Raw genomic sequence first — 109,102 nt, 5'->3', positions numbered from 1 at the left:
CTTTTCATGAAAAAGAAGTTGATAAATATTTCTTACATTTTGAGAAAATAGCTGACAGCTTGAAATGGCCTGAAGACAAACTTACACTTTTACTTCAAAGTGTTTTGATAGGCAAGGCCAGAGATATTTATTCCTCTTTATCTGTAGAACAAATTTCCAATGACCAAATTGTAAAGAAAGCTATTCTTAAGGCATACAAATTAGTTCCTGAGGCATATAGGCAGAAATTTCGAAACAGCAAAACGAAAGATGATCAGACCCATGTAAAATTTGCGAGAGAAAAAGAGCAACTTTTTGCTAGGTGGTGTGAATCTAAAGAAAATAATGACAAATTTAGGCAATTATTGTTGATAGAAGAATTCAAACATTGTGTCCACTCTGATAACAAAACTCACTTAGATGAAAAGGAAAGTTAATACACTGAACGAAGCAGCTGTTATGGCTGATGGTTACTCTCTTACTCACAAAGGCTCATTTGTTTAAACCAGTACTCAGAGTAAATTTAACTCCGGTAGATTAGGTCAGTCAAGGAAATCTACCTTTTGTGTCCCTTCTTCTGATAAACAAAAGGTTACTGACAAAGATCAGTCTGACTCTAAAATGGGTCAAAGGACATGTGCAGGGTCTCCTTCTGGTCCTATTTGTAATTATTGTAAGAAAGTAGGACATGTAATGTCTGAATGCTATTCTCTCCAAAGGAAAGAAGAAAGAAAGAAACAGTCAGTTCTTGCAATGTCAAAGTCTTGTCATATACCCTGTGAGATATTGGAAGGTTCAAAGGTCAGTGTTGAGGTCAAAAGTTCAGTCTGAAAGTGTTCTGGAGGAGTACTCTCCCTTTATTTCTGAAGGTTTTGTGTCGCTTACGAGTGACGATGCTAGTCCACAACCTGTGAAGATTTTGCTTGATACTGAAGCTTCTCAGTCTTTGTTGTTTGAAGGCATAGTACCTTTGTCTGAGAAGACTTCTTCTAGATCTAGTGTTTTGCTTCAAGGTGTGGAGTTAGGTTTTATTAATGTGCCTCTCCATTGTGTGTATCTAAACTCAGACTTGGTTACTGGACCTGTGACAATTGGTGTTAGACCAGAACTTCCTGTAGAAGGCGTGTCGCTCAATTTAGGCAATGACTAAGCTGGAGAGAAAGTTAGGGTAGATCCTTTAGTGTCCAACACTCCTTGTAAGGTAGATGCTGAGACTGTGGACCAGGATGTGGTCTTTAAGTATCCTTCTTGTGCTGTTACTCGTTCAATGAGTAAGAAGGACTCGGGAGCCGTGGACTTATGTGATACATTTCTTGCTCATGAGTTAAGTGATGACCAGAGTTGCTCTGTAATTCAAGATATGGCTACAGATGTTGAGGCTGGTATGTCCATAGTTCGTCATCTTTGTCTAGGAAAGAGCTTATATTAGAACAGGGAAAAGATACTGAGCTGTCTCTGCTGTGTGATAAGGCTTCAACTGAAGAAGAAACTGATCAAGTCCCAGTTTGTTACTTTAGAAAATCTGGAGTATTGATGCAGAAGTGGCGTCCTCCTGATGTCGCCCCTGAGGAAGACTGGAAGGTTGTAACCAAGATTTTTGTTCCTAAGGTCTATAGGAAAGAGGTGTTGAGTTTAGCTCATGGTTTACCTATGGCAGGACATTTTAGGTGTGACTAAGACCTACAACAAGATCTTGCACCACTTCTTCTGGCCAAAACTCAAGCAGGATGTTGCTGAGTATTGTAGGTCATGCCATACATGCCAGATGGTAGGGAAACCTAATCAGAAAATACCTGTAGCGCATTTAAAGTCCATACCAGCTTTTGAGGAACCCTTCAGTAGAGTTATCATAGATTGTGTAGGCCCTTTACCTAAAACTAGTTTAAGCAAAGATTGACCAGGGCTCGTGAACTTGATAAAGAAAATGTGGCCGCCTCTCAAGCCAAGATGAAAACGGGGTATGATAAAGATGCTAGAGAAAGAAATTTTCAGCCTGGTGACAAAGTTTTGACCTTGCTGCCTATACCTGGTCAGCCTTTGTAAGCAAGATATTTTAGGCCATATGTTGTTGAGAAAAAGATTAATAATGTTAATCATGTTGTACAAACACTAGGGAGGCGCAAGAAAACTCAATTATGTCATGTAAATATGATCAAAGAGTATTTTGATAGAAATGAGAGCAAAGACTCTCAACCTGTTGCTACTTTGTACTCTGTACCAGCACCTTGTGCAGGCACAGCTTTAGATACTGATGTTGGAATAGGTGATGGTGTACAAGAGATAGGTGTTAAGATGTGTAATTCTGATTTGCTCTCCGACCTGGACGGAAAGCTACGACACTTATCTGACACTGAGAGGAACGAACTGAAAGTTGATTTCAGGGGTATAGACATTTGTTTCCTGATGTACCGTGAAGGACTGATGTTGTCTATCACGATGTTGATGTAGGAGACGCAAAACCTACAAAGCAGCATCCATATCGTGTTAATCCACTGAAAGCTGAACACATGGAGAAAGAACTGAGATACATGTTAGAAAATGACATTATTGAACGAAGCAGCAGTGAGTGGAGTTCTCCGTGCATTCTGGTACCGAAACCGGACAAGTCATTCAGATTTTGTACGGACTTCAGAAAAGTGAATTCGCTGACCAAAAGTGACTCTTACTCGATACCCAGAATCGATGACTGTATCGATAAAGTGGGCAAAGCAAAGTATGTCAGTAAATTTTACTTACTGAAAGGGTATTGGCAAGTTCTACTCACAGAGAGACGAAAGAAGTTTCAGCATTTGTTACTCCAAAGGGCTTGTTCCAGTACAAAGTCATGGCTTTCGGCATGAAAAATGACCCAGCAACGTTTCAGCAACTTTTGAACAATGTCATTAGAAATCTGGATGGATGTGATGGGTACATCGATGATGTGATCATATACAGCGACACATGTTCAACGCATTCGGGATTTCTTCAACAGACTCACAACTATGAAACTGACTCTTAACTTGATAAAGTGTGAATTTTGCCATGCAGCTGTTGAATTGTTTGGTCACACTGTAGGTCAGGGACAAATAAGATCTGTAAAGGTCAAAGTAGAAACAATCTTAGATTTTCCTATTTCGGCAACTGGAGAGAACTGATGAGATTTCTTGGTATGGCTGGCTATTACCACAAATTTTGTCAAAATTTCTCTGTTATCACTGAACCTTTTAATGGGTTGTTGAAGAAAAACAACAAGACTGATCAATGCCAATGTGCATTTGAAGAAATAAAAGCCATACTGTCAAATTCGCCAGTTCTTCGTGCACTTGATTTCAGAAAACAGTTCAAACTGTATGTAGATGCTAGTGATGTCGGGGTTGGTGCTGTACTCGTGCAGGAAGATGATTCACAAGTTGATCACACTATATGTTTCTTTTCAAAGAAATTTGACAAACACCAAAAGAACTATTCTACTATTGAAAAAGAATGTTTGGCTTTGATCTTGGCTCTGAACCCATTTGAAGTCTATTTGTCAACTGCTGCTTCTCCTGTGTTAGTTTACACCGACCACAATCCATTGACATCCATCGGCAAAATGAAAAACAAAAACCAGGGCATTCTGAGATGGAGTTTAACTCTCCAAGGGTACAACCTTGACATCCGGCATATCAAAGGTAAAGACAATGTTCAGGTCAAAAGAAAGTTTTCCAAAAAAGAAAAACTTTCTTTTTTCTTTAAGGAGGGGTGTGTATTAAGTGTTGTGTATAAATCTAAATTCAGATGTGCTGTGTTTACATGCATTGTATCATATTAATTGTTTACATAAAAACATTTTTATAATTATTTGGCACAATATGTGTAGAAAGTGCTAGGCAGATTTTTCTAGAAAGCTCGGTTACTGGAATGACCTGTGTCTTTCCGGAAGTTTATAAATCTAGAAAGCGCGGTTATTAGAAATTACCTGGGTGTTTCCGGAATTTTCTAGACACGTAAACAAGCTAGGTACCTGCTAGTCTAGAATCATATAGAACTTTCTAGAAACCTTTAGTGTATATAAACATGATGGAACTGAGCCTGAGGGGCCTTTTGAAGTATTACCGCCTTGAGTGAGTTTACTTTGAGACTTCAGTCTGTGAAGTGTGGACGTTTACGGTGATTCAGTGATAGTGCCTTGCACTTATATATACCCAACGAGGAAACAACTCTTGGATTCCATAACGTAACAATATATATATTTAAAGCTTCTCCAAGTAGAGGCTGTTGAAATTGTATTCTGCTACCTTACTTCCACTGATCAGCTGATCTTGCATTGCCGACTTTTTAAAACTTAAGCCTTCACACAGATCTGTTATGCGGACTTCATCAAATCCTACTTGCCACTGCCGTTTCCTCCTATTGACAAAATTCATGATCAGTTTATCCATGATGCATTGGAAAACATGAAAGTTTTGTAAATTCATCTATTTTTAAAATTCCATCCAGTTATCAAATATGATGTATGGCATGTTCCCCCCAGAAGATAACCTGAGAAACTTCCTGAGCAGGGACATGAAATTTTACAGTAGGCCTAAATGGTTTCAATAAGACCAACAAAAACAAAATACAGATGGAGAAAGGAAGTTATAACAATAATATCAAAGTCCACATTCTCTGCTATTTCAGAAACAATTTCTGGAACATATCAATTGGTAAGAAATTTGTTGGTGTGTGGAGGTGTTTACTATCTAATCTACCTTGCACTGTAAATCAAGCTGTCTTAAATTTTAATTCTAATTTTTGCAGAACAGACTTTAAAGACAAACCTTTCAAGTGAAATGTTTACGACAATGCATTCAATTCCATGTCTGAAAAGTAACGCATTAGTTGAGTATATATGCTTTTCGCTAGTGTATTTTTGAAAGGTGGGTCAAATATACTTTCAGTAATGTCCATAGTAACTCCATAGTCAACAATGAAGCACCACAACACTGTGTACTAACAATAATCAGCATTTTTTTATAATTTGGTAGTGGCAGGCGAGGTTCACGGCCAACTCTTCTTAGTTCTAGCAAACTACCTAAACAAATAGGCAAGAACCATTGTATAAGCCGAACGTTATCAGGAAAGCCTTAGAGTTTCTAGTAATTATTATTCTAAAACTTCTCTGCTCAATGCTATCTTACTATTTTTACACGATTGCTTTCTGAACTGAGGGCACGTCGTTAGGACAGGCAATTAAAGTCCAACACCATTATTCAACATTACTGTATATGATGCATTGTCATAATTTACCGATTTATTGACTGTTGAAACACGACTGACACAAGAGGACAATCTTTAACTTGTGCCCTGTCCAGGCCTAAAACCAAAAGAAAGACATTGTGGCAAATTGTCTTATAACACGACATGAAAACCTGGACCTCAATGTATGAACATATTGTACATACAAGGATCATACCAACTGTACAAAAAACAAATAATCAATCTCTGGTGCAATTGGAATGATGCATTGCATTTATTTCTTTTTTTTTCTTTTGACACTCTACCACAAATGAAGAGGGAAACAATTTTTGTTAAATATATACATAATCCTTGATGTTATCTTTTAATTCTTATCAAATTATAATATCAAATATCTACACTATAATACCTTATATAATTCATGCTATTTCCCCCCCTTAATAAACAGTATTACAGTGCTGCATTTGTTGTCTAATCTCTTCGATACCTTAACTTTTGGTCCTTATGACATTTGTTTCAATGTATATAAAAGTGTATAGATATAAGAAAAGTTCCTCCATGATACAGCAATTTTATGTATACATGCGAGTGATTATTGCATCACAATGAATTCAAATACGGATAATAACAAAAATTATCTGAATTTTGTGTCAGTTCGATAAAAGTCTACAAAGTTCAACAAAAATCTACCAATAAACACATGCCATTATATCTTCCAAAACTGAAAAATGAAATGAAGCAAAGGCAAAAAACACACATTGTGCATTATTTATGTTTTGTTAAAAACCAAATAAGAAGTTTGAGAAACAATATGCTCCAGAAGACATTCAGTTGAAAGGATTTTGCAAGTTTACATCTAATTTTACGCAAATCTGATGGTAGAAGTTACTTAATGGAAAAATAACTATGTTTACATTTTGAAAAGCAGCTCTGGCAAATATCGATGGATTTTGACCTTATCAATATAAGACTGCATTGATAAACAGCAATATATTTGGTTCAAAGTCAACAATATAATTTTTAAAAATTATTTGAAAGATATAGTCAATGTTTAGGATTTTAAAGTTTCAAACTTGCTAAATTTTGTCCTTAAAAAACCCAACTTAATATTAAACATGTGTATAAACTCATCGATATATGTACCAAATTTGGTTCCCAATCAAGTTATGCTACAGGAATCCTTGAAAGGTCAAGGTAATCAGATTCAGTATCAAATTATTTCAATAATTCACTAATAGCACATTAGTGTCAATACACATTCAAATTACAATGACTTTTCTAGGATCATGATTGTTCAATTTCACTATTTTTTCCCTTCTTTCTATTTCTATTCTCTCCATGTAAAGGAAGAGTCCAGAAAACATTCAGTTAGTACAACTACCAAAAATATATGTCAACATAGAAATCTGCACATTTTGACAGCACATCAAATACAACTTCTCAAAATGGATCACACATGAAATGGATCATACCTATTCAATTCAAATTCTGAAATTACAGGAAGAACGTCATATTCGCATTCTAAAACAAGAAATTGAGCTGACTAAATCTTCCCTTTCCAGACAAGTACAGATTAAAACTTAAACGTTCAATGTTCATAATGTATCGGGGGATGGCAATTGTTTTCTTCGTGCCTTAGGCTGCTTCTTCATGGAAACTTTTTCAGTAGTAATAAATTAAGGTCAATCTGCCAATTAATATATAAAAACTGGCAAGAATGGGTGAGCCTCTTAGATTTGCTCCATGGTATTAATCACACCCCAACTGTATGCATAAATAGAATGATAAAAGGCAATGGATGGGCTACTACATGTGAAATAAGAGCAGCCAGTATTTCACTAAAATGTAACATTGTAGTGTGGTTGCAAGGAACTCGGTACACCAAACAAGTCTTTCATCCCAACAAAGAAGAAACAATAACACCTACAATTACACACCTTCTTCAAAACCAGCATTTACAGCTGCAAGGATGTCAGTGATTGTCATGAGAGAAATAAACCAATACCACACACTGCACCTCCAACCACAACCTATGCTAGTATCTTGAAAAATAATTTGCAGACAGTCAAATGTTCATGATGCACGAAAGAAACCAACAAATTAGAAAAAACACTGCCATCAAATGAGTACAATGCAATTCTACTTCCAAAATGTCACTCCACAATTACTACTACACCACAACACATGGAAATATTATCCCACAAACAGCAGCCACTTACTAAACCTCTTAATACAAATTTGAAAACTGAAACACATCAAACAAATAAAAAGAAAAATCTGCCTCATAGCCCACATGCAACAAAGAAAGACAAGAGTAAGGAAAAAAAACAGCAAATTCATCAATACAACCATTTCCCATTTATTAGCCGCTGAAGAAGGAGAACAAATACTTACCCTTAGTGGAACACTAGGCATCTCATTTACAATGACTTTACCAAATGAAAACAGTCAGGAACATGAAAATATTGTCCAAGATGTGACTGGTGAAAAAGCTGGCCTGGTTACTGCAAACTGTAAAGGAAGGATATGTATCCCATGGCCAGTATGCAACAACCCAATATCTGAATTTACAACACGAAACATCTTTTCTCTGACTTTCCCTGTATTATTTCCAACCGGAAAAGCAGATTTTTATTCAAATCGACCTCGCACATTCACATCAATGTCAGAATGGGCAGAGTATCTTATGTGGCACAAAGATGAAAGATTTGCAAATCATCAGTTTTTCAAAATTGTACTCCACAATATTATAACACGAAAACGTACCTTAGAACAGAGCAATTTCATAGTCAATCAATAACTGGGCGACAAAAACATTACAGTTAATGATTTGCAAGAAATACTTCAATCAGGTGATGAACCAATTGGTAAAGTTTTTTTTATACTTCTATACATTTTGTTCTTTAGTGCAAATTTGCGTAGTACAGGGCAATACCGAGTACAGAGAGCTGAAGAATTGCGCTCCTTGTACAATTCAAAATAAATACAGGGCATGGTTTGCCATCATTTTTGCACCAATTGCAGCTGTGCAGAATACCACTTTAAACCTCTACGGAGACTCTTAGAAATGTACATACAACAAAAATCGGGTGAAGTTGTAGATCTAAGTGATCGCAATAAAAGTAATGAAATTCTGATACTGGTAGAAATCGTCAGTGGACAATGTACAGACCTGTATATTTACCCAATACCTTACATCAAGTCTTTAAACAATGATATATTGCCATGGGGTATTTCCATCCATTTCGCCAGTCCAAACTGGCCTTAGGAAAGATATTTTGATGCTGAAATAGTTACAAATGTACTTAGAAAGAAATAGGAAATGTACAAAAGTTACAAATCTGTCAACCTGTGCAGATTATCAAGGTTTGAGATGCATCGGTAAGTTTGTTTATGCACAAGTGAACTCTGGATTTTTAGTTGGATTGCTTACCCCATTAAAGAGTTAGGTCTTTATCGACGTACCTTTCAGAACCAAATACAAGCGGACATCAAAATTATACTTCACTATTGTAAATATCGTCAGTACACCGACTGTTAGGTTTACTCACCTTTTTAACACGAATTCCTGAGTAGTCGTTAAAAAGTCGTAATATAGCATCTTTTTTAATTCAAATATATCTCTCATATTTGATAATAAATATCGCTAGGAAAATGGGAGAGCCTATTAACGATACTTTGCACACGTGGCTCGACGCGCAATAGAAGCTACAGAAAGCACATACAGCTGTTGGCGGGAAACTTATCTCCAATTCGATTGCTCAACATATTCATAACAGCCCGCTATTCGGGAAACAATAAATAAAATCAGTCAGGTCAAGGTCAGCCGGACCTGGTCAGTCGTGTACCTGTTGAACTCTGCAAAATTTATAGAATTTTGCCATTTTCCAACACGAGCAGCTAGCTAAGATTTAGCATGTGATACAAGGATATACTTATGCTTTATATCCTGTGTGATTTCATGGAAAAGTTTTATTGAAATGTGTGTTTTCATACAAAATGCTTAGAACAATGGACTGACCAAGGTGTGCGACAACTGTTAACCAGTGCCCATTATTATACATATACGTGTACGTTTACCTATACAGGTAACTTCTATTGTGTTGGACCGTGTTTGGACTGTATGCGCTGCTACTGTCTTTGAATGGACTTTATTTGTACGTAATTATGCCGGGATCGGGACGGAGAATAAGTACGGGAAGGTCTACTACATCTACTAGAAGTTCATCAAGCAAACCAATGGATACCTTTGCCGAATCATCAGAGAAAGACCGAATCGACGCTTTGTTCGATATGGTGTCTGTCCTATTGACCAAGTCAGATATGGAACAGATTATGGATAAGAAATTGGAAAGACTTAGAGAAGACATCAGAGAGGAAAATAGAATTATTGTTGATCAGTGGGAGGGTCGAATTTTTGATTTGGAAAAGGAAAACGACGTTTTAAGAGATAAAGTCAAGCAGCTTGAGATACACGTGATTGAGACGGAGAGAGTTAACTCAAGTCTACATAATCAGCTAAACGATTTGGAACAGCAAGGAAGGAAGAATTCTATCCGGATAGTGGGACTGGAAGACAACAACGAGAAAGAGACAGTGGAGGAATGTGTGCAGAAGGTTGTGTCGTTCATCCGTGATAGTGTGAAGGTGAACTTACAGCCCGCTGATATTGATATTGCCCATAGGTTATGACGGTTTAATAGGGGCAGACCACGGATGATCATATGTAAACTTACCCATAGAAGGAAGAAGACAGAGATTCTGAGCAACAGAAGAAACCTCAAGGGAAAGAAGCTGATAGTGTTTGAGGACTTAACTCAGCGGAACCAGGACTCACTGAAAGAGGCTTATAAACTTAAAAGTGTTAAGCACTCGTACAGCATGGACGGAAAGTTATTTGTTATTTTGAACAATAATAAAAAGCGCAGACTGTGGAACGATACTGAGCTTACGGACGAGTTCTTGGCAGATGATGACAACTTCAAAGTCGGGAAATATGACCGTTAGGTTATGATCGGTAAGTGACATTTAGGTACGCTAGTACCGCCAGAGAGGGTCTTTCTCTGGTTTACCGATCAGACTAGCACATTATATATACTAAGTGTTTGTGTGTTTAGCTATTTATTTTAAATGTGTCTGTGAGTTCTTTTCTATATGGAAGGTATGCAGTGGACAAGTTCGTGCTTATGCTCTGGTAAGTAACAATGATATCCTATCTATGGCAATATCTTCCAATATTTATGTAATTGTTCATTGTGATGAGCATTTATTTTTAGTTTTCTACAATATTGTGTAGAATCAAAAATTATCTTGAACGATTCGGTGTCCTGAGAGACCTTTACTGTTTGTATCCAGATATCCGGAATTATTTTTCCATATCTGGTTTTAAAAGTAGTATACTACTTCCGGTGTAAATGTATTCCGGCGCATGGCACACGTGCTGCAGCTATTCCTTATATCTAAGAAAAGGGGCGCTTGATTACAGTTGGTATGATTGTTTGACCATATTAATATGTTTTTACATCTTTTTCTTATCAAAATTTATCACTCTCCCTCTCTTTCTTTCTTTCTTCACTCAATGTCTGGGTTAGAACTTGCATTATGTTGGCTTAAATTGGTTATTACATTCGCACTTCTCAGCAGTATATAGTAAGGTAATGGACGGTATATCGTTACTTTCGATAAATTGTCAGGGTCTCCGGGATAACAATAAAAGAAAAGATGTTTTTTCATACTTGAAATAAAAAAATATTCAATCTACTGTCTGCAAGACACGCACTTCTCAGAAGAAAATCAAACTTTTGTTAGAAATCAGTGGGGTTTTGAATGTTTTTTTAGCTCTTTCAGGTCCAGCTCAGGAGGGGTAGCTATTTTATTTAATAACAATTTTGAATATAAGGTTAAGAGGGAAAAGAAGGACCAATCGGGAAATTTTTTAGCATTAGATATTGTTATGGAGGGGTCAGATATTACACTTATTACACTGTATGGTCCAAACACTGACTTGCCACTTTTTTATGATATTTAATTAATACATTAGATGAATTTGGGAATGACAAATATATTGTTTGTGGTGATTTTAATTTAGTTCTTAATCCGGATCTTGATTATGATAGTAGTTATAAAAATGTTAATAATTCAAAGGCCAGAGAAAAGGTTTTGGAAATCATTGAAAATTATTCTTTAGTAGATATAGGGAAGTAAATCCAGATAGTAAAAGATACACATGGAGGAAAAAAAATCCTCTGAAGCAATCAAGGTTAGATTTTTTTCTTATCTCTGAAAACTTATTATCTAGTGTAAATAAGTCTTGCATTGAGCCGAGTTACAGATCAGACCACTCTTTTCCATTTCTTAATCTAAAATTTAATGAATTTAAAAGTGGTAGAGGATTTTGGAAATTCAATTCTTCTTTATTGTATGATGAAGATTATTTAAAACTAATAAAGCAGACCATCTTGGAAATAAAAACACAATATTGTCTTCCTATTTATAATCATAATAATATAGAGAATATCCCAGATACAGACTTACAGTTCATGATTGATGACCAGCTTTTTCTAGAAACTTTATTGATGGAAATCAGGGGCAAAACAATTTCATATTCATCTCACAGAAAAAAACAACAAAATATGGCTGAAAAAAGTATAAGAAATGAAATACAAAACATTGAAGATCAAGACCATGTAGATACAGAGAAATTAGAGCATTTGAACAAGGAATTAAAAAAAATAAGATTAGATAGGATTAAAGGTAGCATTGTTAGATCTAGAGCGAGATGGCAAGAGGAAGGAGAAAAACCAACAAAATGTTTTTTCAATCTAGAAAACAGAAATTTTACCTCCAAAATTATACCCAAGTTAGAAACAGAGGATAAGGGCACATTAACTGGACAAGATGAAATTCTTGAAGAAGTACGGTCATTTTACAAAAAATTATATGATGATAATAGAAGTGTAGAAGATGTCAATTTAAATGATCTCTTAAATAGTTGTAATGTTTTGAAATTAGACAACGCTGTTTCAGAAAGTTTAGAAGGGCAAATTACTTTGGAGGAAGCAACAATTACTTTGAAGTGTATGAAAAATAATAAAAGCCCAGGTACGGATGGTTTTACTGTCGAGTTTTTTAAATGTTTTTGGAAATATCTTGGGGGGGTTCATTTTAAGGTCTATTAATTTGGGTTATGAAAAAGGGAGGTTATCGGTTACACAGAGGCAGGGGGTTATAGTATGTATTCCAAAGGGAGATAAGTCTAGACAATTTCTTAAGAATTGGCGACCAATTACATTGTTGAATATAGTATATAAGATTGCATCAGGAACCATAGCTAGAAGAATTAAGAAAGTTTTAGACACATTAATTAGTGAGGATCAGTCAGGTTTTATCTCAGGTCGTTATATTGGGGAGAACACAAGATTAATATATGACATTATGCAACATGTAGAGGAAAAAAATATTCCCGGAATGCTGTTAATGATAGATTTTGAGAAAGCATTTGATTCCGTTTCATGGAAATTTATTGACAAGGTTTTCAAATTCTTTAATTTTGGTCCAGATATTCGTAAATGGATAAAAGTTTTTCATACTAATGTCAGTGCTTTTGTTAATCAAGGTGGTAATGTATCTTCATCCATCAATATAAGAAGGGGCTGTCGACAAGGTGATCCAATCGCGCCATATATCTTTATTCTCTGTGTTGAAATTTTGGCCATTAAACTAAAACATAACAAAAACATTAAGGGTATAAACATCAGTAATATTCCAATTCTTATCTCACAATATGCAGACGACACCTCTTTTATATTAGATGGCTCTGAAATATCATTAAAAGAATCTATTTTAGAATTGAATGCTTTCGCAAAATTCTCTGGTTTGAATCTAAATATTGACAAAACACAAGTGATCTGGATAGGAAGTAAAAAATATAGTGAAGATACTTTGTTACCTGACTTGAAATTACAGTGGGGAAAGGTCAAATTCTTGGAATTGAATTCAGTGTCAATCTTCATGAAATTCCAAAATTAAACTATGATAAAAAATTAATTAAATTGAAATCTATCATTAAGATGTGGAATAGGAGATCACTGACTCCAATTGGGAAAATTCATCTTATTAAATCTTTAATGATATCACAGTTTAACCATTTATTTATGTCTTTGCCAAACCCAGACAACCAGTTCTTGAATAAGCTCAACTCCATCCTTTTTAGCTTTTTATGGAACAGTAAAACTGACAAGGTAAAGAGAGATATTGTTACCCAATGGTTTCAGTACAGAGTGGTTCAACACATCTTAACAACAAATTTATATATGTTTAAAATTCGACTACTGAATAACCCACACTGTACATTCTGTAACTTAGAAAAGGAGACAATTATTCATATTATGTGGGAATGTCCAGAAGTTCAAAAATTTTTAGAAAGTGTAGAAGTTTTGCTGGAGGCTCTTTTTATTCCATTTTCCTTCAATAAAATAAGTTTTCTGTTTGGTTTCATTGCTAATAAAAATCAGTTAATCAGTAGCAAACTTAACAATGAAATCTTAATTATCATTAAATATTACATATATAAGGCAAGATGTCAACACAAAGCCTTAAGTGTATATAGTCTTATTTATTCAGTCAGGGAATTTTATACCTTTCAGAAATATATTGCCAATAGTAAAGGTGAACAGGCACAGTTAAGTTTTAATGAGGAATGGAGAAAATGGAGAAAATTATTGGAATTGGCCAATTCTTAACTTTAAATACATTTACTGTCATGTAGTATGTTTTACCGTATTTTAGTATTCTCTGTCTTTACAGTATAGCAGGCCCCTTGCTTACCCTTATATTATTTATTTATTTATTTATTTATTTATTTATTTACCACATATTTTTCTTTATACTCGAGTCCCTATTGTTTCGCTGATTATTGCAATTTTTACTAACCCAGATCACCTCTCTCTCCCCCCCCCTCTCTCTCTCTCTCTCTCTCTCTTTCTCTCTTTTTCTCTCCTCTTTATCTTTATGTGTAGTATTGATGTATGTGTAGGAGTGGGTGTGTAAGGGTAGTGTTGTGATGTTAGTAAGGGTGTTGGTGAAAATGCCAGGCAATGATGTATGGATGGATTTCAAGTTATAATGACAAATTGTGTTGATAGTTAGGTTGATGATGAGGTGCATATGTGATAATGAATGCTGAGGATGAATCTATTGACATGAAGGTGGTGACAAAGGCATATTGAATATGACAATGATGAAGAATGTATTGACATGATTACTTGATTGAGATCATGATGACTGATGATTATGATGAGGAGGTAATGTTTATAATGAGGAGGATAATGATGATGAGGTAATGTTTATAATGAAGAAGATAATGATGATGGTAATCTTTATGATGATGATAATGATGATGATGATGATGATGATGATGACGATGATGATAATGATGATGATGTTTCTTTTTCTTCTTCTGATGATGATGATGATTACGATGATGGTGTTTGTGATGATGATGATGATGATGATGATGATGATGATGATGATGATGATGATGATGATGATTACGATGATGGTGTTTGTGATGATGATGATGATGATGATGATGATTATGATGATGATGATGATGATGATGATACATTTTAATCGAGATTATGGTGATGTGTGAGTGAGCATATTGTATGTTGTATGTTTGATGATGTTTTGTTGATGTAATTGTTATGTACATTAAAAACTCTTGAAAAAAAAAAATAAAATCAGTACACTCAGCGTCAAATTCCGATGCAAAAAGTGAGATTCTGATTTTGTGAATTACACTTCAATTCATTCCACACCGTTTGAAACATGCGCAAGTGCAGGTTGTTTTTTTTCCACAACAGATATTTTAGCTCAGCGATTACTTTTAATATCCCACCTTCGAGTGTTTCTGAAAAAAAAAGTTACGCCAGGGACGTATATACTTCGTTCACCATTATTTTTCTCGTTTTTTTTTTCTCAGAATGCCTTTTATTAGTTACTGTTACAATATAACATAAACCACAAGAAAATACTTTTCATATTTAAATGGATCACAAAAAAATAAACATCTGCCATCAAACAGAGTTGTGTGACGTGTAAGTCACTAATTACCCGTTTGAATGATTTCACAATATTAAACTTCAACTTAACCCACATAAACACACACTAAACTTTTTTTAATTGAGTAGGGGTGGGGACCAACAAACAGGACAAAGTTTAATAAACGTAAAAACTAGATACAATACCCGCACATACTTTATACTAACTATACATTAGATGGACGTACATATATGGTGGAATGATTCATTGCTATGACCTATGGCTGTGACCAATCACTGATTCTCCATTGCAATTCAGTAATTTCTGAACATCAACTGATAAAGGTGGACGTCAATATCCCCGACAAACAATCTTCAAACAACCTTTTTTTTTTTACTAAAATATCAGAAATTAACACTTTGATATAAATTAAACTTAAATACGCATTCATTGTATGTACCGTGTATGACAAGTGAAGTAAATTTATTCAGTTATATATCTCATTAAACTGTCTTACACTTAAACATGTAATTGTACTGTAATATCCATACCTTCAAGTAAATCAGTTTTCCCACATGAACGCCTTTATTATTTTCATATTCAAAACTTTGCAAATGTTGCACACAGAATGTTATAATTATATGACTTCATTTCTTTAATGAAGACTTTCCATGCAGATGAAGATCTCGAGACTGAAGTCCCAGTGACAATTTTTGTGTCCATCTGGCGATAAGCTATGGGACAAGAATTGATGGAATGATAAGTACTAATTATGGAGTTATAACATGGTAAGCACAATATTTTTGTATTTCATAATCATCATGAAATATAGCTGTGCTAAGTATCTCCAGTTTCCCTACAATGCCCTTGGTCCAACACCACAACAGTATGTCCACCACATAAAGCAATATTGGTAATCAAGGTCATTTTCCTCCACGCATTCCTTATTTAAATGCATAAATATACAACAATGATGCATTTAACGAAAACAATATGCGAATATATCTACTGAATTTTTACTTCTAATACAAATAACAAAAAACAATATTACTGCTGTCAACTTCGGACAGTCGTGGCATTTTTACGGTGAACTGTTTATGCTTAACATGTGGGAAATCAAGACGGATATGTTTGAAAATTCGCACAAACAGATTTGGAACCAATCCTTTATACTGGGTTCGAGATATCGTGCTTTTGACTCTTATTCTTTTTTACAAGCGGCGTCCGCAGTTTAGTGATGCATAAGTGATTTTAATACAGTACCATAGGGACCTAACTCAAATGCACACATTTGTCAAGTTTCAAAGGTGTACGTCAAGGATTTAATTTACAATATTAACTTTCTGCTAATTGCGTTTCTTTTTCCTCTCAGTATATAATATTGTGCATAGAGGCTCATTTTGAATTCATTGGTTGGAAGTCATTGTCTAAAAAGATACCAAATATCTTGGTATTTCCTTCATGTTTTGCTGAATGTCGGTCTGAGTTTTTCACCTCTCCGCCAGGACTGCCGGAAATACGTCATAAAACCGGAAATACATCATACTGATAGTGACGTCATTTATTATCACATGTCCTCTCATATCAACGAGTAGGCCAGTAGTGTAATGAAACACTTTTGAGGCAATATTTCCATGTCATATTTTCAGATGTGTTTTTTAATGAAAAATTTACTTGGTTTCTTCTTGAAAAAATGGCGGATGGAGGGAGAGGCTATTTCAGCGTAATCGTTATTTAAAAAAATGATTGATACATAGTAAAACTTCTAATGAAAATAAATAAAATTTATTTCAGGGGAGTATTATACAGCATAATTTAGGAAAAGCCTAGTGCCGAAACTCAAGTATAGCCCTAATCTAATATGAAGTAGGCACTGCCTAAAAACGAGCGCAAGTTGGTCAAGACAGTGCACATTTGAACCGCCTGATCCATGTTTACACTGAAGCGTGTTTTTTTATTTGTTGTATATTTCGCAAGATTTGAACAAAACATCGACACATACAAATGTACCAATACATCATCATCAGCAGCAGCAGCAACACATCTTCTTCTTCTAGAAAACATTGTATCACCATGATCAGGCGGTGGTTTGGTGGCACAGTTGTAACACATTTGTCTATTTCCTAGCCATTCGGAGTTCGATTCCCCAAAGGGATAGAAAGGATACAGGTTTCCTCCCAAAGTTAAACCCCTCTCTTGCTTACAACGTGATTTTTATAAGTTGAAATAACAAAGTTTCCATATGTAAGTAAGTCATGCACATACAATCATACACCATGAAGGCAGACAAAGAAGAACAAAACAAGGACGATGAAAATGAAAAACACACAATCATATATATATTGATATTACAACAAGTTAATTTCTATTTGTTATTTCTAATTGTTCCATACAAAGTATTGAAATGGAGAACTACTAGAGTACTAGCTTGATGCCTGTACAAAGTATTGAAAAAGAGAACTTCTACTAGAGTACTAGCTTGATGCCTGTACAATGTTTTGAGTATCGGGTAATTACCTTGAATGGTTTAAGATAACTGGTTTGAAAAAAAATTGTGGTTTGGCCTATGTTTCCATGGTAATAGAAAAAGTATTTAAATGGCAATCTTCCCCATAGCAAAAGAGACTACTAGCTTATTAAGTGCAAACAGTTTTGAGCAATTACCTTGTCAGAGTATTGGCCCAGAAAAACTGAAATTTTGATGAGGGTCATCGGTTTCAATGGTAACAATAAATGTATTAAAAAAGTCACTGACAACATATCTAGACTATAACAATTGATAAAAAAGATCTTCATCTTCAAAATAAATGCATAAGAGTTTCCCTTTCAGAGTTACAGATATTGCAGAGAGGACTTTCTATCATCTTTGCTTTAAAAAAAGAAAGGATTTTGTCAAAATTTGGTGAAAGACAATATACAGTTTTAGTCGGATTTGTAAAGGTGGTGCTTATATATTTAACAAGTTTTCATTATTAAAATCACAATTTTCTCTCCCGCCGTTTTCTTTTCTCTTCTCTTTGCTGTTGAGAGTTTTCGTTCTGTTCATTAACAAATTATAAAATGCTTCAGAACCTTTGGTTTTTAAGCAATTTGAACTTGTCCTGGTAGCAAAAAGAGGGTAAAGTTATAAACCCTGTTGAGACTATTCTGTTATACATTGTAATTAAGAAAATCAATATAAATATATATGTTTAAATAAATTTCTTATGAAAGCCACAATATATTACACAAACAAACTGCATTATTCTGGATAACCTCCCCCCCCCCCCCAAAAAAAAACAAAAAAAACAAAAAACAAAAAAAAAAACACCACTTATAGTTATTTTATAATTGTGCCTTATAAGTGTTTGCTGAAAATTTTCTAAACATTCAAATACATGATCATAATTAGTTATCGAAAGAACATCCTCATCTTGCAGAATTAATATAGTTAGGAGATGGGCGAGTTTTTCTTCAAATCCGGACCTTACGTCACTTTCCGTGAACGAGAAACACGGAAAGTGACGAAAGGTCCCGAACATTAAACCGGAAATCAGGTACATCGGAGCACAATCGAGCTCCAATCTTGAATGGTTAAAATTGCAATTTTTCAACAAGATATTTGTTATATACGTTTCAAACCATTAAAGTATATGTTTGTTAAATTCATCTGAATTATTTAAGACTTTTAGTATGATTTCATTTCTACATAAGAGCTTAAAACGATATTTTGTTGGTCAAAATAATTTTTAAACCATTCAATGAGTCGGCAGTTCTCATTGCGTGCTGCGGCAAGTGTATTGTGGGTAATGAAGTTCCTGCCACACTTCCGTTTAAAGTTGATCGTATGGGCAGGTTGTTGGGAGTTGAATTATCACACACACACACAATACCATAAAGCGCTCGCTATAAATTCATTAAAATCAATAGACCCCTGACCACTTCCAACCAATTTTATGTATTTTTTCTTTTTGCCCAGCAATATACCAGATTTGTCGGATGTAATTTGAGTTATTTACAACAAATCCTAATAGGCGAGTTTATTTGAGTTTATTTCCGACATGTGCATTTCTAATTTTTCTGAAGTAATTGACATAGATAACGGTCTTTCTGACCATAAAGCGACGACGGTTGATTTGGCTGTTGAGACTGATTAAGAAGGACATATGAACGTAAAATTTTTAATGGCAGACTTTATGGTACTGACTGGTTAGATTTGTTTTCGACGTCGCATTCTCCGGACGATATTGGTGAATGTTTAACTGATAGATACTTAGGCATTGTCGAGGAGTGCATACAGACAAAACCTGTCACTGTCCGACCTAACGACAAGCCATGGTTCAATTCGGAATTACGACGTGAGATTAGGAAAAGAAGCAGGTTATTGAAAAAAAAAAACACTAGCCGTACACCGGGCAATCTGACTAATTACCGGAAACAACGTAATCATGTAAATAGTTTAAAGAAACGTACCATATAAAAATTCTATGCGGACATAAATGGTATTTTAGATCGTTATTCTGATTCGAACGTCAGAAACTTTTGGAAAATTGTCCGCAGTCTTTTAAAAAAACGTCTGACACAAAAAATACCATACCTCTCTTTATTAACAATTTTGGAAATCTTGAAATGACAGTTGAAGGTAAAGCCAATATTCTGAATGATTACTTTGTTTCTATCTCTACTATTGACGATACTGACATTGACATACCAGATATAGATCTTCGAACGGACGCTACTATATCACATATACCATGTGATACGGATACCGCAGTGGATACCATGGTACCTGACCTAAACATATCCAGTGACACTTACAACGGTCACGTTCAGGTATATATTTCTATATTTCTTTAGGTGTCACGTGATAACATATCCTTAGTGTCTTCTTTCTTGAGTCCCTGGAAGTTAGCGATTTGCTTTACATTTTCTATCCGTCCAGTTGTTTCTGGTTTTTGTTTGCATAGTTTTCTGTGTAACACATTTCTCTCCTCATCTATTCTAATATTCTTCAAAGTCAAAAGAAAGATGGATTTTAATGATGATGATGATGATGATGATGATGATGAGGTAGTTTCGAGAAAAAAGTCGAGACTACCTTGATCCAAATCTATTGATAGAGAACGTGAGTGTGGCCAATTCATTAAAGGTGTGGAAAATGCCCAATGCATGTCACTAGGCCTGTCTTTAAGTCCATGTTTTTTTGGGTTTTTTTTTTTTTTTTTTTTTGTCGTTGGATCCTGTGAAAACTTCTTTGTGCTTGTTGACATTCAGAAATGTAATCTTATCTATTTGACAGTCAAAACGTTTGCTTTTTTCAATCGTCTTGCATATCTGTCTGTTTGTCGGTCTGTTCTTTTGTTGCTTTAATGTCTTTGTTCTGCAATATCACGTGGGCTATTATATATTGTTTATTTGTTTATTTTTTTATTCTATCGCAAGTAATGTATCCGTTTACCTATATACTGTCCAGATGGCTGATGTTGGGTATTATCTTAACAAATTGTATTATTTCTGTGCATGTGTAAGTGTTGATTTTGTGTGGAAGTGTTGATTGTGTGTGAAAGTGTCTATTTGTTATCTATTATAAATATTTAATCTATCGTCTGTTGTTCGCATATTTTTTTAAATTTTGAAATAAAACGTTTGTATTTTTACTTTATCTTTAATTCTTTATTTAACTCTGAAGTGACACATAAAGGCTGGCTAGGTCCGCGAAAGGAGATTCGGATGATGTATATAGCGCATCCGCCCGTCTGTTCGTCTGTCTGCTTTGTGCAAAGTGCAGTATAAAGGTATAACTCTGACATCTTTAATGGATTTTTCTCTAGTCACGTATATTATTATGATCAGAATCAAGTTGGGACGAATTCCAATTAGTATATCAATGTGAACTAGAATATCGGTGTGTACCGGAAATATTTAGTGTCTTAATTTGTTTCTATTATTATTATTATCATTATTATTATAACATTCTTAACGACCCGTCAACACATAAAAGGTCATTAGAGTCATCAACCGGTAAAACAAACAGCGATCCGGAAAAGGAAACAACATCAAACAAACCAAAAGTAAAGGACAAATGATAAAAACTTAAATGGGTACATTATCACAAAAGATTAAAATGGTAAGTCATAGTCTATAATACAGACCAACATTCTTCAGATAACTTTTTTTCTTTTACAAGTCTCAACAGTTTCAAAAAGGGTCTTTAGACTTGTAACGTTACGGCAAAAATTTTCTCGAGTAGACAGAAAGTCAATGCAGTCCATTTTCACAGTGAATGGCTACTTACATCCTATGCACCGAGGATTATCTTCGCCTTTCAACATGAATGTGTAAGGTATGTAATTTGTTTCTATTCCTGATAACGATCTATTGACATTGAGAACAATCCCTATAATATAATATCAATTTAGGAATGCAGATATTTCAAAATCAGAGTGAGAAAAAGGCAACTGATACGTTGAAAGGCAGAATCGGTGAATGAAAATGTCATAAGTTGATATAAAGGCATATACAAAACTATTTCATTTCTGTAAAACAGATGGTGACATAAATAAAATGTACTATTTGAATTCGTAATTCGTTCACAATACATACGTCAAGTTCTAGTTCAAGATGGTCACAGAAACAAACCGAATATTTCCAATTGTCCGTCCACTAACATTGGGATACGACGTCACAGTCTATTTGAATTACTTCACAACGTGTACATGAAGTTTTGGTGCATCCACTGAACATTGAAATTCAACGTAACAGGAAACTTGCATGTTCTGTCAATATCACATGACACGTGGCAGGGTAAGTTCGTAAGTCATATCCAGAATCGGTTTCGTGATTAGAATGGACCTCCATCAATTTTGTTAGTCTCCATGTTACCATGGCTACTTCCAGTCCCAGCAGGCATTTTACGTCAAATTTACGTCGGATCTGGACTTAATCCTGACGTCAGGATTACGTCAAATAATAGTCAGAAATGAAAGTAATATTGACGTAAATGTCTGACATCTATATTATGTCAGTATTTTACGTCACATATTCGTCATTTATTAGTCAGAATTGGTCAGAATCTGACTTCAGATGCGTTACATTGCTGACGCTTTGAAGAATTAAAAAGTAATATCAATAAAATAAACCAAAATATAGTTCCTCTTACAAATTTTATTTATAGCATAACTGCACAAAAAATTATATATGTATCATGACAATAATCAACAAATTTACCAAAATGACAAGAGCGGCAAAAGAAATTATTCATGACATGATCTTCATTGTTTAAATATAACAAAACTCTTCTTAAAGACAATAAAAACAAGCTTTTGTATATATGAACTCTCGTGTGTAAATTTTCTATCGAAGTCATTATTTTAAAACATGCACAATAGAAACAAAATAGTAATTTTCTTTTCAAGATTTTACAATAAACAAGAGTTGGAAAAAAAACCTGACAAATATTGAAAGCCTTATCTGTAAATACATACATAAAAAAAGCAACCATGAAACATTCCAAATGCACAAATTATATAATGTATGAAACACAAAATATTCATTTTTTATTCTCTGTTAGAGTGAGCCCCTAACAAAATGAATCTATATTTCATTATACTACCAGTAACCCTTCTTAGAATTAAGATTTGAATACCACATTTCCTATGAAAAGTTGACAATGTTTTTCCCAATACATAAACGTCACAATATGTTACAGGAAGGACATCAAATTATTAATTACAAATAAGAAGAGATAATAAAAGAGGAAGTTTTCTATGAAACTTTATGACTGAAAATAGGTTTGCAATAATATTGATTGTTGGTACAGAGATTAATGTAAATAAATGTCGATAACATTGTTTACTGGTGTCTTCCTCCTCCACCTCTCCTGTCGGGCGCATGTTTTAATGTGTACCCGATCACTGCTTCCACGTCAGCGTCTCTGCGGTCTGTACACCTTTGTGTGCTTTCTGAAAGGATCAATGCAATATATCTTAATACTAATGTAACATTTGTTGTTCTTTACTTTATTCTAGTATTGCATTTAATGTTCAAAAGTATTGCAATGGGAAAGAAAATTTATTCATTTAAAGATTTAAAGAAGAATGTGCTAAAAGTCAGCTACTGACTAGAATTGTAGCCAAAGCTAACTAATTTCGGAAGGATTTAATTGCAGCCACGAGTTGTGTAACCTCGTGTAATCTGTTTCCATCATGTTTTTTTTAAACAGCAAAAAAGTCAACAAAAAAACAAAAGTAAAATTATAACGGTGCAAATACAGACATTGAGCGATAAACCAACTCACCTTTTCCGGGAATGAAGCAAAATAAACCAGCTGTAGACAGAAATCCAAAAGTAAATGTAAAAAATTCAAAAACCGATGTGAACTCGTAGCACTCGGCGCCCGATAGAATTTTAAAATGACAGGAAGTATGAACGAACTACTCTGGTGATAATATTCATATCGTTCCATATTTTACTAAAAGTAGTTGAATATTTAAATTAAAACATCAAACAACCAACAAAAGATTTTTGTTGACACAGAACAATGTCTTATCGTGTAGATGTATTTTTGATGATTTTATTTTTCGAAATTTCGATGTGCCATGAAAGGAAGGTAACAAGAGAGAGAGAGAGAGAGAGAGAGAGAGAGAGAGAGAGAGAGAGAGAGAGAGAGAGAGAGAGAGAGAGAGAGAGAGAGAGAGAGAGAGAGAGAGAGAGAGAGAGAGAGAGAGAGAGAGAGAGAGAGAGAGAGAGAGAGAGAGAGAGAGAGAGAGAGAGAGAGAGAGAGAGAGAGAGAGAAAACACCGGCTTGGGGATCTGGAATTTAATCAGATTGACATCAACCGCAATATATACCAAGATATTTTTTTCATTTATACAACTTTGTTAAACTTATGAAGCTGTAGAAAGAACTGCTTAATGAAGGATAAAGAGTATTATCACATGAATGTTGTTTCAATCATGACAAAACTAGAACTGAAGGGGCGGGAGGTGGGACAAGCAGTATTTTCTGTAACAGTTAATGTTGTACTGTCTGTACAAGTCTAATGATAGTGTTGTACTGTCTGTACAAGCCTAATGTACTGTCTGTACAAGTCTAATGATAGTGTTGTACTGTCTGTACAAGCCTAATGTTAGTGTTGTACCGTCTGTACAAGAGTAATGTACTGTCTGTAAAAGCCTAATGTTAGTGTTGTACTGTCTGTACAAGCCTAATGTAAGTGCTGTACTGTCTGCACAATCCTATATTAGTGTTGTAATGTCTGTACAAGTCTAATGTTAGTGTTGTAATGTCTGTACAAGCGTAATGTTAGTGTTGTACTGTCTGTACAAGTCTAATGTTAGTGTTGTACTGTCTTTACAAGTCTATTTGTAGCGTTGTACAAGCCTAATGTACTGTCTGTACAAGCCTAATGTTAGTGTTGTACTGTCTGTACAAGCCTAACGTTAGTGTTGTACTATCTGTACAAGGCTAATGTACTTTTTGTACAAGTCTAATGTTCTACTGTCTGCAAGTATTTATATTTATATTTATATGCCCGGTGCTAGTATTTTGCACTCTATGTATGATTTAATGTTATACTGCCTAGAAAGTGGTTTACTATACCAAATCGCTATTTTTGCAATGTCAATATGTTCCCTGTGCTTTAGTATTTTACGATCTATATAAACACAATGTTATTGCTATTCTTTCTAAAAACTAATATTGTACGTAATTAGTGTTGTACTGTCTGCACAAATGTAATGTTAGTGTTGTACAGTCTGTACAATTATAATGTTAGTGTTGTACTGTCTGTCCAAGTCCAATGTTAGTGTTGTACTATCTGCACAAATGTAATGTTAGTGTTGTACTGTCTTAACAACCCTAATGCCATTATTGTACTGTCTGTACAAGCCTTATGGTAGTATTGTGCTGTATGTACAGGTCTAATGTTAGTGTTGTACTGTCTATACAAGCCTAATGTACTGTCTGTACAAGACTAATGTTAGTGTTATACTGTCTGTACAAGCCTAATGTTAGTGTTGTACTGTCTGTACAAGTCTAATGTTAGTGTTGTACTGTCTGTATAGGCCTAATGTTAGTGTTGTACTGTTTATACAAGCCTATTGTACTGTCTGTACAAGACTAATGGTAGTGTTGTACTGTCTGTACAAGTCTAATTTTAGCGTTTTAATGTCTGTACAAGTCCAATGTTAGTGTTATACTGTATGTACAAGCCTAATGTTAGTGTTGTACTGTCTGTACAAGCCTAATGTTAGTGTTGTACTATCTGTATAAGCCTATGGTTAGTGTTGTACTGTATGTACAAGACTAATGTTAGTGTTGTACTATCTGCACAAATGTAATGTTAGTGTTGTAGTCTCTCAACAAGCCTAATTGTAGTGTTGTACTGTCTGTACAAGCCTATTGTTAGTGTTGTACTGTCTGTACAAGCCTAATGTTAGTGTTGTACTATCTGTATAAGCCTATGGTTAGTGTTGTACTGTATGTACAAGACTAATGTTAGTGTTGTACTATCTGCACAAATGTAATGTTAGTGTTGTAGTCTCTCAACAAGCCTAATTGTAGTGTTGTACTGTCTGTACAAGCCTATTGTTAGTGTTGTACTGTCTGTACAAGTCTAGTGATAGTGCTGTACTGTTTGTACAAGCGTAATGGTAGTGTTGTACTGTCTGCACAAGAATAATGTACTGTCTGTAGAAGACTAATGCTATTTTTGTACTGTCTGTACTAGCCTAATGTACTGTCTGTACAAGTCTAATGTTAGTGTTGTACTGCCTGTATAGGACTAATGTTAGTACTGTACTATCTTTACAAGGCTATTGTTAGTGTAGTACTGTCTATACAAGACTAATGCACTGTCTGTACAAGTCTAATGTCGGCGTCGTAATGTCTGTACAAGTTTAATGTTAGTGTTGTTCTGTGTGTACAAACATAATGATAGTGTTTAACTGTCTGTACAAGCCAAATGTACTGTCTGTACAAACATAATGATAGCGTTTAACTGTCTGTACAAGCCTAATGTTAGTGTTGTTCTGTGTGTACAAGTCTATTTGTAGTGTTGTACAAGCCTAATGTACTGTCTGTACAAGTCTAATGTTAGTGTTGCACTGTTTGTGCAAGCCTATTGTTAGTGTTGTACTGTCTGTACAAGCCTAATGTTAGTGTTGAACTATCTTTACAAGCCTATTGTTAGTGTTGTGCTCTCTGTACAAGTCTAATGATAGTGTTGTACTCTCTGTACAAGCCTAATGTACTGTCTGTACAAGCCTAATGTTAGTGTTGTACTGTCTGTACAAGTCTAATGTTAGTGTTGTACTATCTGCACAAATGTAATGTTAGTGTTGTACTGTCTCAACAAGCCTAATGTTAGTGTTGTGCTGTCTGTACAAGCCTAATGATAGTGTTGTACTGTCTGTACAAGTCTAACGTTACTGTTGTGATATCTTTACAAGCGTATTGTTAGTGTAGTACTGTCTTTACAAGCCTAATGTACTGTCTGTACAAGTCTAATGTTAGTGTTGTTCTATCTGCACAAATGGAATGTTTGTGTTGTACTGTCTTAACAAACCTAATGTTAGTGTTGTACTGTCTGTACAAGTCTAATGATAGTGTTGTACTGTCTGTACAAGTCTAATGTTAGTGTTGTACTGTCTGTACAAGCCTAATGTTAGTGTTGTACTGTCTATACAAGACTATTGTTAGTGTTCTACTGTCTGTACAAGCGTATTGTTAGTGTTGTACCGTCTGCACAAGCCTAATGTACTGTCTGTACAAGCTTAATGTTAGTGTTGTACTGTCTGTACAAGCGTATTGTTAGTGTAGTACTGTCTGTTCAAGCTTAATGTACTGTCTGTACAAGCGTATTGTTAGTGTAGTACTGTCTGTTCAAGCTTAATGTACTGTCTGTACAAGCCTAATGTTAGTGTTGAACTGTCTGTATAAGCTTAATGTACTGTCTGTACAAGCCTAATTTTAGTGTTGAACTGTTTGTGCAAGCTTAATGTTAGTGTTGTACTGTCTGTACAAGTCTAATGTTAGTGTTGAACTGTTTGTGCTAATCTAATGTTAGTGTTGTACTGTCTTAACAAACCTAATGTTAGTGTTGTATTGGCTCTACAAGAAATATTGTTAGTGTTGTACTGTTTCTACAAGTCTAATGATAGTTTTGTACTATCTTTACAAGCGTATTGTTAGTGTAATAATTTTTTTATGTATTTTAGTATCTGGTTGTGATATCATGTTTTACTAACGAATGTAATATTTTACTAACTTGAGGACCATGTGGTAGATTAGCCTTTGGCTAAACATGTACTATCCTCTTTAAATAAACTCTATTATTATTATTATTATAATTAATATCGGAAGTCCAATGTGGACTTCAGATGCAGCTACGTATTACCGCATACCCATTCGTTTCTGGAATTTAATTTTGAACTCTGTTTTGACTTAAATTTCTTCGCAATAATTTTCCAAAACAATAGGTCTGCCTGCATCTGAATCTTGAGCATGTGGATACCAGTGACAATTTCGAGATATAATGTGAGGTAGCTGACCAAACAACAGAGCCTACTTTAACAGAAATACCAACTGATCTAAAGGCATTGTTGGAGGAGTCGTCACAACAGCTCAACGGTGAGCAAACTGAACAGTTATAGGCTCTCCTTTGTCAGTATCAGGATGTGTTTGCTAAAGACGAGTTTGACTTGGGCAATGTTACGGCATTACAACACACAATAGATAAATGGGTAAAGAAGAGGCTCATTTAAAGAAAATAGTGGAGACAGGGATGATTCAGTATCAGAATGGACATCAGCCCCAGTACTGATAAGGAAAAGGGATGGTTTAGTTAGATGGTGTGTCGACTATCGAGCATTGAATGATGTTACTGTCAAGAACACATTTTGTCTTCCCTCAGTTGAAGATTTGGCTTTTGGGGGAGTGCTGAGCCAAGTGCAAGACGGCATGGAGAAAGTCATAGCCTACAGCAGTTTCTCTTTGACGCCTGAACAAAAGAAATATTGTACAGCCAGAAAGGAACTGTTAAGTATAGTGCGCTTCACAAGGCAGTTTAAGTACTACCTGCTTGGAAGAGCTAGGCTCCAGCACAACCAACATACCGTCTTGCTGGGGATTCAGTTTAAAGGAACTGGAAGAGGAACAAAGAAAGGATCAGACATCTAAATTAATTTTGGCGTTCTTGAAGAATGATACTTGATACTGAGCCACAGGAGAATAAATTATTCATGGCCTTCCCAGAAACCAAGTATTATTGGGTGAACAAAGAACTGTTTGTACTGATAGATGGAGTTCAGTTCAAGAAGAAACTGGAAACTAGTGATTTGAACTTGGTGGTACCAGCTGGTTTACAGGAAAAAGCAATTCAACTGCATCATGACATTCCATCTGCAGCCCATTAAGGTGTGGCCAGGGCAAAGGCTAAAGTGAAGGAAAAGTTCTTTTCGGCTGGTCTTTCACGAGATATTGAATCCTATGCTTTGTCTTGCGACTTGTACAACAAGAATAAGAAGAACAAGTGTTACGGCAAGGTGGCGATGACCGAGTATCATGCAGGAGTTCCTATGGAGCGGGTCAATGTTGGATTTTTGGGTCCACTACCCAAGACGCCAAGTGGAAATTAACACTGTCTGATGATTGTAGATCAGTTTACCAAGTGGGTAGAATGTGTTCCTCTCCCATCCCAGAAGGCAGAAGTGACTGCAAGGGCTGTGGTCAATGATTTTTTTCTCAAAGTTCGGATGTCCTCTTCATCTTTTCTCGGACCATTGGCGCAACTTTGAGAGCAAGTTGTTTGAAGCTCTCTGTCAGGCTCTTCAAATACATAAATCTCGGACAACACCTTATCGACCCTCGTCCAATAGGCAGGTAGAAAGGTTTAATCGGACACTGATGGATGCGGTGCGGTGTTTTCTAAGCATGTCTCGAAACAGTTAGGACGAGCATCTACAGCAGATTGCTGGGGCTCTCCGAGCATCAGTAAATCTGGGTTTACCCAAAATATGTTAAAGTTGGGAAGAGAAGCAACCACACCGGCTCAGTTAATGTTCCCTAACCCATCAGTGAGTTCCGAGATGACGGAAGAGTATGTGGTGACACTACAGGAGAATATCAAAAAGGCCCATCAGGTGGCCAAAGAGAAGCTCAAGACTACACTTAAACAAAGGAAGAGGTATTATGACTGAAGATTTTGCAGAGACAATACGCGGAAGGTGATGTAGTGTATCTAATGGAAACTGCAGTGGTCAGGGGGAAATGTAAGAAACTACATTCTCCTTGAAAAGGCCTGGGTATTATTGTCAACAAGTTGTCTGCATATCTGTATCGTGTCAAGCTTCGGAATTCAGTATTTGTCACCAACCATACAGGATGATGCACTGCAGAGATAGGGAAATACCAGCTTGGATCACAGTTTACAAAAATAGATCCACAGCTGACGAAAGTGCAGGATACCATGACGCTAAAACTGAATATTGCGTGTGCCAGAAGCCATGCAATGGCCGCTTCATGACCCAATGTGACTATTGTGATGAGTGGTACCATGGTTCCTGTGTAAACATTTCTGCCACCGATGCATTGAACATCGATATGTATAAGTGTATACGGTGTGGCGGTACTAGCCACTAGAACTCAAAACCCTTTCTGGTTCTTTGACAGGAATGGAAGGGAAGCGGAGGTTACTGAAACGAGTGGAGGACTTGGAATCCCGACACTGCTTATATGAGCCAGCCAAGGCCTTCGTTACCCAGAGCGGGACACACCTAAACGATCCTAAGGAGCTCAAGTCGGTGGTGCGCCGGATGATCACCGTAGCAAAGGACATCCTCCGAAAAGGAGATAAGAGCTGGGCTACCCAGAATTGGCTGGTCTGTGTAGCTACGTGTCTGCACGAATTTGAACTTCTTGATGCAAATTGGATGGACAGCGAGTTTCATCATAAAATATAAACTTTATTAATTTCACAATTGCGAAACAAGCTATGTCAAAATATACTAATCACTCTTGTTGGCCCGGATGTAAGCTCGCGAGGCGTCTTATTGTGGGAGGAAACCGGAGTACCCAGGGAAATCCCACGTGGTCGGGCAGGTGAACCCTTACCTTTTCACGTCCGTTCCGGGAATCGAACCCCGGTCGGCTAGGTGAAAAGCGAGTGCGTTACCACTGCGAAATCCAATCATTCATCACGTCGCAAGGGCAAGCTATGAACCCGTATCCCATGGCACGATGATTAAAGATGTAAGATTAGCCACGGACAAAACCTTGGAGAGAAGAACAGAGGATCTAGGCACTGCGGCTTCTTGCCCTGCCAGATCTGATAAGGTTGCCCTGAGCATAGCTTCTAGTATGGAAGTGGATACTCCAGACTCCTCTATATTGGAATCACCACAGAAGGGGTCATGCGAGAAGACTGGTCGACTTTTGGGTTCAGAAGAGGAGTTTGCCTTGCCAGAGAGTGGCCATGGTATTGGGGAAAGGGAGGACTTGCCTTTTCGTCGGGTATCCTTTAAAACCAAAGTTGAACACTCTAGTAACCAGGAAAGGCCGAGGACCTCAAGAGATAATCCAGAAAGGGTCTTACACTAAAGGGGAAGGTGACTTCTTGTCGCGTTCCCAGGAGTAAGGAGACCCAACCTCCTCATCAAACGAAGACAGGACAGAGAGTGGTATCGCTTTCTAAGCGCCATTCAGTTGATTCCGGGGTTTTTTCATTTCAGAATATTTTATTGTACGGATCGTATGTACAAAAGGAATTGGGCAACAGGCAAAGCCTATATTAGCCCTCTCCTTAAAAAATATAACAGTAATTACATGCACATTACATATGAATATAGCTTGAACATAATCTTCTTGTATTATTACATAACTTAGATAGAAGATTATTTGTACTATTGAGTGAACTTCAATGGACAAGAAACATTCTAATGATCAGAATTAATGTAATACTAAGCTAATTTAGAGTTCAGAAAAATCTTTTGGTGTCTCTGATGTATTTCTGAACCGCCTCCATAATATAAATATTCATGTTTATAACTTGAGGCTGAAAACCATAAATTAACGTTTGAATATTGAGTGGAATGGAAACGTTTATTGCTGACAAAGAGTTGAGTAAAGTTAGTCTTTGATTAGAAAATAGAGGACAGTGCAAGAAAAAATGTTCACGATCTTCTAATGGAGCACCACATGTACAAGCAGGGCTATCACTAAGGTATGAATTGAATAAATCAGAGTTCAGATTACTTGCAAAATTTCTTAACTGACATAATATTATGTTAAATTTCCTATCACCTTGATATTTAAAAACATTAGAACATAATGGATAGGCATCCGTATCTGATGAGTTTAAACATTCCCTTTTTAATGCTGCAAGTGATGTCATTGTGGGTAACAGACAGGCTGGCTCATTCCATTCTGACATAAGTCTTGGAAAAAAGCTAGAACTATATAGATTCGTTCTTGGTAAAGGACAATCAAATAACCTGTTATGTCTAAAGTTGTAATTGACAACATTGTTAAAAAAGGGAAGTAGCAAGTCAGATACATGAGATGGACATATGCTGTTAAAAATTTAAAAAAATACAATATTTTGATGTAAGTGTCTTCTCATCCTAAGTTTAACAAAGCCAGTCTCTTTATATAGAGTGTCATGGCTAGTGCCTCGCCTTAGTCCAGATATAATTCGCAATGCTTCAAGTTGGACTGACTCTAAGACGTCACACTCTCTCTGGGAACAGTTGGCCCATACGATATCGGCATATTCGAGGATTGGACGAATAAATGAGATGTAAATTTTCTCAAGGGATTTTCTATCAATCTTAAATTTTAACATTCTAAGAATATTAAGTCTTGAACAAGCCTTTTCATAGATAAAGTCTATATGAGATGACCAGTTGGCATTGCCATTGAATACAAGACCAAGATGTTTATGATTAGTGACATTATTGATTACTTCATTGTTAAAAATAAGATCAGGATGCAACGTCTCAGAGTCAGCCCTTCTTGAAAAAAGAAGAGAAACTGTTTTATCCGGATTGAATAATATACCCCATTTTTTAGCCCAAGTGGAAATTTTGCGTAGATCTTCATTGAGTATGTCAGCAGCCTCCTGTCTGTTACCCTCTATCAGTGTATATAAGGATGTGTCATCAGCAAAAAGCTTAACATTAGATGATAAATTATCTCCTATATCATTTATATATAACAAAAACAAATATGGCCCTAAAACTGACCCCTGAGGTACCCCCGCCTTTAACGATTTCCAGTTAGATTTGAATCCATTTAAGACCACTCTCTGTCTCCTATCCATTAAGTACGAAGAGAACCAGTTCAATATATTACCACAAAACCCATATTGTTTTAATTTGAATAATAAGCCATCATGCCAAACCCTGTCAAAAGCTTTGCTTATATCGCAAAATATCATTCTGGCTTCTTTACCTTTATCCAAATGCTTTACAATAGCATCGTATATTGTTAATAATTGATAGACAGTTGAATCTTTAGGGAGAAATCCTGATTGATTCTTAGAAATAATTTTATATTTTGAAAGATAATTAAACATATATTTAAAAACAATTTTTTCAAGAAGTTTACTAAAAATAGGAGTAACAGAGATTGGTCTATAATTGGATGGATTACTTTTTGAACCCTTGCACTTGTGCACGGGTGTTACATGAGCATTTTTCCATACAGAAGGAAGGGTACCAGTGGAGATGGACTTGTTAAAGATAAGAAATAAAGGTCTAATTAAAGCTTGAGATACACCTTTAATAAATGTGGGAGGAATGGAGTCAGGACCTTGAGGTTTGTTAGTATTGAGTGTGTGAAGTTGGTCAATTATGTCTTGTTCTGTTATGTCAAAGGTCGAGAAGCTATGCTCAGGTCGGTTAAAGTCGGTAGGTAAATCGTCAGCAGTCTTTTCAGTTTCTGATATTGATACAAAATAATTATTAAAAGATTCTGCTTTATCGGTGGGGTGCATTTTTAGTATACCATTGATAACCAAAGGGGAGTCAGTTTCACATTTGTTTTTAAAGTTCATTACAGATTTTGCAACACGCCACCATTTTCCCGGGGGTATGGATTTGTCTATTAAAGATGATTGTAATTTTGAAAGATAGTTTTCTTTTGCCTCGCGTATTAATGCAATTACTTCATTCCGAATACTTCTAAACTTTGTCCACGAGGCTGGGGTATTTGCAGTTTTGGCTTTAGAATGCTGACGATTTCTTTGTCTTATTTTTAGTCTTATGTCATTAGTCATCCAAATTTTATCGTTAGGCCTAATAGTTACAATTTTGTGAGGAACAAATTTATCTAAAGCAGTCAAGATTTTATCAGAAATAACAAAATTCATATCTTCAATATTTCCATGTAGTTCAGAGTCCCAGTCGACCGAATTAAGATAGGCATTAGCCCCGTCATAGTCAGTATTATTAAAATAAAGCAATGTCTTCTTATAGGCACGTTTCTTTAGAGTCTTGAAGTTGAGGTCAGCACTGACAGGACAGTGGTCACTACAAGAAGGAGGATGAACTTTGCTATTAGTTACAAAATTTACGTTATTAGTTAGTATGATATCAAGTGATGTTGAAGACTGAGAAGTTATCCTGGTAGGTTCAAAAATAGTATTTTTAAGACCATATTTTGATAAAAGGCGGTGAAAATGAGAGTTTGGATTAAGATTTAACATGTTAACATTAATATCACCTACCAGGACAACTTCTTTCTGTAGATCCACAATACTGTCAAGATTATTGTCTAGTCTATCCCAAAAACCTACGAGAGAATTAGGGGGTCTGTATATACAACCAAGAAGAATAGGTTTATTGTTAGTTGTTACTTCAGTCCATATTAGTTCAAGATCATCTGATTCTAAATCATTTCTACGCTTTATGCTAACGTTATTTTTGGTATATATAAGTATTCCGCCACCATTATTATCAGTCCTATCCTTTCTGAAAATATTGCCAAAGTTTTCAAGAGATATGTTGCTTGCAGAAATGGAATTATTAAGATGAGTTTCAGTTACACATAGGATATCGTATTCAGAAAATTCAGCATCAAGAATGTGGGTCTTGTTTCTTAAAGAACATATATTGATATGACAGATAGATAAATTATGAAGATTGATATTGTCTTGTGGATAGGGTCCAGGGTTCGGATGAATATCGCCACAGGCTAGTAATATGTAGAGAGGTAGTAAATGAAAGTGCAAAATGATGGAAGGCGAGCTCATTGAACCATCAGAGACACCAATACAAAATAGTTTACCATTCACAACTCCCTCCATACCAGGATGAATCACTAATTTAGCCATTGTCAAAAAGGATATACATGGAATGTGATGGATAATGGTAAGGAGAGTGATGTGAATGGACAAAGGAATTCATGATAAAGTACAATTGGAAAAGAAATGGATTAAAATATCGTAAGCAATGATTACATGTGTAACTGTTATTATTATGAAAACCGGCATGTTGTGCCAATAAATACATTTTAAACAAGTGTAACAAAACGGCATATATACATATAAAGACAATGAGCATTGCTTTATCATTCAATGATGTATGTTTGGCATAAGACATCATAGATTTTTTCAAGTCAATAGATATATCGACATAAGAATCCGTCCCAGTGATATTGAAAGCAAACTAACAAGTGAGAAGTTTATATAGACATCTAAGAGACCGATAGCACAAGAGCTCTATTTTTAGATACTAAATGCAGAATTAATTCAACAATGTAGGGTACGAATGGAAGAAGGAATAAAATGAGATGAACACAATTAATCTTTCAATGTCATCTTGTCAATCGTTACTGACATGCATTTATTGATTCATCAGTAGTTACTATATTGAGTTAAAAAAAATGTACAAATGTTCACTCGAGGTAATTGAAACCGTAGATAATAGCACTCTGCGAAAAAAAAAAAAAAAAAAAAAAAAATTTTTTATTGATAGGGGCTATAACGGAAAATGAGATAATCAATTATGGATGACACTATACTTCTTTTATCTAAAAAAAAAAAAAAAAAGAGAGAAAGAAAACAAAATGAAACAAGATAAAACAAAACATTTTTTTATCGTTATCGTATTTACTACTTGACCGTCGTCGACCATATATCTATGAAAAAACATAGTATCACTATTTACAGTTGAAGTATATTTTCAGCTCATGATATAATGTACAGTATATAGCAGGGGTTGTTTAAGTCACATTTTGATCTATTACTTTCAAAATGGTAAGAACAAATAAGTCTCACAAAGACAACAACACATAAGATTATACATGGGTAGAAGATGGCAATAGCTACATGATGTTACTGATTTCATTAAGTATTTTGTGTAAAATATTCTTTGCACTTATATTCATGCGCTATATGAATAGCATAACCATACACATATATAAATTATATATATTTAAAAACAGTAACAATAGAATGTGAGAAGCTCATGTTTGCAACCGTACAAGCATAGACATATTAATAGTACTTTTTAGGTATAAGTCACAAAACAGAGGTTATCTCTGTCTACCAGGGAGAATTAGTAAACGTATATCTAGTTATGATTAAATATTTAATATTTTTAATGACCCTGCTCCCCCAGGCATGTTGAAGGTGGTGGAATTACTTGTAGCATTTGATGCACACTTCCACCTCGATCGCAACGTCAAGGCTATAGGACTGCCCCAAGGAGCATCATTTGAGGATGTTTTGGCGGGACCAGCTGTGGAGAGTGGGAAGGAAGTTGATCTGGTTGGGTCGTGTGTGTCCTTCTGTGATCCCTATACCTATCCGGCCGGGCGGAGTCTTCTTGACCTTCCCGAGGATATGGTAGTTGCAGTAGGCCTCCACCCCAAACACCATATCCGTCACCAGAAAGACGAAGATGACTCTTTCCGGAAATTAAAGGAGCTTTCTTGGCTAGGAAGAGTCACTGCAATAGTTGAGATGGGGTTGGACCACATAGAGCCACGAAGGCGCTGGCCAGAACAGATGGACCTACTGGAGAGAGTGCTGACGCTTTTGCGGGTACGACACACCTTGGTGCTACACTGTAGAGGAATGCCAGGTGATACCGGGACAGAAACCTACATGTTGCTGTTGCACCTTGTGAGGAAGAATGTACCTGCTGATCAGAGGATATACTTTCATTGCTTTTCTGGAGACGAGTATGTTCTCAGCCAGTGGTTTGCAGCGTTTCCCGACCTGTACCTGGGATTTACCTGCATGGTCCAGTCTTTCTCCGGCCCACAGATTCGTGCCGTGAAGGCAGTTGCGGCAGACAGGATCGTCTTGGAGACAGAAGCCCCATATTTTGTGGGAGCAGGTCATAGGTATTCTGCTCCGAATCAGCTTTATTCGGTTGCGGAGATAATCGCTCCAATTCGGCAGATCCAGGTCTATGTACTTCTGCAGGCATCAGCCGAGAATGCCAGGAGACCGTTCAATCAACAGTGAGCAGTCGTCTGATGTACCTTGGACATGATGCTTGGTCCAGGATGAAAGGAAAGACATCGGGGCACATGGCTTCTTGCTATACTCTGATGAATGCGCCACTGAGGCTTCTTGCCCAAGACACATTAAGGTAAGACATTCTCCCAAAATTTGTTGAATATCACAGTGGCTTTTGGCCCACATCAGCATGCAGGGACATAGTCAACCTCCGACGTACCTGCAGGTGAAGCATCCTACCGGGGATCAACGCCTTCATCATAAAGTTGGGAGGAGTGTAGTGAAGGTATCCGCGTGGGTAGGATTTACCGGGGTAAGTATTCGCCTCTAGTGTGCAAGGGGTTTGAGTATTGCCGGAAGTAGCGCATGCGCAGTGTGAGAAAACAGAGTTAAAGCGAGCATGGAAGCTGGTATTTGTGTTATTGGGAGCTGTCGCCGCAAGACCACTTAGGATACGAGTGACTAACTGTACAAGTATTCAGCAGCCACTTTAGTTTTTATATTTTATCTTCACTGGTTTTGGCTGCAGAATACAATAACTATCACTATCTAGTTTACATTTTCAACTCGAATAACATAAAAACAATTATTCATGATAGTCATTGCTTGAACAAAGCCAATATGTTATTAATGTCATAATTTAATGATAATTATGCTTCATAAATTCTTGCTACGGTTACAAAACCATATTGAAATTTCAAAATTATTTAGTGCAAAGTAAATATTCCAACATGTTTGTTGTTCAGCGACAAATCTCGTTTATTACCGACGAATAAAGTGAAACTATAAACAAAACAATGAAATTCATCAGCTCGGTATGATTGACACAAAACGCGCTTTTTTGTCGATAGAGATGTACAAAACACCGAAAACATGATTTACTTAGTAAATAGGCATAACGATTAACTGATTAAATCACAAAACTTACAGTGTATGGAACCACAAACCATATTGAAAGGAAAATATGCATTCGATGCATCGAAAATGTGTTTCATAACACGACGTGGTAGCAACGTTTGTTATTACTGAAGAGCAAACTAAGGGGAGTAACTCTAATCAACATTCCTTACATTAAGGCTGCGCGATCCGTGACAACACACTTCGCGCCTGATATTCTAAATATCACAGTAGAAACTGAGTTACACTGTCACTTTTATCTTAAATATCCAGACCTAACACTAAACTAATGAAACACAGAAATTGAGGAACAAAGTTATTTCACATCTACAAGTTTGAGTAGATCAACCACTGGACGGATAAAGTTTGTAAGTTTTCCGTCTTTACTGATAAGCACTTCCACTTTTCTGACTAAGTCATCATCACTTGGGAAGACGCGCGAGATCACACCTAATGGCCACTGATTCCGACACAGACCTTTGTCTTGCAGCAAGACGACGTCGCCTTCCTTGAAGTTAGGTTGCTCCTATCATTTTTAAACTTGGGTGAATTCAAATCATGGAAAGCAGAGGAGAAATTAGTAAACAATGTTTTTTTCAGGAAGGAAAGAAAAGAAATAAGTAGTCGATTCAGCATAACTTTTCGATTTGTTTGCAATAGGGATGGTCATAAATGTACAGCTATGAAACATGATAATAAAGTACGTTGATGTAATTTTAAAGGTTCTTGTAAGATTAATGCATTGTGTTCATCGCGTATGCTTTCAGTTGTTGATAAAGCGAGTGACAATGTTAAAGTTCAGTATATACATACACATAGTCATTCTGTTGACTTTGATTAGACCAAATATCTTCCAATTCAACAAAATATTGCCGAAATACTCTCATAAGGAATTCCAGTTGATTCTATTTTGGATGATATAAAAATATTGGTAATTTATACAGTAGAGATTCAAGTAATACAAAGTACTATAAATTTGTTAATCGGCAAAGCATTGTGGCTATGAAAAGGAAACTTGTGGACTCTGAGTATCAAAAGCATAGTGACGATGGATCATCAACTCTATTCTTGGTCAGGGAATTTGAAAGTGACCCATCAATAAATCATGTACTTATTTATAAACAGCAAGATGGTAATGGTGATTCTGTTCCTGTGGATGAAACCTTCATGTTAGCCCTTACAAATAATGCCCAAGCTGAAATGCATTGTAAGTTTGCCAACAGAATACTATTGCATGGTCTCAACACACAAAACAAATTACTTTAGATTCAAACTTATCACCTTAGTAGTTGATGGATATCACAATGGATACCCTGTTGGAATTTGTATTTCAAACAGAGAGGATACTGTAACTTTACAAATTGTCTTAAGTGCAGTCAAGTCCAATTAACACAGAAAAGCCAGAAACAGTCTTCATATGATACAGATATGTTATTCATATCTTTTCAATACAATGGACTCAATTATGGTGTGAATACAGCTATGAATTTTGTTATAAACATATTTTTCAAAAGTTATCAACATTTGTTCATTTATATTCACAAATGATTAAATAGGAATAAATAATAAATTGTAATAAAAAGCAACAACTTCCATCAATTTCCATGGCTGACTGCAAGGGGGCACTCTCAAATAATAAATCAATTGAAAATGAATGTTTCAATCAAACCGAAGCACACACTTTAAACACGTCGCTACTTATTTATCCGATTAGGGCATATACATTTTTGTGTTCTCATATTTTGACTGATTTTTAGTTAAGAAAATTTGCAAGTTGACTTAAATGCTGATCTCTGACTGATAGTCTGCAGGAGGCTTGATATTTGACCCCAAATTTAATATGAGGTGTCATGCCAATTGTACCGCTATTGACAAGTACAAACCCATTACAGAGGAAGAACTTTGATACACTTATAAGATATGTATCCCATGGAAAAGCAGCTGGTTTTCTGGAGGCAATGACGGTAATAGACAATTAACTTGCTTATCAAGACATACAATGTTTCTCAATGAGTGTTAACTTAAAAACTTACACTGCTCTTGTACCATGGATCCTTTCTCTGCAACGACTGCTGCATTCACCATTTCAACCATGGAAGGATAAATTAAGCACTGGCCAAACTTGAAAATATGAAGTGGCTGCTACCTTCTGATGGCAAATGTGTGAGGGTCCTGAAAAAGATACAATCTGGATATGAACATACTAATATTTAACTTTTAAACAAGATTGATTGAATTGTAGTGTACTGTAATTTACAGGAGAAATCATAACAGCAATGCAGTTCCTTAGCAATACATGTTCATGATTATTACTCTGTGAATTGCATCTCAATTAATGGGGTCATATTTGGACAAGAGATCCCATCATATGATATCATATCAATATCCATTTGTTCGTTATCTAAGGCATAGCTAGATTTGGTTAAATTCTGATGATACTAGAAAATGCTTGCAAGTCATAATAGCCCCCACCACCAAAGCCGTGATTTTGGAACCTGAAACTTACAATGGCCATAGTATACTCATACGTGACCTTTGTATAAAGTTTGATCGAATTCCATGAAAGTATGAAGTTGCTAAGTGTTTATTTTAAATCAGTTGACGATTTTCTATATATAGGATGAGTGACCTTGGCCTTCACTACCTTGGGCCCCTGAAACACAACGATGTCCAAAGTATACTCTTAATTAACTTTTGCATAAATTTTGACAAAAATTTGTCGGGGAATGAAGATGTCAGGTGCTTACATTACATCTTGACTGGAAAAGATAGGACAGGATAGTATGGGACGGACATGTGCAATTCTGTATACCTGCCCCCGACCTAGTTTTATAGCGGGGAATATACAAAACTTATTCCAGACTAGCAGACCAAGAAACTTCCCATCGAGGATCCACACCGCAGCAGATATTTATGATGCTGAGATGTTAAAGGCCATTGGCAGTACTTTCTTCAGTGAATCACGTATTGTCAAATGAAATTGTGTACCTAAGAAAGAGATAACTACATCATATATGTCATTTAAACACTGACAAGACAACACAGGTTAATTTAAAAGTGCATATTCCCAGCATCAAATATAAATATGAAGTTGACAATTCTAAGACATGGTGATGAGAAATGTGATAAGAACTGTGCTAAGAAAATATGTTATTACTGTGCATTGAAAATTGTGTTAATTATAAATTACCTGAACTTGATATATAATTTTTGGTGTGCTTCTTAAATATATCAAATTCTGTTTAACATTTTGTTATGTTTAATTGACAAAATAATACAATTTAATGAGGGGTGTTGCCTTCCGATGTCTAAGGCTGACTCAGATTGTAAGATTGACTTACTTTGCTCAGGATATTGGTCATCAAACGTGTTATACTGACCACTGTTACACAAATAAGTTAAGACGAGGTAAAATGTCTTCAGGAAAACATGTCAACAACTGAATAGTTAAGGATTAAATTTGAGATTTTGTTAAAAAGAATAACTTCAAGTATTTTTATATGTATTCATTGGCATGACAACTCATTACAACCTGAAGTCGGTGAATGATGAGGTCACCTGAGCATGCATTATTTTCACCTTAAACTAACCACCCATTAAGGGAAAAAACCAACATTTTACATCTGTCTAAATCTGCACCACAGACACCAGATACTGGCAGAAAGTGTGGATAATAATTACATAAGTAAGACAGCTCTGTGTCCATGCTCATAATAAATGTTTTCCAAATCACAAATCAAAGATATGTTTTCTTTGTCATACCCTTTATGGCGTGAGCTATTCTAGAATTGTGGAAAGAAGATGAATACAGCCCTACTAGTTTGAATTTAAAAGTGGTGGGATAGGGTTTAAAGATATGACATAAAGGTTATATGAATACAATGTGACAATGCGTTAGATTGATATTTCTGTTAATAATTACATTAATGAGTTTTGTAAAAAGTGGTGCAGAAACTTTAGATTAATCCCTGCAAGGCGGTATGCAATATACAGATAGATATTGCAAAATAAATGCTTATCAAATCAATGGTTTAATGTCATTTATGAATGTTCCACATTAATTGTATTTCTTTGTTATGTTGACTAAGTTTATAGATGGAACTATATAATGGTTGTGGTTATGTTATGTATGAGCGGATGCTGACCGTTTGGAAGGAGGTGATAGGTCTAGGGATTCAGTAATTTGATGCTATTTTTAGCACGTTATATAAGTAAAGGGCACTGACCACCACTGGTCAGAGACTTTCGGACATCATGGAGGAACAAGGTCAGTAGCATCTTTTATTTATATGATTTGTTGTCAAAGTTTATTGACATTTAAATTCCTTTTCTTTGATTATGATTATTTGTACCTTGGCTTAGTGATGTAATTTGTTCCTCCAATATGGCACACGTTGTAATAGTGGGGCATACTTTTGTAAAACGCCTTCACCGCGCACTCGAGGGTTCATGGTCAAAACTAGGATTTGATAACGATCCAAAGGATATTGATGTGCAGTGAATTGGCAAAAGTGGAGGCGAATTGCCTGATGTTTATGTACGCACAATATCTGATCAGGTACGATTCATACGGCCGGATTTGGTTTTGCTACAAATCGGAGGTAACGATTTAGAATGTGTGCGTTTTAACGATGTCAAGGGCTCCGTTGTAAACGACTTACTGTCGATTGTCGAGTGGCTTATCAGCGGTCTATCTGTTACAAAAGTTGCAACTTTTCTATCGACGCCGTACTAGAGATGTACCAGTTCGGGTATATAATGTCAGTGGGCGGGTCTAGGTTTCCTCATACGGTTTTGGGATATGAATATTATCCCTTTTGTTTATATTTCCTTCCGCATGCGCGGTAATCTGTGCTGTTCATTTCCGCCCAAGTCTCAGTAGTCCTAACAGATCGGAGAGATAGGCATATATATTAGTGCAGATCGTTCTCTCATTAGCTGGTACATTAATACTTAACAATTATTATGACTGCATGCACCGTTTTCACGTTGTGACGGACTATACATGACTGCGACCTCCACTGATTCAAGTAAATAATTCTCGCAGGGTAACACTCTGCATTTACAAGGCTAGTGCAAGGGAGGTTACTTGCGCTAATTGTTGTGTTTTTACAGCGATCAAATTTCATTCGACGTGGTTACGCGTTACTTTATTTTTCACTAGCCAATTGTGTGCGGTCCGTTTCTGTTATTTCATTTTTGCTTATCGGCATTCATTACATCTAGATATATGAATTTTACCTGGGGAAGGCCCAGATTTGTGTTTTCTGTGATGGCGTCACTGGGGAATTCCTGGTCTGTCAAATTCCTGGGAGAATACCTAGGTTTACCCAGACTATCATCATTTACTGGGGAGATGCCCAGTTTTTACCGGGAGAATGCCCGAACTATCATAATTCATGGGGGAATGCCCAGTTTTTACCGGGGGAATGCCCGGACTATCATGATTTACTGGGGGAATGCCCAGCTATTACCGGGGGAATGCCCGGACTATCATAATTTACTGGGGGGAATGTCCAGTTTTACCGGGGAAATGCCCAGATTTCACCGGGACAATGTCCGGAATATAATGATACTGGGGAATTTACCAGATTTCGCCGGGGGATTGCCTGGACTTGAATTACATACTGGGGGAATGCCAAGAGTTTACCGGGGAATGCCAAGAGTTTACCGGGGAATGCCCAGGCTCGTATGCTTTAAAAGCTTTACTGGGGATGCCCCGGTTCAATACAACGGCGTAATGCCCATGCTTGTATTTCAGCTGTGTTAGCTTTGCTAATTTTGCTCTCATCCCTTTCTGTTCCACTTAACCTCAGAAGGACTTTGTATACTGGATCATTACTTATTTTACAGACACACAACCCTTGGGAGCCATCAGACAGTCTGGCCGACGGCCAGCTCGCAGCTATGCAGTTATACAAGCCTAACCTGCCATAACGCCAGAGATGCCTTTCTCAACCATTTTTCAAGGAATAGCTGGTGGGACCTCGCATTTGGACGCATGCAGCATATCCCGACCGATTGATTTGTTTGTTTACACAAAACTTAAAACAAAATTTTTTCACTCATAAATATTTTGATTTTAGCCTATTGGTTAAGCGTAACCAACAAGAACGAAACCAGCTGAGAGTGGAGATGCATGGCAAACAATTGGTCCTGTGTCAAAACACAAAAAAATCAAGTATCAAATCTATAACAATGGCTCTCAGCTTTGCATATTTTTGCTTCCATTTATGTTCAGGCTCATCCTCAAGCTACATCAAGCTTAATGAAATATGCTGAAATTATTCAGACACTACTTCGCAGGTCGGATTTTGTTGCAGACATGTAATATAATATTAATTTTCGCATGTGGCATCAGTATTCTCCAACGGCTCCATGGCATTTCCCACATTCTGAGATATAAATGGAGGCCACAGCCATTGGCCTGAAAGCGCTCTGTACCCAGCTGCCCTTTCAGACGCAGAAGCCCAACATGCGCAATAAAAAAAGTCTGTTGGGCCTTTGAAAAACACGGCAAATGTTTTAAATATGCCCGGTAACTGTGGCGGCAAACACCACCAATAAATACTGCTCAAACGCTGCCACTTCTACAGCCAAATATGACACCCAGCAACCCTCGGGTTCGGACCGCACTCAATCCCAGTTCAATCGCCCTCAATCAGCCCTCAACCAACAGCGTAGGCCGCCACAAAAATGATTCCTTACCAATTCCTATAGAAGTTGACACACTTTTTCATTACCTACAAGGCTATCCAGACTCTGAATTTTTGTTCCTTTTACAAGGTTTTCAACAGGGTTTTCGTTTGCAATATGAAGGACCTAGAGTTTTCAGAGATTCTAATGATCTTAAGTCTGCTTTAGAAAACATGAATGTTCTTAAAGATTAGATCCAACAAGAACAAGTCAAGGGTCGATGTATGGGTCCTTATTTGTCTCCACCTTTCACTAATGTACAAATTTCCCCGTTAGATTTAGTTCCCAAAAAGAGCCTAATGAATTCCGTGTAATTCACCATTTATCCTTTCCTGAAGGGTTGTCAATTAATGATGGTATTTCTCATGAAAATTCCTCTGTTGTTTTCCAGTCTATAGATCATGCAACCAACTTATTAAGGGATTTGGGGAAGGGTCACTTCTAGCTAAAATTGACATTGAATCAGCTTTTCGGTTAATGCCTATCCATCTTGATGATTATAAACTGTTGGGTTTTAAGATCGGTAATGAATATTATTTTGATCGTGTCCTACCGATGGGATGTTCAATTTCATGTCGTTTGTTTGAGGCCTTCAGTACGGCCATTGGATTTTAGAACATAAATTCAAAGCAGTAGGGGTTGTTCATATTTTGGACGATTTCCTTTTTGTACGCCCACCCCAAACCGAGCAATGCCTTCATGATCTCAATAATTTTTTTAGCATTTTCTTCAGACACTTCTATACCCATTAAACAAAGTAAACCTAATTTGCCCACAGCCTGTTTAACATTTCTAGGCATTGAATTGGACAGTGTCGAGATGGTTGCACGTCTTCCATTAGACTAAGTGTTGAAGATGAGAGAAAGTCTTGCCCTTTTCTCCCACCGTCGAAAAGTCACCCTCAGGGAACTTCAGTCCCTAATTGGTTTGCTTAATTTTGCTTGCCGGGTAGTCTTACCTGGTCGTACATTTCTCCGCACACTGATTGATCTCACTTGTGGATTAACCAAACCTCACCACCATAGGAGGTTGAACTAGGAAGCTAGAGCTGATATCGAGGCTTGGAAATTGTTCCTAGCCTCTGTCAATGGGACATCTATGTTTTTAACCGACAGATTGGAATCGTCTGAGTGTTTACACTTTTACACTGATACTAGCAATGTGGAGTTTGGTGGGGTTTTTAGAACAGCCTGGATGTATGGGGAATGGCCCCCAGATTGGGATGGTTTTCATATTGCAGTCAAAGAATTTTTTGCAGTGGTTTTAGCATTGGTAATGTGGGGTCCCCAACTAGGCAATCGCTGTGTGACATTTCATTGTGATAATCATGCCGTGGTAAAGATCAAGCACTTATGAAATTAGTGCGACGTTTTGTAGATAATACATTAAACTTAACATACTGTTCATCTCCCAACACATTCCCGGTAAGCGGAACATCTTAAGTGACCATCTGTCTCGTTTACAGGTGGACTCCTTCCGCAATCTGGGTCCTCACATGGACATCCATCCCACACCAGTACCACCCCGGTCCATGCAAATTTAACTCAAACAATCCGAGCGTTGACATTGCAAGCTACATCGGTACAGACTTCCCGCACTTATAATAGAGCTTATGATTTTATATGTCAGTTTGTTGGTACTGTGTTTACAGGTACCCCAGTTTTGCCTACCTCATACAATATACTTGCATATTTTGTTGCTCACTTATTCCAGCAGGGGTTAGCGCCAGCTACTATTTCTACATATGTAAAGGCTGTTGGTTATATAAACAAACTTTGTGGTTACGGCGATCCCACTCAGCCAAATTCGGTTCATCGGGATACTCACCAATCCGATGATCGTTTACCTATCACACCTGAGATCCTCCTCGCTCAATAGGTTGCCTCCCTAAGGTATACTACGTCGTCACCTTATCACCTTCATTTAATTACAAACCATGTATTTATTGGCTTTACATACTTTCTTGCGTGTGGGTGAGATGACATTGAGTAAATCAGCTGGCAATGTGTTACAGTTTGCAGATCTTAAGGTGCTCACAAATTCTTCCTGTCCTCTAGGCCAACTGGAATTGACATTTCATTCCTCCAAAGGACATTATAACATACGTCCTATTACATTAGCCATTGCTGCTGCCAAGATAAACCAGACTTTATGCCCGGTCCTTGTGATGCGACAATATCTGCAGCTTCGTGGTAAGATTTCTGGCCCACTTTTTGTTTTCCTGGTGGGCAGCCTATATTGTTTGCCTTTTTCTGTGTCAGTCTCAAGCAATCCTTGGGCTGGGCAGGCCTTTCTCATCTACGGGTTAGTTCGCACAGTTTCCGAATTGGTGCTGCTAGCTATGCAGCATCGCGTGGTGTTCCTGATGATGAGATACAGCAGATGGGCAAGTGGCAGTCGTTGGCCTTTAAATGGTATATGCGTCTGCCTTCAGTGTTTGATTGGTGATTTTAATTTCTTCCAATGATACATGATTTATTCATACAGCATTTGTCGGACCATTAGTCATGGAGTCTACTGGTCACCAGAGATAGAGTTAAGCTTGTGCAATGTGCAGAGTTCTTTCCCTTGCCTTTACTTGCACATTATACCTATTGTATTGTAATATTTTGGTTTTGCTTTATTTTGCATTGTACGAAATTTATATGACCTATGGGCATTGGGTCTATGGGTAATTTAATTTTCATTTGTTTCATAAGCTATATACTTATTGTGAAGAGGTCTCACCGGCTCCAGCTTATCACGCTGGGAATTTATTGTGATATCTTTAACCTTGTGCCATTTGAGGACTGACATTTTGTTACTTTTAGTTGAATGATATGTTACAACCAGCAAGTGTTTGCGAGTTCAGACGGCTCACAGGATAACCTTTCGGGCATTTGGTCGGGGGATTTTGTAATCCTTTTACTATCATATTTTCTGTCGTACCTTGTGTATTTTTGAACTGTGTATTACCGTATTTGGCAACTACTTATTTATCCTTTATGACTTCATAGATTCTTCTAACTTCCATGGGAGCGGATGAGGAGAGATCCCTTACCCATAGGTTGCACATAGGGAAAGTTATCTCTGTGGCGTTTTCTGTTCCCCATCTTAGACTTGTTTAATATTTTTCATAACATTGTTAAGAAAATTTGGTATATGATGTACACTCATGAGAGTTTACATATGCACACATATATATATACGCCGTTAATAAAAACGGCCAATTTCAATTCATATCGAGTCTTTGTGCTTTATTTACAAGTCTAACTAGCTTGCCATGGTAGCTGTTCATAGTGGAATCATTTATAATGAAAGTGTAAAGAGTGTGTGTTTCGGTTTTATTGAAAAATTCACTATCTGTTGTTAATTTGTTTTAATGGTATAGTTCCATTTTCTTTAGAGTGCCCCTAGCAGCAAGCTATTGACTTTGATTACATTTGGCATTTTAATCACTTTCAAGTGAAACATATATTAAAGTATGTAAAAAATTTAAGGTAGTTTAAAAGTCATCAGCTTATGCAGACCAAAGATCAGGTAAACCTGGTAAATATATTCATAGCTTACTTTAAGCAGTATTCACTTTTTCATTTCTTCTTACACGTCAATACATGTTATAATTTGTAATAACATTATCAGTATTTATTAACATAATTCAATTTTGCAAGGTAAATAAAGCTTCCTACTCATGGATGTCTTTTTTTTACATTTCAATTCAGCTGTGTGATAACTGCTACTGGGTTTTATCTTTAATTTTATTAAGCAGAATTTATGATCAACAACATCTGTACGCTGCCAAAATTGCTCAGTTTCACTATTAACACCACAGTGACTGCAGAACCTATATTTATTTACCTTGTCTTTGAAGATTGTTTTTTATTCTTTGACCAAATCTATTGCAAGACATAACTATATACAAACCAGGCCCCGATATGACCTTCAGCATTCTCCTACGTGGAACAAGGGTTGATCACATGGGCCAGTTTCTAAGAAGAGGCTAAAAAAAGTAGAAGACCGAGGTTTAAACACAGCACCCTCTGAACTGTAATGTCTGATCACTGACAATCAACCAGATCCACTACAGATGCTTCTATTATGTAAAACATTTCTAGTGTCTTATTGAAAGAAAGATATACTTATACGTAGTTACATTCGGAACACTATTGTCTATTTGGAGACAGTTTTTGACTCGGGATTATTCCTCTGAATCCAGTGTATATTTTACGACCTTTTCTTTTCGATATACCACAATTTTAATATGTAGATTATACAAAAAGTTAAAAAATAAGTGAATATTATGATAATGCGATAGTTGATTTTATACTTATTTAGATGATATGCAAATACGCAACTATGTCTAAAGTCCGGTTTTCAGTTAGGCACAGCTATCGTTTGTAAGATTCAACGGAAATACCTCAGAAAACCCGGAAACACGTCATATTTGTAATGACGTCATTTGTTCTTATCATGTGTCATCTCTTATCAACGGGACTTTGCGAATTGGTACGGTTACGTTATTTTTCGCTCTCTCATTTAATAAGGTTTCTCGAGTTTTACCTGTAGAAGTTTCTCAATTTTTGTCATAGACACAGTTTACAGGGTGTCTGTCATATGTATATATTTTAATGTCTGTTCCCCACGGAAATATATTTATATATTGTGTTTTTATCAAATATTCAAGTTTCTGATGAAAAAGATAGCGGATGGAGGGAGGGGCTATTTTAGCAGGATCATTTAAAAAAAGTATCGATAATTTATCAAACTTGCAAAAAATTAAAATAAAGTTCGTTTCAAGGTATTGGTACACTGCATAAAATAGGAAAAGCATAGCACCGAGACGAATATGGACTAATTGATAGATTGATTAAAATCAACTAACGATTGATCCATGATCAGTTCTAAATCATTTTGTGTCATTTCCATTTTTCTTATCATGAGGATAATAATAAAGTGTTTGTTATGCTGCGGGAAATGAATATTTTAAGTCGTCCATTCTGTGTAATTATATACCAGATTTGTCGGATGTAATTTCACTTATTTACAACAAATCCTAATTGGTGATTGTATTTGATTTTGTTTCGATTCAAAATCATACGATGGATCAGGTACGTACCAAGAAACGACCGTGGCGACCAAAGCCAGGTGACCAAAAAGCAAAAGAACGCGGCAAGATTCGCTTGACTAGACTACCTGACCCTTCGGTAAGTAAACAATTATTTGCAGGAAACAGAAAGCCCATCTTATTGTAGCAGTTCCACGTCAGGTTAAAATTAATTCGAAGTAGTTCATGTTTCATTTTCAAATTTTATCTATTTATGTTATGCATTCATTTATAATTATTTAATCATTTTTTTTTAAATTAGGAATGTGAGTGTTTTAAGCAAAAGTTTTTGAATCGGAGCCAGGTGTCATCTTCAGATCCAACAGCAGCTACAGCTTTCGACGACAAACTGTAAAACTGTACGAGACAGCCACAACAAAACAGGGAAGTTTTTTCTACCGGCGTGACATTACCCGTCTTACCAGCTTTTGTAGTAAAGAGGTTTCTCTGTCAGCGTGACATTACACATTTTACCAGTTTCTGTAGTAGGAAAAGTGTATATTAGCTTGACATTTAACATTCAACCTGTTTCTGTAGTGATCAATCTTCTTTATCAACGTTTAACCAGTTTTGTGCAGTAGAAAAGTTTCTCTACCACCGTGACATTACACGTTGAACCAGTTTGAGTAGTAGAAAAGCCGTTCTATCTGCATGACATTACACATTCGATCAGATTTTATCGTAGAAAAGTTTCTCTATCACCATAACATAACGCGTTCAACCAGTATATGAAGTAGAAAAGTTCCCTATCACCGTGACATTACACCTTTCACCAGTTTCTGTTATCAAAAAGTCACTCTATCAGCGTGACATTACACATTTTACCAGTTTCTGTAGTAGAAAAAGTGTATATTAGCTTGACATTTAACATTCAACCTGTTTCTGTAGTGATCAATCTTCTTTATCAACGTTTAACCAGTTTGTGTCCTAGGAAGGATTCTCTGTCAGCGTGACATTACACATTTTGCCAGTTTCTGTATTAGACAAGTTTCCCTATCGCTTTGACATTACAGGTTTTACCAGTTTCTGTGGCAGAAAAGCCGCACTATCTGCGTTCATATACAGTTTACCAGTATTTGAAGAAGAAAACCTGTCGTAACAGCCTGACACGTTTAACCAGTTTGTGTCTTAGGAAAGTTTCTCTATCAGCGTGACATTACACATGTTATCAGTAGCTGTTGTAGCCAAAAATTCTATCACCGTGACATTGCACATTTCACCAGTTACTGAAGTAGAAAAAGTCTATTTCAAATTGACATTTAACATTCAACCTGATTCTGTAGTGGTAAATCTTCTTTACCAGTGTGACATTACAAATATTTCCTGTTTCTGTAGTAGAATATCATCTCTATCAGCATGACATTACAAATATTACCTGTTTCTGTAGTAGAATATCATCTCTATCACCGTGACATTACAAATATTACCTGTTTCTGTAGTAGAATATCATCTCTATCACCGTGACATTACAAATATTACCTGTTTCTGTAGTAGAATATCATCTCTATCACCGTGACATTACAAATATTACCTGTTTCTGTAGTAGAATATCATCTCTATCACCGTGACATTACAAATATTACCTGTTTCTGTAGTAGAATATCATCTCTATCACCGTGACATTACAAATATTACCTGTTTCTGTAGTAGAATATCATCTCTATCACCGTGACATTACAAATATTACCTGTTTCTGTAGTAGAATATCATCTCTATCACCGTGACATTACAAATATTACCTGTTTCTGTAGTAGAATATCATCTCTATCACCGTGACATTACAAATATTACCTGTTTCTGTAGTAGAATATCATCTCTATCACCGTGACATTACAAATATTACCTGTTTCTGTAGTAGAATATCATCTCTATCACCGTGACATTACAAATATTACCTGTTTCTGTAGTAGAATATCATCTCTATCACCGTGACATTACAAATATTACCTGTTTCTGTAGTAGAATATCATCTCTATCACCGTGACATTACAAATATTACCTGTTTCTGTAGTAGAATATCATCTCTATCAGCATGACATTACAAATATTACCTGTTTCTGTAGTAGAATATCATCTCTATCACCATGACATTACAAATATTACCTGTTTCTGTAGTAGAATATCGTCTCTATCACCATGACATTACAAATATTACCTGTTTCTGTAGTAGAATATCGTCTCTATCACCATGACATTACAAATATTACCTGTTTCTGTAGTAGAATATCATCTCTATCGGTAGTAGATAGAAACACTGCTTTCTGACAGTGAACCTTTTCAGAGGTGTTTATGCATAACTTCTTACTAACGTTTGACTACATAAACTGACTTCAGTGCATGTTTCTTAGAACGTTATATTTTAAGTCGCTGTAGCACATAAAATGGAAGAAACAGATTTAAATTAATGAATGAACTTGTTGCTTCCTACACAGTTCATTGGGATACCGCAGACCAAATCTCATAGATAACTTATCTTGTTAATGACCCTTCCACAGCTGAATCAGAAATATGCGATTTCTGCTAATCATAGCAGGTCACTATTCCCAAGCACTGGATAGGCGTTTCCCATATGACGATGAGGATTGATGACGTAATTCCAAGTCTTATTTAAGGTAAGATAATCTAGATTGTGATGCAAATCCAGCGTCTTGAGATCTAAACAAGATTGTCAAGGCTAATATATTCAAGAATGACTTTCTTAATTGGTATGCTGATGGACACAAATAAGATACACACGTTGATACTGTCATCTGTAATACAATTCATTGGCGCTGGTAATACTAAAGCAAAATGCTTGCTGAAGATTTGAAAGTTAGTGAATAATAGCCCACAATCCGATGTTTACAGTCAGTGTTAATTGCTAAAACAAATCCTTCATAAAAACAACAACCCGTTTACTCTCACATTTTCTCTGAACGTGAAAATTCCAATAAATTTTAAAACGAAGTGTTTGTAGATGCTTTAAATCCTAGGAAAGAAAAATCACTATTTATCCAAAGAAATTCAATAAATTTATTTCAAGTTGCGATTAATTGAATTCATTTTTCATTCATGCATTCTGTACTTTAGAATATGAGATGACAAATGATTTTTCCGCCTTAACTTAAACACTTGTAAATCTAAAATGCATCGAACGCCAGGTGCGTAGGATATACCTATGTAACCCCTTTGAAGTTCTACTGAAATTTTCACTTGATACTTAGGTCACAGTGTAAAGAAAACATCTCCTGAATGACCAAAGGAAAGATGTATCATGTTTTCAATGCAGGAGGTGGGCGAGTGAAAAATCGTTGTGCTTCTCAATTCATTCTATAGAAACATAGTATAAAACCATGTATTAAACGACACGTTAAACCAATATTTCATCTGACCATATAATTTTTACGAGTGATTAAATGCATTGTTATCAGAACTACTTTTCTTCATGTAGAATATAATGGGTGCTCACATTTCAACGCATTCTTTTCTACACATGGCACGCACAACTTTCTCGAGATTTGATACAAGGTAATAAATATTTCAATCACACGCAGAACAAAATTGAGGATGTATCTTATCACGAACCCTTCACGAAAACAAATATCATGTATATACTAATATGAGGTTGTTTTAAAGCAATAATTGATACATGGAACATATCTATTCTTGATAGATAAAATGTATATCTCTAAGCTTATATCTAGCTTGATTTATAAGACAGGAAGAAATGATTTAACAATTATATTATTTAAAAGATAATATGTTAACCTGAATTCAACGTACAAGACAATAAGAGCGATTTGTTATTTGAAGATATACGGTAAGATATCATGAAACAAAGACTTAATCATGGTATCTAGTGATATTTTACATTGATATTGAAAGAGGTAAAAGGATAATTGCGTATCTTTATTCTATACTATATTATATTTGTGTTTTCTCCTTTTCTTGTTTGAGAGAATTTTCTAAACCAAAATCGATATTTTAACGTTTCGAAATCCTCAATATTGTTGATTAAATGTCCACCCATAATTCACATCTACTACACACGTTTCGCATTATGTCAAAGATCAATTGTCCTCAGTCCTGTTAACGTTGGACAAAAATAGCAAAATATCATCCCCGCGAAAATAATCGACTATACAGTATTTTATCTACCATCATTGCACCAATATTTAACGTATATTTAGTACAAATAACTCGAAAGTGTGACTCAGAATTAAAGAAATATAGAGTTGGACCATAAAATCTCATCGCTCATAACTATGAATGTATATTTCTACATTAGTTTTCCAATGAATTATGTATATCCCCCAAAATAACAAACACGAAACAAAACCAAAAATTAAAAACAAAATAAACAAGCACACGAAAACAAATACATATCTAATAAATAAATATATAACTAAGTAAGTAAATAAAGAAAAGTACAATGTGAGAAGAGTTTGAGTGAATCGTGAATATGTTATTGAAATGTTTGTGAAATTAATGCACATATAGGTGCAGTACATACATATTATGATGATAAGTGTATGAACGATAAGTGACAGTGCGGTAAATGTGTGTTGAATAAGAGCCCCTCCCCCACCTATGTGAGGTCAAGTGTTTTGAATTGTCAGTCCCCAAATTACTTAAATAATATTATTGAATCTGACCGACCATGGGATAGTTGGTTCCGTTTTCAATGTTTAAAAGATAACACATACATAATCAAATATAGACTTAGGACAAGCAACGCAGTGACCTAGTGTCGTTTACATAAAGACTCTGCCACATGTGCCATACAGTAGTATTTACATGGAGATAATCACTATTTATAACAAAAATATTATGTAAAAAAAAAAAAAAAAAACATGAAACGCAGCATTGATCAAAGAGAAATCACTATCTCAATCATCTTAATGAGATTTAATAAGCCTTATAATATTTCACCCTGTGATCAGCACGTGCTGTGGATGATTTTGAACAATAGCCCATACTGTGCCAGTAGTCTAAGTGTTTCATTTGAAATAATTCATTACATCGCATACTTAACGAATCAAAACCATACAGGTTTCATATTAACGTTTCTAAAATCAATGCACCATTAACAAAAATCAATATATATAAGTTTAAGTGTCTCTTGACAAACCATCTTTTGTTTAGAATTAAACGAGCTTTTGAAAACCATAATTATAAACTGACTGCGTGTAGGATTATTTTTGTCGCACTAAATAACATTGGTCATCCGTTTAACGAGCCTGTCTATCGTTGACATTGATAAAGTGATTGCATATACATGCATGGAGATATACAAAACAGCGTTAAAGATCGGACGAGTATCGTGATTTCTATCTAGATATTAAATAGTATGCAATCTAACTTAATAAGATCTCAAATCGCCAATGAATTAAATAGATATGTATATATGTATGAATGTGTGGTTTAAGTCTACTGCAGTCTACAGTTCATGTTGATACCATACAGCAAAAAGCATTAGCCAAATAGAAATGGGGAAAAAGTTTTTCATATTTTTTGTATTGCTTTCGTGTTTTGAAGTTGTAGATTCCGCGGCTTCCACAACACAGAAAGATATTTACAATGCCATAATCTCCGGTTATACAAAGGAAGTTCGTCCTGTTTCTACAACCAACAGTGTCCTGAATATAGGAGTCATGGGCTATTTGTTAGCAATTAATGACTTCGACGAAGTTGCTGGTACACTTGAAACCGTCCTTGTTTTAGGATTACAATGGACAGATGAGGCTTTAACTTGGTCCGTAGCAAACTACAATAATGTTGCATACATAATTATCCCACAATCCAAAATTTGGGCACCAGAACTCTTCAATGTGAAATCTGCGGATACTTTTGTACCGATCGGCAGTGGAAGTTTCAAAGTGAGTGTAATGTATAATGGAGATGTTCAAATGATGCCAGGTGGTATTATGAAAATTAAATGCTCGCCTGATGTTGCCAAATTTCCATTTGATGTTCAAACCTGCTCTCTTGAAATTCTTCCGTGGATGTATATGTCAAATGATATTGTCCTTAGTGCTACTGCTTCTGAACTCGATTTTACATACTTCGAACTAAATGGGGAATGGACAGTGATGGCTAGTGGAATTAAAGCTGTACTGAAAAATGGCTATCCTTTTCTAACTATCAGCATAACTCTGAAAAGGCTACCATTATATCATATTGTGAACACTTTAATTCCGGTCTATTTTCTTGGTTTCCTCAACCCGCTTGTCTTCATCATGCCCTGTGACAGTGGAGAGCGGTCCGGATTTACTTTGACAATGCTTCTTTCATACACTGTATTTATGATGGTGATAAATGCATCCTTGCCTCAAACGTCCAGCCCGATGGCTATACTCTCATTCGTGACCTTTGGTGCGCTTGTCTTTAGCGGTTTTATCACTATTTTAAACAATTTCCAGCTGAGAATGTATCACAGAGACGAAAACATTCTTGTCCCAAACTGGCTTGTGAAACTGTCAAGAACTTTAGCCTGTGTCAGTAAGAGAAAGGTGAACCCGGGTATCACTGCTATCGAAGAGCATGATGAAACGTCTGGTTCGGGATTTAACAAAGACGAAGATACAGTTACCTGGAAACGTGTGGTTGACGTATTAGATATATTTTATCTTAAGGTAATATACATTACTTTTACCATTGGTACTATTGTTGCAACAATTTACCTTATATCCACATAGGTCAGCATATGGGGTCATTTTTAATGCAAATGGAGTTTTGATAATTATCCGCATTCAAAATATGCTCCATTGTATCAGTAACAGTCGCTCGACAATTATTTGTTGCTTTCCTAGAAAGAAGATAAGCTTTCCATTTTTTTTCATTTTGTTTTATTTAGTTCCTTTCTCTGAACATTAATTATGCTTTAACCGTTTTTATTTGCGCAACATTACATGCATTGATGGAAAAGGGGCCAAATAACAAGAAATTGATTTTCTTTGATCAAAAATGTCTCCAAGATATATAAACTTGTAATTTGTCATATCTCTAAAATCAACAAGAAATTGTATTATGTATACATTGTATAATTATACAAAAATTATACACGTTTTTTGGAAAATCCCATATCTATATTTATTAGTTTTTATTAATGATCTGACATTATATTCATTTTTATATGGCAAGTACAAAATAAGATGAACATTTTTGTTATATTTTGTGGGTATTTCATGACAGGTATCGTAAAACAAAACAAAAATATTGGTATGATACACATACTCTGTACTTATATATCATTACTAATAGTAAAACAATTTTTCAGTCATTGAGCGTGAAATATCATAATTATGGTGTGATTAATTAATTAAACTGATCGGCTATTTAATTAAACAATCAATTAATTATTCAATTAAGTATAAAATATATGGCTGATTGGAAAACTGGATTAGCAGCATTTGATTAAAAACCCATCAAACAATTGTATTATCGTTTACATTCTTGTGATTTTGTTTTAATGATTAAACATTATGAGCTATGTAATGTTATAAATTAATGATTTCAGTAATTTGTATAATATAGAAATCGTAATGCGTGTATTCGTTTGTTTGCCTATTGGTTCTTTTGTTTTATACTTAGTTCTCATTTGAGAACGTGACATTACTTACTTGAATTGGCCAATATTTGCATGGTGAATGTCGTCGATGAAGCAGAAGACGCTTACTGTCCGGAACACTTGGTCTTATTCTCCTAGTACTTGTTGAGGAGACTCCGTGTGATTCTTTTTTTTTTTCGTGTTTTGTCCCATTTTTATTCTTAGTTTTGATTATATAATGTTTTTCATTGGTTGGTATTTTCTTGTTTTTTTTGTTTTTCTGTTTATCTAAGCGAAAAAATCTGTTTATCTTTAATGTTATCTCCAGTTTTTGTAAAATATAATGATGCATAATTCTTTTGACAGAAAACCAGATAATCCTAAATATTCATTAGCAGTTATAAAGTATATATAGCTGACCAATCAAAACCACTCATTCTATTAGTATCATTGGAAACCACTTTTTATGTGGCGCGATGTTTGTGAAAATTTATGTTTAACGAAAATACCTTGCAGTTATCATTTATCTGTCCTTTTTGTCAGGATATAAACAAGATGTCATTACAGGTAGTATATCTATTCATATCAGTTTGTACCGATACTTTAAATGCATGGTATAGTTATAGTTATAGATACATTATGTCTTCTGATTCTTCCATATAGGTATTTTTTATCTGCTAAACATACAATTTATACTTATGCACGACCTCCTAACCAGATGAAGCGCTATTTATTTGAGGATATGAAGATATTCATCACAAATAAATATAGATTAGAAGGTCAACATGTCATTATAGAAACCGGAACCGATTATCAATATCATAAACGATTTTTCTCTTTGTCTGCATTAAAAAAATTCAACGGCTGAAGGACAAAAATCACATTTATTCTTTATCGTGCTCATTCAGGACAACCGGTTCAAATCGGAACAACAAAATCACTAGGTCTTTTAAAACCTAGTGCATCTAGATTTTAAAAATTCTTTCGTTTTGCATTTTTTTCAGTCACCTCCTAAGTTTAAATTTTAGGCTCTTAACATCACTGGTGAGTCCTAGAAAGGTGAAACAGTTGTATGATGCAGTTTAATTCCTTATCTGATTCTTCTGTGTCTTTACATTTTATTATTTGGTGCTGCTCACGTGAGTCTGTAGTACAGTCTTACAGATGCTACCGTCAAAAGTATTCCTTGATGTCTAGTAAATAGAGTTATTTCCCCTATTCCAATAACAGTGTTGTGGAAAAGGATCTTTGGATGCACATTGTGTTGACGTTATCTTTGTCGAGTTGGCCATCACGACACGCTCGATTATGTCAACTCGTCCCGAAGGTGATGTGCGACGGTGCGTTACAATATCGAGTGTAGTTTGCACCCGGTCATACCTGAGAATAGACGTGTTTTCCACGCTCTCGGTGTGATTGCAAACTATATCATACAGACCTGTTCTGTACTACATATTTACGCATCATTCTCCTTATATCTATATACCCTTAAAACAACAGTATAGTTTTTAATGGCATTTTCGATTATATCACTATAATCGTCTTTTTATTGGCATTGTACTTCTACACATTTTTATTGATCATATTACGTGTAAAGTGTTCAAGTAGTAGAACACATATGTATGGGAGGAACTTATCAAGGTATATATACTTTTGTTCTAATTTTGAATTTTAGATGACTTTCAAAAAAAAAAAAAAAAAACCCCACAAATTCAAAAAATGACAATAACAACAAAATTATCAATGCTTCAATTTATCACGAACGTCTTGTTATTCTTGTGTTTTTTTGTTTTGTTTTTGTTTGTTTGTTTTTTTTTTTTTTTTTGTGTTTTTTTTCGTATTACACATGTGTTATATAACGTATGGTTACGCCATGTTTGGATAAATTACATCACACTCACAAGTTGTATCGTGAAGTAACAATTATGTAACAATGAGGACTGAACATTAAGAGTGGAAATTAAATCAGTGTTTATGTGGAAATGTCCATTTTCTACAGTATTTACCTTACGTATCGATCATGTGATAAAATTGATTGAATATTCGTTTCTTAAATAATACACAGTCGAACCTCGTTATTTCAAACTCGACGGGACCATGGGAAAACTTCGAAATTGCCGAGTATTCGATTTAAGTGTGTTCAATTGTTTTTGTATTGTTAAAATGGGACCAATGAAATGGTTCGAGTTAATCGAGGCCTTTGAGTTCGTGATAACGAGGTTCTGCTTTATTTGATGAACTATCTCTGATTAACTCTTATGCAATGAAATTAAGATAGTGCCAGACTAAAATCATATATCGTTTTAAATTGTACAAGAAATAACATTACTGAGAATTGTATCTATTTCGGCTGCGTCCATGTATTATTTGTAATGTCCAGTATAATAATGTACACACACACCGGGCTTAATTTACTCACTTAAAGAACCATGACTCGCCTGCAGTCAGTTCCTAACACCACATAATAGTCTGAAAAATTACTTTTTGTAATCTTAATGTTGTGGGATGATATTCTCTCGCTAAGATCTATCAATGAATACTTGATGAATGAACAGAGATCAGAGGTCTAAACATACACGATATGAAAACAATACATATTTAAATCCGTAGACCATGAGCACTATAGAAAATTCTAGTTTACGCGGCCATTCTGATAGAGCATTGATAAACTCAATGACCTTTACGTTTATAAACAAAATCAATTGTCATCAGTAACTATCCGTCCCATCAAAATCCTGACATATCAGTTAATCTGCATGATATACAGGACAGTCAAAACACGTTTTTATAGAAATCTATACGTCATAGTCTTTTATTTTAGATCCGCACCATGTTGAAATAATCGCAATATCTCATTTATTCAATATTATCAATTTATCACATGTAATTACATAACCAATAGATACTCATTGTCAATGTAAACAGGATCCCCACGACAGTTTGAGCTTTCAAATTAAAAAAGAAAAATATCCTTGCTTATGTAATATAATATATTATTGATTATATGAAAATATACTACAAGTTCAAACTTTTATAGTATAAAGATGGTAAATGATTTACATAGAGATAAGTCATTGCCTTAAACTTTTTTGTATAGTAATGGTCATGGCTTCACAATATAGTATGCACTGTTGTCTTTGATAAACATTTATAGTGTGAAGATGGTAAATAAGTTCTACAAAATATATCATTAACTCAAACGTTTATTGTATAAAGATGGTAAATGAGTTTGATAAAAATATATCATCTACTTAAACATTTATTGTATAAAGATGGTTAATGAGTTTGATAAAAGATATATCGTCTACTCAAACATTTATTGTATAAAGATGGTTAATGAGTTTGATAAAAGATATATCGTCTACTCAAACATTTATTGTATAAAGATGGTAAATTATTGAGATGAAAATACACCACTGACTCAACTTTTTTGTGTAAATATGGTAAATGAGGTGTATGAAACATGTATCATTGTCTCTTTTTTAGAAATAATGGTCAACGCTTCACAATATAGTGCGCACTGATGTATTTGATAATTGGCACGTTTTGAGACATAAAGACAAATGGCGTAAGACACTGTTATTTTTCGAGAGAACATATTTTTGTTATCGGAAATGGTTTCGTTTTTTGACAAAAATGTATATAAAATGAAATAAAGATATAGAAAACTAGACTTCGCGATTTTCGTTAAGAATCACGTATGATTTACTTTGAGTTTTTTTTTTATAAAACCACAATTGAAAAAGCCCGTTAATTGTACATGTAATTGATAAGAAAATGGCGAAATGTCCTGCTTTGCTGTCGTTATAGTTTATATGTGTTAAGTTGTTAAGCTTGCATGCAAATGACTCAGTCACAAAAGTAGTAAAGATATTTGTTTGAACTTCGAAGTCTAATCTATCTCTTTAACACGTAGTATGAATAAGAAAATACTAGGTGAATGAATATAAGTTATTTGATATAATCATTCGAACAGGTAGATCTTTTTTCTTATACTAAACAACATAGATCCTATGTCTATCAAGCGTAACGATCAGTGATCAGGTCGACTATGTACTGACGTATGGACGTAAACAAAACACCTATAAAGATGGAACGGATACCAGGATTCGTATCAATGAGGTGACAATAGACGCTCAAAGAGTATACCTTAAATTAATTTCAAATCATTTCCGAACCCAGTCAAGCTAATTTTCAAAAGGACAGAAATATTTCGTCCATTTACCCCTTCATAAGGAAAGAATTAATAGACTTCAAATGAATTCTCAAATTTTGAAAGTATTTCTATTACTTTTGTGGGTTCAAGAGGCGGATTTTGCTGCTTCAACAGTTCAGAAGGATATTTACAATGCCATAATATCTGGTTATACAAAAGAAGTTCATCCAATGTCCACATCAGGCGATGCGTTAAATATATCGATCTCGGGATATCTGATTGCTATCAACAACTTTGATGAAGTTTCTGGTACTCTTGAAATAGTGGTGGTTTTGTCAATGCAGTGGGTGGATGAAGCTTTGGTTTGGGACCTTGCAAGTAATAGCTACATGGGCGCTATTACTATCCCTCAATCTAAAATCTGGGCACCGGAACTCTTTAACGTAAAAGCTGCAGATTCCTTCGAAGCCATCGGAGGCGGAAATTTCAAAGTAACTGTGGCATATAATGGATATGTTTACATGTCTCCTGGTGGAATAATGAAAGTCAAATGCACGCCTGATGTAACTAAATTTCCGTTTGATGTTCAGAACTGTTACATGGAGATTCTCCCTTGGATGTATACTGCCAATGATATAGTCCTGTCTGCAACTGCTTCACAACTCGATTTGACATATTATGAAGCAAATGGTGAATGGACTGTAATGGAAACTAGATTGAAATCAGAAAGGAAAGGCGACTATTTTGCTTTTGTTGTCAGCCTTAAAATGAAGAGAATTCCACTCTATCACATAGTGAACACGGTAATTCCAATGTATTTCCTTGGCTTTCTCAACCCACTCGTCTTCATCTTGCCATGTGACTGTGGAGAGCGGTCCGGATACACTTTAACTATGCTTCTTTCATACACAGTTTTTATGATGGTCATCAACGCTGCTTTACCTCAGACATCAAATCCAATGGCAGCACTCTCATTCGTGACCTTTGGAGCTCTTGTATTTAGCGGTATCATAACAGTTTTGAATTGCTTTCAACTACGAATGTTTCACAGAGACGAAATTATTCCCGTACCACTTTGGCTTGTAAAGTTCATCTCCTGTCTCTCCTGTGTTGGCAGGAAGAAGGTGACACCAGATATTGTTACGGATGGGGAAATTCAAGGAGGTTCTATTTCCAATCATGTCATTACATGGAAAACCGTTGTTGAAGTATTGGACATATTTTATATAAGTGTAATATATATTACAGGCGTCATTGGTACAATAGCCGCAACAGTTTACTTAACATCATCTTAGGGACATATTTGGTGCAGTCATCCGTGTTGGTCATTTGTAAGTATTTTTATATTTTTACAGCCACAAAAGAATATCAAACCACAGTTATGAATGAAAATGACCACCAAACCATCAATCAGTTCACGAATCATTCTCATCACTCTAAAGTACAAAAAACAACATTTCTAGATATAAATTCTAATAAAGTGTACTTCCAGTATTTCAAATCCAGAATCAACTACCACAAAAACTCTATTTGTTTTCTTGATTTTTATTGTTAATGTCGACATTCAAGACAATCAACAGCAGAAATACTCTACATATAGATTATCGCATATATATCAATATGGCATGAAGCCCGCTGTCTATATATTTCTATTTCTAAGATTAGTTAACTTTATTTTTACTTGATTCAAAAATATTATATTATTAGGTGAAAATTAGTACAGAAAGAATAGCTTTCAGCAAGACTAAGCTGCGAGATCACTCTGGTTGTCAAAACAACACACCACAATAAGAAATATAGCCCGTTTGCTCAAGATCACGGTTGACGGTGTAGTGATGCGGCTACACCAGCCGATTGGAACCGGTTCGGCTAATCAGTGTGTTACGAAGTGAACGCAAAATCTATGAAACACGTTCTTTGTCAGAAGTCCAGCGTTAGTGTAAATTCCACAACAAAATATCATCTGAACTTATTTCATCCACACCAATTCATAGCTTTCATAGCCTTATATATAGTAGGTAGCAGCGTAACTGTAAATATACTTAAATGATCGTCCTTTGATCGTGCATTTACCAGTGTTGATCAGCAGTACTAATCTATGGAATAACTTGTTCTTAACCTGAGTCATTATTTAGTTGACCAAAATGTGTTAATGTATTGTTTGTTATCCAATGGAACACTTTTGTCAAGAACATGATATAAGACAAAGATTAAGCTTCCTTAACCATCAATTAAAATTGATGTATCATTGGTATAGTGGATAATTAAAGTTTGGGTTTATTAAGTCAGTTGCGTTTGTTACTTATATTTTTTCATGCTCAATAAACCTTATGATAAGATTTTTCCAGTTCAAATCATCGTACCTAATCGTAAGAAAAATTGGTTTTCAAACAGTTTTAAAACCACATAACACTTTAAAGGTGACGCCGCCAAATATCATTTCTCGTTTTTCCTGTTGGAACGCCTGGTTTTATTCTTCGGGTACATTTTCAGGAGTCTCAATGTAGTTTTTCATTTATTCAAATTCTGTCCTGAATTGTTTGAATTCTCCTCAAAAACATGTATAATATATAAAACGGATAATTATGAATTAGCCGTACACTTTTACGGTATAACACGACATGTATCAGTGTCAAACCATGATGCCGTCCTTCTCTATGGGGACAAAAACTCCTGATTTTGGTTTTCCGTCATTGCTCGTTAGTCATTAATTTAAAACGCAACTACGATATGCAAAACTGGGACTATCAAAATGTCAAGTTATCTAGATATGTATTCAGATTTTGTGTTACGCGTAGCTGACAGTATAATCTATGGACGTTTTGACACAGCATAGTTATGAAAGATATGGCTGGTGCAGTAGCCGCTGTGACTACCACAACTATGTGTTGCTATACTGAGGCTAGAAGGTTGTTGTTTATACTTACAATCATCATTGATTCTTAATTGCTACATATGAAATTAATCATAAAAAAGAAGGTTCTAATTCTTCTTGCTGCAGGCATATGGTAACTTGGAATACTGTAAAGTCATTCATTGCTGTGGTGGTTTCATTTTCGTTGAATTCACGGGTACTCAAAATACACAAATGTATATGTCCATGAACTACAGATAAAATTTGATATGGATTATAGTGGTTTCTGTGAACCAGATTTATAGAAGAAATCAAGTGCCAACTAAAATGAACATTTTTGGGAAAACACTAAATTTGAAAATATATTATTTTGCTGTCAGCCAAAATAGCATTTACAATACATAGCAAGTATCATTGTACATATTGGTGACTTCATAGTTATCATTTTGTTTGTTTTTTGTTTGTTTTTCGCTTAAAATATCCCAACATCCCATCAGATTATCTATTAGAAAGTTGAATACCAGACCAATCCGTCTCCAGTCATGATTAACCTGTAACACTCCAGAACAAAGCTAGATGGTAATGGCGCATGTCTAGACTGGTTTCTCTAAGGAAAGGTTCTGTCTTTATCAAAAATAATTATTTCGGACAAATTCGCTCCCTCTTGGACTCGAGATGAATTCGTGTCTTCTTGTTATGGGGGAAATGCTTTTAATCTTGAGGCTTGGTGTCGAAATGGCTCTACCGGTGTTCTCCAAAGCACCCAAACTCATATCCATTACGTAGAATATTGAGAAATTGTATTCATTCTGTATGCAAACTTGACATCTTGGTTATTCAGAAAGCTTATGACGAAGATAAATTTTCACTCTTTATTTCTTAGCGATGTTTATTCCGTGATGGTCGGAGTGACTGATCGCTACTGTCTGGGCATTGTATATGGTTTGTAAGGGAGGTTTAGATACACAAGTGAATAACATATTGCCATACATATTTAGAATTAAACACAATAGAACCATATAATGAACTTAATGGATTCATTGAGCTCTTTCGTCCATTCTTGGACTCTTCAATGATGCTAATAACCGAAAGGCGACCAAGTTTAGATTGTAATTTTCAAATTATTAAAAGGAAAGTGTTTAATTACATAATGAATCGTTGTTTATTTTATTATTTATTTTTTCCGTCCTCTTAATAGCCAATTTTACACGAAGACGGTGTCCTTGTATGATACACGCCGCTATTAATCAAACTCGTTCCAAAAACCTTAGTTTGTACAGAACATGCGTGAAAATATCAATTTAGTAGGAGCTACTACAAAGTAAGAAATTAAGATCACTCATTGTTTTCTTTCTGCAAACAGACCTCTCAAACGAATGAAATGAGTAGTGAAGCATCGTTTGGTTTATTTAGAATAACTTTTTATCTCGTTTGCAATGTTGTTTTTATGTTGGCGTCAATGGCGAAATGCAAAAGAGATAAAAATGAAATCGATCTTGAAACTAAAATTGTATATAAAGTGTTGTAAACAAAACCCAAAGGCGTGTCTTTATATCGTTATTTTAACTATCGGCGTGTGATACATATGTCTACATTTTAGGTGTTATGGCAAATTGAGAGCTTTATAATGTAACAGTAGAGTTCATATTGCTTCTATTCACGAGAATGATATCTAAGCAAACCATTGGCTTAAGAATGTTTCGGTCAGTGATCGCAGAATGTTTCTTCTTTCTTAGAGGGGCAAGCTACGAAGGCCAAGGATCAGAGAAGTGTATTACCATGTAAGACGTAAAGGAAAAGAAAACAGAAATTCCAAAATATTCCAATGAGGGAATGATTTTCTTATGGTGTTCCATTTTATATCAAACATCCAAAGCACACAAACAACTCCTCAATTTAGCGACAGATTCATGTATAAAGTCGTATACCGGGTACTAGATACCACAGGTAATAGTCGCGTAGGTTCTCTTCTCAATTATAGGGACTTCAGGGCAAGGCTCAGGATAGGGATGGAATGGCTTATCTGCTTGTTTGTTTCCTAGCTATTGTCACTGTGAGGCGGGGTCTCCATGTAGAAGCTGGTGATTGCCTACTTGAACAAAGTACAAGAGGACCACCACACGCATGTTATCCAAAGCAATTGGAATTCAAAAGTGTTTTGCTCCATAAAAAAAGCCATGACACTGGAGAATATCCTGATATCAGGTCGTTTAGAGTTACTATTATTGACTGAAAGTAGAGCAAATTATCAGCAGCCTTTTTCGGATGTTTGAGTTGTCTGACACTAAACTAGCAGAATAGTAGTTATTTATTTTTGAAATACCTCCTGTCATATTTTATCACGGACCATTTCGATCATAGCTTAGCATGGGGCATTTGAAATCTGATTTCTTGATGTCCAAACAGATAAGAATTGTGTCATAATGTGATAACGTGCGACTAGTTTTATTACGCCTCAGTGAATGTATTGAAATCCTCTCTGTACTAAATACAAGCATGGTCCAAGGTACAGAACTATTAACATGTTTCATATCGCTAAGAAGGATTATAAGATACGTTTAGGATGGACATTGGATTTTATACTGTTATCTTAGTGACCATTGTCCATGTATGTAGTGATCAAATATAGAAACATGTGACCAATCTACATGATACGATATTTGCTGGCTATAATCCAGATATTCGTCCAATAATACACAAAGCGACGCCATTAATGTGAATGTTGCATTTCAGTTATTCAATATTGATGATTATAATTCTGTTTCTGGTGTATGGAGTCTAGTAGCAGCTCCAAACATCGTGTGGAAAGACGACATTCTCACGTGGACGCCATCTTCGTATGGCGGAATTCAATCTCTTGTTGTGAACCAAACAAAAATATGGCGTCCAAACTTGTATAATGTGATTGTGGCCGAACAGTTTCGACCGATTAGTAATGACCACTTCCGGGCGACGATCTTCAATGAGGAACAATACATTGGAAACCGGCAGGTCTTCTGAAAGTCAAATGTCGAACAGATGTGAAAAAATTTCCCTTTGGTTCACAGACATGCTCAGTCGATTTGACACCCTGGGGTTATGACGTCACTGAGGTTTTACCGGCTGCAAGTAACAAGAATATAGGCTTGAGTTATTACGACACTAGTGGAGAGTATGCCATTGAGTCGACTTCTGCTGTAGCGTCAACAGAGGCATCAATTAGCTTCGTCCAATTCAAACTGACATTTTCTAGAATTCCTCTGTCCCACGTGATCAATACCATACTTCCGGTTTCTCAGCATGGTCAATGCCAGCTTACCCAGTATTTATGATCCGGTAGCCGTCCTTTCGTAGTATTTTGTCCATGATCATAAGTTCAGGTATAGCGGCTCTCACGTTATTTCAACTTTATTTCTACAAAAAAAAAAAAAAAAAACCGGAAAACGACCCGATACCGAAGTATCTCTTGGCTATTTTTAAACGCTTACAACATAAACGTCGATGTGCAAGTTGTAAAAATAGAACAGTTGCGAGCGATGAACAGACAGACACGATAAAGACAGAACAAACATTCGGACAGGATACTCCAGACGAGAAACCCCAGTGGTAAAAACGTACGATAAATTATTTCTCATATATTTTTATATTATAATCGCTATTTTTTGTGCCGATATCCTTAATACACATTGGAACGAAAAGAGGAAATTATATTTGTTTTTCGAAAAGCTTTCACGAAAAATGTCATATGCGTTGTGGCGTTAGGATCCATCTTCTCGAGTTTTTTAAAACTTGTTCTTAAAGGACTTTCGTATTTCAAATGCAATCAATATCATTTGTAAACAAATCTAGTTTTGACATTGATGTAACCTAAGTCTATTGTTTTTTTTTCGGGTAGTTGGGTTACAGATTAATGAAACCTGAGATCCCGCTTTTATATCGTGCTTACGGTGACGTTTGTATTCCAAAGGGTACAGATAAAGGCGTGAAAGTTGTCATAATACGATAAATTAACTGCGATTAATTACCAAAGTACATTTCAAGAGCAAAATAATTACAAAGTGCCACCTTCAATAGCCTATCGTATTTAATAGCAGAGTTTTGTTCATTATACGTGTCCGTGACTCGAAACAAATCGAGATCGTATCATGTACTTTGGCCCGGGGCACAATAATTGAAGGAATATCATTTCATACAAAACAATGCGACCACTCAAGAATGATTTCTCACAGCCAATCAAGGTCAACGTGACATTGGAACTGATTACAGTAGATTGTTGCAGTTCCATGAATGAAATTCTCTCCCTTGGTGTGATACTTTATATTAAATGGATAGACGAAATTCTCACGTGGACGCCGGCAACATACGGGGGTTTGACCTACTTAATTGTAGGCCAGTCTAAAATATGGCTTCCGGAACTCTATAACACAAAATTGACCGAAAAAATTAACCAGTCAGCGAGGATCACTATAAAGCACAAGTGACGTACGAAGGCGAAGATTCGTGGAGACCAGGAGGCTTGCTGAAGGTCAAATATGACCCGGATGTGTCGAACTTTCCATTTGATGAACAGTCGTGTGACGTCATTCTGACCCCTTGGGGCTACGATCAGGCAAAGGTTGTGTTGCAGTTGTATGCAAATGACATGGAAAAGTTACTTGGAGAAAAATGGTGAATGGACAGTGAAAAGTGTTTTAAAACTCGGCATAACCATCAAACGGAAGTCGACATTTCATGGCTTTAATACGATCGCCTCTTTGGTGATTCTGTAAATATTCAATCCCCTTGTGTTTATTTTACCACCGCAGTCAGTAGAGCGTAACGATTTTATTGACATTCATTGTTTTGCTAACAGATGTTACAAAAGTTCTACCACCACATTCCAAGTCCATTGCAATCCAGAACTAAACCGTGGTACTGACGTTGTGTTTAAGTAGTTTATGTGTATTATTGATGATAATTCAACTGCATGTTTATCACAAAACTAACGAGTTTCTGGTCCCGAGGAATCTCGTTCGATTCGTGAGGTATATTAATGTTGTCAAACTGCATGTAAACATATGTCAAGTGAAATAGAAATCCACGTGATTGACGCATCAGTTGATGATACTAATATGATGTGGTAAGAAGTGGCCATTTTTCTGGATAGGGTCTACATAACTATTGGTTATATAATGATAATTTTCTTAATCTTGACAGTTCTGATTTATATGACTGCATCATGACGCCATAGTATCTCGACGTCATCATACTATATTTAGTGGGACGACAAATGAAAGCTTATTCGATTTGATATAATTCTTTATCCGTCAATCCCGGTTATTAAACTAACTTGTATAAGACTATACATACTGTAGTGTTTTCAAGATTTATTGCGTCCACAAACTCCCCAGAAGGAGGTAAAAGACTACAACAGCTTAAACAGAAAAGAATACAACCAGATGTACAGAAAGAGATATCAATTAACATTATCTAACATAATCCTAGCTCACCTTTTAGGTTTACTGAATTCTCAGAACTTTGATTTTAGTTGACTAGATATTCAACACAAATAACAGACAATAAAATACCTGAGTATACAAATAATAACAACCTTTATCCTCAACTGCACCAATGAAGTATCAATAACAGAATATTCAATTTATATACTATATCTAAAAACGACAATTCGGCCACTGAGATAATGCTTGGACGAGTTGACTTATTGTAGCTTTGACTTGAATAGTAAATACTAAATCAGTTTGCAATGTTATACTCACATCTATAGCATCTATAGTAAGCATAAATCAAGTAGTTAATTACACATTGATAGCTTACATGTAAATATATCTTGAACATGACTAGATTTGTAACACGAACCACGTGTTTACATCGCGAATGACGGACGATTGACAAATAGACCTTTCCTAACTTTACAAAACATTTTCCTGACTAGATCACAGTACCAATTTGACAATCAACGTTCAATTATTGAAGATTGACATGGGTGGGGAATAAACTCACCCTGTGGGGGACCTAAAATTTTCTCTGATTATTGTGTCGGAGCACGCCATGATAGACTTCCTGTTAAACTCCTTAGGGTACCACTAAATTCGTGATGCCCGGATCACAAGGGAGATAACTCAACAAGGTAACATGACACTCCCCTCCTGATATATTTATATCACTACTTAACGAATCAAAAAGATTGTTCACTTCTAGAAAACATAAGTACTGTCACCCAAGAGGGTGTCTGATCTCCACATACACTGCAGAATGTCAAAGTCAATCCGAACTGGTAAGGAACACAACTTCAGTCACCGGCCTAACAAAATACGAAAATTTTCCGTTCTTGACCATGCGAATTTCCACCTTTCGCACAAGTTCATCGTCACTTTTGAACACACGGTTCACAGGAGCAAGAGGCCACTCCATAAGTGAAACGGCACGATCTTTCATCAAGACAATGTCACCTTCCTTGAGATTTCTCTGCTGTTTTTGCTACTTGTTGCGCGACTGTAAGTTTGAGAAGTACTCATTCCGCCACTTCTTCCAAAATTCCTCAGCCAAAACCTGAACACATTTCCATTGATGCCGATATAAGTCCTTTTGACCGAAATGTTCGAAACTAAATGGAGGTTGATAGGAAGTCTTCTGAATGAGTAGTACTGATGTTGACAACACAGAAGGGTCTTCAGGATCTGTGGACACGGGTGTGATTGGCCTAGAATTGATGATACCTCTGCCATTAGAGTGGTAAGTATTTCATGAGTGAGAGTCCTACCTCTCATATCCAGTAGCATGGAGTCCAATATTCTGCGAGCCGTGCCTATCATGCGCTCCAACGCACCACCCATGTGGGAAGTGTGCGGGGGATTGAAGCGCCACACAGTGCCGTTCTCTAACAAGAAATTAGCAATTGTGGCTCATCCACGCCAATGGTGTGGTATCCCATGTTATCAGTGCACCCAACGAAGTTGGTCCCATTGTCGGAGCGAAATTCTCGCACCGTTCCGCGAAAAAAGATAAATCGCCGTAAAGAGTTTATGAAAGATGAAGAAGACATTTCTTCAATCACCAAGATATGCACTGCTCTGGATGCGAGGCAGGTAAAAAGCACTGCCCAGCGCTTAGATTGTGACGCACCTCCTCTAGTACGTCTGGTAGTGATGACCCAGGGTTCAAACACATCTACTCCTACGTAAGTGAACGGGGCTCTCGTATTTCTTCAGGATAGGCTTGCTGTTGTACGTCCCTGAGGTTAAAGATCCGAGATGTTTCGTGAAGGTCTGGGTTGACCGTTCTGGTCTGTGTAGCAGAAAGACCTTTCCTGATGATTGCAAAGGATTTCAAGCATGCAATGCCTCTTACCAAAGAGTTCCATGTAGAGAAACGTTTGCCACGCTCCTCTCCTATACATTGTGTTGCTGAACAAGAGGTTTTGAGAACCTTAATTTCTGGCCTAACTTCTGCGTCCACCGATGGCTGGACAAGATGATACTGACGGCAACCTTTGACTTCGTCTGATCCACCATCCTTTTCTAAAACACGTGATCCTTGTAGTCACATGCTTTCTTGCAGATCACAAGCATTTACACATCTAGTTCCTTCATCTGCGGGATTCCTTTCCGAGGAAACGTGACTCCACTGGGATGCCTTTGAGAATCTGAGTATTCTATTAACACTGTTGCCAAGGTAGACGTATAATCCGCGCACACGATTGTGCAAGTATCCCAACACAACCATACTATCAGTATAGAAGTGCATACTTCCAGGAGGAATGTCCAGCTGATCAGATATGGTACGACCAAGATCGGTGGCCAAGACAGCAGCGCATAGCTCAAGGCGCGGAATCGTATGACCATGTTGTGGTGCCACTTTTGCTTTTCCTAAGATGAAGCTCGCAATGAACTGATTGTCAGTGTCCTTGGTTCGGAGGAAGGCTACGGCTGCTACAGCATTCTTTGATGCATCCGAGAATATGTGTACTTCTTGTTCCGAATCCTTGTAAATAGTAACAGGAAAGTACTGTCTTGGGATAGAACAAGTGTGGAGTTGTTTGAGGGAACTGCACCATGACTCCCACTCTTGCCGTCGACCTTCAGGAAGGGTGTCATCCCACCCACCAGATGACTGATTAAGATCTCGGAAGAGCAATCTTCCTCGCAGAATCACAGGAGCTGCGAACCCAATAGGGTCAAAGATGCCATTGATAGTCGAAAGAAGGCCTCTCTTGGTATACGCCTTCCCAGTTATTCCGGTGCTAAAGACAAACGAATCTGATGCCAGATCCCAGTGTAATCCAAGGCTCCTTTGGACTGGTGGACAGTCCGTTGTAAGATCAAGATCTCTAATGTCTCCTGCCAAGTCATCACGATCAAAATTTTCCAGTACTTCTTGAGAATTGAAGGCAACCTTGTGAAGTCTTATCCCGCCATTTTTGCTCAAAGACTGTTGAGTTCTCTGAATGAGTGATACAGCCACAGCTACGTTTGGGGTCGAAGTCAGCCCATCGTCTACGTAGAAGTCCCTGGTCACAAAACTCTGAACATCCGCAGTGGAACTTTCTACTGCCTTTCTGAGTCCATAAATGGCAACAGCTGGAGATGGTGCGTTCCCGAAAACGTGAGCCGTCATACGATACTCAATCAATGGGTTTTCAAAGGCGTTGTTGGCATACCATAAAAATCTCAGAAAATTGCGGTGCTCCTGAATTACTTTAAAACAGTAGAACATCTATTCCACATCTGCCATGATAGCAACTTGGTCCTTTCGAAATCTGATTAAAACACCCAAAAGACTGTTTGTAAGATCTGGAGCAGTCAGTAGTACACTGTTCAGAGACAGGCCTCTTTCTTTTGCTGAAGAGTCAAATACACAGCGAATTTTATTTGGCTTTTTGGGGTGGTATACCCAAAAAGTGGAAGGTACCAAAACTCGTCTTCATGTTTCCTATCAGGTGCAACTTCAGCGTGTCCCTTTTCCAAAACTTTGGACATAAATTCTAACATGGGGGTCCTTTCGTAGACTAGAATCCAAGTTCATTGCTCGCCATAGACTTTGAGCTCTGTTGTCAGGTAACCGCGGACGGTCCGGTTTCAATGGAAGTGGTGCTTCCCATTGTCCATAATCATTTTTCCTAAATCCGTCGTCCATCATATTCAGAAATTCTTTGTCCTCCTTGGAGAATCCTGTTTTATTATCATTGGGGTCCTTGGCAAACAAAGGGAAGAGATTTCTTCAAGGGGTTTTCTCCTGACAGTTGAAGCAATTAGGACATGGCTCCATTGTCGAAGGACGACCATCAGCCAGGGTTTGTATTTTGTTTACAGTGAAATTGGATGACCTGTGAACCTTGCCAAGACACAACTCTCCAATTACGACCCATCCCATCTTGAGGCGTTACGCATAAGGTCCATTTACGGGCCCTATCCTTTGATCTAGTGCATGGTGTGCTGCAGGCAGATCACGTCCAATTAACATCAGGATATCCGCGTCGGAATCCAAAGGTTGAAGGTGTTGAGATATATCTTGCAGATGACGGTGGTAGTGGGCTGCCTCAGCTGTGGGACATTCATGACGGTTATTTGGGATGCCATCACACTCTAAAAGTACTGGAAGATCAAGAACGAACTCTCCATTCATTGACTCCATGACATATGCTTTGGCCTTTCTCCCAGTGGATGAAGTCTGGCCGGAACATGACATTATGGAACACTGTGTATTGACCGTTTTCACCAAACCTGTCGAAAAACTCTGTCCTAGCCAAGGACACGTTACTCTGGTCATCAATAACTGCATACAGACGAACAGTCTTTTCGGGTTGGCCCAGAGGGTATACCTTAACCAGAACAGTTTTTGCACATGATTTTCCAAGTCCCAATTATATATATATATTCAATTTCTTGACACAAAGTTACTTCTAAACAATTCCAAAATAAAACTAAAAGTTTGTGTTAATCTAAATAATCCATTAAGTTCATTATTCAATTCAATTACTAAGATAACATTGTTGATTAGTTTGTTATACACCGTTGACTGATTTTATTCAAATTAACATTAAAGTTCACAACCAACATTGTAGATCTGTATTCTTTAAATTCTATATGATACATCTCAATTTTATAATAAAGATCGTAGAAAAACTATTTAGTACTAAATTAAATAAATGAAAACTGTCTTACCTGAAGTGAAGAATCAACAGCAGATGTTAAATCTGATTATCTTTATTTGGCCGAGGTCAGGGTGTAGAGTGACCCTGGCCTACGCGACACATATATGTAATCTCTCTGTCCGCTTCTTCATCCAGGGGTATGAATAGGGAAAATTTAATAGAGAAAATAATAATAATCTACAAAATCCCTTTTTGGTGCCTCTTAGCCCTGTAGATAATGCAAAATCATTTTATCCAACAATTTACCTCAATAAAATGAAAATTGAGCAATAATTTCATTTTGGTCCCTTTTTTACGTTAAACAATAACAAGCATCGATGTTTGAAGTAATGACTTCAAATAAAGATTTTTATATAAAATGGTCTCTTTCATTGAATTTACCAGTCACAAATGATTTAAAAAGAAGAATAAAAGCTGCTACGGATAAACGCGAAATAAGCCTGTTCGCAAATATTTTGGCAGCTCTCCAAAATGTATAATGTATTTATTAGTACACGTCACGTATATTCATTTATTTTTACAAATGATTATAATATACCACTCTGACAATTAAAGAGTTATACAGTGTAAAACAGGTTTACATCGGTTTATGGCAGATCAGTCAAACAACGTAACAGATATTGAAGTTCCATTTCGGAAGGGTTGGAAATTGAGCTTGCGTCATCAATGCTTTTCTGTGGATACTCATAAACCAATGAATATTTATGGTTCTGTTCTGCATACTATGAGGCACAATTTGATTAGAGATCCATATCGCTCAGTGTCGGATCTCTATGGGAGACAAGATAAAAGACTTCCAGATATTTCAATCTGTATAGTTGTTTTCCAATAAATAAAACAGTTAAAGAATATTCGAATTTATCTATTATCATATCATTTTCTATTACCAGATGGCTTTTCCGACAAGTCTTCGAGCCGAGTGTCTGTTGATGCTGATCAACACTACTTTACAAACGGAAAGATTTTTTCGGTAATAATTCAAATGATTTTTTTCTATTATTCAATCTAGTTTTAAAGCCATTTCATTATGAAGTTCCGGTATATTTGATGTATTTGGAAGTACTGTTCAATATTTATGGCTAAGTGGTCACGGAGAAGTATACCCCTGAGACCAAAGACCCATGAGAGGGTCTTACTTTCAATAATCACTGTACTCTCTGGTTGGATGAGTGACAAATATAGATTATGTAGGATAGCCGCGGGGTTATTTTAATTCCTAGTAAATAATATATGTGTAGACTTCCGCTTTGGTTTCAAATTCCATCTGCAATTTCATAAGATAAAAGAAGAATGGAAATACGGATTTACATTAAATCCCTATCCCAACAGGTACGATGGGATTTATATCAACTGTTTTGATGAAATAATCAGACCCACACGCAAACCCTTGTACAGTCTTGCCCTTAGATAATTTATTTATATCCAATTTGAACGCGACCATTCTCTTGCAGAGCATCGGAGTCAGCGTTTGTTCCAGTAAGCGAAAGGACTAGGAAAGGAGCGCACTATTCACAGTCACGTAACATTTTACTGGTGTCACGATGTGTTTATGAACTTATGACGAGTAAAGTTGACATGTAATTCGCATTTGCTGGAAATTTCTGCAAAATGGGATAACGTTAGCTGTTGAAACAGCTATTAACTTCCACGCAGGAAACACGTGAATGCATTCGTGATAACGGATCCTCAGTTCGGATGTGTGAAAGTGCAAGAAATATCATCAGGAGATGGTATCATTATTTTTTTGTCGAATTGGTACCGATTCTATTGAAAGTATTTGCGACATATCTGAAAAAAGTTATATTGAAGTCCGGAAGTTGACTTGGCATATCTAACATTTAAACCTAAAGGCGTATTTAAAGTCCGGAAGTACATAATTGATTTTACCATTAAAACTAAGTCTGTGTCATTTGAACGGTTGATATATAATTCAACATGGAATCGTTCATGAGGCCACGGATACCGTCATCTCTAAACAGAACAGCGACAGACAAATCTCTTTATCGCAACGGAAGTCAAAGAAGTGTTCTCAAATCCACCATTACTCCCTTATTTGGGCATAAACTGTACCTATTTGGTTCCACTCAACGTTTGACATTGAAAACCATGGTGACGAAAGAGATTGCAAAAATATCGGGCGGTAGTTCGTCAGACGACAGTGCTCATCGTCCCTCTCATTTACCTCCCCTTCTTCTCCCCCCAGTCTATTGCTTGAAAACTCTTCCCTATCCACAAAAGCGGCGAGAACACGTATTCCCCACAAACAAAAGCGTCCAAATTACGGACGCCGAATGGCGGGAGCTGAAACTGTGTCGATATTTACGTCCTGGACTTGCGAAATTTTCCGTAGAAGTTGTATAAGCCAAGCCTTATATGGATATGAATTTCATCATGGATCATAACAAGGGTATGCTGAGGTAACTTCCGAAACTGATTATTCGTGTATATATCATAAGTTCTGATTAAATTGTCTATCATTTTCATTTATTGCATTCTGACATTAGACATTCGGTTGGATCTTGCTGTATTGTTTTGGTATTTTCCCCCAGTACGTCATTTGGATGATTTATTATCCGGATAAATGAAACTTGATTCCAGATAAATGAAATTTCATATTCTCAATTTTAGCATACGTTCACGAAGTTTATAACAATCGAAAACAAAAAGGTATGACAATGAAATGTTTATCTCAAAGTAAATAGTTGAAGCAAAATTTATCATGTACTTATCTATCAGTGTTGATCTAGTAAAATACAAACTATGTTAATTTTCATTGAAATATTTTAAAGGTGCATCATCAAAAGACGTGTTATTTATTTTGCTCTGCATTTGATTGAACAGTAGTTTTAAGCTTTCTTTATCTTCACAAGCCATGTGTGTGTTCAATACGATACTCGTCTATGCAAGACCGCAAGTGATCGTTACGCATGGAAGATCGAGATCTTTTCTGCTGTTTTACTAGCTGTTTACTAGCCACTACTGTGACAGTCACATCGATATGTATGATATGAATGCAGGGAGTGAAATGAATCTTTATGGGAATTAGAAGATAAAGTCGTTGAATAATAATGGGATAAGAAAAAAAAAAAAAAAAAAGAAAAGAAAAACATTGTATTTAAATGTAATTAAATATCAATCGCTTCCGTGTTATATGTATGGCTGAATGAAAATACAAGTTTTCGCAGTCACAATTCATTTTCAAAAATGTTACTGTGAATCTTATGAAACGAATAGTGTTATTTGAGTGGAAACTTCCAAATGAAATTTCTGCTAAATAATAATAAATAAGTAATACTACGTAACAAAGATATCTGTAGAATAAAGTATATGTATCAGGACATCAACCGTGATTTTCCAGAAAAGCAAATAATATCTGACAGACATCTAATTACCATTAGCTAAGGTCAATCCGGTTAAGTAAAATTCGGTTTAACGAGACTTTTGTATGAATTTTATGTCTACCACAATGGGTGTGAAGGAATAAATTAATAATTCCAATTGCTCTATAAACATACATATTATACCACACGTGGTGTAACGCTTTAGGCTGTTTTAATTGGCTGACAGGGTGATTTTTGACCGATAGGGCGCTTCACGCACTCATGGAAAATAGATGAACTATTAAAAGTTGATATGTAAGATTAAATCATTCAAAATTGCGCTAGACACAAGTCAGATGTTTCATCATAATGTATCTGCCTCTGTTGATTTATTACTGACATCTACTGTGAACAATTATGTATTGACCAGTGGCCAGAGGTATTCTGTCGTCCTAAATCCTAAATTACCTGTAAGCTAATGTGTAATAGTACATAATCAGTTTATTAACATGTCTAGTATAAATACGACCACTTTTCTAGCCAGTTTGGATCGGTTCCTGGAGGTCAGACAGGAAAGAGGCTAGTCTCCACTGGCGGGACCCCCGGCTCACTCGGGCTTTTACGCGAGCAAGAACATCTCAACTCTAGTTTCAACTTATGAAATGATTACAACGTTTATCATTTTATAGAACGCGCAATAAGAATTCAAAAGTTATTATGATTTTATTTCTTTCTGGATTTGTATGTTGTTTTTGATTAAACCAGTTTATTTCTAGTTAAGATTTGTTATAAACTACAATATCTTTTCGTAAATGAATTCATTCAATATTACTTAAGGTAATATGTATACGCCCCAATCTATGAAGTAAACAAAAGACACTTGGGGAAAGAAAGAGTCTATGCAACTTTAAAATATATTTTTTTCAGTGTAGTAGAAACAGGTCACACAAACTCGTGGTTGTTTCATATGTTATTTCTTTTACTTGTGTAAATTGTTTTTTTTTTTTTTTCAAAAATTACACAAAAAGTAGTAATGATAAAACACGAGCTTTAACGATGTGTTTGTATTTTTAGAAAAATATAAGGTTCTCTCGTTGCATTTTCCTGATGAAAGTCTTTTCCTTTTATCAATCGAAGATCTCCCGGGATCCAAACAAAGGCCTAGTAGAAGTGATTTATACACCCAATTACCTGAGACAGTCTTTAATGTTTCATGAGAAAATCCTTTTGATTGTGCGTCTTAACTGCATATCAGTGTCAGTACATCCATAACATACACTGAAATGTCGACCTACAGGATTCGGTACCACAATAACGTGACTGTGGCTGCTTGAGAATCTATTTGAAAATCTCAACTATTTGAACTCGGCTTGAATTTTTTATGACATCGATTTATTAACGCTTAAGTCGGGCAGAGATAAACAGGCACGTGTGTGAAACCAAAACCGCTCGTGGCCGGATGTACACCTTTATAGAAAATCGTTTTTTCAAAGAACAAGACTAACAGCATTTTTTTTTCAAAAGGTAGTAACATATTAACCTTTCACATACATGCAGATGATTTTCAATGTGAATAATTTCAAGTAGGGGAATGCCGAAATTCATAACATTATAGACCTACTTGATAAACTAAGATTTATTTTGATTCTCTTTAAGGAACTCATTCCTTTCAGATTTATGAGTTTGTGAATTATTCAAATATTTAAGCCAATGGTAATCACCAGCAAGCAGTTTTATCAAAATACTCCCGCAATAAATGTAACTGAACTCATTGAAAATCATTGACATAAAAAAGTTAATGATTTGTACAAGCAAAATATTCCTTGCATTTTTTATCAGTTGCCGCAATAAAAATTTTTTTTTTGATGAAGTGTGCCATCATTATTCCATCTCACTGCAAAATTGTCTGTACTTGTTCATTTAACAAGAAAATGGTATTTAATTATAACATATTTATTATATATTAACAGTTATTTATTTTGTCAGAATAATCTTATTACAGCAAGTATTACTCTGGGATATTATATTTGAAATATAAGCAAACAATTAAATCATTTACACACACCTGACAAAATAAAAATAGAATCGTTACGAAAAGATTTAGTTTTGCAGAAGTTTTCGTTGCCAGACACGCGATGTATGTGGCGCAACTCTGACGTTGCCTGACAATGTAAGTTAAAAAGCGAAGTTTCTATTTCCAAATGTTCCCATATGATTTCGATTGCCTCCTGTCACCCACGTATCTAAGGAAGTAGCAGACGTTTCAGTTCACGCCTCGCTTTGAAATGAATGCGGGCAACTTGGAGGCAAATTTATTACCAATTTTCTTAAGAATAGGACAATTACAGTCATAGTAAATCATAAATACTCCAATGAACATATACTAGATAACGGAGTACTCTAAGGTAATATGCCCAACCCTATTCAATATTTATATAAATAAACTTGATAAAAAACTAACAGAAGTTAGACATAAATATAACATAGGAACAGTAGGACAGTTTGCAGATGACATCAGTGTTTGGCTCACAGAAAACAACATTGAAAAAAACACGAAACATTGTACAAAGAACACTAAACACAATACTAGAATGGGCGGATATCTGGGATTTCAAAGAAAAAACAGTTGCCATAATACTTTTGGATTTACAAAAGGCCTTTGACACTGTGGACCACCAGATACTATGTGAGAAACTAAAGTCCATGGGGGTCGAGTGTACATCGTGGTTTTCTTCATATCTATCATCTAGAGACCAAGTTGTCTCAATAAAAAATGCGATGTCTTCATCTCAAAAAGTAACATGTGGGGTACCCCAGGGGAGCATTCTTGGCCCCCTTCTGTTTCTTTGTTATGTAAATGACATGGAGCTTTCAATTAGTAAAGATTCTAAATTACTTTTATACGCAGATGATAGCGCGATTCTATTTTCAAGCAAAAATCCTAATGAAATCAAGGCAAAACTATCGGAGAAGTTATCTAATTGTCACACTTGGCTAGTAAATAATAAATTGTCTTTGCACCTTGGAAAAACAGAAGTCATTCTTTTTGGTACAAAGCAAAAACTAAGCAAAATAGACTCTTTTGAAGTAACTATTAATGACCAACCTATTCAAACATCAGATCGAGTGCGCTATCTCGGTATCGATATAGATAAGTGCTTAACAGGTGAACATATTGTTGATAACATAATAAAGAAAGTTAATTCTAGACTCCACTTCCTTTATAGGCAATGTAAAGATCTCCCATTGGGTATTAGGAAAACACTTTGTAATTCTCTTGTTCTGTGTCACTTTGATTATTGTTGTACAGCCTGGTACCACGGTCTGAGCCAAAAAATGAAACAACAGCTACAAGTTGCACAAAATAGGTGTGTGCGTTTTATTTGTAACCTTAGTCCTAGAGATAGTATAAATAAAAACGTGTTATCACAGTTAAATATCTTAAACGTGGAAAATAGAGCAAAACAATTATGTCTCAATTATATGTACAATGTATTCCATGGAACATGTCCTAGTTACTGTTTGTCCAGATTTACAAAAGTTTGTGACCAACACTATTACAGTACAAGGAATTCTAGTCTGAATTTTGTTGTGCCTTCTTGTAAAGGTCAAATTTCAAAAACGTTTTATTTTAACGGAGTAAAGGCCTGGAACTCTCTTCCCGTGGAAATACGTTTGTCTAGCGGGAAACAAAGTTTTAAAAAAGCTGTTCGAGATTTTTTACAAAATACCTCATAATTGGATACATTTTCTGTGATACAATGATATTCCTGCCAAACTTTTAGTTTAAATAGTTTTAGGTTCTTTACAAAATATATGTTTTATATCAATAATATTTGTGCATTTTGTATTATGTAAGGTCACTGTATTTTATGTTGTATTGTAACGTTTTTTATGGAAAGGGACCACAGCGGAAATAAGTCTTCGGACTTTACTGTGTTATCCTGGTTCAACAAAATTGTTACTTTACATGTTTGTATGTATTTTAATATTGTGTTTTACCAAATAAAATCAAATCAAATCAAATCAAGCCATGTTATTTTCGAGACGCACCTAATTACCAAAACCATTTAGGGGAAACCGAAATCAAATTTGTTAAAGAAACTAAGTATTCAGGAATGATTTTTGACCACAAATTTACATGGATTCCTCATATTAGATATATCAAAAATAGATCTTCTAAAATGCTAACACCCTATCTTATATCTCGGGGGGAAACTGGGCAACCAAGATACCTAAGTAAACTCTATAGAGTATTGATCACATCAAAATAAGTTTGAAAATATTTCAGAAAACGGACAAAAAATGAAAATCCAGTAGCAGTAATACTCACAGACAGTCTCTCATCATCACACTCGATAGAGACAGGAAATAGCCCTAGGCCCACAGAAATACACTCAATCATGAACACACTAGGCATTCTACACAAATAAAACATACCAGTAGACTTAGAATATATACCAGCACATGTAGACATACCAGGGAATGATATGGCAGATAAATTAGAAAAGATTGTTTAAGGTAATGACATTATATTTTGTAAAACAGATCATTCAAAAGTTGACTCAATGATCAATAAATCAATAGATCTATCTTGGACAAATTTTTTAATGAATATCAGCAATAACAAAAAACTCAGAAAAGTAACATAAAAAACCAAACTTTTCGGACAAACACAAAAAGAAGACAGGATTATAACAAGGCTCAGATTGGGCCTTACGAAATTAAATGAAAACATCAACTGAATGCGAAAAGACGTCTCTCCAAATGTCGTCACCGTAACAATTTAAAAAAAAACATAGACCATAACATACAACAGCACGACAGACATTTTTACAAGGGTTGGGAAATTATGTATATCCTCAAACAACATACATACACTACTATAAACTAGCCAAGTAGAGCATGAAATCCACAAATTGATACTGAAATACCTTACACATACTACGGAGACCACATATAAAACAAACATTACAAGGGAGGTAACTCCTGTTAATAACTACACGGCCAAACGTCCAGTATAGGTTACACATAAACGTGAACCTCAGGATACAACGATCATGGGCTGGTGATCAGTCGGATTCATGTTTTGTACACTGGCTTGTAGCTTATGGAACCCGGTTAGGTAGGGCAATGAGGACAAACAGCTTTCGATCAATCTTTATACAGAGCAGTTTATACTAAATACAAAACAATAATAACAACAACCGTGCACCAGTAAACACGACTCCGAAACAACAACAAGGATCACCAAAGTTCACAACAACAATACCATTCCATAAAGCAAAAAGGAAAAAAAAACATACAACATCAAAAACCAAATAAACTCTATTTAAACACAAACTACCTAAAAATCAGAAACAACATAGCAACAGGTCCGCTCTATCCAAACACGTTAACCACAGGTAAATATTTTAGTAAACAACAAACAAAACAAAACAAAAATAAATAAACAACCAGAAACTACTATACACCGTTTCCTTGTATATTTCTTTTATCTAGTCTTTTATTCTTCTATCTTCTCTTAAAAATACCCATAAAAACATAGTACTAACATGATTTTCCTGCTAAGCTCATAACACCACTCGAGCGGTGGTCCCAAACCACGGATGCCTAAATATGGAATTATCAAATGGGAGAGGCAAATGGCCAATCGCTAAAATGGTATCATCACTCAATTGTCACATACACACACACATATGCAAACAAACACACACACATATATTTTAACACACAAACATCAACACACACACTCACAAAAACAAACACACCATACAATAAAACATACATATTCACATACACATACACACATACAAGCAAACATACACACATACACACAAACACACACACACAATAAAACACGCATTCACATATACAAACACCATTCACACACTCACACTAATACGGGCTTCGTTTCCGATAGTACTTGTTACCTTATATGAAAATTCATGGTATTTCCATTCAAAACAACTGTTTAAAGTGATCGTAGATTAGGGTTAATTTGTGCCATCGCAAAGGCATTAAGAAGACTTCCACACTCAACAGACATTTACTCTCTCTCTCTCTCTCTCTCTCTCTCTCTCTCACACAAACACAAGCAAACATACACACACAGACACACACTAATTAACACACACACAGACAGACAAACACACACATACGCACAAAACAGACACACACACAAACAAACAAACACACACACATATACATTTACACACATACATTAACAAACACTGACTCACAAAAACAGACACACACACATACAGATATATCTATGTACTGACACACACATACACACAAACACAAACACACACATACAGACACACACACATACAGGCAGACAGACAGACAAAAACACACACAGACAGTCACATTCACACACATATGCAAACAAACACACACACACATATTTTAACACACAAACATCAACACACACACTCACAAAAACAAACACAGACAGACAGACAGACAAACAAAAACACAGACTGACAGACATACACACATACGCACACACACAGATACACAAAAAAAACAAACAAACAAACAAACACACACACACACACAAACACACACACACACACACACACACACACACACACACACACACACAATAAAACACGCATTCACATACACATATACAAACACCATTTACACACTTACACTAATACGGGCTTCGTTTCCGATAGTACTTGTTACCTTATATGAAAATTCATGGTATTTCCATTCAAAACAACTGTCTAAAGTGATCGTAGATTAGGGTTAGTTTGTGCCATCGCAAAGGCATTAAGAATACTTCCACACTCAACAGGCATTTACTCTCTCTCTCTCTCACACACACAAACACAAGCAAACATACACACACATACACACACTAATTAACACACACAGACAGGCAAACACACACTCAGACAGACGGACACACATACAGGCAAACAGACAGACAAACACACATACGCACAAACACATACACACACACAAACAAACACACACATATACATTAACACACAAACACTAACACACACAAACTCACAAAAACAGACACACACACATACAGATATATATATATGTACAGACACACACATACACACAAACACACACAGACAGACAGACACATACACACACACAAACACACTCACGCACATATACAAACAAACACAAAACTATACATTAACACACAAACATTAACACACACACACATACACACAGAGACAGACACACACACACCCACACCCACACACACACACCCTTACACGTATTCGATACAAAGTCAGGACCTGGCTCCCAAAGGTAAACCAAGGGCACTCACATATAATGGTATTATCACAGTAATTAATGACTGCAAACAACGGGCTTGGAAGGTATACTCACCACGTAATTTTCATTTAACCTAAGTAATTTAAATGCTTCGTTATTATCATTTGAAAATGAATGAAAAGAGAGGACATTTGCGACAAAGGGAGGACAAATGTGTCTTAGATACAAAACGAGGACGCGTGTGTGTACATACGGAGGACGCGTGTGTGTACATACAGAGGACGTGTGTTTACATACAGAGGACGTGTGTTACCTCCAAAGAGAGGACGTGTGTGTACATACAGAGGACGCGTGTTACCTACAAAGAGACGACGTGTGTGCACATACAGAGGACGTGTGTGCACATACAGAGGACGTGTGTGAACATACAGAGGACGTCAGATACCTCCAAAGAGAGGACGTGTGTGAACATACAGAGGACGTGTGTGTACATACAGAGGACGTGTGTGAACATACAGAGGACGTCAGACACCTCCAAAGAGAGGACGTGTGTTGCCTACAAAGAGACCACGTGTGTGAACATACAGAGGACGTGTGTGTACATACAGAGGACGTGTGTGTACATACAGAGGACGTGTGTGAACATACAGAGGACGTCAGACACCTCCAAAGAGAGGACGTGTGTAACCTCCAAAAAGAGGACGTGACTGTACATACATGTTCTATACATATATATGTATTACTTGGCTAATACGTTCATATTGACTATCCATAGAAAAAGATACATCGGTTAATATCCGTTTTCTATGCAGTCAATCGCCTTTGTTAATGTTTTCTTCTAGCAAATAGAACAGCATTTTGACCAAGTAAAAAGTTCATAATTCTTTTACTATATAGAAGAGGTCCATGGGCCTTAATGGTCACCCGAGTTCTGATGTATTTATACATATAACTGATATTTTGTTTTCATAATAAGAGAGATATCAAACAGGCTTCTAACCAGAGACCTAGTTATATAACCATGGTGATATAGGTCTCTGCTCTAACCCAGCGACCGGGGGCGGATTTTTTCTTACCTTTGCCCAGTGACTTTGACCTTTTGTCATTTTACTTATCGTTTGATTCCAGTCAATTTTGCTTCATCATGTGAAAACAAAACATTTATCAGTGACTAGATACCACATTTGACCTTGACCTTTCCCCCAGTGACATTGACCTTTGGTAAATTGGCTCCACGTTTAGTTCTCACCAACTTTGCTCCATGTTATAATCAAATGTTTATCAGTGAAAAGATATCAAATAGTAAATTCAATCTTTCATTCGGTTTGATCCTTTGTCCCTGTTATCAGCCCCTTGGGGCAATATTGTATTAAGTAACACAAAAGGCGAGATAAATCATTGAGGTTTATTTTTTATTATTATTTCTTTCAAATCGAACACAAGCACCACAAACAGATGCAATATACAATGTAACTTGTCTAAACCGGATGTCACCAGGACCAAACTTTTTGGCCGGTTTACCCAGGTGTCCGGTTTGTAGAGGTCAACATTGCTTACATTTTCCAGTGCTGGGACCAAACATTTTGGCCGGAATACTGAGAGATCCGGATTACACAGGGGCCGGTTTAGACAAGTTACACTGTATTACCATCTGACAAAGATAAGAACAAAACATGTCAAAAATTGGGGGCAAAATGAAATTATTTCCGTAAATTGAATCCGTCTCATTATTAGAACAACAAAAACAAAAGTCATTATGATCCAACATAATTTCTATTCTAATGTGGATTCCAAAAGCATTTTTTAAACTGTCATTGAATAACAACTTTATATCTCAGCATCAAAAGGTGAAACAATATTTACGTCTGACATTTCATTGAATAACCACTTTATATCTCAGCAACAAAAGGTGAAACACTACGTCTGACATTTCATTTGCCATGACAATGCATGTCTTGTGTTTAGACCCTTGTGCAATACAAAGTAATCAAATTTTACCTCAGTTTGAATTTATTTGGCAATGTAAAGTAACGCCAAAGTCATTTTTTTTTTCAATCAAACTATCAATGATTACTTGTTTACTCAATAGCTTAAAAAAATACATGAGGAATAAAACATGCAAATGAAATGTTCAATATAAGTGAACTTTATTCCTGCATTAAGCATCAATGAACAGAATTTAACACATTGTGTGACCTTCTGCCACTTTTAAAATAAAAAAAAGTGACGTATCTGATACAGTAATGTTATAGAGAACAAGAATAATCATTACCAGTAAGTTTGATCACAGTCAAACTTGTACACTGCAATATGTAAAGGATGACAAAGCATGAAATATACAGTTTTCTTCTCAAATTTCATTCCATTGCAAATATTTTTAATGCAACTAGTGTAGAAGGTAAATATCAACAAAATGGTATTTCATCTTAACACTAAATAATGCATCTTCTAAATTTCATTTATAAATCCCCTTGACCGAATCGAGTCTGCCAAAACAACAATTATCCTTTATCAATCCATCATGCAATCTCTACCTTACAATTATTATCATGATAAAACTTCAATAAAAAGAATATTCAAAAATTCTTACAAAATCTCATTTTAATTGCAATGAATCTCATTTATATTGTCCAACATGTAACTTGAAATTGCTTTTCTTTTTATGTCTATATTGCCTACTTAGACATCATTTAATGACATTTCTTTAAACTTTGAATGCAATTGTAGACAAAGTTTTTGATGTTTTTCCAATTTCTTCTACTCAGACATTGATATTTGCGTAAACAGTTGTCACAGTCCAGTTTTCCTGGAGTTTTCCTGATATGAAGAAAATGCTCCATTTCTGATTTAACAGCACTTCTCTCTTCTTCTGTCCATGGTATTCTCTTTACAGTTCTCCTACTTCCTATTAAAGAAACAAGATAAACTATACAGGATTATTTTGTGAACTGCTCTTAAAACCCTTTTCAGTATAAATTACAAACTTTTTTTTGTTACTTCTATCTTTAAATCCAATTACATGTATGTACCACAGACATTTATGGTCCAGATATAATATGATATACAGATACACAAGTTATATTTTACTGTGACAATCATTTATTCTATAAACTATAAACTTTATTTATTTTACAACAATTATGAAACAAGTTATACAACTTATATTAATCACTCTTGTTGACCCAGATGTTAGCGCGCGAGGGGTCTTTGTGTGGAAGGAAACCAGAGAACCCGGAGGAAACCCACGTGGTCGGGCAGGTGACCCCATACCTTTTCACGTCCGATCGGGGAATCGAACCCCGGCCGCCTTGGTGAAAGGCAAGTGCGCTATCCACTGCACCACCCGACCACCCTATTTTATTCTATATGATGTATAAACATAAAAAAATACCTGGTTTCTGTGTCATGCAAGTGGCTTCTGTACTGTGGAGAGATTTTCTGGTATTTCTCTTTCCTGCTTTCTCATTATCTTGATCTGCATCATCTGCGGGGAAAAAATGATGGGACTTTTACATCTTTACTGATGTTTGAAGGCTTTCCTACAATACATTTACTAAAAGCTCATTCACAGGTATATTCTGCCAAAGTCACAAGATGAAGACAGGTTCTGCCAACTGGCCAAGACATAAAAGATCTACAACATGGCATTTACAGTGGACCCTCGAAAATCCAGACGCTTTCATTTCCAGCCTAAATCGTCCGGATTACGAGTTTTCTGGACTGCTGAATTTATGTACAAATAACATTAAAGAAATCTGTTCCCAAACATTTTGTCTGGATTGTGAGTTTTCCGGATTTTAGGCGTTTGGATTATCGTGGGTCCACTGTATTTCAATTCATGCATGTTATTTACCTTGATCTCTGACTTCTGTAGACTGTGTAGTTTCATCCTCAGATTCGGATTCATCAGACACTGTAACAAGGACAAATTAAATGATTTAATTGTACAAGAGTTATTCAAAATAACTATTTAACATAAGAATGAAATACCAACTGTTTCTGTAATGAAATCAAACTATTGAAACAATATTAGATATCCTGACTAACTACATTGGTCATGGCAGATGCCAAAAGATATTATCAATGTGACCTTTCATGAAAGCAGTTTGAACTTTTTGAGTACAGAACATGATATATAAAAATTCTAAAAGCATCATTACCACCGTAATAAACCTATTAAAGAACTCAATGATACACTATAATTATATGTCTTATTTATTTTTACCTTCTTGGTCAATGCTAATATCATCTAAAGACTTTCCAGAAAACTTTCCCAATGTTCCTTTGTTTGCTGCCATAAGTAATTTTCCCACTTTAGCAATTTGAATAGTATCCTCAGGGAGACGATAGAAATTTCTATGGACCTTCACATCGTGTCCAAGGAACTGAGCTAAAATGTCTAGTTCATTGTCCCTCAAGTTAACAACTTGCGAAAGTGTTGCAACATGTTTTCTTAAATTTGTAGACCTCATATTTTCTGGATTTTCTAACTTTGCTTCCGATGCTGTACTTCTCATGCAGTCAGCTCCGCGTACATAGCCTATTGCGTTGTTAGCGAACGCATATGGGTTTCCCTTTTCTATTCCAGCTGCTGATCGGTATTGTATGAGAAGATCCAGTGCTTCCTCTGTTTTTTTGGGGAACAAAATTGGCACCTTTCTTCCCCGCTTTCCACGAGTTTCCACTCTTGACAAATTCTCCACAAGATGTTTTTCCAAATTGTTAAGGGTTTCCTTCACGTCTGGCATGAGGTCAGTTTTGCTTTTGAGACTGAAAACATCCAAGGACAACCTCTCCACTTCACCACTCCTTCTTCTGTTGAACAGTATGATGCTAACTAAAATAGCTTCACACAATGGCCTCCAACCTTGGGCGTTTTTTGATTCCAGAAGTTTTATGTTGGCATCAATTTGCTGGTCCAAGTACTTTTGGAACTTCACTACATCATTTGTGAGTGGAAGCAATGAAGGCTTGTTCCACTTCTTTGTTTCTAGACTTTTTAATGCTGTGGAAGAAACTTCAGTATTCCAATCCATAGAATACAGTCTCTGAAACCTTTCCACATTATCCTGTACCTTAGAATCACCCTCTACCAGAGCTTTTGATAATCTGATATTGGCACATTTGCTCAATGAAAATCCAATTTTCAAAGCTAAAGATGGGATATCCGCTTTTGTGCCACATTTAACTCCACATAATGATCTCACAGCTTTGACACAGGTCTCAAACTTGTTTGCTTGGATGCAATCTGATAATGTAACTATATCTTCATCTTCCTCTCGTGCCTTCAGTAGAAAACGAGACAGTTCCCTCATTTTTGTTCGGATGTATTGATGCATGTGGGGCAAAGCTTTATGTTTTTTGTAAAGCTTTTCCCCAAATAGAATGATTAACTCGTCATTTCTTGCACACAGTGAAATGTTATCCACACTCATGTCGGCAACGACATCCTTCTGAAAATCTGAACCAGCCTTTTCTGAAGCAGTTGATGGCAGAAGAAAAGCACTATTACTTTGGTGTCTTGTCCCTTTAACAAGTTTTTCCTCACGGAAGGTACACTTGCTGACATGCCGATATAGATCATGCTTTAGGTAAAATCCAAGGCAATGTCTACATGGCAAATAATCATCACTGCTTCTTGACTTACTTAAACTTTTCTTTGGTACAACCTCTCCTTGTCCAGATTTCAGAACTTCTATGTTATGGTTATAGTTACCGGCTTTTCTCAGCTTGTCAATCAGAGTAGCTCTTGCACTTTTTTGTTCTTTACTACGCCTGTCTAGTGAACGCAATTTTATTACATCAATTTCATCTTTATGCTTAGTTTCCAAATGTCGAGGAAGTTTTGCAAAAGGCTTGTTACAATATAGGCAGTAGTGTTTTTTATCCCAAATTTTTTTCCCGTTTTCATTCTGAGAAAACAGTTTAACTGTAACTCCATCTTTTTGGATATTTTCTTCAGTCTGATTCAAAGCCTTGGGATCCAAGATTGGGATTTCACTTGAGTCATCTGATCTGGCTGAGTTGTCAATAACTCTGTAAAAATTAACTAAAAGCTAGAAATATGTCTGGACGACATCATTAGTAACTGATGGGAATGCAAGAGATATATCTGGTTGTACTGTCATAGGTTAGAATTTTTTCATTTCAATTTCAGATACTCTGTAAGACAACCTCTACCTCTCTAGATCATTTACCAAATGATATGAAATATTGCATAAAACAATTGATTTTTACCTATAGCTAACTACATATTAAAGTATGGCATGGATTGATTGATTTCCGGTGTTAATCAACAGTTCATAGAAGTATTGTAAATAAATTGTTTCCCCTTTCTAAAATTCAAATAAAGAACTTTTAAAGTACTTTACAAGTGTAGTTAAATGAAAATACTGCCAGACTAGATCCAACCAGGATATATTTTTCTTCCAATGAATATATAATACTAGAAAACATTTTGTATTAAAAACTGGCAAGTGATACAAGCATTTTTTTTTTGAAAACGGTCCATGTTATAGATGGAAAAAGACCGTTTATGTTATAACTAGAACTGTCATCATGAAGATAGCTAAAACCCCTGCAGATGCAAAGAATTTATACATGCATTGTTTTAGCCATGGAGTCTGACAAGTGATTCCAGTATATATGCCCCATACACTGTTTCAGGTGTTAAAATCAGAAAAAGAACTGCATTGCCATGTTCCTCACAGACAATACCTTTGACTCAATTTTCACAAAAATTCCAACAATATCTAAATTTGACAAATCAGAAGCCTCCCTCGAAGGCCATATTTTCACATTAGAAAATGGACTTCATCTTTTTGTTCCTGATGAAAGACAATACCTATATACCAATTTCCGTGAAAATCTGATACTATTTCATTTTCGTCCAAACAAAAGCCTAAATCATGTTTTAATAGTAATGGTACTGGAATAAGTTGCACCATTTGACCAAGTTTCCATAAAAATGACCACAGGGTTGATGAGTTATGGCTATTTCACAAAAACCTGTGTATAGTGACCTGGTTACCATGGCAACTATAATTTCACAAAATGAACTTCAACTTGGTGTTTCTCATGTCGAACAACACCTGTATACCAATTTTTCATTATCAATCAACCATAGTCCCAATCATGTTTCCATAGAAACGGTACTGGAACACCTATGAATGATATTTATAGGCATTAATAGGTTACACGATTTGCTAAGTTTCAATTATTATGATCCTATCTTTAATCCAGAGACTGTTTGATTAAATTTTGTATGTGTCTCTGTGGAAATAATAATTGAGCAAAATGTAAAGGGGCCTAACTTTCATAAAAATGGTTGGGAAGATGAAAAATAACATCAAGAAGCGCACCTTCAACTTTAACTCTAACAGCCTATTAAGTTTAAAGGATTTTGAATGAAAATTGTAGGAAGAGTTGAGTGGGCAAGGTCTGTCTGCAGACAGATGGGGGGATGGATGGACAAGCTGTTTCCAAATTAACCCCCAAACTCCGTTGCAGAGATATAAAAATACTTTCAAAGCTTATCTTGTTTTTAATCATTTACTTGGAAAAAAGTTAGTGTAATCATGCACACCATAAAACTCACTTGGACTCAGTACTTGCTTCTGGTACTAAAATAATTAATAATAATATGTACAACATTTATATATGCGCAACAGGAATCTACACTACGGAAGTACACCGAGGACAAACAGAAAAATAATAAGTAAATAAATAAATGAAATAAAATAAATTACAGTAATAATGTAATACAAGAGGCCCAGAGGGAATGTATTGCTCACCTGGATCTTTATGACCAAGAGTTCTAGGCATAAGTTGTCTCCCCCCCCCCCACCTCCAATGTCAGCTTGACAATTTGTACATTTTTGAATCCCAAACTCTTGACAATGCTTCCTGCCAAATATGACCCACAGCATTTATTTAGTTTCAGAGAAGAAGATACTTAAAGTAATAATGCCAAAGTACCCCATTTAGGCCCGCCCCTCAGTCCCATGGGGGGGCAACCACTTCATTTGTACATTTTTGAATTCTCGACTCTGAGGATGCTTCATCCAGCGAAATATGATTGATAGTCATTATTTAGTTTCAGAGAAGAAGATGCTTAAAGCAATATGGCCAATTTACCCTTTTGGGCCCCACCCCTCAGGCCCCCGGGGGGTCAGCCACTTCATTTGTACATTTTTGAATCTCCAACTGCCAAGGATGCTTCCAGCCAAATTTGATCAAATTAAAGAAATTGTTGACGGACAGACGGACGCCACGGTACGGCTATAGCTCACCTTGGTCCTTTGGACCAGGTGAGCTAATAAATAATCTTACATTCTTCTGAAGTCTCCAGTATTCATTGGAAGTTAATTCAAAGAAAAGATTTTTCATCCTCATTCTATATATAGAAGGAGGTGTAACATATTTATACTTACAAAAGTCAGTTTCTGGTTTGCTGGTATCAGTAGCAGATGCAGGGATGTTGACCATTGACACAGAAATGTCAGATGATGGTTCATTGGAACTGTATGTAGCAGTATCATCAGTTTCCATCATAACTACTTGTACATTTGTCGTTGAAACTGGGGTATTATCAATGCCATCATCCAGGGTAGCAACTGTATCTCTGGGTAGATTTGATGGTTTGTCATGCTTGTCAACCGATGAGGGAGCCATCACATCTTCATCAGTTACATCTGGTAACATACATTCAGGACTGTGTGTAGTTACTGAAAATGTAATATATACACATCAGGTAAAGTGATAATACAGGAATGTGTTTCAATGTTTTCAATGTCCTTTTGCTACTCAGTGACATGGGCTTTCGGGTAAGGGTTAGGGTTAGGGTATTTTTACGAGTAGTGCGCACCTACCAACTCGTCAATGTTATGAGATATGTCACGTGACTAAGGGAGGCGGAGTTAGGATGAGTTTTTATTTGTAAAAATGTACACCTTCCAACTCGTTAATGTCATTTAATGACTAACGTGACTTAGGAAGGCGGAGTTATCTCTTTTTAATCTTTGTTTTAACATGTTCTCCGGCTTAGAGTGAGGGAACTAGTCGGCATACAACAATGGGAATATTGTTTCATGGCGTGCTGACGGAATGTCCTATTTTAAATTATTAATCAGGTAGGTTGACTGCAAGATAGGGTTAGGGTTAGGGTAATGATTATTAGTATTTAGCTACTCAGAAAGGTCCTTTTGTTACTCAGTGAAATGGGCTTTTGGGTTAGGGTTAGGGTTAGGGTAATGGTTATTAGTATTTTGCTACTCATAAAGGTCCTTTTGTTACTCAGTGACATGGGCTTTTGGGTTAGGATTAAGGTTAGGGTTAGAATTACGGTTAGGGTTAGGTGGTTTTTACGAGTAGTGCGCACCTACCAACTCGTCAATGTCATGAGATAGGTCACATAACTAAGGTAGGCGGAGTTAGGATGATTTTTTATTTGTAAAAATGTACACCTTCCAAGTCGTCAATATCATTTAATGGCCCTCGTGACTTAGGGAGGCGGAGTTATCTCTTCTTAATCTTTGGTCTAACATATTCTCCGGCTTAGAGTGAAGGAGCTAGTCGGCGTGTAATAATGGAAATATTGATTGATGGCGTGCTGACGGAATGCTTATCGTTTCTCATTATTAGTCAGGTATGTTGACTGTTACTTATGGTTAGGGTTAGGGTTAGGGCAATGGTTTTTAATATTTTGCTACTCAGAAAGGTCCTTTTGCTACTTGGTGACATGGGATTTTGAGTTATGGTTAAGGTTAGGGTAAGTGTTATTGGGTTTTAAGGGTTAGGGTTAGAGTTAGGGTTAGGGTTAGGGGGTTTTTACCAGTAGTGCGCACCTACCAACTCGTCAATGTTATGAGATATGTCACGTGACTTAGGGAGGCGGAGTTAGGATGAGTTTTTATTTGTAAAAATGTACACCTTCGAACTCGTCTATGTCATTTAATGGCTCACGTGACTTAGGGAGGCGGAGTCATCTATTTTTAATTTTTGGTCTAATGTGATGTCCGGCTTAGAGTGAAGGAACTTTTCGGCATACAACAATGGGAATATTGTTTCATGGCGTGCCGACGGAATGCTTCCCATTGTTCATTATTAGTCAGGTAGGTTGACTGCAACATAGGGTCAGGGTTAGGGTTAGGGTTAGGGTTAGGGTTAGGGTTAGGGTTAGGGTTAGGGTTAGGGTTAGGGTAAGGGTTAGGGTTAGGGTTAAGGGTTAGGGTTAGGGTTAGGGTTAGGGTTAGGGTTAGGGTTAGGGTGAGGGTAATGGTTATTAGTATTTTGCTACTCAGAAAGGTCCTTTTGTTACTCAGTGACATGGGCTATTGGGTTAGGAGTAGGGTTAGGATTAGGTGGTTTTTACGAGTAGTGCGCACCTAACATCTCGTCAATGTCATGAGATAGGTCACGTAACTAAGGTAGGCGTTGTTAGGATGAGTTTTTATTTGAAAAAAATGTACACCATCCAACTCGTCAATGTCATTTAATGACTCACGTGACTTAGGAAGGCGGAGTTATCTCTTTTTAATCTTTGTTCTAACATGTTCTTCGGCTTAGAGTGAAGGAACTAGTCGGCATACAACAATGGGAATATTGATTGATGGCGTGCTGCCGGAATGCTTATCGTTTCTCATTATCAGTCAGGTATGTTGACTGCTACTTAGGGTTAGGGTTATTATTAGTTTGCTACTCTGAAAAGTCCTTTTGCAACTCAGTGACAAGGGCTTTTGGGTTCGGATTAAGGTTAGGGTTAGGGTATTTTTACGAATATTGCGCACTTACCAACTCGTCAATGTCATGAGATAGGTCACGTAACTAAGGGAGTCGGAGTTAGGATGAGTTTCTATTTGTAAAAATGTACACCTTCCAACTCCTCAATATCATTTAATGGCTCACGTGCTTTAAGGACACGGGATTATCTCTTTTTAATTTTTTGTCTAACATGTTCTCCGGCTTAGAGTGAAGGAACTAGTCAGCATAAAACAATGGGAATATTGATTGATGGCGTGCTGACGGAATACTTATCGTTTGTCATTATTAGTCAGGTATGTTGAATGCTACGTATGGTTAGAGTTAGGGTTAGGGTAAGGGTAATGGTTATTAGTATTTTGCTACTCAGAAAGGTCCTTTTGTTACTCAGTGACGTGGGCTTTTAGGGTTAGTGTTAAGGTAAGTGTTAGGGTTAGGATTAGGGTTAGGGTTAGGGTGTTCTTAGGAGTAGTGCGCACCTACCAACTCGTCAATGTCGTGAGATAGGTCAAGTGACTAAGGTAGGCGGAGTTAGGATGAGTTTTTATTTGTAAAAATCAACACCTTCCAACTCGTCAATGTCATTTAATGGCTCACATGCTTTAAGGACACGGGATTATCTCTTTTTAATTTTTTGTTTAACATGTTCTCCGGCTTAGAGTGAAGGAACTAGTCAGCATACAACAATGGGAATATTGATTGATGGCGTGCTGACGGAATGCTTATCGTTTCTCATTATTAGTCAGGTATGGTAACTGCTACTTATGGTTAGAGTTAGGATTAGGGTTAGGGTTAGGGTAATCGTTATTATTATTTTGCTAACCAGAAAGGTCCTTTTGCTACTCAATGATATGGGATTTTATTGTTAGGGTTAGGATTAGGGTAAGGGTTAAGGGGTTTTTGGGTAAGGGTTAAAAGTTAGGGTTAGGTGGTTTTTACGAGTAGTGCGCGCTTAACAACTCGTCAATGTCATGATTTAGGTCACGTGACTAATGTATACGGAGTTAGGATAAGTTTTTATTTGTAAAAATATACACCTTCCAACTCGTCAATGTCATTTAATGACTCACGTGACTTAGGAAGGCGGAGTTATCTCTTTTTAATCTTTGTTTTAACATGTTCTCCGGCTTAGAGTGAAGGAACTAGTCGGCATACAACAAAAGGAATATTGATTGATGGCGTGCTGACGGAATGCTTATCGTTTCTCATTATTAGTCAGGTATGTTGACTGCTACTTATGGTTAGCGTTAGGGTTAGGGTTATTGTAATGGTTATTAGTATTTTGCTACTCAGAAAGGTCCTTTTGCTACTTAATGACATGGGCTTTTGGGTTAGGGTTAGGGTTATGGGTTTTTTATGAGTAGTGCGCACCTACCAACTCGTCAATGTCATTTAATGGCTCTCGTGACTTATGGAGGCGGAGCTATCTCTTTTTAATCTTTGGTCTAACATGTTCTCTGGCTTACAGTGGAGGAACTAGTCGGCATACAACAATGGGAATATTGACTGATGGCGTGCTGACGGAATGCTGATCTTTTCTCATTATTATTCAGCTATGTTGACTGCTACTGATGGTTAGGGTTAGGGTTATTAGTATTTTGCTACTCAGAAAGGTCCTTTTGCTACTCAGTGACATGGGATTTTGGTTTAGGGTTAGGGTTAGTGTTAGGGTAATGATTATTTTTTTTTGTAATTTATCATTTTATTCAATACAATGAGTTGATACAGAGAGGGAATATACAATGAAACAGCCTATTGCTCATCCATGCAAGCCCACACACACCTTTGCACACATGACAGCTCTTATAGTATCTATTGTTTGTATATCTCAAGGAAGACATGCTCATACACACAACAATAAAAAACAACTATATACTGTATGCATACACACACACAAACAAACTGTTTCATACACAATCACTATTCATTCTCTCTTGCATATACACATATACATACTTATCTATAAACAAGTTGTTTCATCCACAGTCACTTTTCATTCTCTTTTGCATCAGAGACATACATAACACACATATGTCTCTGCTTGCATGTACACACATACATGTTTCTGTATAAACAAATTGTTTCATACATAGTCACTATTCATTCTCCCTTGCAGATACACACATACATATTTATGTAAAGACAAATTGTTTCATATACGGTCAATATTTAAGTACTTAAACACCACTAACACCCTCACTCATACATACTCTCACCCATCAACACATACACCCTCACACATACCCTCGCACACAGACAGACATACACTCAGACAGACAGCCAGCCAGACTAGACCAGATCAGACCTGGCCAGACCAGACCAGACAAAACCAGACCAGACTGATAAACAATATATTTGCATATAGTCGTAGGAATGTATACATATAAAATAAGATAATAATGAGCTTGTTACTTAAGCCTGTACTTTTTCGCGGATAAAAATAAAAAACAAAAAAGAAACAGCTTCATTCAGGTGCAGCCTGATCAATTTAACTTCGACCGAGCTATCAACAAGATGTAGTCAGCATGGAAGTGCTTACACACTCATTGTATTGTTTTTTTTTTTAAAGTTTTTTCAAAAGGAAGAAGAAAAAGAAAGAGAGAGAGAAAAGACTATATACATAAGTAACAACAGGATATTTAGTGGTTGGGATGGCAAGCAACAACTAATGAAAAAAAAAATAGTTCTGTTTTAATTAAATATATTTTCATCTTTTTGTGTGTGTGCAAGGCTACTATGGATTATTTATTGGATGCTAAGGAGCTGCAGATGTGACTTGAATAAACTGCTGTCAAATATGGATTTTTGCCACTGATGCTATGAGTTACAACTTGATAAGACCATCCCATTTTCTCCATTCGTTTTCAAATTTTGTCTTTGCTTTATCATCTTTACCACTTGTTATGTATTTTTGAACTGTATAAGTGTCCTTTATTATATTTATTAATGCATTTAAACTTAAAGAGCTATGAAGACATTTTGTTTTGTATACATACTGTTTTATTAATAAAATAATTTCATTATCAACTCGGTTGCTGGGTAAGAATTTATCAGAAATAATTCCAAAAAGAAAAGATTTCTTGTTAAAAGAAAAGGGTATATAAAGAATATTTAACAATGATTCAAAGCTTTGCAACAGTTATTGTACTTCTTGACATTCCCACATTATATGGATAATAGTTTCAGGTTCTGAGTTACAGAATGTACAGAGAGGGGAGATAACTGTTCTGATTTTAAACAAAAAAAAAACATTAGTAGCCAGAATGTGGTGAATAACTCTGTATTGGAACCACATAAGTTTTGTATTAGTGGTGACTTTAAATGGCATCTTGTAATAGTTCTCCCATGTTTGTTTGTCAATGTCTTCAAATAATGTATTCCATTTTCTGGTTCCTGATGAAATCAGTTTAGACTTAATTAATGCTTCATAGAAATTTTTTGAAGTTTTTACTGTCTTTAAGAAAAGGATCTAAATTAGCAGGAATGTAAGGATAAGATAGTGTGGGTAAAGGAAAATGTGTATTGTGGGAAGAAATAAATTTCTTCACTGAGGACAGAAGACTCTGATATTTCAGGAAGTTTGTATTTACATTATATTTTTGAATAAATTCACCAAATGAGTAGAAAACTCCATTGTTTGTGTCTTTAACTAAATCATTAATTACAAAAATATTTTTGCTATAAAATTCCTTATAAAACGCTGAAAAACCAGCTATCTTTATCTCTTTAATGTACCACAAAGGTGTTTTCAGTATCTGTTCTTGATGAATATTATTGTAGTATTTACTATTAAAGAGATGAAATATTTTGAAAACGTCTTTCCAAAAATCATTTCTACAATTTTTACTACAATTCTCAAAGTACTCGCTCCCACAATTTGCAAAAAGACCCATATTAATGTAAGATTTCACAATATACTGCCATTTAGCCGTGGTTTGGAAAAAAAGGCTAAAACATCAACCATTTTCAAACCTCCATTTACATAATTCTGCACAATTATCTCCCTTTTAATTTTATCAGGTCCCCCATTCCATAGATATTCAAAAAACAAAGAATTAAGTTTAGCAAAAAAGGCATTATCAGGATTAGGTAAAGAAATGAAAAGATGAGTAAACTGTGATATAAGTAGCGACTTAATTATATTAATTTTTCCAATCGGAGTCAATGACCTTCTCTTCCATGTAGTTAGCAATGATTTTAGTTTTATTAGTTTTTTGTCAAAATTAAGTTTTGGTATCTCGTGGAGATTCACACTAAATTCTATCCCTAATAAGGTAAATTTCCTCCTACCCCACTGCAAATTGTATTCTGGTAAAAAACTGTCATCACTAAATTTTTTATTCCCAATCCATATAACCTGGGTCTTATCAACATTTACTTTTAAACCTGAAAACTTTGCAAATATATTTAGCTCTTTAATTGATTCTTTTAGCGAGTTTTTTGATCCATCAAGTATTAGTGAAGTATCATCTGCGTATTGTGATAATAGAAGTGGACAATTTTCAATTTCAATCCCCTAAATGTTAAAATTTTTCCTAATTCTAATTGCCAAAATCCCTGCACAAAGTATAAATAGATATGGTGCGATTGGGTCCCCCTGTCTGCAGCCCCTCTCGATATTGAAGAAAGAAGAAAGATTACCCCCCTGATTTACAGCTGATTGAGCATTTTTGTGTAACGTGTTAAACCAATTAATTATACTATTACCAAAACCAAAGAAAATAAGAACTTTTTCAATGAATGACCAAGATATTGAGTCAAACGCTTTTGCAAAATCTATCATGAGCAACATGCCAGGTAAATCATGCTCCTCTGTGTATTTCATAATGTCATATATTAGTCTAGTATTGATGCCTATGTATCTACCAGAAAGGAAGCCAGTTTGATCGTCATTAATTAATTTACTAAGAACAGTTTTTAATCTATTGGCAATTGAACCCGAAGCAATTTTATATACTACATTCAATAAAGATATAGGTCTCCAATTTTTAATGAAGTGTCTGGGTTTGTCTGCCTTTGGTATACATGTAATTAAACCTTGTCTTTGTGTAATAGATAATTGTCCTGTACAATATCCATAATTAATTGATCTAACAATGAATTCCCCTAATTTTCCCCAAAAACATTTTAAAAATTCTGTTGTGAAGCCGTCTGAACCAGGGCTTTTGTTGTTTTTCATTAGTTTTAAAGTATTCCCAGCTTCTTTATAAGTTATCTCCCCTTCTAAGTTATTTGCTTCAGACTGTGTCAATTTAGGTATATCATTGAAATTTATATAATCATTTAGGTTAATATTTTCCATATCATCTATATTGTGCCCTCCTCCATAGAGACCTTTGTAAAATGTATATACCTCTCCTAATATCTCCTCTTGTTGTGTTAGTAACTCGTTATTATCAGAAAGTAACTTAGGTATTATTTTAGAAGTGTAATTACGATTTTCTAAACCAAAGAAATAGCTAGATGGTTTTTCGCCTTCTTCTACCCACTTTGCCCTTGATCTAATAATGTTTCCTTTAATTTTATGTGACCTTAGTTTTTCCAATTCAGTCCTCTTTGCATTTAATTCTTCTATATTGACATTATCTGTAGTTTCAAGGTCATTAATTGTTTTTTTTTAATTTGTTTCCTGTAAGGTTTGCATTTTTTTTTTGTATGAAGCATAGGAGATAGTTTTTCCACGGATTTCCAACAGTAACACTTCTAAAAATAGCTGGTCATTTATTGTAAACTGAATTTCAGAATTAGGAATGTTTGCTAGATTGTTTATGTCATAAACCAGTAAGCAATATTGTTTTTTGACAGAATCAATACACTTATTAACAGCATCAAGATATTCTAAATCATGTAAAAGTGAATTATTCAATTTCCAAGTCCCCTTCCCTCTTTTAAAATCATTTATTTTAACAGATATTCTAGGAGAAGAGTGGTCTGATCTGTACCCTGGGTCTATGCTAGATGAATTGATACTTGACGATAAATTTTCCGAAACAAGAAAAAAAATCTAAACGCGCCTGTTTGACTGGATTCTTCCTTCTCCATGAATATCTTCTGACATTACCATGTTGCTCCCTAAAAATATCAACTAGACATAATTTTCAATAATTTCAAGTACTTTGTTCCTGGCCTTTGGATTATTTGCCTTTTTATAAGAATTGTCATAGTCAATTTCCGGTTTTAAAACAAGGTTAAAATCTCCGCATAAAATAACTTGGTCATTTCTGTATTCATCCGTTATATCAGAAATATGACTATAAAAATCAGGGCAGTCTTGATTAGGACCATAAATACAGATAAGAGTAATATGTTTACTTTCAATTTCAATGTCTAGGGCTAAAAAATTACCATTAGGATCTTTCTTTTCCTTATAAATTTTTGATTCGAAATTATTATTTAAAAGAATTGCTACGCCACGAGAATTTCCCCTAAATGATGAAAAGAAACAGTCATATCCCCATTCATTTCTTACAAGTTCTTCGGTTTCAGGAGTAAAATGCGTGTCTTGAATAGCTTCTCGGAAATATGAAAAAACGTCTTTACGTTTCTCCCTGTTGGAAAGCCCCTGCACGTTAGCCGAAATAATTGTTATTCCCTCCACTTACCATCATACTTGCAATATCCTGATCTATTCTCACCACCCCAGAGCTACAGTAAAGTAGATATATCAAGTATTAGAAAGAATACAGAGAAAAAGAAAGAAAACATAGTATAAAGAAAGAGTAAAAATATGTAAATGAGGCGATAATTGCGGACTACCATCCGCCTGTTCTGATAAGATTACCATCGTCGCATGTGATATAAAAGCGTGATGTACAAAACCGGAAACCGGAAGTAGAATGTTAATAAACGTTTCGGGTCACTACAGGCGTGAAAAGTTCCGGAGTTAAAAAAAAATCGTAAAGAGCGCCAAAGTAGCCTAGCTTCCTTTATATAGAAAATGAGACTAAGTACCAAAAGTATATGTAATAAACTGAGTATTTAAAAGTTGATAAGCAACATATGTGTTTTACTACATGTATGGTGATAGATACATGAAAGGAGTATAATAGTAATATAACTTACTGCAATGATAGTGTTTTTTCCCAGCTATACCATCCATCCAAAGGAAACACTACATTATCACTCATACCCTATTTCACTCATGATACAGAAACATATAAATCATCCATCTTTGTTGGAAAAACATGAAGGCATATTTAATAATATAAAATGGTCGGCGACACATAGGAATGTGTCATTTACTGTCTCTACCGACCACTTAGTAAGAATGTCTATTCGATTGTAAAATATATAGACTCTAGTAGGCTTTTCGGAAATTTCCATCGTTCATCAAATAATTTTATCCAATGGAGTGTTTATGAACAGTCTTCGTTTCTTTCCATTGTCCAATACTGCAAACAGTTTTCCGTCTATAGTATAAGTGTTCTTCACACATTCCAAACGGAAAGCGTCTCTGAGGACTCGCTGGTTCTCTCGCGTGAGATCTTCAAATATATCAAATTTGGAACCACTGAGTTTCCTGCGTGAACGAATAATTTCATGTTTTTTCCTACGGGTAGTAAATTTCACAATCACATTCCTTGGTTTAGCTCTATCAAACTATCAAAGCTCTATCCCTAGCCTGTGAGCTATATTAATGTCGTTCCTTGTCAAATCCACCTGTAGTTTGTCTGTGACGAAATCCACCACTTTCCCTACAAAATCTTCCACAGACTCCTTTTCCGAGGGATCCTCCAGACCAATTATCCGAATGGAATCTTTTCTGCCATGTTGTTCGAGATCATTCAACTGTAATTCTGCTTTCCCCCTGTCTAACTGCAATCTCATGATCTCTGATTCAAGATTATCCACTGTTCTCCTCAGGTCCTCATTATCAGCTCGTGAATTCTTCCCTCTAAACGATCAGTTATTTCCCTGTTCTCAGCACAAATATCACTTTTTAGTTGAGTAATTTTCCTATCCAGATATTCGCGGGTCAGCATCGAAGAAATAAGTTCGTCTAGTCTATCTTCGACGGTCCTCTTTTCTTTGCCAATATCAAGACTTCCACGCCTTGATTCCTTGTCCTTATATCTTGAGCTACCTCTGTGAGACATGGTTAAGCTGACTAAGTTTACACTGTATATAACTTGTACACACGCACGGGTCACAAGCAAATCCAAGTATATAAAGGTAATACATGTACAGGCGAATAGTAGTCACCGGTGGTCACTCAGTCCATTGTTATTTTCCAAACATCTTCAAATCTCACTTTCTAACGCAAAGTTCACAAGAATTTTCCAAACTACTGTTTGTTAGTACTAGAACATCTTTGTCTGATATTGGCAGATTTTTGCGGAGCAAAAATAGCCCGACTGGTCATAAACCACGTGACCGCCCCTCATCAGGGTAATAATTATTAGTATTTTGCTACTCAGAGAGGTCCTTTTGTTACTCAGTGACATGGGCGTTTGGGTTAGGGTTAAGGTTAGGTTTAGGATTAGGGTTAGAGTTAGGGTTAGGAGGTTAGGTTTAAGGTTAGCGTTTATGGTTAGGGTTAGGGTTATGGGGTTTTTACGAGTAGTGCACACCTACCAACCCGTCAATGTCATGAGATAGGTCACGTGACTTATGGAGGCGGAGTTATGTCTTTTTAATCTTTGGTCTAATATGATCTCCGGCTTAGAGTGAAGGAACTAGTCAGCATACAACAATGAGAATATTGTTTCATGGCGTGCTTACGGAATGCTTTCTCGTTTTTCATTATTAGGGTTTGGTTTAGGACTAAGGTTAGGGATTAGGGTTTAATCCCTGGGCACTGGCCTAAGTGTTTGTTTCTGCTTTAAGATGACTACGGACTAAATAGTCCTGAAGGTAGGGTTAGGGTTAGGTTTAGGACTAAGGTTAGGGATTAGGGTTTAATCCCTGGGCACTGGCCTTAGTGTTTGTTTCTGCTTTAAGATGACTACGGACTAAATAGTCCTGAAAGTTTTTGTTTCTGCGGTACGCTGTAACTAGTTTAGATTTAAAAATGTTAGGAAAATTAGATTTGAGTGTTTCATACTGATTTTTGACTTTTCTACTGGCTATCTGGACTGTTTTGTTGAAAGTAATTACAAAAGGAAGAATTTCACCTGACACAATTTTTTCGTTTATTCCGTTAGGTTTCAAGGTTTGTAGTTTGTCTATCCAAAATTGTTCTCTGTCGTTTAACTGATCAGAATTGGTGACCTTCTCAATCGGGATTAAAGATACATCTTCTAACGAATGATTATCTTGATTAAAATGAAAAGATACTGGTTTATTTTTGGCGTGTTCAATGTCGGAACGATGACAAGTGAATCTTTCTCTAAGAGTTAAAGTAGTTTGTCCTACGTACTGTAGTTTACATTTATTACAAGTTAAAATGTAAATGACATTATTTGATCCGCAGTTTAGATTTTGTCTAATGAAATGTTTAATAGAATGGTTTGTACTGGTGAAAAAGGATGTCGTTTGAACAAAAGGGCAGGTCGCACATCGTTTATTATTACAAGGTTTAACGGTGTGTTTGATTCTTGGGTTGATTTCTGAAAGGGTTTCACCTTTTATTTTACGTAAAAATCTGTAAGAATAACATCTATTTCTTAGAGCCTTGAATAAGATAGAGACTGCATTGTTAAAATCTGATTATTTTGTACAAATGCGATGAAACCGTAGAATTTGTGACTTAATGATGCCTTTGAAAGAGTGTTTTGGATGAAACGATTTTTTGTGGAGTAATTGATGGGTATCTGTTGGTTTAAAGTAAACTTTTATATCCAATTTGCCAGTCTTATGAAAATCGGGACCTTTAAAAACAGTAGTATCCAGGAAATCGATTGAGTTTTTACTTATGATCTCCGGCTTAGAGTGAAGGAACTAGTCGGCATACAACAATGAGAATATTGTTTCATGGCGTGCTGACGGAATGCTTATCGTTACGCATTATTAGTCAGGTATGTTGACTGCTACTTAGGGCTAGGGTTATTGTAATGGTTATTAGTATTTTGCTACTCAGAAAGGTCCTTTTGCTACTCAGTGACATGGGCTTTTGGGTTAGGGTTAGGGTAATGGTTATTAGTATTTTGCTACTCAGAAAGGTCCTTTTTTACCCAGTAACATGGGCTTTTGGGTTAGGGTTAGGGTTAGGGTTATGGTTAGAGGGGTTTTACGAGTAATGCGCAGCTACCAAATTGTCAATGTCATGAGATAGGTCAGGTGACTAAGGGAGGCGGTGTTAGGATGAGTTTTTATTTGTAAAAATATACACCTTCCAAGTCGTCAATGTCATTTAATGGCTCACGTGATATAGGGAGGCGGAGTTAGCTCTTTTTAATCTTTGGTCTAACATGTTCTCTGGCTTAGATTGAAGTAACTAGTCGGCTTATAACAATGCGAATATTGATTGATGGCGTGCTGACGGAATGCTTATCGTTTCTCATTATTATTCAGCTATGTTGACTGCTACTTCGGGTTAGGGTTAGGGTTAGGTTTAGGGATAGAGTAATGGCTATTAGTATTTTGCTACTCAATGTCATGAGATAGGTCACGTGACTAAGGAAGGCGGAGTTAGGATGAGTTTTTTGTTTGTAAAAAATGTACACCTTCCAACTCGTCAATGTCATTTAATGGCTCACGTGATTTAGGGAGGCGGAGTTATCTCTTTTTAATTTTTTGTCTAACACGTTCTCCGTCTTAGAGTGAAGGAACTAGTCGGCATACAACAATGGGAATATTGATTGATGGCGTGCTGACTGAATGCTTATCGTTTCTCATTATTAGTCAGGTATATTGACTGCTACTTAATGACTTAATGAAAATTGTTAAAATTTTGATCTTGCGATTCCATGGATCTTTTGCTATACTAGATGGATGTATAATTTTTGCAACGTACATTTTAGGATTGAGACGGCCAATTACAAAAAAGTATATTAATCTGTGTTATGTATATGTTCAAGAAAAACAAATGAATGAATTATAAAAATCTTAATCTTGAGATGCCATGGATTTTTTTATACTAGATGGAACCTTACTTTCATGCTTAGTTAATCTAACCTTCTGTCTCACCCTAACCCTCATCCTCAGCCACAACTTTACCCTTACTCTCAGTTAACCTCACTCTCAGTCTCTCCGTTATCCTTACCCTCAGCTAACCTCTCCCTCAGCCACAACTTTATCCTTACTCTCAGTTAACCTCACTCTCAGTCTCTCCGTTATCCTCACCCTCAGCTAACCTCACCCTCAGTTTCTACCTTATCCTCAACCTCAGATAATCCTTATGTCAGCCTCGCCCTAATTCTCATCCTCAACTAACCCCATCCGTAGCCTCGCCCTTATCCTCACCCTCAGTTAACCTAACTGTCAGCCTCACTCTTATCCTCATCTCAGATAATATCCTTTTCAGCCTCACCCTTATCCTCACCGTCAACCACAACCTTATCCTCACCCTCAGTTAACCTCACCCTCATCATCACCTTTATGTTCACCCTCAGTTAACATCACCCTTATCTTTACCCTCAGTTAGCCTCATCCTCAGTATAACCCTTTCTTTACCATCAGGGTTAGGATAAGGGTTAGGGTTAGAGTTTAGGGATAGGGTCTAGGGTTAGGGTTAGGGTCCTTAGTAAATCCTTAAGCGGACCTCACGATGTCCGGTTGACGCCATTTTGTAAGGGAAAATGTCTCCCTGACGCCACTGATGACCTAAAAGCAGCGTGAAGTGGACCTTTTGGCGTGAAGCGGACTTTTGGTAGAAAATGCGTTATAGGGAACTTTTTTGAGTTGGAGTATTTGACATCATTTATCTCCCCTGGAATTGTCTTTGGCATGGATTCATCCAAAATAAGCCCTTTCTTTCAAAATTTATTACAGATGTGTTGTAGATAACTTTTAATTTTTTTTCGTCCTAAATGTTTTTTTAACCATTAATTCAACTTTAAAAAATAGATATATGTATTTTGTAGCTCAGAAACCACCTAAAACGACTTTGAAAACAGTCCCTTTATTTCCATTTGAGGGCAAATTTTCAGGATTAGAAATGTCCGCTTAACGCCATTTTTGTCAGAAAAATTCATTCATTTATTGTCCGATTGAGGAAATGTTGGGTGGAAATTGTGCAGAATATCGTTTGCCATAAGGTTTCATAAATTTGCACAAAATATCAATTACCGTTTTTTTTGTGATAACGAAAAGAAAAATCAAATTACTTCCCCTTGACCGTGGATGAGTTTTTCAGGCAAAATTGACGATTGACTTGTTTTCAGAGGTAGAAAAATTTTTTGCTCCGAAAATCGATCTTTTTTATTTCATTCGAAAGAGTGTGGAATTCTAAGCCATCTGTGAAAAAAAATCGGCAAAAATCGCATTAGAACCATGAAATTATTGACTTTGAAAATGTTTTAAAGTCTATTTTACGCCAACTGAGGTCAATGACTATTGGGTTAGAAATGTCCGTTTAAAAATGTCACTAAATGACGTCGTTTCATTACGACGAAATGAAAAAAGGAAGGAAAAAAAAAAAAAAAAACCACTCACACTTACATATTGTTCTTGTTTGTAATCAAATATGATATATTTTGGGTGCAAATTGTCCGGAATGGAATAATGCAGGAATATCACTCATTTGCAACTTAGTAACAGCTACTGCTTTTCCAGAAATTCGAAAAAAACCGACAGGAGAAATAGAAGATTGACTTGTTTTGTTGGTAGAGAAATTCTTTAAATGGAAACACTATTCCTTTGACTTTAATCGAAAGATTAGGATATTTACAAATATAAACATTCACACAAAAACAAACACACATATTCTCATACACACAGTTACGCACATAAACGTATCACAAACACACACACATAGACACATCTAAGCACATATTCACTTACACATACATTTATTTACTAAAATGCAAATCAAATAAATTCACAAACATAAACACATTTACGTGCACAAATACATACACATATACACACGCATTTGATTACATAAACACGGAAACAAACTCATGCATGTAATACAACATATTCACCTTCACATTCCCACAGATACAACCACGCATAGGAAAATACACATATTTACAAACACACACACACAAACAGACACATTCTCACACACAAACAGTCATATACACACAGGTACACACATAAACGTATCACAAATACACCAAAATAGACGCATCCACACAAAAATACAGACAAACATATTCAAATACACACACAATTACATACAAATTCACACACACACACACACACACGCACCACCACCACCACGAGCATACGGCCTGAAATGGGGACTCTGCCAAAACACCGAATTGGATAACTGAGAGATAAAACGAATTTTTCTTCAAAAATGTTGCAAGAATATTGTTCTTATCACTTCAAACAAATATTTAAAATTGAATATGGAAAAATAAGGCTTATAGACTGTATTTTAGAGATTGGGGACCCGGAAGTTCCGAAATGGGGACGTGTGTTAACATTTAAAACACATAGCGGAAGTTGGAACTTTCCGAAGGGTCAAGATGCGTGCGTCGTCCGTCGTCGCCGTGCGTCGTGCGTAAACTTTTGTTTCAAAATGCTACTCCTCCTTCATACTTTTCTTGAAATTTGGTCTGATGCATCCTTGGGTGATAATGATTAAATCTTCTATTCAGAATATTTATTCAACCCCTAGGGGCCGAGGGGCGGGGCCCAAAAGGGAGAAATAATCAAATAAGCTTTGAAATGCAACTTTTCCTTCATTTCTTGTGGGATTTCAACAAGATTTGAT

The 109,102-nt window shown here is 36.0% G+C and overlaps 5 protein-coding genes across 5 annotated transcripts; 3 read left to right on the top strand and 2 right to left on the bottom strand.

Annotated features, from left to right (window-relative positions):
• The first annotated feature begins 29,283 nt into the window (after positions 1–29,283).
• LOC132560660 (lysine-specific demethylase 7A-like) lies at positions 29,284–30,156 on the top strand. The gene is made up of 3 exons (XM_060225326.1): positions 29,284–29,381; positions 29,578–29,822; positions 29,867–30,156. The coding sequence occupies exons 1-3, from the start codon at positions 29,284–29,286 to the stop codon at positions 30,154–30,156; spliced, it is 633 nt and encodes a 210-aa protein (XP_060081309.1).
• A 5,660-nt stretch (positions 30,157–35,816) lies between these two features.
• On the top strand, positions 35,817–36,668 carry LOC132560659 (3'-5' ssDNA/RNA exonuclease TatD-like). Its single transcript, XM_060225325.1, has one exon. The coding sequence runs from the start codon at positions 35,817–35,819 to the stop codon at positions 36,666–36,668; it is 852 nt and encodes a 283-aa protein (XP_060081308.1).
• An 18,138-nt stretch (positions 36,669–54,806) lies between these two features.
• On the top strand, positions 54,807–66,876 carry LOC132560658 (uncharacterized). Its single transcript, XM_060225324.1, has 3 exons — positions 54,807–55,952; positions 61,175–62,017; positions 66,610–66,876. Exons 1-3 carry the CDS (start codon positions 54,807–54,809, stop codon positions 66,874–66,876), a joined length of 2,256 nt encoding a protein of 751 aa, XP_060081307.1.
• Positions 66,877–71,394: 4,518 nt separating this feature from the next.
• Positions 71,395–72,567, bottom strand: LOC132560657 (uncharacterized). The gene has a single exon (XM_060225323.1). It carries the CDS (start codon positions 72,565–72,567, stop codon positions 71,395–71,397), a length of 1,173 nt encoding a protein of 390 aa, XP_060081306.1.
• A 13,403-nt stretch (positions 72,568–85,970) lies between these two features.
• Positions 85,971–93,252, bottom strand: LOC132560656 (uncharacterized). Its single transcript, XM_060225321.1, has 6 exons — positions 93,012–93,252; positions 92,177–92,201; positions 88,805–90,615; positions 88,433–88,492; positions 87,971–88,063; positions 85,971–87,484 (listed from the first exon to the last, which is right to left on the bottom strand). Exons 1-6 carry the CDS (start codon positions 93,250–93,252, stop codon positions 87,270–87,272), a joined length of 2,445 nt encoding a protein of 814 aa, XP_060081304.1. The 3' UTR covers positions 85,971–87,269.
• Between the last annotated feature and the right edge of the window lie 15,850 nt (positions 93,253–109,102).

This window comes from Ylistrum balloti, unplaced genomic scaffold, assembly GCF_031769215.1.
Source record: "Ylistrum balloti isolate Yb309-2 unplaced genomic scaffold, AGI_CSIRO_Ybal_v1 Utg371092, whole genome shotgun sequence".
Classification (NCBI taxonomy): Eukaryota; Metazoa; Mollusca; class Bivalvia; order Pectinida; family Pectinidae; genus Ylistrum; species Ylistrum balloti.
This window is presented reverse-complemented; position numbering and strand designations above follow the sequence as displayed.

Coding starts and splice junctions, on each gene's coding strand:
- LOC132560657 (XM_060225323.1), bottom strand. CDS start 72,567: ATGTTCTACTGTTTTAAAGTAATTCAGGAGCACCGCAATTTTCTGAGA.
- LOC132560660 (XM_060225326.1), top strand. CDS start 29,284: ATGACGGAAGAGTATGTGGTGACACTACAGGAGAATATCAAAAAGGCC. Junction 29,382..29,577: donor ACACTTAAACAAAGGAAGAG/GTATTATGACTG, acceptor CCAACCATACAG/GATGATGCACTGCAGAGATA. Junction 29,823..29,866: donor TAAGTGTATACGGTGTGGCG/GTACTAGCCACT, acceptor GTTCTTTGACAG/GAATGGAAGGGAAGCGGAGG.
- LOC132560656 (XM_060225321.1), bottom strand. CDS start 93,252: ATGGCTCCCTCATCGGTTGACAAGCATGACAAACCATCAAATCTACCC. Junction 88,064..88,432: donor TACAGAAGTCAGAGATCAAG/GTAAATAACATG, acceptor TTTTCCCCGCAG/ATGATGCAGATCAAGATAAT. Junction 87,485..87,970: donor TTGCATGACACAGAAACCAG/GTATTTTTTTAT, acceptor TTTCTTTAATAG/GAAGTAGGAGAACTGTAAAG.
- LOC132560659 (XM_060225325.1), top strand. CDS start 35,817: ATGTTGAAGGTGGTGGAATTACTTGTAGCATTTGATGCACACTTCCAC.
- LOC132560658 (XM_060225324.1), top strand. CDS start 54,807: ATGGGGAAAAAGTTTTTCATATTTTTTGTATTGCTTTCGTGTTTTGAA. Junction 55,953..61,174: donor TAGATATATTTTATCTTAAG/GTAATATACATT, acceptor TGGGTTCAAGAG/GCGGATTTTGCTGCTTCAAC. Junction 62,018..66,609: donor TCGTGACCTTTGGAGCTCTT/GTATTTAGCGGT, acceptor GTTGCATTTCAG/TTATTCAATATTGATGATTA.